The following is a 144,179-nucleotide window of genomic DNA, read 5'->3' on the forward strand; positions in this document are numbered from 1 at the left end:
TACTATGTAAGGTATATACACTATGTATGTCATTTGCCTGCTGAAATTAGAAGTACCTAGGATTGTCTTCCACCTGAGAAACCATATGGGAGTGTAAGCAAGTAAGAATGAGATGAACTCAAATCTAACCTATTTATAAAGTATTAAATCATTTTTAAATTCCATCTCATTATAATTAATAAAATATTTGCAATATTCTTTATACATAATTAATTTACACCATGTAATCTAATATAATTCAACAGCTTGAAATTTATGAATAAATAAACTGAAGCACTTAGAGTTTGTACATTTCCCTTTTTTTTTTCTTTTTAATAGTTTTTATTTATTTTGATTTAAGAAAAAAAATTTTCTTTTATTTATTTAGAGAGAGTGTAAGTGAGAGGGAGACAGAGATAGAAACATCAATGAAAGAGAGCATCAATTGGCTGCCTCCTGCATGCTCCCTACTGGTGATTGGGCCCACAACCTGGGCATGTGCCCTGACCAGGAATCAAACTGGAACCTCTCAATCCAAGGGATGGTGCTCAATTCACTGAGCCACACCTTAGCTGGGCTGCCTTCTCCTTTTTAATAGAGCCTCTTAAAGTAATGGGTAAATCTTGGGTTTCAGTGGATTCACTAATTAGTTTTGTACCCTTGGAACTAGTTACTCAGCTTTTCTGAGTCTCACTGCTTCTTCTCTAATTTGGGATCATAGTAAAATCTATTTTTATAGGTTTGTTGTGAGTAATAAAAAAATTGATATATATATATATATATGAGCATTTTGTAGACTGATACATAGACAATCTCTTCAAATATTAACTCAATTTTTTAGTCTTAAAAGTTAAAGATTGCTAAAACAGAACAACAGAATGCTCTCTTTTAGAAACCTAGTATGGGATTGCTAGTGAACATTCTATCAGAGACATTTTTTGGAGTGCACTGATGCCTCGAAGGTATCAGATTTTGTAGATATTAGCAGACTTATGGTAATTATCTTAGATATTCAATGTTAATAAGCCATTTCCTATAAGTTTATGTCCTTCCGTGTTTTTCTTCTTTCTCCATTTTATTTACTGACTGGTTTACATATTGGCAGGATGAGAGAAAGCCAACTCTCTCTATGGAGAGGACTTCTAGATCTATAATTGTGATTGCTCAACAAATGATCAACTGACTTCATGTGGCACAGGACTTCTGACTAGTGTATCTAGGAATGCTCATAAATAACATATCATAGCTAATAATTTACTTCTTTACATTGAACTTCATACAATCATATCATAACTGTATCCTGGCTTTTGAAATGCTTTTCAAATAATGCCTAAAATCAGTACTAAAAACATAAGTGCAAGTCTACTTTGTACTGTGATGCCAAACTTGTCTTAAAAAAAATTCTAAAAATAACCAATTTTTTTCTTCAGAAAGGAAAAAGAAAGAAAACAGGTGTACCACAATCACTCTATAATACATTTTTAAAACTGGATATTTTCATACCTTAGGAGAGCCACAATCACATTCTTCTCCTACTTCCAGAAGTTTGTTCCCACACACTGGTTTTGTTATTATATTTTTAGGACTCGGTGCTTCCAGCAGGCAGTTTGGTTTCCGAGATAAAATGTATCTTTCAAAATGGGAGCGGCAGGATGCACTGAAATCCTTTGGGAATTTTGAACTGTAACCAGAAAAAAATCAGCAATACCATGATATACTGTGATAAATTAATGAGAGAATCTGAAGTGTCTAAAAATATTACCTGGTTCAATGGAAATTCCAAATTTAGTATTTGTTTAGGTTTGCACTGTGTTTTGTTGTGGAAGGTGACAAAACTATGCATACATACTATATATACAACATAGCATACATACTATGCTAGTTGGAAAACTATTCCTAGACACCCAGTTGTAGGGCCAGAAGAATTTAAATTTCAGTCTAAATTCAGTGCTGTCCTAATTGGCAGGAGCTTTACCATTTGTTATCTTGGCTTAGTTAGACATTGAGTGCTAAGAAATAAGTGATAACAATAACCTAGTGAAAGGAAGTAATTGCAGACTTATAGGTTCTATGGACATATTTCTCTTCCTATTCGTGAGGACTTCAAGAGCTAATTTTATTCATTTTTTTTTAAATCTCAAGTCCTTGCAAAGTATCTGGCATCAGAAAGTAATCAATAATAACAGAAAAATGAATTCATTGATTGATGATGAAGATAGCTGTCATCATCATAATTAGATATAAAATTTTGAAAACACTATTTAAAGTTAAAATTATTTTAAATTAAAATAACACAGTCACCATACTTACACTCTATCTTGATATATTTGGAAATCCTAAATAATAAGCCCTACCAGCTGGTAAAACCTGTGCATCAAGGTGCTGGAGGGTGAATTAATGGAATACATGGCCATTGGTTAAAAAAAAATACAAAACACACACACACACACACACACACACACACACAAAATGCCCATTCAATTATAGAGACTACGTCAGAAATCTTTCAGGTTTAAGAAATATATATATGTTTTTCCTATGGGGTGACAAGGTCTCACCTCAGATATTGATTCATCACACAACTCCCAGAGGGACACTTGGTGTTGTATGGAACATCAGGCATACCAAGGATGTGACCCAACTCATGTGACATCACTCCTACGAGAGCCAAGTTATTCTTTTTCTTAGCCTTAAAGAAAATAAAAACATGTTATTTATTTTTTAATTCAGTTCATTCTTAATTGTTGCCACTATTCAGTAGTGAAATGATAGTTTGACAAATAAACAATAGTCATTAAGTTCCTTTTCCTGTCATTGGTTATTGTAAAATGTTGAATAAACATTTAAAATAATTGACTATTATGAATGAACCACTGAGTCTGTTCTTTAAAAAAAATTTTTCTTTATTGATTTTATAGAGAGAGGGAGAAAGAGAGAGAGATAGAAACATCGATGAGAGAGAACATTGATTGGCCGCCTCCTGCATGTCCCCCACTGGGGATCTAGCCCACAACCTGGCCTTGTGCCCTGACCAGGAATCGAACCAGCGACCTCTTGGTGCATGGATCAACACTCAACCACTGAGCCACACTGGGCAGGCCTGAGTCATTTCTTAATAAATGTTTGCTGATCTAATGATAATTTCTCAGTAAACCATGGCTATATTAAGGTAAATGCAATCTTCATAGAAAATACTAAAAGATACCATATTGTGATTCAATCCAAAAACTATTGACATTGGTGGTGCTTGGCCACATCACACCAACATGCACCTTATCTGACCTCTTTGGCCAAGGATACTAGGGATGATTAATTTGAAGTTGGCTCAGGCCACAGAGGACACTTGGATTTCCTTTCTTTCCTAATCTTTCTGCTCTTACTCCCTAACACCAGCAGAAGAGTGAAGCCTTCTAGGAGAGTCAATGTAAAGAAATATTCTGCTCTGTAATCCAAGGAACCTTCAGTGTATTGATCTACCAACAGTTTTATTTCTACTTTCATTTACTGACTCAGCAAATGTTCATTGTACTAACTTTATATAAGGTATTACGCTAGTTTTTATAGAGGATATAAAACCACATGGAGCTTTACTATAGGTTTACAAACCTCAATAACAGCAACTGAAGATGGGGAACACAAGGAATTCGAGGCTGCCATTCCTACACGTCGATTGCTGAAGCCAAGTCCACTGTGTGAAAATTACAGGTACATTGTCACAATCTGAGTCTTTGGAACCATTCGCTGTTGTCAACTATGTTTTAGATTTCCCTTGTTGCCCTACCCTTTATATATTCATGAAGCCCCAGTAAAGCTTATGTTATTCCATAGAATTTGGCTGTAGAGGATTGTCCCACATTCAGGAATCCATTTTAGTGACCTGACACAGGACCCAATAATCTCACAAATTAAATGTTAAGGGTAGAACTTCAAGTTCTCTGATAACTGATTGTGAACAGTAATCCCTGCCAAGAAACCTTTGGGATAACTGTCTACTCTGCCTACCTATGCCTGGCTCTGGCCAGTGTGTACTCACCTGAGTAGCTGAGCATGGTCATGGGTCTTCATTTTCCCCATGTTAGAACGATGCCAGTTCAGAAAGTTGTTAAAGGTGACACCTGTGTTGGATGTCACCTTTATCTTATCACCATTAGACCAGATTTCCATACCTACCAAGGCCACTTGAACATCTATGGTGTTATAAATCTGTGGAAAGAGCATTTTTCTTCATAAAAATATTTGAGATTTCTTTAGTGTTTTAGATCCTTTGCTGGCCACAAGCGATGAATAAATGTATTCCATTTTGAAAACAGAAATCCTAAATTTGCCTTTGCACATATGATTTTACCTTGATGTTTATCCTTGTCTGCTAAGTTTCTCAAAACTGCTGATCTTAAACCACAGTGACCCTCCCAACTCCTTATTTGGTGAGAATATAGAGAAGCCCCTGGCTCCAATGTGGAAACATGTTCACAGGACAAATATCTTACCACATTGAGTAGATTCATCACATCAAACACAAAGCTTCGAATTAAAGTTAGATTTCCCTTATACATGTTATACTGTAAAATACAAAATACAAAGTAGAATTAAAATCTCAAACTATAGTGAAAAAGTTGATACAGTACAAGAGTTCACATTTTAAGAAAAATTACACATTTTATTGTAAGCACACATCCACTTATTCCATGTCTACCTTACATAAGATTCTGTATTTCAACAAATTTGTATTTCAAATGTAAGATTTTCTTGGTAAGATAAAAATTAGGCATTTATATAAAATTTCATATTTTTTTGTTTTTACATTAATTAAATCAAATTAATGATTTAAATGTTTTAAACCAATATAATATTATTAAAATTTGATTATAAAGCAATATTTGCTAATTAAAAGCACTGATTCTAGTATTTCTGAATATATAAATATAACTTGTAAAGTATATATAGTTTTGTGTCTACTTTATACTTACATAATATAGTAAGAATTTAAAAATATTTTAACAGTTTATTCATTTTTCTTTTTCATTATTGTGGGTGATCTCCTATAGCTATCTAGTATTAAGACTATTTATAATATCAAAATATTTTGGCAGCAGATGGATATTAAAGTTAGTGGGTGAGCAAAAACTATTGTTGGCAAGAAAGGTAGAACAGATAACACAATCAGGACAGGCTCAGTTTTTTCAGCCAGAATAGTTTATTGCTTGTTTCCTGATAAGAAAACTTAAAAAGTTGACTTAACGTGACAAGAAGCACATATATTTCATACTCACAAAGGCATTATCCAGTACCAAAAAGAGATCAATGTATTTCTCAGCCTGAAGAAAACGCTCTTCCTTTACATAAAGTAAAAGAACATTGTTAATAATGGTCTTTATCTTGAAAGTTTGAAAGCTTACAAAGATATTTTTTTTCTTCAGAGGAAAACGAAGTTGATGCATAAGTAAATACATTCTAGACTTTCCCTATACCAGCCATGCTGAGCAGCAGTCTATTATATACCATTGCTGCGACAACTGAAGTAGCTGACAGAGGAACGCTGTACTTACCTCTGGGCTCTTGAGTGACCTAGAGGTTCGAATGAGGTCATGTTTCCTGCTAACATTTCTTACACCACAGGTGTGGTTAGCTAGCTCCTCATGGTTATATGTGAAGACAGCATGTTCTTCTTGGTCTGTGCTTTTCAGAGGCTTTATCATATATCTTTGGTCACGAATTGTGAAGTATCCCCTGTGAGACACGGAGGCTCATATTTGAAAATTTTCTGCCATAGAGCCACATGTACTGACCAGAATGGATTAACACCTCTCTCTGCATCCCAAGCTCACACATACAGTACTTATTCACTGGGTTTTCGCTATTTTTTGCTAATTTAAGAGATAATATTTGTCAATACTAAAATGAAGCCTGTATTATTTACCCAGAGAATTGTGAACAAGAATAGCTTTCCCAAAGAATCTGGAATTTAGATCATGAGCTCAGTAAAAATTTTTCCATAGTTTATTTATACATTTAGCAAATATTTCTTGACAGGTCTTATGAAAATAATGGAGAATAAAATAAAGGAGTACATAGACATCAAGAACCCCAGACAAGAGAAAGACTGATGGGCAGATTAGCCAGAGGAACAGTTTGGAACTAGTAGTTTAAAGAATTCTACTTTAATTTAATAAAATTCATTCAAAAATATAAAGTTGAATCGATATGACGAAACATTACAAAGCTTACATAACCATTCAAAATTTCATCTATGAAAGTATCTTATAATAAAGAAAAAGACTTTTGATGTCATGCAATATGAACTATGTCAGAAGAACAATTATGTATATTTTGTTTCATATCTCAACCACATAAAAGGTGTATTTGTCAATATGCATAAAAGGTTCCAAACATGACAAAATGCTAACACAGAAGTAAAAGTTCATTGTGGATATTTTCTTATTTGGTTTTTTTTTTTAACTTTCCCAAATTCTCCTAATTGATAAGCATTACCTTTGAAATAAGGAAAAATGTCACACACACACACAATGTTTTTAAAGTATGCTTCACAGTGACAATTGCAGCATGGAATCTTTAAGAAAATAAAATGAAATGTTTTCAGGGAGTGAATGGATGAATGTAAAAATGGATCCAGATATCATCAAGGTCTAGAGTGCAGCATCTGGTTTAAATATTGCTAGGACTAACTTTTATTAGATCAGCAGATTATAAAATGATTGCAAAGATAATACCTTGTTCTTCACCTTAACTGCATATATTTAGCATGTTATAGATGGAGAAAATTTAATCAAGACAGTATAAGACATAATGTCCAGGAAGACTTATTCTATGTAATAAAATGATGCCTGATGTTTAATATTTTGGGGGAATAGTTCTCACCTCAACCCATTACAAGTATTAATGCTGGCAACAGAGTTATTTTCATTCAGAATGTGTCCTTTATAGTAGCAGTGTTCCTAAGTTTGGAAAAAAAGAAAAAAAATAAGTACAAGAATAAATGTGTCACAGTTGTGGTGGAAGCTGTTATCTTGAATACGTGGCCAGGCCATTTCCCTGAAACTAAAACAGTGAGAACCTCTGAGGTTGTATGAACTGCTCCACCACTGACTCTGGAAACCTCACATTGAATGATTGCGCTATCTTCCTGATACTCATTGGCACTAAAGAGAAGTCCAGGGAGGTTGAACCTAAGTGGTCTTATGGTGAAAGTGGACAATGGGTCTGAGAAGTAGCCAACTCCCCTGGGATCTACTGTATCCCCAGAGAACTCTCAGTGTTGAGAGACAACTTGTGAGAATTTGGGTCCCTCTGCTGAGTCTCTATGACACCGTGCATACCATAGCAATAAAACAGGGTACACATTTTTCTAGATTCTAGAGTCCTCAAGGTATCACATTACCACTCTGAGCCCTTCAATAATTGGCCCCACTTACCATATTAATTGGTGTTTTAGTTAGTGGAATTTCTTTATCATCATCATCAAAATCCCAAAGAATTTATCTAAAACTAGAGATTCAGACATGGTTGGGGATCCATATAAAGAAAATAGGAGGTTGTGTGAAGAATAACCTAAGAAAGCTAATGAATAACCTCCTGTTCAAAATAAACTGATTTGTCTCAGGGTCTGACATCCCTTCTGTGTTTTTCTTTCCTTTGGAATAAACCTTGTTATCATAAACATTTTCTCACAGGAGACTTGGAAAGGTACCACATTAAAGTATCAGCCACCACACTTGAGCATGATTTACTTTATCATATACTTTCCTTGGGGGTCGATATTAGCAAAAATCCAGACTGATATCCATGAGATGAGAGTTTTCATGTGAGTAGGAAACAAAGAGTCATTTTGTGGCAGAAGTCTGTTTTTTTTTAGAGACATACATGTTTGGGGTACCACGGGGGTGACTCAGAGAAACACTTAGCTTGGTAATACTCCATGATTAAACCTTTTTATATTCACTTTCTGTTCTTCCTTTGGCCTTGATTCTCTACATCTGACATCTAGGCCTGGCAGTATCTGTAAGGTGGTAGTATAACTAGATATAAAATTATATTAATTAAATCATTGATATTCCATTGCTGACCTCAGGATAAATGCACGTATCATCAGAAAATAAATAATGTCATGACATTTCAAGATCTATAGGAGAGAATATTTCTAACCTCTTAATAAAGGGGTCTAGGAGAAAAGTAGAATTTTGATTGCTTCAAAAAATGCAACTCTTGGAAGACTCAGTACTCGTACCTTAAAAACATGCTGACTATGATTTTCTTCATCTGTTATTTCATTGGATATATAAGCACCTTGCATTCAAGTTCTTCATTTTTATTTTAAGTTGTTACTTATAATGGAAGTGGCGGATTCAAAAAAATGTCCCAGAAAGCATTCAGAACCTACCATGTTCTGAGGGCTTGTGGTGATTTCCTCTCCTCTGGGTGAGTAATAGGTTTCAGTGTAGTCTGGCCCCAGGACATGCCTGTAGAGAGCAGAAACTTGCATGATACCCTCACTGTGGTAATAAAGGCTAATATTCCTGATGTGATTACCAGTACTAAAGGAATAATAATGTCTGCAATGGGAAGGAGTCAACATTCTGACACACTGATCTTTTTACAACATTGGAACTCTACTGCTGATGCAAATCAAAGCATTAGCTGTACCTGTTAGATCTGGGGGAAAAATGCCCTCAGCTGCCCTTTAACTGCAGATGATTTATGTTCAAAATGGGTTATTGGAGGATTCTTTGCACAAAGGACACATCCTTCACAGGCTCTCTGAAGGATTCTGGGTCACAAATATGCATAAAAAACCTTTGAAGTCTGAAAGACTTTTGCTGACTGCTATAGAACTCAGGGGAGCCCCATCTCTGGGATCTATTTCAGGGCTATGTTCCCTAAATGGACCTTGGATATATGTTCTTATAAAAGTAATGGAGCCCTGGCTGGTTTGGCTCAGCAGTTGGAGTGTCGGCCTGTGGACCAGAGAGTCCTGGTTCAGTTCCCGCTAGGGGCACATACCAAAAAAAAAAAAAAAGTAATGGAAAGTCACATCAAAAGTTTAAGTTTATTGTGTAGGAAAGAATTTCAGTAAATTTCAAGAAACATCAAGGAAGAAAGTCATTTATATGAGCAGTTCTCATTGTTTTACACTTTGCATGTAGTTTCCTAAGGAAGCTTCAATATTTCTGAGATAACATTAGCACAAACTTATCTAAAACATCTAAAACTCAAATCACACTAAATAAAGTCTCGAAATTTATGTTTCCACATTCTCTTAATACAATTCAGTGATTAACTTTCAGAAAGTACAACTTACTTGGTTTTTTGTAGGTACAGAATGACTTCTCCATTTAATGTAATCTGATACTGAAGTTCAGGTTCATATCTTTCCTTAAAAATGTAATGATATAATGATATAAATTTGTATTTCTGAGTCTAGCTAAAATAAACATAATATGATAATATATAGTATATAGAAGGATAATTACAAGTGCATGTAAGATAAAAGAAACTATCTTATATTTTTATAATATATAAAATTAAACATAAATTGTATATTTAGATGGATTTTCAAAAAGTATAATGACATGGTAATAATATAGATTAAACTAATTCTAATATGTCTGGGATGAATAATTTGCCCTATGTACAGTATATAGTCCTGTGTATCCTAATGGGCCTCTAATAGGTTAATAAAAAGGCATATATTTTTTTATGATAAAATTAAACCACATACACTAAAGAAAATCAACTCCAAACCTACTAATAATTAATAAAATAAAAACTATAAAATGATGGAAATGTTTGCAATAAGGTAATAGTTAAAACGTTAATATCCTTAATAAATTTTTTAAATCTTAATTATTGAGATAATGTTGAGTTCTTCATTACAGACAGAATATCTAAGAAAAAGGCAATTCAGTTGGGCAAGGGGCTGAGGGAGGAGAAAGGCTTAGGGGAGGTTGGTAAGGAATATTTTTAAAAATGGCTGCCTTTCTTGGGCTCCTTTTCCCCCCCAAGAAACTTGGAGAAATATCTAAGCATCTTTATTCTTACTGATTAAGTAATGCATTTATCTCTCTTTCTACTACTTAACTATAAAAGCATTCTGAGAAATCCTATGTTCTCTCCTGGATGAAGATTAAACCATTAGGTGTTGACTGTTATATCATTTCTATTAGTAAAAAGGCTCCTTATTGTCTCTTCAGATGATGGTAAAACCCCACAGTCACTTACCTTACTTACCTCTTTACCATGTGTCTCTGTCTGGTTGCTCTGCAGCTCTCTTTTGTGTAAAATGTGCAGTTTTTTAGGACAAACTACTTCATAGACTTCTAAGTCAGGTGTTTGCCTTATGGATATTGCTAGAGAAAGAAAGATAATAGTGATATAAATTATTGAAAGGATTTTGTTTTGGTTTTGGTTTTGGTTGGTTGGTTGGTTTGTTAAAATGGCATGGAAGACTGAATTTTCATTGAGAAAATAAACATTAAAATCAAGTTATTTCTTCTACTTGAACTTTGATAACAAAGGTGTTTTTTTATTTCCCACTCCCCTACCCTTGATTCTGGAAAGACACAATGATGATGGAACAGTGCTTTGGATATCTCTCAATATATAAATTCTGAGCCACCATCCCAGAAAAGGCAGGTTTGGGATTAGAACAAAGTGTAAGGGAGCCAGGAATTCTGCCTGTAGTAATCCAGTTCCTTCTTCCTCTGTTATCCTCTACAGAATTGTGATTTTTTTCTTTTAATGTTGTCAGAGATTTGTTTTCCTTTTTATATATTTTGCTCTCTGTGGCATTACCCATGACTACCCCCCCACCCCATAAAAAATAAATATTTTGTAGACAGATAATTCTTCATTCTTAGGAAAGATTCTACTAAAAGTTATTTTATCTCTCAGTGAAACAATAAACCATTATGTTCTGTCTCTCATTAGCATTTTCCTTTAAGACTTTAGATTTCACAGGAAATAGTGTTTTAGTTATCCTCTGCTGGAAAAAATTTAAAGCATCAGAGAGTCAGAACAAAAATTTTATATAGACTAAATGTTCTGGATTCACTTGGAATTACATTACACAGACACTTTTTTTTTTTTAATTAATTTATTTTATTTTATTTTATTTTTTATGAATTTTTACTTATTTATTTTGTTACAGATATTTTACCTTTTTACCCCATTGGCACCCCCCACCCCACCCCACCTCCGCCCCGTCCCCGGCTTAGTTGTCCATGTCCATTGGTCATGCATACATGCATATAAGTTCTACACAAACACTTTTCTATTTTGCTTGCATACAGTAGGAAAATAACTGAAATTGGAGCCAAAATATGTGGTCTTAAATCTTAGCTAAATGACCTTGTAAAAGTCATTTCAATTGCTGTCAGTTTATTGACCCAAAGCAGAGATTGGTATAAAAATTTAACATAAAATAATTTAACAGCAATCTAGGAAGTTGGTAGGCACATCCTTATCTATTTTTTTTCTTGTTCAATCATTGATATAAGATTAGTTTTATTTTTAAATGTTCCCATTTTCACAATCAAGTGTCTATGCTCAGAGACAAATTCTCAATCAGTGTGACAGTCAGCGTGACCCTAGGGACACCAAACAACTCTACACCTGGCTGATGTGGGCAACCTGAAGGGAAGTAGTAAGTCATAAAATCTCTTCTAGTCAGACCCCCAAATTCTGCTATGATGCTGTCCTAAGAAGAACTTATTACATGGGAAGAAAAGTAAATGTATAAATATACTGTTTAAAGTTTTAATCAAAAGAAAATATGAATCCTATTAGTGAAAAGAGTTATGAGATTGGAATTAAAGTGAATTTTAAAAACATCTAGTCCCAACTCTAGTACAAAATGGTCAGTTAGTCTAATAGTTTCTAATTTTGTTTAATAATGCAATTATGTCTAATTGAACTCTAATTTTACTTGTGTCTCCCTTGTCATCCATCTTAGTGCAGCATTTGGATAAATGGTGTCTTAAAATAAATGATTGTCTTTTTATGGGGTAGAAATATTAATGTATCCAAGATAACGCTGAAGATGGTTAGAAAAATTTTGAATTCTGGTCTAGAAGTTAATTCTCCGCTGTTATTTGGGGTTGCGTGTTTTAGAAAACAAAATATAGGACTTGTAGGATTATTGAACAAGAGATAACATTTCAGAGACATTCTAATTAAATGATTATGACAAGCACAACATTTTGACAATGAGCACAATTTATATAGAGAAAATATACCAAAATGCAAATCGTAGTGAGGTTTGAGTCATGTGAGCACATAATTTTCTTAATGATATTTTAAAAAATGCATTAAGTAGTTTGACTTTTATAAAAAATGCCAATATATTAGTGCTTACCTTCAGTTTGTGCAATGAGCCAGAGGACAGAAAGCAGGATCAAAGCCATGCTGGCAACTGCAGGTGGCTGAGAAGTCCCACACAGCATGAAGATGTGGTCTCTCCAACTATTTATCTTCCCCTTTTTCTTATTACAAATTGCAAAGTAAAATATAAATCTCAAACCTTATTTATGAGATTTGAATATGTTTCCTAATGGTGTTGAGAAATTGCCAAGAAATTTCAGTGTCAAGAACATGAGAATGTTCCTCATTGATGACACTTGTTTATGTCTGTGGTTACCGCCTGCTAAGAATCACTTCTGGACAGCTGCTTGTCCTAATGTTCCCGAAAGGTGGAAAGTACCAGTTGAGACTTCAGCGCCCGTGTACACATTTGCATACTCATCAAACTGAACTATCACCCTTGCTCTTCAGTAACCTTAGAGAAATTGGTCCACAAATTTAGAAAATATACCAGTAGTCTTTACATACTTTATGCCACCGACACAGAAAACACAAAATCCATAAAACAAGAACCAGGCAAAGTCTTACAAGCTAGTGCATTGCAATCTCTCTGCCTCTCAGTCTCATTTTCTATGAAAATGGGATGATGATAACAATACCTACCTCAAGCTTTTTATAAAATTCATGTAAAGTGCCCTGGCTGGATGGCTCAGTTGGTTGGAGCATCGTTCCATACACCAAAAGGTTTCATATTCAATTCCCAGTCAGGGCATATACCGGGGTTGTGGTTTTGCTCCCTCGTTGGGGCCCACAGCATGGATGTTTCCCTCTCCCATCAATCTCTCTTTCTCTTTCTCTCTCTCTCTCTCTCTCCCTTCCTCTCTCTCTAAAAATCAATAAAAACATATCCTCAGGTGAGGATTGAAAAAAATTCATGTAAGGTAAGACTTACACATGCATCCACTTATACACATAAAACTTCAAAGAAATGTACTCTTGACAGTATTAGCCTCAAATTATACTGCATATGAAGTATGTTTGAAGTGCAGTGTGGGTTCTACTACAGAAAAATAACAATATTTTTGTGATAAAATAATGTATTTTCATGGTCATAAATATCAAGAGTATAAGGGAAAAAAGTTGATCACCTGACATCAAAACAAGACTTCTAACATTTTGATAATATATTTATATCTCTTTTCTATGCACTAATAAAAGGAGAAAAATAAAAGAAAATTAAAATTTTTAGACTTTAGTATTTATTGTATAAAGGGTTTTAGGAACCTGTATTTTTTTGTGTAGCATTATGACATAATGTTGGATATTAAGATGTTATTTTAATGACTTCAGAATATTGCCTTGTGTATTGTTATGTATGTCTTTGTATGTGTATATTTCTTTGAATGCATTTCAGATTATTTCTTTTGGATAAGTTTTTAGAAACCGCATTATTTAAAGAGGGTAAATCAATGTGAGGTTCTTGGTATAGATTGAGCTGGTACTTCTTAAAGAATTAGCACCAAATTTCATTTTAATTTATAGTTTTCCCAATCTAAAAATCTAACTTTAACTGCTGAGCTTATATTTACTGATACATTCGGAAGTTTGCTAACATCTGACTGTAACCTTTGTAGTTATCTCTCTATGTTTCTTTGAGTCAGTTAAGTTTTCTCTATTATTTTATATTACATTTGTTGATCCAGAAGATCAACATTCTACATGTATTTTATGGTAGTTACTACTAAATTTTAACAAAATATAATTTCAATTAACATCTCTACCATCAAATAATACAAGACCTTGGAATGGTCTAACTCATCAGCATCTCACCTCTTACCACCTTCCATATTGTTGTCAATTATTTTAGTTCTACCATGACATTCACTAGCAAGTAAGTTAATAGCATTCACTTTTAATTTTATACAGATAACCTATTTGAAGTTATTTATATGTATACCACCTTCTTTTAGTAGCAGGCTTTTTGTAATTTTTTTTTCTTTTTGAAACAAATTCTTTGATAAATCATTAACAGTTTCTTGGAGTAAGACTTCTGCGTTTTTTGTTTTTGTTTTTTTTGACTTCTGCGTTTTTAAGATATTTTTCCAGACAGTATATTTATCTCTCTTTATTCTTTAATGATAGTTTAGCTGGGAATACAGTTGCAGGATGACAACTAATGTTTCTCAGGATTTGGGAGCTATTTTACTATCTTGGGCAACTAATGCTGCTGTCAAAAATTAGGCTTTTAGCCCTGGCTGGTTTTGCTCAGTGGTTAGAGTGTCAGCCTGCGGTCCAGAGAGACCTGGGTTCAGTTCCTGCTAAGGGCGTGTACCTCGGTTGCAGTTTGTCCCTGGCTCTGGTTGGGTGTGTGGGTAGCAGCCACTTGATGTGTCCTGTTCACATCAATGTTTCTCTCTCTCTCTCTCTCTCTCTCTCTCTCTCTGTCTCTCTCTCTCTCTTTCTCCCACTCTATCTGAACAAAAAATGGAAAAATGTCCTCAGGTGAGGATAAAAAAAAAATTTACGCTTTTAGTCTATTAAATGAACATTAATTTAGCTTATTAAATATACAACCAGTATTTGAAGATATGTTAAATATTCATTGAGATTATCTTAAATTTGAGTTAATATTAAATTAATACTGGTTTATATTAAATTCATATGATTTCTGAGCATGCCAAGATGACCCTGATATTATCCCTACTATTGAGATATTCTTGCAATAAAGTCTAGTAATGTAGATAAATCTACAAATAGATATAATTTATACAAATGGCAACGTTATCATTGAGATTTATGCATTATATTCAGGTAGATTTTAGAAGCGTAACATTTGGTGAGTAGAAAGAGTCAGATAATATTAGCTGGAAAAGAAAAAAGAGAATGGGTATTTTGGTGAGAAAAAACTACATGAGCAAAGGTATGGGTATGCTTGTGGAACTACAATGTGTTTCCCATAACTTGAATATAATATAAAAAGTAATAGGTACCTGACATAAAGCTTGTGAGATGTCCAGGTATCAAGTTATAATGAGACAAATGCTAAAGGTCTTAAAGAACAAGGTACACATCTGAGAAATATTTAGCTCATAAAATTGATTGACTTGCTAGTTGATTGCATGGCAACTGGGGGAGATATAGGCATGTGGAATCAATTCTAAGGTACAGCGGGAGTAACTATATGACATCTTCCAACTTGGTTAGTTGATAGGAGTTGCACTTTAGCTATACCCCTTAAAGGCTGGAGATATATCTCCTGGTTTACCCTTCAGGCTTACCCTTCAGCACCTAGAAGATAGTAGATTTTCAAAAATGTTCATTGAACAATTTTACCATGAAAGGAGTTTGCAAACTAAACTTTCTTCCAAGAACACTGAGGCTGTTTACTAGATAGCTGAATATCAACTTGTAAATGAAAATTGTGGACATAACAGTAAAAAGATTATTTACTCGATGCATCTGGAGGGTTTGAGATATGACATATATATGGACCCTTATGAATACAATATCCAAGGATTGAATAAACATAGGATTTAATTTATGGTCATGAAACAGAAATATAACCAACATCCTGACCACAGACAATTTCGTTCCCATAAAACTTGCAACTTAACATTCTGGAGTGTTTCCTAATAAAGTATATTTGATGATTCATGAAAGATGTTTATTATCTAACTAGAAATGAAAATCAAATAAAACCTGGGCAAAAATTACAATAATTGCTAAGAAATACCCCTAAAATGGGTGCAAGGTAACAGGGTCATTGCATAGAGAGTGAGTCACTTATGCTAAATGGTATAGATGTTGAAGAGATTGGAGGTAAAAGGTAAATTCAGTTGCAGGTAAATAAAGGTCTCTAGATATTTCAGTAAAAGGAATGAGAGAGGATTCAGTAGGGTGTGTCAATTCATTCAATGAATATTTAGAATTGTTTATGTTCTTATTTTTTAGGCTTTGTATAAGAGTTTTGGAATGTGAGATTAAATACTAGAATTGTGAAGAAAATCATACTGAACAGCAAGGGAAACAATGCATATGAAAAAAGACAATACAGAGTTGGATAAGAGGGGGATGTTTTGAGTATCCACCAAGGAATACTTCCAGCTATAGTGGACTAGCTTATGTCGGAGCAGTCCTGCACCATGATGTCTTAATGAGCTAGAGAAAAAAAAAAGTGTGTGTGTGTGTGTGTGTGTGTGTGTGTGTATCCATAGATAAATATATTAGAAGGCATTTAGAATAGCTAAGGCAACAAGAACTGGAATGGCCAAGATTTCAAAAAGAAAGGAAGTACACAGAGGTGAGCTTGACATTCCCCTCCACATTTTCCTTCAGGCATTTAGCAATTCCTAGATTCCAGCTAAGAGGCTAAGAAGCAGAGCAGAGTTCTCAGTAGTAGCCTTACACTGCTACAAAGACAAAATTGGAATTAAGGGGCCCTCAAGAAGGAGGGAGACTCATAAACTCCCTAGAATGTGCTGGGATCTAGAAAAGACTGAATTCTACTAAGAAAGGCAAACAATAAATACTCAAGCCTTTACAGATTGAAAACCAATTTCTGATCAGCTCAGTCCCCAATTACATTAAGGCGATTTACCTTGAGGTTAACTGCCTGCCAGGAGAAAAGGAACAATTTAGTATAGCTACACAGTGAAATACTACACAGGAATGGAAGTGTACCATCTGCTACATGCAGAGTCATGGATAACTATCATACACATATTTTGAAAAAAGAAAAGCCTTATGATTCTACTGAAATACCTTCCCAAACTGGCAAAACTCAGCTATAATTTTAGATATCTGTAGTGTTTTGGGGGAGAAGGAGGGAATTTAATGACTGCAAGGAGATATGACTGATGCTTTCAGGGCACTGTTAATGTGACATTTTTCTTGATGGATGTGGTAATTACATGGGATATATGTCATGTGAAAATTCATTAAGCTGTACAATTATAAATGTTGTATATTTTTCTAAATATGTATATGTATATTATACCTCCATAAAAGATTTTAAAAAGTGTTTACATGTGTATATATACCTATGTATCTCTCCACACATATACACACATACATCTGTCTTGAATACAACATTAACAATTCAAAATATTTGGTTTGTAAGAAACTTAGTTTTTTAATTGTAAAACGGTTATTGCTACAGTCTTATTTGTGCAATAAATAAAGGCCACATTTTAAAAATAAACTCTTATGATAACTCCATTTGAAATTTCTAGGAGCCACTATTGTTTAGGCTATTATTATAAAGGCTTTCATTATAGCAACTTATTATAAGTGTATATCATTTTGAATTTGTGTATTTTATCTAGACTTATTTGTGGGAGGAACACAATGATTTAACTGTCTGTAACATTAACATCTCTGATAAAACAAATACTATTTTCATGAAAGAGATATATCAAATCCTGCCAACATGTTGCATCCGTTGACTATTCCTATAAACCATTCTGTAATTGCAATATAAGGAGGGTAAATGTGTATTCCATTTCCCTTGGGAAAGTATTTAGAACTAATAAAAAGATCTTGATGGAAGGCAATGAAAGACAAAAAAAGACCAAACTAGGACCTAATCATATTTGATATTCGAGCTTTTATAGAATCTACTATATAATTGCCATACATAGTGATAAACTTTTTCTTATTGAATATGAATTGAAGATAATTGAATAAATTACAGTACTTGATTGATAAAATATTCTTACCCACACATAATCCAATTAGTTGTTGCTTTTTAATAATGCATAAGTGCCTGAGATGACACCATCCACAACTAAAGCCACAACCTTTGACAATATCTTCATCTAACCAGTATCCATGTCAACACATCTGCTTTCCTTCCCAATCTAAATTAAGCATTATCTTGAATACTGCATTCATCATTCTCTTCTTTCTCTTTCTTCAATAATCCTACTGAATCTTTATATGTTTTTTATCTATTGCTGTATAACAAACTATCAAGACTCTCTACCTCATTTCTACAGAAACCAAGGAGAAGGGGGCTGTCATGCTTATTATTGCCTAGTGAGAATGACAGGCCCAGGCACTCAGCCTTGTCTGGCAGCTCCCCAGTATGGGGGAGAAGGGGCTGGGCCAGCCTAGTAAGTGTGGAAACCTGGAATATCCATTCAGTCTTTGCTGGGGTAGTAGGAGTTTAGCCACAAATATTTCTGTAGTGTTTGGCTGGAGTAGAGCGTTTATTGTTTAAAAGTTTTATGTTTTGCTAGCCTACTTTGTTCCTGGTCCTTTGGCTAAAGTGGATAGACTTCTGTTAGGGCTTTTCTTGTCGTATCCATTTACATTTCTAGGTCTGTGGCTTCTTCAGTTTCAATCTGTACAAAAAAGAAAACCTGGGAAACTCATCACTATATCTTTTCTTGCATCCTGAGGTTCTAGATTCTGTCTTCTCTATACCTTTTAGAGTCTTATTATGTTTAATATATATGGGTTTTTAGTTGTACGTCATATGTGAAATAGGAAAAATAATACATCTACTTCATCTTTCTGATTAAATTATTATTTTTAATTTTCTTTTTTATCTAAACTGCTGAATTATTTTAGCATAAAATTTTCATACTACTTTGTTATTATCCTTTCAATGTCTAAAGGATCTGTCATGTCATCTCATTCCCAAGAGTGGTTAATTTCTGCTTTTTCATTATACTTGATGTGATTGGCAAAGGTTTATCAATTTAATTTTTCTGTTCAAATAATAAAATAATAGATTTATTATTTATTATATTTCCTGTGTGCACTCCAATTTTTCTTATTTTTATAATTTTTCATTTTTATTTGAAATCACTGATTTTTAAATAACCTAAGCATTGGAAAGATACATTTTCACAAAACCATCCAAAACAAATTTATCTCTTTTATTTCATTATCCTTCAGTTAAAAATATTTCATATTTTTCATTATTTCATAAGATTTCAAAATGTGCTGGTTAATATACAAATATTTGAAACTTTCTAATATATTTTAATGGAATTCTAATATATTTCAGTTGTATTCTGGGAAAGTTTTTGTAACATTTCAGCCTTTTGAAGTATATGAGACACATTGATCAGCACATTATCTTAGTGAAGGATCCATGTTCTCTTTAAAATTACGTATTTTGTGTGGTTATGAACGTAGCACTCTTAGTTAATTAGGCTGCACTAGTTGCTTAGTTAATAATATTCAAGTCTTCAGTAGCTACACTGTTAACACTTTTTCTGGTTATTCTATCACTTCCTGAGAGAGGTATGTTAAATTATTTACCACAGTGGTGAATTTACCTATTTAATGCTTAATGTTTTTTAGTTTGTGTTTCATGTATTTTTTTTAAATTTTTTAAATTTTAGCCTTACCTGAGGACATGTTTCCATTTTTGGTTCAGATAGAGTGGGAGTGACAGAGAGAGAAACATCAATGTGAAAGGGACACATTGAGTGCCACCAACTGCACGACCAACCAGGGCCGGGGACAAACTGCAACCGAGGCGCATGCCCTTAGCAGGAGCGAAACCTGGGTGTCTCCAGACCGCAGGTCAATGCTCTAACCGCTGAGCCAAATGGGCCAGGGCAATGTTTCAAGTATTTTTAAACTTTATTATGAGGTGCATATCATTTAAGATTATTATGTTTTCTTTATTTCTAGTTGTATTTTTTTAAGTATTTCATTAATTTAATTTTTTCTTCAACTTTTATTAATTTGTTTTTGTTACAGATGTTTCTCCCCCCGCCCCAGGCCCCCTCATCCCCATCCTAACTCCCCACCCCCATAGCACTGTTGTCTATGTCCATTGGTTATGCATACATGTATATAAGTTCTTTGGTTCATCTCATCCATCCTCCCTGCCCCTCTGAGGTTTGTCAGTCTGAACCATACTTGTTTCTATGTCTCTGGGTCTGTTTTATTCAGCAGCCCACCTTGTTTATTGTATTCCACAAATAAATGAGATCATGTGGTATTTGTCTTTATCTGATTGGTTTATTTCACATAGCATAATACTCTCCAGGACCCTCCATGTTGTCTCAAAGGATAAGAGATCTTTCTTTCTTAAGGCTGCATAGTATTCCATTGTATATTTGTACCACAGCTTTTTTTATTCACTCATCTATTGATGGGCACTTGGGTTGTTTCTAGGTCTTAGTGATTGTAAATAGTGCTGCTATGAACACAGGGGTACATATAATCTTTCTGATTGGCGATTCAGGTTCCTTAGGGTATATTCCTAGAAGTGGGATCACTGGGTCAAATGGAAGTTCAATTTTTAATTTTTTGAGGTAACACCATATTGTTTTTCATAGTGGCTGCACCAGTCTGCATTCTCACCAGCAGTGTACTAGAGTCCCCTTTTCTCCACACCCTCACCAGCACTTGTTGTTTGATGATTTGTTGATGGCAGCAATTCTGCCAGGTGGAAGATGATACCTCATTGTTGTTTTAATATGCATCTCTCTGATGATTAGTGATGTTGAGCATTTCTTTGTATGTCTCTTGGCCATTTCTATGTTGTTATTGGAGAAGTGTCTATTTAGCTCCTCTGCCCATTTTGTAATTGGGTTCTTTGTCTTCCTTGTATTGATCTGTATGAGCACTCTATATATTTTGGAAATTAACCCCTTATCTGATGTATTATTGGCAATGATGTTCTCCCATACAGTGGGTTCCCTTTCCATTTTGATGGTTGTTTCTTTTGCTGTGCAGCTTTTTAGTTTGCTATATCCCATGTGTTCATTTTTTCTCCAGTTGTATTTTTATATTAAACCCACTTTTCTAATATTTTTATAGCCATACTAGCATTCTAATAAAGACTGTTTGCATAAGATTTTTTTCTTTTACATTCAGTTCTGTTTTTCCAGTAACATTAAATACAATATGTTTCTCAGGATGTACATAGGACTTTTTAAAGGCTTTCTGGAAAGCTTTCTCTATTTGATCTCTGCAGTTTACTGATTTGTTCCTCAATTCTATTATTCATTCTATTAGTCTGTATTTCAACTATTACATTTTTTGAAACATTATTTTTTATTTACTTGGGTGACATTGGTGAATAAAGTGTACAGTTCTATAAAACACAATCTGTATGTTGCATTGTGTGCTTACTACCCAAAGTTAAATCTCCTTCCATCATCATTTATCCCCCCTTTACCCTTTACTACCTCCTCCTGACCCCCCTGAATGAACAAGACAAACAAAAACTTGTACACACAGATAGCACTATGGTGGTTAACTATTACATTTTTATGTCTAAAATTTTCTCTTGGCTTAATTTTTTTTTTTTTTTAATCCTCATCCGAGGACATTTTTCCATTTTTTGTACAGACAGAGTGGGAGGGAGAGAGAGGAAGAGAGAGAGAGGGAAACATCGATGTGAAAGGGACACATCAAGTGGCTGCCACCCGCACGACCAACCAGGGCCGAGGACAAACTGCAACCGAGGTACATGCCCTTAGCGGGAACCGAACCCGGGCCTCTCCGGACCGCAGGCGGACTCTCTAACAGCTGAGCCAAACCGGCCAGGGCTTGACTTCATTTTTTAATGATTTCTTGTTTTTGTTTTATACTAGGAACATCTTCTCTTATGCCTTTTAATACAATTTATTATTATTTGGCTCGTCTTTTAATAGATTATAATCCATTATAGTCATTGAAAATATTTGTTTTCTAATGTGTTGTTTGTGGTCATTTTTATATGACACCATTATTTTTTCCATTAAGTAATACATATGAACAAGGGCAGCCTCTTATATTATCAGCTGCAGAAGTTTAGGGAATGAGAAGTAGAAGAATCTCCCTCGGGGTGGAAAACCTCAGATAGGTAGCAGAAAACCAGTCTATTGCTCCTGGGTCTGCAGATCTTCAGCATTTGCTCCCAGAGAAGCAGCATTGGGAGGATAAATGCTTTCGACGTTACTTCCCTTGTCGGCATAGAGGGGTTGCCTTGAGAAGACAACGGTCAGGGGTTAGTTAGTCTCATTTCCCCTAGCATCGCACTGCACAGGATTTCTCAATTACCCTGGTTTTATTCTTGAGTCTACCAGGACTAGTCCAATTGCTGCAGGTATACAGACAGCACTGTGTCTTCAAGACAAAGCAGGCAAGCATCCAGAGAAGCACAATATATTCTATTATTTTATTCTCACAGAACTACCAAGTGATCTCCTTTCCAAGCCAACCACACAACGAAGTCTGAAAACAAATGGAGCCCTACTCCCACATTCTCCAGGAAAATCTCCCAGTTTTCTTAAGTTTTTCTGGGACCAAAGAGAAAGACAACTGTGCCATATCATCAATTTGCTTGAAATCATGTTTCTTTTTCTCATTGAATTTACTTGAATTAGATCACTCAGCTGAGTGGGTCCTTCAAAACCTAAATTTTAGTATAAAACTTACTTGTAGCTGCCTTCCTTTCTTCCTCTTTGTTTCTCCATTTTGTGTTTTAAGAAGAAAGCAGAAGTCTAAACCAAACAGCTCCTGTGTCTTTAGTTGTGAGACACTGGTGCATGAAGCCCTAAGTTGCTGATGGAAGATTTTTTTTGAGAACATCTGAGTAAGTGAGAGGGAGATCCACTATCTGAAGAGAAACTAGAAGACTCAAATATAAGTTCTGTTGTGGCATTATCTCCAGTTGCAACAAAACAAAAGGTGCCTGGATCAGTTCAAATGGTTATGTCTGGCAATTAAGCATATAAAAAATGGTCAATGTCATTAATTATTAGGAATGCCAATTAAAACAATAATAGCCCTAGCCGGTTTGGCTCGGGGGTTAGAGTGTCCACCCGAGGACCAAATGGTCTCAGCTTTGATTCTGGGTCAAGGGCACGTACCTGGGTTGCAGATTCAATCCCTGGCCCTGATCAAGGTGGAGCAGGAGGCAACTGATTAATGTGTCTCCCTCACATGGATGTTTCTCTCTCTCCCCCTCCCTTTCTCCATTCCACTCTATCTAAAAATCAATGGAAAAATATCCTCGGATGAGGATTAACAACAAAACAATGATAATATACCACCACACAACTGTTAGAATGACCAAAATCTAAAACAATGACCCCAAATTCTAGCAAGAATGTTGAGCAATAGGAACTCTCATTCACTGGAAAGCAAAGTGATACAGTCATTTTGGAAGGCAGTTTGGCATAACATAGCCTTACCATATGATTCAGCAATCACATTCCTTGATATTTATCCAAATTAATGAAAACTTATGTTCACACAAGAACCTGAACATGGATATTTATAGCAATTTTTTCATAAATGCCAAAAATTGGAAGAAACCAAAATGTCTTTTAGTTGATGAATGGACAAATAAACTGTGGTACATTCAGAAAATATAATTTTATTCAACAAGTTAAAAAATGAACTATCAAACATAAAAAAAAAAACCACAGAGAAAACTTAAATGCATATTATTAAATGAAAAAAAGCCAACCTGAAAGGGTTACATATTGTGTGATTCCAACTATACGATATTCTGGAAGAGGGAAAATGTTGGAGATAATAAAAGGATCAAGGATTACCAGGGGTTGCAGAAAAGAAGAAATTAATTCATGTGGCAAAGAGGATTTTTTAGGGCAGTCAAAATACTCTGTATGGTACTATACATAATTATGGACAAATGCCATTATACATTTGTCCAACTCACAGAATATATAACACTAACAGTGGACCTTCATGTAGGCTATGGACTTTGGGTGGCAGGGATGTATCATTATAGGTTCATCATGATAACAAATGGACAAGTCTGGAGGGAGGGGGTGGATAGTGGGGAGTCTGTGCATGTGTAGGGGCAGAGCATATGTAGACCTCTGCACCCTCCCCATTTGCTTTTGCTGTGAACCTAAAACTGCTTTAGAAAATAAACACTATTAAAAAAGAATGACTATATCTTCTCTATTTGATCATGAAAATGAACCACCAAGAATTAAGTGAACCATGAGCCTCTGCCACAGCTGAACAGCTTATCCCCAAATGCTTTAGTTTCTGCTATAGTTGTACATATTTTCTTGTTTATGCTTGATTCCCTTACACAAAATTTTTTGTTCAGCAACCACCAAAAATGAAAATGATAGTCTCAAATCTAAATATTGTTTGTTCTTAATTATTTTCAAACTCATTTTTTAATATTGTCTGTAGCCTTCGTTTCTGATACTTAACTTTGGTTTCCTTTTACTTCAGATAAAGCTACTTTATCAGTAACAGCAATGAAATGCCCTCTGTTTAGAATTTAATTGCAGTGCTTTGAATAAGAAGTTGAGATTATTAAAAAAAATACAGATTTTGATGTAGTCCCATGTGTTCATTTTTTCCTTTGTTTCTATTGCCTTAGGTGATATATCAGTGAAAATTCTGCTGCGTATGATGTCCAAAATTTTGTTGCCTACATTTTTTTCTAGAATTTTTATGGATTTACAGGTCACATTTAAGTCTTTTATCCATTTTGAGTTTATTTTTGTGTCGATGGTCTACTTTCATTTTTTTGCATGCAGCTGTTCAATTTTCCCAACATCATTTATTAAAGATGCTGTCTTTACTCCATTGTCTGCTCTTGCCTACAATAAACTAAAAAGCTTCTGCACAACAAAAGAAACATCAGAATGGAAAGGCAACCCACTGTCTAGGAGAGCATCATTGCCAATGATACATCAGATAAGGGGTTAATTTCCAAAATATATAGAGTACTCATACAACTCAACAAAAGGAAGACAAAGAACCCAATTAAAAAATGGGCAGAGGAGCTGAATAGATACCTCTCTAAACAAGACATAGGACATAAAAGTGGCCAAGAGACATATGAAGAAATGTTCAACGTTACTAATCATCAGATAGATGCAAATTAAAACAACAATGAGGTATCACTTCACACCTGTCAGAATGGCCGCCATCAACAAATCATCAAATAACAAGTGTTGGCGAGGTTGTGGGAAAAAGGGGACTCTAGTGCACTGCTGGTGGGAATGCAGACTGGTGCAGCCGCTATGGAAAACAATATGGTGTTACCTCAAAAAATTAAAAATTGAACTGCCATTTGATCTAGTCATCCCACTTCTAGGAATATACCCTAAGAAGCCTGAAACACCAATCAGAAAGAAGATATGTACCCCCATGTTCATAGCAGCACTATTTACAATCGCTAAGATCTGGAAACAGCTCAAGTGTCCATCAGTAGACGAATAGATAAAAAAGCTATGGTACATATACGCAATGGAGTACTATGCAACTGTAAGAAAGAAAGATATTTTATCCTTTGAGAGAACATGGAGGGACCTGGAGAGTATTATCCTAAGCAAAACAAGCCAAGCAGAAAAAGACAAATACCACATGATCTCACTTCTTTGTGGAATATAATGATCATAACAATCTGAGGAATAGGGTAGACCCAGAGACTTGGAAATAAGGTATAGACTGACAACCCTCATAAGAGGGGGTGGTGGGGAGAGAGAAGAGATAAACCACAGAACTTATATACGTGTATGCATAACCAATGGACATGGACACCAAAGACGGGCATGGGTTGGGGGGAATGGGGAGGATGTTGTCAATGGGGTAAAAAAGGAGAAACATCTGTAACAAAAATAAAATTTAAAAAAATACACATTTTAAGATGTTTTTGTAATCAAATTATGTTTTCTATCCCTGATGTTAATTTGGATGAATAATCAAGATTGATACTAGGAATACAATATAGGTAGCAATGACTGAGATGTTCCCATTAAATATTTGTTTTTTTAACCAAGAATACATATTAAGATTACTTCCAGAACTTACTCAAAAGCTGATGTCTCCATTCTTGTATTCTGTGTTCAGATTCTGTTGGTATAAACTGGGGCTTCTATTTTTTTTAAAGTAATATAGATGATTTCAGTGCTCACATTTTATTACATGAGGAACAGTTTCAAAATTGGTTTTTAGCAAATGAAGAAAATTGTATATGACTTGTTATTTATCTTACTCCAAGCAGAATTAATTATCAATAAAATCATTACAAAGATAAGAAAGTAAATATTGTGCCAGACTAGTGTGGCTCAATGGTTGAGCATCAACCCATGCACCAAGAGGTCACCAGTTTGACTCCTGGTCAGAGTACATGCCCAGGTTGTGGGCCAAATCCCCGGTGGGGGCATGCAGGAGGCGGCCAATTGATGTTCTCTTGCATCAATGTTTCTATCTCTCTCTCCCTCTCTTTTCCTCTCTCTCTAAAAATCAATAAAGAAAAAAAAATTGAAATAAAAAAAGAAAGCAAATATTGAAATACTCTACATATACTTCAGTGGTGTATATGGTGACTCTAATTAGCCAAGAAATAATTATATAGAAAAAAATAGATTCAGGCTCTAAAACAATCGAGACAGGTTTTTATCTCAATTATTTCTATCTCAACTATTATAACTAATAGTGCAATGATTACAAAATGTAACCTTTGTCACTCAGTGTAAAGCCATTGTGTTGTCAGATATTAAATCCCTCCAATGGCAAATTTAAATATTCTACAATGTATATTTCAAAAAAATTTTAAGTACTCTTAAGTCAGATAAAAATATCTATTTTATTTGACCAGTGATGATATTAGATCCTAGCTCATACGATATGAGAAGGAGCCTATTAGTTGGTTTCTCAGTTCATTGTATACAGGTCAGTTAGACATAATTACTCCATTTCCCTGACAAGTGATAAAGTTACTGGTGAAAAGTTGCATGAATGTCCTAATTTGAGCCTATGCCTTGCTGTAGCCTGATAGGGTCCATTTCTCACTGTGTGTGACCAGAACATGGGGTAGGACAATCAGCCATGTGTCTGTATATGTGAAAGACCTATCTACAGGCTACCAGTGTGAGAGCCCAGGAAGAGGGCAGATTTAGGTTCTCCAATTTGATCCAACAGCAACACCATCAGCAACACTTCTTTCAGGTCTCCAAAGCAGGAAGAGCTGTGTGTCTTCTGAGACATTCCTTTTTACTTACTTGGTTGGTTGGTTTTGCTCTGTTTATGCGGTTTTGTTATCCTTGTTTATAGTATGTTGTTTTTAATTTATGGACACTCTAAATCTGTCAATGCTGTTTATTTCTCTTGTTTTTTTTTTTACCCCCCCCCCCCTTTTTTTAAGATATTTTGGAGTAAAACTTGGAGCTTGTATTTACCAAACTTGGAAGGCTGTATGGTTTATATTTCACTGGTCTCATCTGACCCGTGGCTTTGAAACTTCTATAGCGTTCTGTTCTTGCTGTCTTGTTTTGCCACTCTCTTAACTGTTTCTTTTTCTTTTGTTAGACTTTTCTAAACCTCCTCAATTTGCATATGCACGAATGTGTATGTATGTTTAAGAAATGGTGGTAATACAAATATATAAAGAAACTCATTAAAAATAAAGAAAATGCTTTAGTTCAGGCTTGCCTTGATAAACCTAATCAATCCCAACTTCATCTATGCTATTTTTGAACCTCATTATCTCCCCCAGAAAGTCTTTTTTCTCTTTCTTCTTATTAGGCCTGATAAACTGACATAATTTGAGATGTAAATAGCACCTCCATGAGAAACAACAGCTCATGCCCCTCCCTGATAAACATTCATTTCCCCTGTGCGGGTATTTTGTGATTATTTTATTTTTCTATTTATTCATGTCAGTTTTTAGAATAAAGCCTGTGTCCCTAGACAGCAGGAAAAGAGGTTAATCTTTCTTTGTCTGCAGTGTAAACATAGTAAATGGGGATTTTGTAAATGTTTCAATTAAAGAACAAAAGAAAACAACCAGGTAGGTGTAAGTTGCACAATGCATAACTTCAGAATCTTGATGGAAGACTTTTGCTAATAAAGACTTTTTGAGTACTTACCATTTTCCAGGCTCTATTCACAAGAATGGGTAGAAAAATCACAAGTGATTTTTGGAAGAAGTGAACAGTCAAAGGGCATACAATTTGATTGCACCATCAGAAAAAATTTCACTAGTAACATTATATAAAAGAAATTGTAGCTGGAGATAAAATGGAACTTAGTACTATAATATTAAATGTGCCTTTCTGTGCCAAATAGTTTTGTTGCAAGTACTGCCGTTGCGTACAAAAACTAAAAAATTGGGTTTAAAATAGTTGGGTTGAAGTCCCTATTCCAACACTTGCTAGCTGTGATCTAGAGAAAAGTCACCTATTGTCATTTTTATATTGGTTTTCTCAACTCTAAAATAAGGGCAATGATCCTTCACATAGGATTTTTATAAGGATTAAGTGAAATCACACACCCACACACAATCTTATATAAATCATAACATACTCTACAGATGTAAACCTGTATCATTAACCTATGATACTGGAATTTTTAAATCATCAAATTTACAGTTGGCTGTGATTTCATTTTTTCCAAGAGCTTTGTGGATTCAATACTTGTTGATTTCCCCAAAATATCAATTCAAGGTCATTGCACATGGCAGCCTCAAATCTAGACAGTGTTGCTTTTGCCCAGAAATGACAGCAGAAGTAGAGGGATTGGAACTGGGATACAAAGGTGAATTCTGAAACCACTTCAGAGGCAGATTAAAACACCGAGAATAGAGAAGCACCAGTAAAATCTGCTGTAATAAGTAACTTTGACCTATTTCCTTCTCAAAACCTGTGAGACAGTAACCTGTGCAGAGAGGGTTTTTACCTATGACAAACCCAAGGACAGAGTCATCCTACGGATAGATCATTGACAACAATATATTATCTACCTTTCTAGATCATAGACATCTGTCTTCTACTATCTTTTTCTTTTTATACTCCCATACTACCTTTACACATTTCTTAGAAAACCCTCTTTGGACATTGACAAATTATGAATTAATTAAATTTAATAAATGAGAAAAAATTTAAATATCCAAAGAATTGAAATCATATATTAAGTCTAAAAAGCAAGTTATCGGCAGAGCCAGAGGACTGCATTTATCCCTGTGTGCTGTCCACCTCCCCCATATTATAGTATTTATTTGTTTGTTTATATACTCTTTCTTATTCTCCCTTGTACATTTCCATTACATTTTCTTGACTTTCCCTGGTTTCCCATCTGACACTTCAGCTTTCTGCTGGATCTCCTTGGCCCTGCCATTGGCAGGCAGGACTAAAGGAGTCTCTGCCTAGAACTAACTCTTGTAGATTCCATTCTAATTATATTACAAGGTTTCCCAAAACACTCACAAATCTCAATGAGTAATTTCACATAAGTTAAAAAGCTTAGAAAGCCAAACTGGTGACACACATTGATTTACAAAAGAAAAATAGTGTGTTCTGGGTCATAACGCTTGACCTGTGAATCTGGAGCCTTTTCTGTAAGAAATGCAACAATTTTACAGTTCTGAGGCTGAGATCATCTTTCTCATAAATTACTGGGATATCAGGAAGAGACCATTATCTATAGTCATATTGTCACCACCTTGTTTTTCACTTACATAAATTTCTGAAGTTCCTTAATTATTATTTCCATCAGGAATGTACACCAAGGATTTCAGTACTGAAGTCATGCAGATGTTTGGTAAGGCTAAGAAAGTAACCTTAGACATAGTTCTTGCCAAGAAGATAGCATTAACTCTGATTTCAACACAGTTCTAAAATATTAGAAATAAAGTCAGTAAAATTATCAATTTAAAAATCTGTTCACCATCAAAGAAGTACAAATGAAAACAAAGTATAAAAACCACTATTTGACCAGAAAATGAACAAGGTTAAAAACAATGGTAATACAAATGGTGAGGATGCGGGATGTGGAGCCCTACAAATTATCTTCAGATGTTTCAAGAAGAAAATAAATAGATTAAAATGATATCAGACTATTTAGCCTTAAAAGGCAATAAAATTCTGATACATTCTACAACATGGATGAAACTTGAAAACATTATACTCAGTGAAATAAGCCAGTTAGATAAAAGAAAACAATATAACATAATATCACTTATATCCAGTACCTAAAATAGGCAAGTTCACATAGACAGAGGGTAGAATACAGGTTATTATGGGCTGGGGAAAGTAGTAACTGAAAGTTGTTTAGTGGGTACAGAGTTTCTGTTTAGGGTAATGAACAAATTTTGAACATGGGTAGTAGTGATGGTTGCATAGCATTGAGCATATACTTAATGCCACTGAACTGTAATTTGAAATTGGTTAAAATGGTTAATTTTTAATGTATGTTTTTAAAAAGAACAGATTTAAAAGTGGGCAAAGCACCTAAATAGACGTTTTTCCAAATAAGACATACAAATGGCTACCATCTGTACAAAAAAGGTGCTCAACTTCACTAATTAATAGGGAAATTCAAATCAAACCCAATGAAATACTACTTCATACCTTAGGATGTTAGGATGGCTACTAGTAAATAGACCAGTGATAACAAGAGTTTGTGAGGGAGTGAGTTAAAGGGAACCCCTCTTTACTGTTGGTGGAAATGTAAATTGGTACAGTCATTGTGGAAAACAGTATGGGGAGTCCTCAAATAATTAAAAGTAGAACTATAATAATAACTAACAATCCCAGTTCTGTATATTTATCTGAAATAATTCAAATCAGGATTTTGAAGAGTTAATTTCAATTCCATGTTTGTTGACTCATAAGAGCCAAAATGTAGAAACAATGCAAATGTCCATAAGTGGATTAATGGATTTAAATACTGTAGTCTATATATAATGGGATATTATTTGGCCTTAAATAGAAATGAAACATGTCATATACAACAATCTAGGTGAAACTGGAGGACATTATGCCAGGTGACGTAGGCCAATCACAGAAGAACAAATAATGCATGATTTCATTTATATGAAGCATCAAAATAGTTAAACTCATGGCAGCAAAGCTTAGAATGTAGTTACCAGGGGTTGGGAAAGGGAAATGGGGATTTGTTACTCAAAAGGTATACAATTTTATTTATTCAAGGTTAACAAGATTAGAGATTTTCTGTACACATTGTGCATATAAAAACCAATATTGCATTATTGCATTGTACACTTAAAAGTCTACTGAAGGGATTCAAAATGGCGGCGGAGTGAACGGAAGCTACACAGACCATCTCTCAGAACCAAACTGGAATTACAACTATAACACACACAAATAGATGGGAAAAAGCAACAAAAAAGCAGCTTGCAAGGACCATATAACCAGGGACACTGACTCGATCCTGGTAGAATTGCGAAGGCTTGTGAAGGTGCGAGACAGGGGCTGGGAGCCCACAGACAGCAGAGGCCTTAGCTGAGAGCAGCGCCCTTGGGTTACACTCCCAGGCGACTCCACAGCACAGAGCCCGGACAGAGGCTAAAAAAGCCACAGCCACTCAATTTGGGCTCCGGCAGAGGGGAGGGCAGACTGGACTGGAACTGTGTGGAGACACTTGGGATTTGGAGGGCGCTCAGAGCTTTTGCTGAGTTGCTGCCACGCAGGACAGTGGCCATCTGGCTCCTTCCCAGAGCTCTGTGGAGAGGTAGCAGCTCCTCCCTCAGAGATCCAACCCCACCATGAGGGCCATTGAAATGCTGAGTTTCATTAACAACTAACATCTGCCCCACCCTCAGATAATCCCCTTCTGCTGAGCACCTGAGAAAGTTTTTCTTTTTTTAAATTAAATTAAATTTAATTTAATATAATTAAATTAAATTTTTTATTTTTTCATTAATTATTTTGTAACAGATGTTTCTCTTTTTCCCCCCACTGATTCCCGCCTCCCCCTCCCTCCCTGCCCTTTCCCCAGTTTGTTGTCCATGTCCACTGTTCATGCATACATGCATATAAGTTGTGTGGTTTATCTCTCCCCCACCCCCCCCTCTTAAGGGGATTGTCAGTCTGTACCCCACTTCCACGTCTCTGGGACTACCCCATTCCTCAGACTGTTATGTTCATTATATTCCACAAATAAGTCAGATCATATGAAACTTGTCTTTCTCTGTTTGGCTTGTTTCACTTAGGATGATATTTTCCAGGTCCCTCCATGTTGTCTCAAAGGGTAAGAGATCTTTCTTTCTTACCGCTGCATAGTACTCCATTGTGTATATGTACCACTGTTTTATATCCATTCGTCTACTGATGGACACTTGGGCTGTTTCCAGATCTTAGCTATTGTAAATAGTGCTGCTACAAACATGTGGGTACATATATTCTTACTGATTGGTGTTTCAGGCTTCTTAGGGTATATTCCTAGAAGTGGGATCACTGGGTCAAATGGAAGTTCAATTTTTAATTTTTTGAAGTAACACCATATTCTTTTCCATAGTGGCTGCACCAGTCTGCATTCCCACCAGCAGTGCACTAGAGTCCCCTTTTCTCCACACCCTCACCAACACTGGTTGTTTGATGATTTGTTGATGGCGGTCATTCGGACAGGTGTGAGGTGATACCTCATTGTTGTTTTAATTTGCATCTCTCTAATGATTAGTGATGTTGAGCATTTCTTCATATGTTTCTTAGCCATTTGTATGCCCTGTTTGGAGAGGTGTCTATTTAGTTCCTCTGCCCATTTTTTAATTGGATTCTTTGTCTTCCTTTTGTGGAGCTGTATGAGCAATTTATATGTATTGGAAATTAACCCCTTATCTGATATATCATTGGCAATTATGCTCTCCCATACAGTGGGTAGCCTTTCCGTTTTGACGATTGTATCTTTCGCTGCGCAGAAGCTTTTGAGTTTGATGTAGTCCCATGTGTTCATTTTCTCCTTTGATTCTACTGCCTTAGGTGATGTGTCAGTAAAAATTCTGCTGCATATGATGTCTGAAATTTTGTTGCCTAGAGTCTCTTCTAGGATTTTTATGGATTCATGAGTTACATTTAAGTCTTTTACCCATTTTGAGTTTATTCTTGTGTAGAGTGTAAGTTGATGGTCTAGTTTCATTTTTCTGCAAGTAGCTGTCCAATTTTCCCAGCACCATTTATTAAAGAGGCTGTCCTTACTCCACTGTATGCTCTTGCCATCTTTGTCAAATATTAATTGAGCATATTGCCTTGGGTCCATTTCTGGGTTCTCTGTTCTGTTCCACTGGTCTATATGCCTGTTCGTGTGCCAGCACCAGGCTGTTTTGATTACAGTGGCTTTGTGGTATAACCTGAAATCTGGTATTGTGATCCCTTCAACTTTGTTCTTCCTTTTCAAGATTGCTGTGGCTATTTGAGGCCTTTTTTGGTTCCATATGAACTTTTGAAGTACTTGTTCTAATTCTGTGAAGTATGCCGTTGGTATTTTGATGGGGATTGCGTTGAATCTTTACATTGCTTTGGGTAATATGGGCATTTTAATGATGTTAATTCTTCCAATCCATGAAGAAGGTATGTGCTTCCACTTTTTTATATCTTCCTCTATTTCTTTTTCAATGACCTGTAGTTTTCTGTGAATAGACCCTTTTATTTTTCGGTTAAGTTTATTCCTAGGTATCTTAATTTTTTGCCTCAATGGTAAATGGGATTGTTTTCTTAGTTTCTCTTTCTGTGAGTTCATCATTGGTGTATAAGAATGCCATCGATTTCTTGACGTTAATTATGTATCCTGCTACCTTGCCAAATTCATTTATTAAGTCTAGTAAACATTTGATGGAGTCTTTAGGGTTTTCTATGTATAGTATAATGTCATCTGCAAATAATGACAGTTTCACTTCCTCCTTTCCAATTTGGTTCCCTTTTATTTTTTCTTCCCGTCTGATTGCTGTGGCTAAGACTTCCAGTACTATGTTAAATAGGAGTGACAAAAGTGGGCATCCTTGCCTTCTTTCTGTTCTTAAGGGAAATGCTTTCAGTTTTTGCCCATTGAGTATGACGTTGGCTGTAGGTTTTTCATATATGGCCTTTATTATGTCTAGATATGATCCCTCTATTCCCACATTACTGAGTGTTTTTATCAGAAATGGATGCTGGATTTTGTCGAAGGCTTTTTCAGCATCTATTGATATGATCATGTGGTTTTTATTCTTCATCTTATTTATGTGGTGTATCACATTTATTGATTTGCGAATATTGTAACAGCCTGGCATCCCTGCGATGAATCCCTCTTGATCATGGTGGATAATTTTTTGGGGGTATTGCTGGATATGATTTGCTAGTATTTTGTTCAGGATTTTGGCATCTATGTTCATCAGGGATATTGGCCTGTAGTTTTCTTTCTTTGTTGTGTCTTTTTCTGGTGTTGGAATTAGAATTATACTGGCTTCATAGAACGAGTTTGGAAATCTTCCTTCTTCTTGAATTTTTTTTGAAATAGTTTGGGGAGAATGGGTATTAGTTCTTCTTTGAATGTTCGGTAAAACTCCCCCATGAAGCCATCGGGGCCTGGGCTTTTGTTTGCTGGGAGAGTCTTGATTACATCTTCAATTTCTTCTGTTGTTATCGGTCTGTTCAAGTTTTCTATCTCTTCCTGATCCAGTTTTGGGAGACTATGTGTTTCTAGAAACTTGTCCATTTCGCTTAGATTGTCGAATTTGTTGCCATATAATTGTTCATAGTAGTTGTTAACGATCTTTTGTATTTCTGTGGTGTCAGTTGTTACCTCTCTTTTATTTCTAATTTTGTATATTTGAGCTCTCTCTCTTTGTTTCTTGGTGAGTCTAGCTAAGGGTCCATCAATCTTGTTTATCTTTTCAAAAAACCAGCTCTGCTTTATTGATCCTTTGAATTGTTTTTTTTTTTTTTTTTGGTTTCTATGTCATTTATTTCTCTTCTGATCTTTACTATTTCCTTTCATCTACTTGCTCTGGGGTTTTTTTTGTTTGTTTGTTTGCTCTCTAGTTCTTTAAGTTGTGAGGTTAGATAATCTATTAGAGATTTTTCTTCTTTTTTGAGATAGGCCTGTAGTGCTATGAACTTCCCTCTCAGAACTGCTTTCGCTGCATCCAATAGATCTTCTGTTGTTGTGTCTTCATTTTCATTGGTTTCCAGGAAGTTTTTGATTTCTTCCTTGATCTCCTCGGTGACCCATTTATTGTTTAATAACATGCTATTTACCTTCCATGTGTTCAAATGTCTTTGTATGTTCTGCTTGCAATTGATTTCTAGTTTCATGCCATTGTGATCTGAGAAGAGGCTTGATATGATTTCAATATTCTTGAACTTGTAGAGATTTAGTTTGTGCCCTAACATGTGGTCTATCTTTGAGAACGTCCCATGTGCCCTTGAGAAGAATGTGAATTCTGTAGTTTTGGGGTGTAATTCTCTGTAGATATCTATTAAATCCATTTGGTCTAGTGCTTCATTTAGAGTCTCTGTTTCCTTGCTAATTTTTTGTCTAGAGGATCTATCCAGTGATGTCAGTGGGGTGTTGAAGTCCCCTGCTATGATTATATTGCTATCGATTTGCCCTTTGAAGTCCTCCAGAAGTTTTAATATATTTTGGTGCTCCTATATTGGGTGCATATATGTTTATCAAGGTATATCTTCCTGTTGGATAGATCCTTTCAATATTATGTAGTGGCCTTCTTTGTCTCTAGTTATGGCTTTCATTCTGAAATCTATTTTATCAGATATGAATATTGCTACCCCAGCATTTTTTTCTTTTCCCTTTGCTTTGAAGACTTTTTTCCATCCCTTCACTTTCAATCTATGTGAGTCTTTTGTTGTGAAGTGGGTCTCTTGTAAACAACATATAGATGAGTCATGCTTTCTTATCCAATCAGCTACTCTGTGTCTTTTTATGGGAGAATTCAATCCATTTACATTTAAGGTGATTATTGATATGTACTTATTTATTGCCATTTTTGTTTAGTGTGGTTCTATTTTTCTTCCTATTTCTCCTGGTAATTACAGCAGTCCTTTTAACATTTCTCGCAGTGATGGTTTGGTGCTAATGTATTCCCTTAGCCTTTTTTTGTCTGGGAAGCTCTTTATTTGACCTTCAATTTTGAATGATAGCCTTGCTGGGTAGAGTACTCTTGGATTCAGATCCTTGTTTTTCATGACCTTGATTACTTCATGCCATTCCCTTCTGGCCTGTAGTGTTTCTTGTGAGAAGTCAGTTGAGAGCCTTATGGAGTTTCCTTTGTAGGTAACCTGTTGCTTATCTCTTGCTGCTTTTAGGATTCTCTCTTTGTCTTTCATTTTTGGCAGTTTGATTACTATGTGTCTTGGTGTGGGCCTGTTTGGGTTCTTCTTACTTGAGGCTCTCTGTGCTTCTTGAACTTGAATGCCTTATTCCTTCACCAAATTAGGGAAGTTTTCTGTCACTATTTCTGTGAGTATATTCTCTAACCCTTGCTCATATTCTTCTTCTTCGGGGAATCCAATGATGCGAATATCATTCCGTTTCCAGTTGTCCCACATTTCTCTTAAGCTGTCTTCCTGTTTTTTATTGTTTTTTCCTTTTGGTTTTCTGATTGGTTGATTTTTCCTACCCTGTCTTCTAATTCACTGATCTGGTCCTCAGCTTCCCCTACTCTGCTTTTTAGACCTTCCAATATGTTTTCATTTCTGATATGTCATTTTTCATTTCTGCTTGTTGGTTTTTAATTTCCAACTGGTTGATTTTCAACATTTCTATGTCTTTACTCATGGTGCTCATATCCTTACACATGCTGTTGAGTTTCCTCAACATCATGGCTCTAAATTTTAGTTCTGTTCACTTGCTTAACTGCACCTCATTTATCTCATCTTCCCTACAGGTCTCTTGTTCTTTCATTTGACTTTTGTTTCTGTTTTTCACATTTTGGCTATCACAGTGGGCTTTGGAGTCTGCCAAATTTTCCCTGTGGGTGTTGGTGTTCTGCTGTTTGTGGTACCCTCCTGGGTTTGGATGAGCCAGGGAGGACCCACTTTAAACACCACTGTCAAGTCTTAGCTTTTCTGGTTAGTGTTGCTAGCCCAGGGAATGGTAGTTATCCTCTAGCTTTTTTTGCCTCTAGGCTATTAGTAGAGGTCACCTGAAGACCCTGGGTTTCTGAGTTGCCTGAAAAACTCCCTCAGGTGCTCAGTGTAAGAGGATTTCCTGAGTGTGGGGCAGCTGCTGGTTGTTAATGGGCCTCAATTAGCATATCAATGGCCACCAGGTGGGGTTGAATCTCTGAGGGAGGGTCCTCCACCTCTCCCCAGGGCCCTGGGAATGAGTAAAATGACCACAGTCCTGCGTGGCTTCACTCAGAAAAGCTCATAGCACCCTCCAAAACCTGAGTTTCCCCACAAAGTTCAAGTCAAGTCTGCCTTCCCTCTGCTGGAGCCCAAGGTGTGTGGCTGCTGCCAATTTAGCCTCTGTCTAGACTCTGCATCGTGGAGCCACCTGGGACTTTTAATCTGAGGGCGTTGCTTCCAGCCAAGCACGTCCGCGGGTGCAGCACCAGCCGAGGGTGTTGCATTCAGCAGAAGCCACAGGACTAAGCCATTGTAGCGGGACACTGCCGAGGTGGCAGCAGCTTCCAGCAGAGACCCCTGGTCCCAGAGAGTCCATGCGGCAACAGCCGAGGGCTTAGCACGCAGAGTTCGCAGGACTCAGCCGGGATCGCAGCCGAGGCGGTAGCAGCAACTTTCTGGCGAGTCCCCTCGTCCTTACCCAGGCTGCTACGGACCGTGGGCTCCCGGCACCCTCTTGCGTCCTCGCAAGCCTACCAGGATTGAGTTTGTGTCCCTGGTTATGTGGTCCTCCAAGGTGTCTTTCGGTTGCCCCTTCCTGACGATTTGCCTTCATTTTTGTTGTAAATCCAGTTTGGTCCTGGGAGATGGTCTGTGTAGCTCCATTCACTCCACTGCCATTTTTCTGATCTCTGAGAAAGTTTTTCAATCAACTGACAACCCAAAAGTCTTCAACTGCTAGCCTCCAAGCAAAAAGCTAGAGGATAACAGTACCTTACTTGGGCTAGCAACTTTAACCAGGAAAGTAAGACATGACAGTGGTGTTTAACATGGGTCCTCCCTCGCTAATCTAAACCAAAGAGAGAGAGCCACAAACAGCAGAACACCAACACCCACAGGGAAAACTTTACAGGCTCCAAAGCCCACTGTGATAGCGAAAATGGTGAAACACAGAAACAGAAGACAAATGAAAGAACAAGAGACCTCCACCGAAGATGAGATCAATGTGGATCAGTTAAGCAAGTTAACAGAGCTAGAATTCAGAGCCAAGATCTTGAGGAAGCTCAAGAGCATGAGTAAGGACATAGAAACGCTGAAAATAAACCAATTGGAAATTAAAAACCACCAAGAAGAGATAAAAAAATGACATATCAGAAATGATAAAAACATTGGAAGGTATAAAAAGCATATTAGAGGAAGCTGAGGATCGGATCAGTGAATTAGAAGACAGGGTAGGAAAAATCAACCAATCGGAAAACCAGAAGGAAAAAAACAATTAAAAAACAGGAAGACAGCATAAGCGAACTGTGGAACAACTGGAAACGTAATAATATTCGCATCATAGGAGTCCCCGAAGAAGAAGAAAATGAGCAAAGGTTAGAGAATATATTCAAAGAAATAGTGACAGAAAACTTCCCTAATTTGGTGAAGGAAGAAGGCATTCAAGTTCAAGAAGCACAGAGAGCCCCATGTAAGAAGAACCCAAGCAAGCCACACCAAGACACATAGTAATCAAACTGCCAAAAATGAAAGACAAAGAGAGAATCCTAAAAGCAGCAAGAGATAAGCAACAAGTTACATACAGAGGAAACCCCATAAGGCTCTCAGCTGACTTCTCACAAGAAGCACTACAGGCCAGAAGGGAATGGCATGAAGTAATCAAGGTCATAAAAAACAAGGATCTGAATCCAAGAGTACTCTACCCAGCAAGGCTATCATTCAAAATTGAAGGTCAAATAAAGAGCTTCCCAGACAAAAAAAGGCTAAGAGAATACATTAGAACCAAATCATCACTGCAAGAAATGTTAAAAGGACTGCTGTAATTAGTAGAAGAAATAGAAAGAAAAATAGAACCACACTAAACAAAAACAGCAATAAACACGTACATCTCAATAATCACCTTAAATGTAAATGGACTGATTGCTCCCATAAAAAGACACAGAGTAGCTGATTGGATAAGTAAGCATGACTCATCTGTATGTTGTTTACAAGGACCACCTCACAACAAAAGACTCACATAGGTTGAAAGTGAAGAGATGGAAAAAAATTTTCCAAGCAAATGGATACCAAAAAAAAAGTGGGGGTAGCAATACTCATATATGATAAAATAGATTTCAAAATGAAGGCCATAACTAGACACAAAGAAAGCCACTACATAATATTGAAAGGATCTATCCAACAGGAAGATATAACCTTGATAAACATATATGCACCCAATATAGGATCATCAAAATATATTAAATTCTTCTGGAGGACTATCAAGGAGAAATTGACAGCAGTACAATCATAGCACTGGACTTCAACACCCCGTTGACACCATTGATAGATCCTCTAGACAGGAAATTAGCACGGAAATAGAGACTCTAAATGAAGCACTAGACCAAATGAATTTAATAGGTATCTACAGAGAATTACACCCCAAAACAACAGAATTCACATTCTTCTCAAGTGCACATGGGACATTCTCAAAGATAGACCACATGATAAGACACAAACTAAATCTCTATAAGTTCAAGAAGATTGAAATCATATCAAGCCTCTTCTCAGATCGCAATGGCATGAAACTAGAAATCAATTGCAACAAGAAGATGCAAGGACATTTGAACACATGGAGGTTAAATAGTATGTTATTAAACAATGAATGAGTTACCAAGGAAATCAAGGAAGAAATAAAAAACTTCCTGTAAACCAATGAATATGAACACACAAAAACACAAAATCTATGGGATGCAGAGAAAGCAGGTTTGAGAGGGAAATTCATAGCATTACAGGCCTACCTGAAGAAACAAAAAAAAATTTCTAATTGACAGTCTAACCTCAGAACTTAAAGAATTAGAAAGCAAACAAAAAGAAAACCCCAGAGCAAGTAGGCGGTAGGAAATAGTAAAGATCAGAGCAGAAATAAATGACATAGAGACCAAAAAAACAATTCAAAGGATCAATGAAACAAAGAGCTGGTTTTTCAAAAGGATAAACAACATTGATGGACCCTTAGCTAGACTCACCAAGAAAGAAAGAGAGAGAACCCAAATACATAAAATCATAAATGAAAGAGAAGTAACGACTGACACCACAGAAATACAAAAGATCGTTAACAGCTACTATGAACAACTATATGGCAACAAATTCGATAATCTAAGCAAAATGGACAAACGTCTAGAAACACAGTCTCTCAAAACTGCACCGAGAAGAGAGAGAAAACATGAACAGACCGATAACAACTAAGGAAATTGAGGAGGTAATCAAGACTCTTCCAGCAAACAAAAGCCCATGCCCAGATAGCTTCATGGGGGAGGTTTACTGAACATTCAAAAAAGAACTAACACCCATTCTCCTCAAACTATTTCAAAAAATTTAAGAAGACGGAAGACTTCCAATCTCGTTCTATGAGGCGAGCATAATTCTAATTCCCAAACCAGAAAAAGACACAACAAAGAAAGAAAACTACAGGCCAATATCCCTGATGAACACAGATGCCAAAATCCTGAACAAAATACTAGCAAATCAGATCTAGAAAACATCAAAAAAAATAATTCACCATTATAAGTGGGATTCATCCTAGGGATGCAACGCTGGTACAATATTCGCAAATCAATAAATGTGATACACTACATAAACAAAATGAAGAATAAATACCACATAATCATATCAATAGACGCCGAAAAAGCATTCGACAAAATCCATCATCCATTTCTGATAAAAACGCTCAGTAATGTGGGAATAAAGGGATCATATCTCGACATAATAAAGGCCATCTATGAAAGACCTACAGCCAACATCATACTCAATGGGCAGAAACCAAAAACATTTCCAGTAAGAACAGGAATAAGACAGGGATGTCCACTTTTATTTAACATAGTACTGGAAGTCTTAGCCACAGCAATCAGACATGAGGAAAAATAAAAGGGATCCAAACTGGAAAGGAGGAAGTGAAACTGTCATTATTTGCAGATGACATGATATTATACATAGAACACTCTAAAGACTCCATCAAAAATCTAATAAACTTAATAAATGAATTTGGCCAAGTAGCAGGATACAAAATTAACATCAAGAAATCAATGGCATTCGTATAAACTAATGATGAACTCACAGAAAGAGAAACTAAGAAACCAATCCCATTAACTATTGCAGCAAAAAATTTAATATACCTAGGAATAAACTTAACCAAAGAAATAAAGGACCTATTGGCAGAAAACTACAGGTCATTGAAAAAAGAAATAGAGGAAGATATAAAAAAGTTGAAGCACATAGCCAGTTCATGGATCGGAAGAATTAACATCATTAAAATGTCCACATTATCCAAAGCAATCTATAGATTCAATGCAATCCCCATCAAAATACCAATGACATATTTCACAGAACTAGAACAAATACTTCAAACGTTCATATGGAACCAAAATTGCCCCAATAGCCACAGCAATTTTGAATAAGAAAGACAAAGTAGGTGGGATCGCAATACCAGATATCAGGTTATACTACAAAGCGACTGTAATCAAAACAGCCTGATACTGGCACAAGAACAGGCATATAGACCAGTGGAACAGAACTGAGAAGCCAAAAATGGACCCAAGGCAATATGTTCAGTTAATATTCGTCAAAGGTGGCAAGAGCATACAGTGGAGTAAACACAGCCTCTATAATAAATGGTGTTGGAAAAATTGGACAGCTACATGCAAAAAAATGAAACTAGACCTTCAACTTACACCATACACACAAAAAAACCCCAAAATGAATAAAAGACTTAAATATGACCAGTGAATCCATAAAAATTCTAGAAGAAAATGTAGGCAACAAAATTTTGCACCTCGTACGGAGCAGAATTTTCACTGATACATCACCTAAGGCAACAGAATCAAAGGAGAAAATGAACACATGGGACTACATCAAACTCAAAAGCTTCTGCACAGCAAAAGATACAATCATCAAAATGGAAAGGCGACGCACTGTATGGGACAACATCATCGCCAATGACATGTCAGATAAGGGTTAATTTCCAATACATAGAGAGTGCTCATACAACTCAACAAAAGAAAGACAAAGAACCCAATTAAAAAATGGGCAGAAGAGCTGAATAGACACCTCTCCAAACAGGACATAGAAATGGCCAAGAGACATATGAAGAAATGTTCAGCATCACTAATCATCAGAGAGATGCAAATTAAAACAACAATGAGGTATCACCTCACACCTGTCAGAATGCCTGCCATCAACAAATAATCAAACAACAAGTGTTGGCGAGAGTGTGGAGAAAAGGGGACTCTAATACACTGCTGGTGGGAATGCAGACTGGTGCAGCCGCTATGGAAAACAATATGGTGCTACCTCAAAAAATTAAAAATTGAACTTCCATTTGACCCAGTGATCCCACTGCTGGGAATATACCCTAAGAAGCCTGAAACACCAATCAGGAAGAATATATGTACCCCCATGTTCATAGCAGCACTATTTACAATAGCTAAGATCTGGAAACAGCCCAAGTGTCCATCAGTAGACGAATGGATATAAAAGCAGTGGTACATATACACAATGGAGTACTCTGCAGCTGTAAGAAAGAAAGATCTCTTATCCTTTGATATGACATGGAGGGACCTGAAAAGTATTATCCTAAGCGAAACAAGCCAACAGAGAAATACAAATATCATATGATCTCACTTATTTGTGTATGATGTCTGAAATTTTGTTGCCTATAGTCTCTTCTAGGATTTTTATGAATTCATGAGTCACATTTAAGTCTTTTATCCATTTTGAGTTTATTCTTGTGTATGGTGTAAATTTATGGTCTAGTTTTATTTTTTTGCATGTAGTTGTCCAAGTTTTCAAACACCATTTATTAAAGAGGCTGTCTTTACTCCTCTGTATGCTCTTGCCACCTTTGTCAGATGTTAATTGAGCATATTGCCTTGGGTCCATTTCTGGGTTCTCTGTTCTGTTCCACTGGTCTATATGCCTGTTCTTGTGCCAGTACCAGGCTGTTTTGATTACAGTCGCTTTGTAGTATAACCTGAAATCTGGTAATGTGATCCCTCCTACTTTGTTCTTCTTTTTCAAGATTGCTGTGGCTATTCAACGTCTTTTTTGGTTCCATATAAACTTTTGAAGTATTTGTTCGAGTTCTGTGAAGTATGTCCTTGGTATTTTGATGGGTATTGCATTGAATCTACAGATTGCTTTGGGTAGTATGGACATTTTAATGTTGTTAATTCTTCCAATCCATGAAGAAGTTATGTGCTTCCACTTTTTTATATCTTCCTCTATTTCTTTTTTCAATGACCTGTAGTTTTCTGCAAATAGGTCCTTTATTTCTTTGGTTAAGTTTATTCCTAGGTATCTTAATTATTTAGCCACAATGATAAATGGGATTGTTTTCTTAGTTTCTCTTTCTGTTAGTTTATCATAGGTATATAGAATGCCATCAATTTCTTGACGTTAGTTTTGTATCCTGCCACTTTGCCAAATTCATTTATTAAGTCTAGTAAATGTTTAGTGTTGAACAGCATAGCAGACCACCCAGGCTAGTTGCTAAGCAATGTCTAAAGTGGCCATTGACAAGAAAAGGTCTTTTTTTTCTGCAAGCAGCAGAAAAGATTAGGGAAATTCAAGAGCAAATGTCCCAAGATGATTACAAATTGTATTGTTTGAGGATTTCCCCTTAATGAGTCAGGAGTTTTCCTAATGAGGTGTATCTCAGGATCTCCAACAAGGCTGTGTCACTCTTGGTCTGGCCATGGTAGACAGCTTTGGCTTAAGGAGAAAAAAGAATCTGAGCAGAGAAGAATATGTAAAATTTACTTATGACCCCACTTATTGCTATAATTACACTCAGCATGCTGGTGTACCAGAGTTCTTTCCTCAAGAGATAGAATCTATCATCAAATATATAAAATGTGAGATTAATTTTTAGGCTGAAATAGAACATAAAGGTGAGCCACCTGGAGATAGTTGTGTTGGTGAATGACAAAGAATATAGTACTCAAATGGCAGAGGAAGGATATACTTTTGAAAAATAGTTACTTTGAGACATACTAATAAAGTTTTCTTTGTTAATTTAATTTTAGAAGTAAAATTCTGGAAACAAAAGAATAAAACAGTTAATTGGTAGGCCTTTATAAACTAATGTGAGATAGAAAAGAAGAGAATGTTACCAAGCAAAGATAAGAAACAATTATAAAATGCTTTAAAATTAGTAAAAGTGAGGATTGACAATATTAAACATAAAATAAATAATTTGGAAAATAAAATTAAGAAATTTTTCAAAAGTACTAAGGAAGTAGGTAAACAAAAGTGAGAGAGAACATGATATTTGAGAAGACCGGATATTAGTGATCTCAAGCAGATAATCAGTATTCTGAAAAAAGAGGAAGGAATAAATGAAAGTGAAAAGAAAGAAAGGAGGGAGAGGGAGGGAGGAAGAAAAAGAGAGAGAGAGAGAAAGAAAGAAATGGAAGGAAGGAAGGAAGGAAGGAAGGAAGGAAGGAAGGAAGGAAGGAAGGAAGGATGGAAGGGAGGGAGGGAGGGAGGGAGGGAAGAAAGAGAGAGAAAGAAAGAGAGAAAGAAAGAAATTAATTTTGAGATGATGGAAGTCCTGTCAAATACAGCAGTTAATTCTGTGTAAACTGGTCTGGAATATTGTAAACATTTGATGTGTATCCACTTGGTAGCAATTATCACTTGTTGTATAACAAATTTTCCCAAACCAGAGTTGCTTAAAAGAACACCTAATTATCTCACAATTTATGTGCTTGTATAATGTGGTCAAAACTTAGCTGAGTCTTCTGCTTCAGTTTCTCTCATGAAGTGTCAGTCAAAATCCCACTGGGATAAGAACTGTTTCCAAGCTCATTCAGTGCTTGTTGGCAGAATTAGTTCCTTCAGGGTCATTGGATTGAAGTACTCAGTTTCTCACTGGCTGTTGGGCAGAGATTATCCTCAATTCTTTGCCACATAGGTATCATTCTTACCAACTTAAATAGTAGCATAGCTTCCCCCTTTTCATAACTTCTGGTTGCATGTAAAGCTTGCTTTCCTTTTCATGCAGACTTCATAATTTCATACAAAGTTAAAAGCATTCCTAAAGTCATTAAAAGCAGTAAATGGTTGAAGTACTAAGGAGTATTTAGTAATATCCTATGGTACACCAGTCCTAGAGTACCTGGAAAAAACACACAATTTAATCTGGTAAAATTTTAAAATATATATGTATATAAGGTTTGGTGGCATACATGAGGTGTTTAAATATCATATTAGAAGAAGTCTCCTAAAGTTAGTGTATTGCAGATCTAGTTTGGAAACAGGACTGTGAAATCAGAGTCTTTGTTTTAAACTGTATAAATTGGTCTGTAGTTCAGCGCACCAGGAAACTTAGTAAGGTTTCAGTTCAAAGTCTTAGGAAAAGAGAATGGTTTTTCCGTCATTGTCCTCCTGTCATCCATCTCCATAAGCCTCAAGGACCTAGTGACATCATTTCAGAATTACAGGAATGTTCATTTCTGGAGAGCATCTGTTTTGTTTCTAGCTCAGGTTATATAGGTGGCTATTTGAAGATTCATAGGTTCAATATTCCTATTTTGTCAGTATTAAAAGAATGAGACGGGGACAGGAATGAAAACAAATAAAACAACAACAACGTAACCCAGCAAAGATTCATAGATGATCATACATTAAGATTATGGCCTTGCTGCAAATAGAGATTTATTTCTGGCTTAAGGCAGGGTCTTCTGAAACCTCACACTGCAGATAAAGCTGTATCTTTTTAATGTGTTCTTGATTAAACTCCCACATGGAAAGAAAAGTTGCTGCAATTAAAATGATCTGACAGATGGACTCTGGGTTTGCCGGGGATTGAGCTTCACTTCTGAGGCCAGCATGAGTTTATCTAGAAATTCACACTGCAAGGCCAAATGAACTTCTTGTAGGCAAAGTCCCCCATTGAAAGAAAGGTCAATGAGGCCAGATCCATGCTGCAAATGAGTAAAGCAAGCCTAGTATAAATGTACAGTGATACCTCGGTTCTCGAACATAATTCGTTCCAGGAGGACGGTCGAGAACCGAATTGTTCGAGAACCGAAGCAATGAAACCCCAATAGGAAAGCGTGACTCCACAAAGCGTGACTCTCTCTCTGCACTCACACTGATGACGCAAGCAAGGCGCGCTGGGCCGAATGAACGCCATTCGGCTCAACTCGGCTCATCTCGGAAGTTCGAGTTCCAAATATTTGTTCGGATACCAAGACAAAAGTTTCTCGAATCTCCTGGTCGAATACCGATTTGGTTGAAATCCGAGGCGTTCGAGAACCGAGGTATCACTGTATAGTGGTATTGCTGAAGTGGAAAGCTTGTGTCCAAATAATGGAATGACTTCTGTTACAAGTAAGAGAAAATCCAACTTGAAATGGCTTAAACAGTAAGAAATTGTATTGATCATATAAATAGGAAGTCCTAACAAAGTGTGGGGTGACTCCAGCAGTTACTAATCTGCCAGTTCAATGACATTATTGAAAGACCAAACTGTATTGTTTTCATCTTTCTGCTCTACCTAATTGCAACATGGCTGTGACACTGCCAGAGAGGATATGCCAGAGGGAACACCCCGAAGAAGGGACGAGGGGATTTTTCCAAGAAAGTCCTCAGTATATCTCCTCCCTTGTCTCATTGGCAAAAAAAAAAAAAAAAAAAAAAAAAAGTGGGGGTGGGGTGGGGAGGGACTGCTCTCACCTCCAAATCAACCACTAGTAAGGAAAATGAGATTCTTAAGTTGACTTAGAGTAATAATCTATTGAGAGGGAGTTAGAATTACTCTTTTAAAATATGGACAACTGTGTCCGGCTGCCATGGCTCAGCAGATTGAATGTCATCCCATGGACTGAGAGGTCCCAGTTTGATTTCCTGTCAGGGGTCAGGGCACAAGACCTGGTTGTGGGCTTGATCCCCAGTAGGAGGTGTGTAGGAGGCAGCCAATTGATGTTTCTCTCTCACATTGATGTTTCTATCTCTCTCTCCCTTCCTCTCTCTCTAAAAATAAAATCAATACAATAAAATATGGACAACTGAATGGCCAGCCAGTTGGCTTAGTGATTGACCATGGACCCATGCACCAAGAGGTCATCAGTTCCATTCCCAGTCAGGGCACATGCTCAGGTTGTGGGCCTGCTCCCCAGTGGGGGGCACGCAGGAGGCAGCCAGTTGATGTTCTCTATCATCAATGTTTGTATCTCTTTTCCCTCTCCCTTTCTCTGTCTCTAAAAATATCAATAAAGAAAAAAATTTTTTTTAAATAAATAAATAAATATGGACAACTGAACAATTTGGAGCTCTGGAAGCAACAAAGACGACGGTTATTTGACAGGCAACCAACAATGTTTGTTCCATCACCCGTCAACTAAGCAAATGTTTGCTATGAGCCTGTGATTAGTGTTGACAGATTGTTTAATTATTAATAAGCTGGAAATCTGGATGTTTATGCAACATGTCCCAATTTTTAAATACTGGGACTTGTTGCATAAATAAATGCAAAACACTTAAAAATACTTTGTGGCCGAAATTATTCAGGTCCAGTAAGAATAAATTTGTAATTCGTACATGTCTGTAAGGCTACCAGTTTATAATCTCTGATTTTATTTATTTAACTAGAAGTTCTTTACTTAAAAAGTAAAGTTCACTTTCACCTTGCCAGTAACTAAGTTATAAAAAGTTTTATGAAAAATATTTTTAATTGGTAAAGTTTATTCAATTGTAATAAACCTTAAATTATATAGCTCATATGGATTGTAGAAGATAATATAGGAAAGAGATATTATATAAATCAGAAAATGTTTATATGATTTTTCTTAACAAAGGGTTCTAATTTGACAGGTTAATGGTTAAAACAATTAAGTTATTGTCAGTTTTCCAATGATGAGTACTATTTTTCTCCCATCCTTCCCTGTTTCCTGTGATTACTTGTATTTTATTTTTATTAGAGGGTAAGAAAATCAAGGTGTTCAAGATATTTGAACAAATATTAATCAACATCACAGTAAAAAAAAAAAAAATGTGGGGGAGTAGAAAAGTCACCTAATTTGAAATTTCAGCTTCAAAACTGTATTTGTAGAGTCATCTTCCTTCCCCTGAATATGAAGAACAGAAATTTTAAATTCAAAAAAGATTCTCAAAAGTACACCTCTCTTGAAAAATTGTGTTTACTCTTTTGAAAGTATGACTTGAATTAAGAAATTTTAACCTCCTTGGGTATCAAAAGCAAATAGTAGTAAAATAGTCCATATATTTCTCTTTCATCCAGATGGCCCAGTCTTCCAAGTTGATCATTTTTCCACCAATCCTTGCTTAGCTATTGCTTCAGACATTTGGATTGGAGTCCTGAAAAAGATAAAACTCTTAAATGATCAACTTTTCCTAAAAATGTGTATATTTCATAACTTTGAAATATTAAGAAATTAAAATTAATTCCCTGTAGTCACACTTTCTATTTTATGGATCATTTGATACATCACAGGGCAGGAGTGAGAACATGGGAGTATAAGAAAAGAAGGTAAGAAAAACACCACACTGAGATGTAAATATCCATCCAACTAATTAGTATAATGTGGAGACAGTGGGGGATCAGGAGAAGAATTATAAGATATTAGGTGATTATTATTTTATGGGGTACTTCCTCCATGTCACTATCCTTGGGGGATTTTTCTGAAAGAATGAAGAATATTGAAATCATCATCACTTTATATCTAAGACCCACCCATCTTCTTCCTGTTGATTGTTGGTCAAACTCAGAAGGCAGACATATGTTAGCACCCATCCTACAATCATACAGATATTCTTAGTGAATATCTGGGAAGACGTGGTTTTTATTTCTCTCCTTGACTCTAGGGGTGCTACAGGATTATAATAATTTGGCTATAGTTTTTAGGCATAGACACTGCCTTATCCTTGAAAACAGTAAAGGGAACAACCTGTATTTTCTTATGCTATATTAGAAACAAAAATAATGGTAAATCATTAGAAATGCTATGCATTTCCCATCTTAGCTATACTTATTTCCTTATTTAAATCTTTCCTGACTTTCTCATTATTCATGTAAATTCTACCTAACCCCCAGAGTCCAGTTCAAATTCCAGCTACTTAATCAATGGATTTTCTTCCTGTTTTAACCACCTGACCCCATTCATTTCCCCCTTTCCATATTCTCCTCAGGATCACCTGCTTTGGCATAAATATTATATGAGCAATTAAGTGATTGATATATATTTGACTTGTTTTCCAACTAAAATTGTAGAAGTTCTTGGAAAAAAAAACAACAACAAAGACCTTAAATTTTAGTTTATTCATTTACTCACAACAGAGCACCCCAACAGAGGAAATATGCTCAGTGACTACTTGACTGAATTAATTACTTTACTTCACGAGTGCCTGACTTTTATTCCACATTTGCCTATGTGTGGTCTGTTTTTCATGCCCTACCTCCTACAGAAAATTATGACTAACATAGGTCTTATTCTATCTATAATAAATAAAAAAGTAAAATATAATATATTAAATTTTACATCCTCCAAAATCAGCATCTAGAAACTATTCTTTGAGGTATATAGTTTGTCTTCTACAGCAGAACTATTTATAATTTCTTAACAATTACATAACAGGACTATTTTTAATAATAATAAATTAATACCTATAATCATTTATAGGTAGTAAATAGACCTTGCCATCGTATCTCAGATTAGCCTAGGAAGCACATGTCTTGATAAAGGACCCTATAGATTTAAAGACACATTCGCAGTGGGCACAAAATACATTTAAAAGATCACCAAGCACCATCTGATACTTACAACAAAAGAGGAAGATGATACAGATGTAGGAATTGGAGGTGGTGAAAAATCTGGCTTTGTAGTTAGCTGGTAAGAGATAAAAAAAAATAATTCAAAGATGAGATCTTAAAAACAGATGTGCTTAATGGAAAGGCTTAAATTATGTTCAGAAATAGAGAATTTATGACCTCACCCATGAGAATGGTCTAAACCTATGAGAATGGTCTAAATGGTTTTCATTTAAGTGTACACATACAACTGAGAAATAAATCCAATGCCAATAGATATATGATTGAGATGCCACTCTATGAAGCAGATTGGCACTATTCCTGTAATGAGTTAGCAGCTTTATAGATGTGACAATTCTGGTTTAAGGGTCAAATTTAGGAGTATAATGAATAGGCACACATTCTCAAATTAGGTATTTTCAAAAAGTTGTGTAGAATAATCTATATTTTATTTTAATCACACAGATTGCAACAATCTTCTAAAGAAATAATTGGACATTGTAGGTTATGTCTTTCACTATTATTTCCTTAAAGTTAGATTGGAAGTGACATTTAAGAGAAGTTGCTAACTCACAAAAGAAGCTGGAGGATCACTCCCATCTACTGGTACATCAGGGGCATGAAGCTTCATCTGATTCATCTTAAAATAAAAATGTATATATATTCATATTTCAAAATAAATGTATCAGTGTCCTATGTTTAGCCTCCAAATAAGCTGGACTTTCAAAGCATGGGAGACCAGAACTGAGATGACACCAGAAGACTGGATGGGAAATCACAGTGTCTAGCTTCTGCATTCTGCTATGTCCAGAGCTATTGGAGATTGTAAATTTCCATCAAAAACACTATTACCAAGGCCATTATCATTTTAAACTTGCAGGACACCACCAAGGCATTAGGAGTTATACATATTATGTATACACACACACACACACACACACACACACACACACACATATTCATACAAATACGTGTATTATTTTCTTTATTGGGACAATTTTAAAGAAATCAGAAATTGAGAGAGAGAGAGAGAGAGAGAGAGAGAGCGAGAGAGAGAGATCTGACATCTGCCCTACTTGTTGTCTCTATTCTGTTTGTATTTTGTGAATCCCAGCAAAGCAGCTTACACATTTCTGCATTTTAGGGAGACTCTTCTGCATTTAACCAAATTTCTGAATATGTAGTTACAGAGCCCACAATCCTTGCTGCATACTCACAAATCAGTGAATTTATAAAACACTGATGAATAGAAATAACAGATAGATGGTCAGGGCAAAAAAAAAAAAAAAGGAGAGAGAGAATCACAAACTGGGGTCCACAGCAAGCATAGTACAAACTATGATTAACCTGTTGGGGTTGAACAACCTTCTCCAACTGTGGTTTCCTCTTCTGTCTGCAGGACATAGTGCCAGTGGTAACCAGTGGCCTATACGTAAAAATATATCACACAAATTTACTTAGTAGTTTGTTCTCCCTTGGAAAGAAACTCAAGATAAATTTGCCGATTTCCTTTGCCTGTTGAGTTATCCTTGGTGACTGGGTTTTCACATGCTCCCTAAGATGTTCTTCAGGTAAGTCATCATCACCATCACTGATTTTCTTTTGGATTCTCTTGCAGAGCCCTGAATTGTAATAATGATGGTGTTGAATCCAACTTTTTCTAAATTATGTGATTTAATTAATGATTTACTTTATCCCTTCAATATTTATTAATAGCCCATTATGGGTAAATAGTCTTTTTTTAAATGCAAGAAAGAACCCTGGCCGGTTTGGCTCAGCAGTTGGAGAGTTGGCCTGCGGACCAGAGAGTCCCGGGTTTGGTTCTCGCTGGGGGCACATACCAAAAAAAATAAAATAGAAAATAAAAATAAAATGCAAGAAAGATGCTGTAGTGTCAAGAACATGTTCAAAAGACTGACTGACCTTAGTGCATGTCAAGACTCCATCACTAACTGTGAAACTTCGAACATGTTTATTAACCTCTCTGAGCTCCTGTTTCCACATCGGTAAAATGCGAAGTGCCTAACCTTGCAGTATTGCTGTAAAATTAATATATACCATCTTTTAACCTATCAAATACAAAAAAATAGTTACTGCCTCATGATATTCTTGTGAGATGCAATGAGATAATGTATGTAAAAGGACTTAATAAAAGTGATTATCATAAAGATAGTGATCAATAAAGGTTAGATATGTATTCTTATTATAAGTGAAAAATCTTTAATAATGAGTTATTTATCTTATTATTAATTATATATACAGTAATTACATAAAAAAAGACATGTCTTATATTAAAGATTTCTCAGTAAAAGGGATACTCAGCTTCTGGTCCAAGCAAAATGTAACTGTACTTATTTCTAAATACTTGAAGTAAACCAAAATTAAATTTGATAATTTGGATCATATCTTTGAATTTAAAATAAATTAGAGGCCAAAAAGTCCTCAGATAAAAGCCTACCTCTGGACTTTCTTCTGATTTCTTCGGGTGCTTTGGTGACGAGATAATATAGCAAACACCACAAATATGATAGCCACAGGGAACAGCACCCCAACCACAATGGAGAAGTCTGCAACAGAGATGCAGGCTGAGTGAGGTTATGAGAAATCCACACATACACATCACATTAGTACTTATGCTCATTTAGCCAAACTCCATCTACCCTTTCCCCAGAGAATATGCATTCTTTGGAAAATATCTCATAGGCAGTAAAATGAAGATGAATTTTGATCATGATTAGAAATATTATTTAGATGAAGTAAATAAAGGGGAAATCTATATAAAACATTTCATGTAAGATAGGTAAAGCAAATACTACTGAGAAGTATTAGAAGGAATGATGTCTGTAATAACTGGAGAATGAATGACTGAAAATTTAAAGGGAATATAAAATAAGGGAGATGGTAGAAAAGGAGTGAAATGTTTTTAACACTCAACCTTGAAATAAAACAGGGAAAAAGAAACTGAAGACTTGAAATTCTATTCCTGTCAGTAGCAAATAAGGAACTGAGATATAAGACAATTGACAGAGACACAACTAGGTATTCTATTGAATTTTGCTCTATATCAGAAAAATCATGGACAAAAAAGAAATTATGTGACCCTGTGAATTGGGGGATGGTTTAAACAAATTTCCTGCTTATCTGTGGTGTTTTTGTTTTACCTACTTATCTAAATAATAAATGTAACCTCAATACTATGGTATTTCAAATATTCATTTTTCTTATAATAATTGGAAACCACAGGTATCAAGAAGTACAAATTTGAAGAGCAATTCAAACAGCTATCATTCTCTTATTAAAGAGATTGCAAGTAAGATTATATTGTGTATAAATACAAGAAAAGTTCACAAGTGTGAACACACATACATGCAGACAGCAGTAGTAGGTTTCCTGGTAAGATAATTTCTCTTCAAGTATCTGATATTTCCCACCTTCCAGAAAATGAAAAGAATTATAAAAATATAGCAAGTATAAGAATTTATGTGGAGAGAAACAGAATAAATTAAAGCTCCAAACATCAAAAGTAGATGCTATTTCTTCTCGGGAAGTCTAACAAAAAATCAACAAATTAAAAAAAAAATATTAACAAGCCCAATCATCAGAAGTAGATGCTATTTTTTCTTGGGAAGTCAACAGAGAATCTGAACTTGGGACAGATGATTCATTCAGGCCTCTCCCCATCCCATGTGTATATATAACTGGAGTGGCTCATGCCCAAGAAACAGCACAGAGGCTAATGGCAGATACTATACTAAATCAAAGAGAGAAGGAAGAATCAAGGAGAAATTGAGTGCAAAGAAAAATCAACTCTCTCAGAAAGTAAATGAAATAAAGACCTCTCTCCTCATGGCAAAGTACTCTTCACCACAGCGACTAGAAGTGAGGACCTCCAGTCAAGTTGCTTACCACCCTGATGGCCTGTAGGGAGTGGTGTCTATCTACTGATACAGCTCACAGCCAACTCTCCCTCAGCAGAAGTTATTGGTAAGTACATGCAAAGAAAATCCATATGAACTAACTCAAGTCAACTTAATCCCATATTCAATAAAAGATCACATACACAATAATACAATGAAATACAAGAGACAGGGTAAAAAAACAGAATTGTCAAACTCAAAAGAAATAGAGGTAGTTCAGAAAACAGAATTAAACCTACAAAAATGATCTGTCATATTCTTAGAGAGTTTTATGAGGAAGTTATATCTATACTTTAAGTCAAGGCTGGTATGAAAATGGAACACTCAGAAAACAAGATAATTTGGGAAATTAAAATAAGATTATAAACATAAAATTTGAAGAAATCTTCTTGTATGTAGAGTAAATGCATAAGGATGTAGAAAATAGGATTAGAAGTCTGTTAAAGAGACTTTGAAGATTAATATTGTTGATTCAGTATTTAGAGTACAGACATTCCAAGAGGAGAGAAAAGAGGCAATGAAATCTTTTGTCATATGAAACAAATAGCTTGGGAAAGAAGAGCAGTTTCTCAGGTTAAATGTGTAATGTTACCTACAGAAGACCACAGAGGAGTCATCACAATCAGGAGGTGCCCAGCCCTCCTTACACCGGCACTGGAGCTCGTGGTCACACACCTGGGGGATCAACAATCCAGTCAGTTTCCACAGTAGACTAACCATCCACCCAAGGGCCTACCCATCCACCATTAAGTCCATTCTAAAAATGGAATAGCCCCTGTTCTGCATTTTTCGACCATCTCCAAATCAATAATAGAAATTTTATACATACCAAGTTCTTAGAAGAAATTTTTCATTGAAACACATCACTTAGGGGTTAGACAAACTTAAGCATTTTAATTATTTCACACTGAAATATTATTTTATATAATCAAAACTGACCTAAAAAGTACATAAGATTCAGCAAGCTTGGGGAAATATTTTCAAGACTTACAGCATGTCTTTTGCACTTAGATGAACAATTGGTTGATTTGTAGGCTCTCTCAATATCCACACATTCTGCATTAATGCAAACCTGAAAACAATGTGAAAAACATGAAGTTTACACCAATATCCAATGCTGTCAGCTCTGCAAACTGTTGTCTGTCTGAAATTTGGCCTTATATTATTAGCCACTATTACTGTTACTAAACTTACCTTTTTATTTGGAAAACACAGCATTCTTTTGAAAATAGGAAGATGGGATCTGGATAATTTTTATAATATAATATTTAGAAAGTCCTCTTTAAAGATTTTCTTACTTCACTTCTTTCCTCAGGGATCATTACTTTAACCCACCTCTTCAGGCCAACTCTTTTTTTTTTTTTTTTTTTTTTTTCTTCTTGATTTTCTTTTTTTTTTTTTTTTTTTTTTTTTTTATTGAATAATTTTTGTTACAAATGATTCACCTTTTTCCCCCCAGTGGTTCCCCCCTCCCCCTTCCCTCCCCGCCCCTTCCCCCGATTGTTGTCCATGTCCACTGTTCATGCCTATATGCATATAAATTCTGTTGTTCATCCCTCTCTCAGCTCCCCACTCCTTAGGGGATTGTCCTCAAACTGTTATGTTCATTATATTCCAGAAATCAGTGAGATCATATGAAATTTGTCTTTCTCTGCTTGGCTTGTTTCACTCAGGATGATACTTTCCAGGTCCCTCCATGTAGTCTCAAAGGATAAGAGATCTTTCTTTCTTACCGCTGCGTAGTACTCCATTGTGTATATGTACCACAGCTTTTTAATCCATTCGTCTACTGATGGGCACTTGGGCTGTTTCCAGATCTTAGCGATTGTAAATAGTGCTGCTACAAAGATGGGGGTACATATATTCTTTCTGATTGGTGTTTCAGGCTTCTTAGGGTATATTCCTAGAAGTGGGATCACTGGGTCAAATGGGAGTTCAATTTTTAATTTTTTGAGGTGACACCATATTGTTTTCCATAGTGGCTGCACCAGTCTGCATTCCCACCAGCAGTGTACTAGAGTCCCCTTTTCTCCACACCCTCGCCAACACTTGTTGTTTGATGATTTGTTGATGGCGGCCATTCTGACCGGTGTGAGGTGGTACCTCATTGTTGTTTTGATTTGCATCTCTCTGATGATTAGTGATGATGAACATTTCTTCATATGTCTCTTAGCCATTTGTATGTCCTGTTTGGAGAGGTGTCTATTTAGTTCCTCTGCCCATTTTTTAATTGGATTCTTTGTCTTCCTTTTGTGGAGTTGTGTGAGCACTTTATATGTATTGGAAATTAACCCCTTATCTGATATATCATTGGCAATTATGCTCTCCCATACAGTGGGTAGCCTTTCCGTTTTGATGATTGTATCTTTCGCTGTGCAGAAGCTTTTGAGTTTGATGTAGTCCCATGTGTTCATTTTCTCCTTTGTTTCTATTGCCTTAGGTGATGTGTCAGTAAAAATTCTGCTGCGTATGATGTCTGAGATTTTGTTGCCCACAGTCTCCTCTAGGATTTTTATGGATTCATGGGTTACATTTAAGTCTTTTATCCATTTTGAGTTTATTTTGGTGTAGGGTGTAAGTTGATGGTCTAGTTTCATTTTTCGGCAAGTAGCTGTCCAATTTTCCCAGCACCATTTATTAAAGAGGCTGTCCTTACTCCACTGTATGCTCTTGCCACCTTTGTCAAATATTAATTGAGCATATTGCCTAGGGTCCATTTCTGGGTTCTCTATTCTGTTCCACTGGTCTATATACCTGTTCTTGTGCCAGTACCAGGCTGTTTTGATTATGGTGGCTTTGTAGTATAACCTGAAATCTGGTATTGTGATCCCTCCAACTTTGTTCTTCCTTTTCAAGATTGCTGTGGCTATTCGAGGCCTTTTTTGGTTCCATATGAACTTTTGAAGTAATTGTTCTAATTCTTTGAAGTATGCCGTTGGTATTTTGATGGGGATTGCGTTGAATCTATAGATTGCTTTGGGTAATATGGACATTTTAATGATGTTAATTCTCCCAATCCATGAACAGGGTATGTTCTTCCACTTTTTTACATCTTGCTCTATTTCATTTTTCAAAGATCTGTAGTTTTCTGCGAATAGGTCCTTTATCTCTTTAGTTAAGTTTATTCCTAGGTATCTTAATTTTTTTGCCGCAATGGTAAATGGGATTGTTTGCCTAGTTTCTCTTTCTGTGAGTTCATCATTGGTGTATAAGAATGCCATCGATTTCTTGACGTTAATTTTGTATCCTGCTACTTTGTTCAGGCCAACTCTTAATATTGGATATTGACCACGGAGCTGAGCATTTCACATGATACAAGGTACCCAATCCAACCACAAATATTACATAAACTATGTTAATATTACATCTTCTGCAATATTAAAAATCATCATGAATATAAAAATAAATATTATTGTTAATTTCTTTATTATTATCAGAGTGACTATCATTCAGGGTGACTGCCAATTTGGGGGCAATAAAACTTACTTAAGTTTAACAACAACACAAAATCTATGGGATGCAGTGAAAGTAGTTCTGAGAGGGAAGTTCATAGCACTACAGGCCTACCTCAAGAAACAAGAAAAATCTCTAATAGATTATCTAACCTCACTACTTAAACAACTAGAAAGCAAACAAAAAGAAAACCCCAGAGCAAGTAGAAGGAAGGAAATAGTAAAGATAAGAGCAGAAATAAATGACATGGAGACCAAAAACATAATTCAAAGGATAAATGAAATAAAGAGCTGGTTTTTCGAAAAGATAAACAAGATTGATGGACCTTTAGCTAGACTCACCAAGAAACAAAGAGAGAGAACCCAAATACACAAAATCAGAAATGAAAGAGGAGAAGTAACAACTGACACCACAGAAATACAAAAGATTGTTAACTACTATGAACAATTATATGGCAACAAATTTGACAATCTAAGCGAAATGGACTAATTCTAGAAACACATAGTCTCCCAAAACTGGACCGAGAAGAGATAAAAAACTTGAACAGACCAATAACAACTAAGGAAATTGAAGAGTTAATCAAGACTCTCCCAGCAAACAGAAGCCCACGCCTGGATGGCTTCACCGGGGAGTTTTACTGAACATTCATAAAAGAACTAACACCCATTCTCCTCAAACTATTACAAAAAACTCAAGAAGAAGGAAGACTTCCAATCTCGTTCTATGAGGCCAACATAATTCTAATTCCAAAACCAGAAAAAGACACTACAAAGAAAGACAACTACAGTCCAATATCACTGATGAACATAGACGCCAAAATCCTGAACAAAATACTAGCAAATCGGATCCAGAAATACATCAAAAAAATTATTCACCATGACCAAGTGGGATTCATCCCAGGGATGCAAGGCTGATACAATATTTGCAATTCAATAAATGTGATACACCACATAAATAGAAAGAAGAATAAAAATCAAAAAAGGCTTTGACAAAATCCAGCACCCATTTCTGATAAAAACACTCAGCAATATGGGAATAGAGGGATCATATCTCAACATAATAAAGGCCATATATAAGAGACCTACAGCCAACATCATACTCAATGGGCAGAAACTTAAAGCATTTCCAGTAAGAACAGGAACAAGACAGGGATGCCCACTTTTGCCACTCTTATTTAACATAGTACTGAAGTCTTAGCCACAGCAATCAAACATAAAGTAAAAATAAAAGGGATCCAAATTGGAAAGGAGGAAGTAAAACTGTCATTATTTGCAGATGACATGATATTATACATGGAACACCCTAAAGACTCCATCAAAAATCTACTAAACTTAATAATGAATTTGGCAAAGTAGCAGGATACAAAAATTAACGTCAAGAAATTGATGGTATTCTTATACACCAATAATGAACTCACAGAAAGAGAAACTGAAAAAACAACCCCATTTACCACTGTGGCAAAAACATTAAGACACCTAGGAATAAACTTAACCAAAGAAGTAAAGGACCTATTTGGCAGAAAAATACAGGACATTCAAAAAAAATAGAGGAAGATATAAAAAAGTGGAAGCACATACTTTGTTCATGGATTGGAAGAATTAACATAATTAAAATGACCAAACTACCCAAAGCAATCTATAGATTCAGTGCAATCCCCATCAAATACCAACGATGTAGCCCTGGCTGATTTGGCTCAGCGGTTAGAGCGTTGGCCTGTGGTAAGGAGAAACCCAGGTTTGGTTCCTGCTAAGGGCACACATTTTGGTTGCAGTTTGTCCCTGGCCCTGGTTGGGTCGTGCAGGTGGCAGCCACTCGATGTGTCCCTTTCACATCGATGTTTCTCTTTCTCTCTTTCCCTTCTTCTTTTCTGTTCCTACTCTTTCTGAACAAAAAGTGGAAAAAAGGTCGTCAGGTAAGGATAAAAAAAAATACCAATGACATATTTCACAGAACTAAAATGAATACTTCAAAAGTTCATATGGAACCAAAAAAGACCCCGAATAGCCACAGCAATCTTGAAAAAGAAGGACAAAGTAGGTGGGATCACAATACCAGATATTAGGTTATACTACAAAGCTACTATAATTAAAACAGCCTGGTACTGGCACAAGAACAGGCATATAGACCAGTGGAACAGAACAGAGAACCCAGAAATGGACCCAAGACATTATGTTCAATTAATATTTGACAAAGGAGGCAAGAGCATACAATGAAGTAAAGACAGACTCTTTAAGAAATCGTGTTGGGAAAATTGGACAACTACATGCAAAAAAAATGAAACTGACCATCAACTTATACCATACACAAAAATAAACTCAAAATGGATAAAAGTCTTAAATGTGACCTGTGAATCCATAAAAATCCTAGAAGAAACTGTAGGCAAGAAAATTTCAGACATCATATGCAGCAGAATTTTCACTGATACATCACCTAAGGCAACAGAAACAAAGGAGAAAATGAACACATGGAACTACATCAAGCACAAAAGCTTCTGCACAGCAAAAAAAACAACCATCAAAATGGAAATGCAACCCACTGTCTGGGAGAGCATCATTGCCAATGATACATCAGATAAGGGGTTAATTTCTAAAATATATAGAGTACTCATACAACTCAACAAAAGGAAGACAAAGAACCCAATTAAAAAATGGGCAGAGGAGCTGAATAGACACCTCTCCAAACAGGACATACAAATGGCCAAGAGACATATGAAGAAATGCTCAACATCACTAATCATCAGAGAGATGCAAATTAAAACAACAATGGGGTATCACCTCACACCTGTCAGAATGGCCGCCATCAACAAATCCTCAAATAACAAGTGTTGGCGAGGGTGTGGAGAAAAGAAGACTCGAGTAACTGCTGATGGTAATGTAGAATGGTGCAGCCACTGTGGAAAACACTATGGTGTTACCTCAGAAAATTAAAAATTGAATTGCCATTTGACCGAGTGATTCCACTTCTAGGAATATACCCTAAGAAGCCCGAAACACCAATCAGAAAGAATATATGTACCCCCATGTTCATAGCAGCACTATTTACAATAGCTAAGATCTGGAAACAGCCCAAGTGCCCATCAGTAGACGAATAGATATAAAAGCTCTGGTACATATACACAATGGAGTACTATGCAGCTGTAAGAAAGAAAGATCTTTTATCCTTTGAGATAACATAGAGGGACCTGGAAAGTATTATCCTAAGCAAAACAAGACAAGCAGAAAAAGAAAAATACCCCATGATCTCACTCATTTGTGGAATATAATGAATATAACAGTCTGAGGAATAGAGTACTCCCAGAGATGTGGAAGTAGGGTACAGACTGACCACCCTCAGAAAAGAGGGTAGTGGGGGGAGGGAAGAGATAAACCACAGAACTTATATTCATGTACGCATAACCAATGGACACAGACAACAAAGCCGGGGACGGGGTGGAGTGGTGGGGAAGAAGGTGTCAATGGGGTAAGAAAGGAGAAACATCTGTAACAAAAATAAAATTAAAAAACAAACAAACAAACAAACTTATCTAGGTTTAGCAATCTAGTGCTAAACACATAATAGGTATTTATTAAATAACACTGAAAGAATCAATGCAGGCAGGTATAAATGAATGACATAAGCATTGCTCTGAAAACTGCTCCTATAAAACACCAGGAGGCCTTGAAAAACAAAACAAGAAAGGAAAACTACAAAAAATCAGTTGAACACTCCTGGCCAGTTTGGCTCAGCGGTTAGAATGTGGGCCTGCAGACCTGAGAGTCCCGGGTTTGGTTCCTGCTAAGGGCACACATGTACCTTGGTTGCAGTTTGTCTCCGGCCCCTGTTGGGGTCATGTGGGTGGCAACCACTCAATGTGTATCTCTCACATTGATGTTTCTCTCTCTTTCTTCCTTCCTCTTTCCCTCCTGCTATATCTGAAGATAAATGCAAAAATGTCCTGGGTGAGGATATAAATATATATATATATATATTTGAATAAAAACCACGACCTACCTTCTCATTTCCACACTTAGTTCCATCGGCTACCATACCTATTTCTTGAATGTCATCTTCTGGATCAAATGTTTTACATGTCAGGAAAGTTATTACACGTCCTTTCCAAGGCAAATTATTTGACCCACCTTGACAGAACAACTTCCCACACATGGCATCACTAAGGAAAAGTCAAATTTTTCTGCAGTTAGATTACCAGGATGCAAATTGCAGTTTTATACAGATGTTGATAGCTCCCTGACTATCAATATTGAGCCAATGGTATTTCTCCCTATAGCAGAGACTCCTGGTTCTCCTTTATATCAATTTCCCCCTTAGTCTTCAGTAATAAAATAATTGAATATGGAAATGCACATTGTTGCCGTAACAACAACAAAAACACATTTTCTAGATTTCCATGCAGCTAATTTTGGCCAATGGGAAGGAAGCAGAGTCTTAAGTACAAATTCTTGAAGGTGGCCTTAGGTTTTTATTTTGTTTTTTCCTTTCTGCTTGTTGGAAAGGAGCTGGAGAAGCCAACACAGACCAAGATAAACATTTGGAAATTGAGATCATATATATGATAGAGCTAGAAAATACAAGAATGGATTTATTATTATTTTTTTTTAATCCTCACCCGAGGACACTTTTCCATTGATTTTCAGATAGAGTGAGAATGAGGAAGAGAGAAAGAGAGACATAGAGAAACATTGATGCGAGAGAGACACACTGATTGGTTGCCTCCCACATGTCCCCAACCAGGGCTGGGGATGGAACCACAACTGAGGTATGTGACCTTGACCAGAATCGAACCTGCCACCCTTTGGTCCATGGGCTGACACTCTAACCACTGAGCCAAACTAGCCAGGGTTTTTTTGTTTTTTATTCAAGGAGAATAGATTGCTACCATAATGGAGAGCAGTAGGAAATCAGTTTCTATCTTGTTTCAGTTAATTTTTCTTATTTATTTTCATGGATTGCAGCTGAATAATTTCTACTATGGTTGTGTCAATATACAGCTGAATCTTAGTTGATCCTCCAAGGCATCATGTAGGAGTACTGAAAGAAATATGTCCTTGCAAACACAGATGAAACTGCTCAGCACTCAATAAAATCACTCATTTACAACCAAAGAGAGTAAAAATACGAATAAAGTTGCAGTTAATTGTTTATGTAGAATTTATAGGAAGTCTGTGAAAAAGTATTCTGAGAGTAGATAGAATCACATTCTTCTGATGTCTTTAGTGGTCGTTAGGAAATATGATTGAGAGGTAGAGAACTTGAGAGGATATTTTCCTTGAATCATTTAGGTGAAGTCTTATAAGGAAAATTCTTGGGAACAGGGAATTCCAGGCTTACTCTCCACTACTACCAGTTTCTATTAAGAAGTGACTTGAAAGGCAGCCTGTAGGGAGAATGAAATATCTGTGCCTCTAGCTGCAGAAATTATCCAGTGCTCATACAGATGGTAATATAAGAAAATAGAGTGCTGTAGAGGAAAAATAAAACTATCCTACTCTCTTTCCCCACTCACTACCTCTCAGACTACATATTGCCCCCCCCCAAAATATTTCCTTTTACATATTTTTCCTCTTTGAATCTACCCTGATATCCTATAAAGGAGAAAGCACAGAATATAATTGTCCATCATTAGGCCCAACCTCCCTAACAGATGACCTTATGCCCAAAATGTATTTTGCTTAGAAACATTGTATATGTGTGTACATATAGTTTGCTTGGTAATATCTATCACCTAGAAAAATTAGTGTTTAATAGAAAAACTTTGAGAAATGTTGATCTTGTTTAACCTCTTGTTGCACATTACTTATTGTAAAATTTGTATAAACGGAGTATAATTTATTATAATTTGGATTTTTAATGTCATCTTAAAATTGCACAATCAAAAAATCTTATAGAAAAATCTCATTTATTGTATATAATTCTATAATTTCTCTAGAAAATCAATATAAAAACATTCCTTATGTGAATTGTCAACTTTTCTCTTACTGCTTTTTTTCTTCATGTAATTCCATGGGAAGTTTACAGTCGGCCCTCATTTATGGCGGTTAATCAGTTCCAGACTCTACCGCGATAAATGAATTTCTGCGAAGTAGGATTCTTTATTTATACACCGTCATCCCTCGCCACTTCGCGCTTCGACTTTCGCGGCTTCACTCTGTCGACACTATACCAAAAAAACCGCGATGGAGTGGAAGCGCGAAGTGGCGAGGGACAACTGTACATAACATTGTACAAGCATTGTATTGGTTATTTCTCTGAATAGATAAATACTTGTGCTCCTAGGATCATAATAAAAGACATCAGAAAAGAAAGCACCTAAAATATTCTGGAAATTCAGTGAACATATTTCCAACCAAGACCATGTACCTTGCTTGTTCAATCTCAACATTTATTCTATTTAACAGTGATTGTATTTGATGTCATCTAAAACATCCACCAGGAAGGACTTGGAAAAAGGGATCAATTCTTATTTCTCTAGTTAACTCAGTGCCTAGTAGAAACATGGCACCTAATAGTCAGTCAATGACTACCTGTCAAGTGAATGATGTCCAAATTGACTTTCTCTTTAAATGGAATAAATTAGAATGTGTGGCTGGAAGTGAGACATTTCCCTAGTTGGTGGAGCAGGAAAATTCCAACTATTATTTGAAGGCCACTTACTTTGCTTTACAGGGAAAGCGTGTGTTGTTGACTTTGCGGCAGTACGCATACTTGGACACACCTTCATTTGTCCTGTAGCATGACTTATCTGCAACCTTAGTTCCTGAGACCAGACAGGATCAGTAGGAACATATACAAAAAGAAAACAGAACAGAAGTTCAATGTTACAAAAGGTTAATGAAATATAAAACCAACAGCATAGGGAATATAGTTAATAATATTGTAATAATTATATATAGTTATTACAGATGGGTACTTGAAATATCAGAGGTATCACTGTAAATTATATGATTGTCTAACTACTGGGCTGTATACCTGAAAATAGTACAAAATAGTGTTGAATGTAAACTGTAATTGAAAAATAAAAAATAAATAAAAACGTGAAAAATGCTATTTTAGCATACAGTTATGCATTCTTTAATGACAGGGATGAATTATGAAAAATGCATCACTAGGTAATTTTATTGTTGTGTGAATATCATTGAGTTTACTTACACAAACTAGATTGTATAGCCTAGATAGTATGGCCTGCACACCTAGGCCATATTGTATAGCCTACTGCTCCTAAGCTACATACCTGTACATGTTACTGTACTGAATACTGTAGACAACTCTAACACAATGGTAAGTATTCATATATCTAAAAACAAAAAAAGTGCAGTACAATTATGGTTTATGAAAGAAAAGAAATGGTACACTGTATAGGGCACTTACATGAAAGGAGTGCAGGACTGGAGGCTCTGGTGGAGTCAGTGAGTGAGGGTGAGGGATGTGAAGGTCAGGACACCGCTGTGCACTACTGTAGACTTTATAAACACTGTGCCCTTAGGCGATACTAAATTTATTAAAAAATAATTTTCCTTCTTTAGTGATAAACTAACCTTAGCTTACAGTAACTTTTTTACTTTATACAACTTTTAAAAAAAATTTTTTAAAAAGTTTTTTTAATTAAAAAAAACTGTTTTTTTAATTTTTAAACTTTCTTTGTTAAAAATTGAGACACAAGCACACACATTAGCTGAGGCCTACTCAGGGTCAAGATCATCAATGTCACTGTCTCGCACCAGTACATCTTGTCCCATGTAAAGGTCTTCAGGGGCAGCAGCACTCATGAACCTCTCCTCTCCTTTTATGACAATGGATTCATGGATTCTTCTGGAATACTTCCAGAAAGGCCTGCCTGACTGTCTCCTTGAGGAGATGTCACTCTTTTCAGAAATATGTCCATGGTGGTTTGTTTGAATTATTTTTTTCATCATAGATTTGCCTGTAAGCAGATCAAGCACCATGAACATTTCTCTTTATTAATGAAAACCTTTTGATGTTGGGATTCATGTTTTCAAATTGTTTAAGGAGTTTATTGAGATCTGCAAAAGCATCTCTTAAGCTCTTCACTGTGAATTTTCTTGGGATTTTTTTTTTTTTTCCTGCTCCTGTTATTTCTTTTTGTCATGCATCTTCTTCAGCTATGCATTCCTGTTCAGTTCCAACAACTTTACTTAGTTCCTCAGGGGCCCCAGCATGCACCAGGTTAAAGTTGTTTGCCATCCCAACTAGAGCTTTGTTGATTTTTGCAACCATTTCCTTCTTGACAAATCCTTTGAAGTCATGGATAAGCCTCCCGAGTGTCTTCTTTCCAGATACCATTTGTACACTGCCTGGTGACACCACTCAAGCCCAAGCAGTCAATATGTTGCAATCCTTCCAGAATTAAATCAGTCTTCTTCAGTTGCAGCAAAACCTGGGCAAAGGTCCTCCTCAGATAGTAAGCCTTAAAAGCTGCTGTAATTCCTTGATCCATTGGTTGACTCAAAGAGGTGTTCAGAGGGAGAAACACTACTTTGATATTGGGATGAAAGAAGATGTCCAGAAGCGTTAATCAACCATAAGCAAAATCTTGAAAGTTGAATTATTCTCCAAAGAGTACTTCTCCATATCACGGGCATAGAAATTCAGCAGAGCATCTTAGAAGAGGAACTGGGTCATCCATGACTTCCTGTTGCCCCTATAGTACACTGGCAGCAAGTGCTTATTGATAAGCTCACAGGCCCTGGGGTTCTCACTGTGCCAGATCAAAAAGGGTTTCCATTTATAGTCTGCAACATTGCCCCCAAGCAAGACTGTTATCCTGTCCTTAAAAGCCTTGAAAACGGGTATTGACTGTCCTCCTTGTGGATAAAGGTTCTTTCAGTCATCTGTTGCCAGAATAGGGAGATTTCATCCAAACTGAATATTTGCTCTGGCAAGTAGTTTTCTGCAAAATCAGCTTATCTATAGGTTCCAAAGATTCTTTAGCTGCCTTTGTCTCAGTAACTTGCATACTCACCACTCATTTTCACATTATGTAATGAATACGGTTTCTTGAAACGTTTAAAGCACCAGAGCTAGCAGTAAATTCAACATCATAGTTGAAAGCAGCCTTTTCTTTCAACATCACAAACGAACGTTTTGCTTTGGCTATGATTGTCATGATGCTGAGGGGATGTGCTTCTGTGTCTGGTCTTCAATCCAGGTCATTAGAACTTTATCCATATTTGAAATAAGCCTATTTTCAATTTTTTTCTTTTTTCTTTTATTAAATTTATTGGAGTGACATTGGTTAATAAAATTATATAGGTTTCAAGTGTGCAATTCTATAATACATCACCTGTGTGCACTGTGTGTTTACCCCTGGAAATGAAACTCCTTACATCACCTTATATTTGAACCCCTTTACCCTTTATTACCTCCCCCCTTTCCTTCTGGTAACCACCATGCTGTTGTCTGTGTCTATGAGTTCTTGTTTGTCTTGTGTGTTTGTTGTTTTCAGCTTTATAATCCACACAGCAGTGAAATCATATGGTTCTTAAATTTTTGATAGTCCATTGCCATGAATGAAGCTGATCCTTTAATAGCCCTGTCATTTTGTTCTTGTTGTTCAGGATCAAAGCTGTGGTGGAATGCGACATGTCTGACTGGTGAGCAATAACCACCACTGGTTTTCCACCTTGTAATCCTCAATCATTTAACATTTTATCTCCAGGTTTATCACTCATCATGGCCTCTAACTGACAACATTAGCAGCGAATTTTGTACACTTAGGGGCCATGATGATCAACACGAAATTAAATCAATAACAAGAGAAGATGATGCAATAAACAGAGGGTAAATACAAGATCTATGAGGCTGCTGCTGGTGTAACTCAACACACTGTTTTACAGCAGGCTTTCTTTATTTATTCATTTTTTGAGTAGAAAGAGAACACTAAAATAATGATAGAAGTATACTACGGTAAATATATAAACCAGTAACATAATTGTTTATTTTCATTATCAAGTATTGTCCTATGCATGATTGTATGTGCTATACTTTTATACAACAGGCAGCGCAGTAGGTTTGTTTACACCAGCGTCAACACAGACATGTGAAGAATGTGCTGTGCTGTGACATTGTGAAGGTTATGGCATTAATATGGAATAGAAAATGTTCAGCTCCATTACAATCCTATGGAGCCACCATAGTATATGTGGTTCATCATTGACCAAAACATCGTTATGCAGCACATGATGTAAAGCCATTGATCATTCTCAGAACTATAGCCTACAATAATTTGATATCAAGAATGCTGACTAGAGTTAAAAAGCAATCTTTTAAATGTTCTTTTTTTCTGAATAATGGCTATCTAAGTATTTGAAAACATCTGGATTATTGGCTGAAAATTGAAAATATCTATATAAATATGGAAAGTTAGTCAGGAGAGCTGCAGTCATTATGTTAACAGCCAACAAGCAGGTAGGACTGCTATCCTGCTGCTCTAGCAGTAAGCACCACGTATTTAACGTCTCATGTAATCTTCTTTGGGTCCCTGTCAGATAAGCAACAGAATATGGTGTTAACAGCTCAGGTGTTAAGAGAGAGCAGCTGTGGGACCTTGGGCAAATGTCTCAACCTCAGTTTGTTCAGCTATAAAATGAGGATATATACTAGTACCAACCTCATAGAGTTATTGTGAGGATTGAGTTAGTATATGTGAACCAGTGAGAAGTGTGGCTAGTCAGTAGTCCTTGGTTGAGAAATATTAACCATCATCACCATTCCATTTTATCAATAAGGAAATGAAGAATCATAATGATTAAATCACAGAGAGAGATGAAAAACCAGACTTCACACTTAGTTCTGAGTCTAAGATGTATGTTCCTATTCTGTATGAGGTGTCTTCTTAAATATCAAGAAATAACATGAAGAAAATTTGAATTAGTCTTTCAAAAAAAAACAACAAACTAGGTTAAAATAATTAAAATCTATAAAGATATTAACCTGGTTTCATGAAAAATTATTTACCTATTATAATGATTTGTAAACTGAAACCACATTAAATGAATTTATGGTTCAATGTTCAAGATGATAAAATGAGTATTATCAGAGTTTCTTGATTATTTGTATCTTAGTAGCATTTATTAGTTCCTCATTATAATAAAATATCTGTACTAAAAATTGAATAATTTTGCATTAATAATTTGGAAAAAGCATTCATATATTTTTTAAACCACAGTTTACATAAAGTAAAATTTCACACCAGTTTCAGATGTATAGCACAGTGGCCGGAAAACCAGGCCCTGTACAGAGTAGTCCCCCTACTGTCCCCAGCACCCACCTACCCCATACCCAGTTATCTAGACCTTATTGACTATATTCCCCATGCTGCAGTCTGCATCTCTGGCTATTCTGCCACAGCTGATCTGTACTACTTAATTGCTTCAATTTTTTCACTCAGTCCCCCAACCCCATTCCCCTCTAACAGCTGTCCCACCGTTCTCTGTATCTATGAGTCTGTTTCTATTTTGTTTGCTTATTTCATTCATTAAATCCCACATACAAGTGAAATCATATGGTATTTACCTTTCTCTGACTGGCTTATTTCACTTAGTATAATACCCTCTAGGTCCATTTTTGCTGAAAAAGCATATTCTTAATCCCAAAATTCAGTTAACTACTACTAATATTGTGGAAAGTACCATCCATAGACCTTGTATCACATTTCTTCATACATTACTTTTTCCCAATTAACAATCTACTTGTCCTTTCCCAGGCATTAAATATTCTATAATATTATAGTTGTAAAAAGAAATAAAATCACTGGATAGATTCACTGTGATTTATGTGACTAATTCTTATTCTTGGACTTTGAGATGTTTCCCAGATATTCACTGTTATTTTTTTAAAGTGCTGGGTGAAATACCTGTAAATAAACATTCTTGGGTACAATTTTTAGAAAACAGAGTACTTTTTCTAGGATGTATGTGCATTTTTCCAAATTCTTGCTGAAAAGATTATGCTAATTCGTATTCTTGCCACAATGTGTGAACCTGGATGTTTTGTCACATCCTCACCAACATTAAGCATGAGCTGTAACCCAGCTTTGCCAACTGAAGAAGGGAAGAAGTTTAACTTGTTATCAAGCTTTGCTCCTCAAATTATGTCTCATCCCACCCTTGACACCCAGGGTTTTATTGAAGAATTTTTCTATGTCCTTGTTCATTTATTTCCCAGGTTTCTTCTGTTTTGGGTGTATTGTGAATCAATAATTACTGCTGTTTTCTTTAATCTTGTCACAGGTATATTTTTAAGAATTATAAAATATTTCTGGCATATGATAACTCTTGTCAAATAATTTTAGGAATATGTATTCCACCTTTTCAAAACAAATTTCTACTTAAATGAGTAGGAATCTGGAAGTGTAGCAGAAAAGGCTGTGAAAATTACACACACACACACACACACACACACACACACACATAATATATCATATCCTGGAGTCCAAAGAATTGATATTTTAAAATTGCCTTTCTAATCAAGTTTGTTAGAATAATTAAAATTTTTGTTTAAATTTTTCACACATTTTTGAATTATGCTTTTCTTATTAAGTTTCTTTTTATGGTATAGAGAATATAGCCTCTAAAATTCTGGTATTATGTACAAACTAAACATTACAGAGCATTCACTTTTCCTCATTTCTCCTCTGCATTCCCAGCATCTTCCTTTTGTTTTCTCCCTCTTTCCACCTCTAAGCACCTCTACATACACACACACACACACACACACACACACACACACACACCATACTTCCAAGGATTTGCTTGTCTGAAAAAGATCTTGGTTACGGTAATAAGATAAAATACTGAACCCAGTTAAATTTGAATCTCAGATACACATAGAATTTTTTTTTAGTATGAGTTTGCCTCAACTATTATGTGAAACATAAGGATACTAAAAAGATTGTCAATCAAATTTAAATTTCATTGGTCCATTCTTATTTTTATTTGCTAAATGTAGCAAATGCTGAATTGACCTTAGGTCCTAAAATGCAGTGGCATAGTTGCTAAGAAAAAAGACTGGGACAGAATGCTACTTTGGCCACGACTAACCACTATCACCTGCAATAACATGTTTTGTTTCTTGCATGTGCCTAGAGAGAGGCAGGAATGTCAGTGACACCGGAGTTTGTCCCCCTACCTGCTCCCCAGAGCTCAGCGCACTGTTCCTGCAGTGTGGGACACATCCCCATCAAGCAGTAGCCCTTCCCATTTTGGCAAGGGATGCCATTGGCTTGGAATCGATCATCAGGGCAAATACCAGATTTACCATCACACATTTCCAGCAGGTCACACTCATCTTTGGCTGGTCTGCACACTGTACCGGCCTTTTTAAACTGCAGGGGTAAAGATGGAGAGAAGGTGTTTTTCCACCTGACTTACCAAATATTTCAAATTAACACAAATAATATTTTCCCTTTGGCCCTTTATTGCCAAGGTAGTTAGAGACATAATTGTATTCCAGTTTACATTTACATTGTATAAGCAAATGCCATTTCCTGTTAATGTCATTTCTATTGACTTTGGCCAAAGCCCAAATTCTTTAAGGCATCAATATTTCTGGATATGAAGTGGAAACATTATAGAAATATCAATGAGAAAAATACAGAAGAAAACTGAACAATATCCTAACTGCAAAGAAGGAAGTTATTTCTTGCTTTGTTGAATGTATCTTTGTGGAGACTTTCAAGGAGACGTCAGTCTGTAACTTCAGAGGTTTGCTGGCAAAGTGGGTCTTCCAGGTCAGCAGGCTCTGAGACTTCCCCAGGCTTCTGTTTCCTAATTCTTAATTCCTCTTATTGTATGGTTAGGTATTTCTTTTCAACTCACTCTTTTTCTTATGGAATAATTTATAAAGAGGAAGAAATACCCAAATATTCATCTGATATATTAATTCCTTTGCAAACTACTACTGCAAATCTTGCTCCTATTCCCTTAGGGAAACCTTAGTAAAACCTTTTGCCTTTTATTCAAAAATAAAGAGGCCTGTGCAGACTTTGGAAGCATGCATTTCCCTAGCTGACATGAGCAGGCAGGCTCTCATATGATCAAAACACCCTCAATATCTTTATGTTGGTGACAGAATAAAATCCAAATTTAAATTGGAGCATATGAGACCCTCCAAATTCAACCCCATTGTTCCAGCCAGTCTAGCTTTGCAAACTATGCTTATACCTTCTGTTCTGTCTTTGTTTTTCTCTCAGCCTCTTTATTTGGAAAATTTTTCTCTTTTGGTTTACTTCTCTAAAATCTACTCATTATTTCTCAGACTAGTTTGAAAGCCTCTCTTTCCATGAAGGCTCCTTTGACTTCTTCCATGCACATAGTTGCTCATTTTTTCTTATTTATTTATTGGAGTGACACCGGTTAACAAAAGTATACAAGTTTCAGGTGCACAGTTCCACACACATCATCTGTACAGTGTATTGTGTGTTCACCAACCCAGGTCAAGTTTGCTACGTGCGGTAAGGAAAGCGGTCTGAACCCAGACTTGGGAGATGCAAGTTTAATCTTGGCTCTGCTGGTGGTTAAGTCCATAACCTTAGAAAATGAATTGAATCTCTCTGAAAATCTATTTTTCCAACTACCTTTAATTTACAAGTTCATTGTGAAAACATAAGTGGAAAGTTTTATACAAAGGGGATATATCATTGTAATATTTACCTGGGCGTTCAATCTGCATTACATTTTCATCTGTTTTAGGTGTGTATATTATTGCCCTAAGGAAATAGCAAGTTCTTTGTGGGCAAAGACTTTTTTTTTAAAGATCTCCCATAATAGTTAACAAATAGAATGTACTAAACACTTGTTGAATATTACTTAACTTCTCAAATTTTCTTCCTTTTGGCCTCCTTTCTTTTCTCCCCTTTGACATAAAAAAAAAAAAAAAAATCTACCCATAACCTGGTATACAATCTGCACAGTCCTTCTACAAATAGTTATTGAGCATTTAAAATGTATGAAATCCTGTGCTATGTGAGGATGTGAGCCCCTTACCCTTAGGAGTCATCCTAACAAAGGAGACAGACACATAAATAATCACTAAATAGAATTCTATGCAACCATGAAATGTAAAATGCTAAATTTTCCCTTGAAGGAAAAGTAAAAAAGCCCCACAGAGAAAATGACACAGCATCATTTTTTGTCTTTTTTCTATGAATTTCACCCCGAAGTGACTTCAAGGGTTGAATATACAGGAGCCCTGACATTATTCAAAATAAAAGTTTCCCACAAAACTCATTATTAAAGAAAGTTATAATTAATTATGATTGGTCCAAGAAAGCCATATAGCATCTCAAGAAGCAGGAGATAGGAGTACTGGCATTGGAATCACCGGTAAACTTAGAGTTTGCCATTTAGTGACTCTACCTATTATTTTGCACATTTTCTGTTCTGAGCCTCTTCTTCCTCTAAAGCAAAATGAGATAATATTATCTACTTCAAAGAGGTGTTGGAGGATCAAATAGCCCATGTTTGTCAAGCACCCAGTGAGGACTTGATAAATGGTAAGTAGCATTATTTTAGAAACAGAAAAATGTTGCTTTGCCTATTTCATTTAACACAACCCCTGAGATTTTAACAGAAAAAATAAAGTGTAGCAATAATTATTGACAAAATAAATAATTTTACCTGGCACTTTTCACAGCATTTTCCTAATGCACATTGAAAACCTGCCTTGATTTTACATGTTTCAGCATCACAGCAAATATTGGTGCATTCCTAAGAAATACCAGAAAAATTGCAAATGCCAAATTACTTCTTGGTCTCATTTCAGCACAATTCATAATATAATCTGTTCATCACACAGACCTTACTTTGATATAGTCTGAAAAGAATTTTTAGAAAAATATTAAAAACAACAAAGCTTAACATTAGAAAAGCTGAGATTTTAGAGTAACCAATAGCTTGTTATTTATCTGAATTCTACTTGCATTTTTAAAAATTTGAATATCTTTTTTTATTCACCCATTTCCCATAATAATACTGAAAATATGAGAGCAAACAAGAAGAAAAAAGACAGCTTAAAAAAGTGAAATTTATCTAAATAAAGAACATAATTAGTTCAACTGATCAGTTTTGTTCCTATTCATCAGTAAATGTAATCTTTAGAACATGTAATTGAACATCTAAAAATATAGTTCTTTATTCAATTTCAACATTTAATTCAACTCTGTATAAAGCAATATACTTTTTTTTTGTTCTTCTTCCCTTGTTTTTGAGAAATTAGGCCCCTTTCTGGTTGTTAGTTATTTAGATTCCCCAAGAGAAATGATATATTCAGAATTACAACATTTAGGGTTAAAATTCTTGCCCGTATTTTAAATATAATCTGATAAAGTTTACTCTTTCTTACTGGATGAATAAATGTGTGATCCTATTTTGAAGTTACCGAGAAGCTGAACCCCTGAGGGCTTGACACGATACTTATATTAAGTGTTAATTAGATAAGGGCAAGGGTCCCACTCAGCATCCTGGTTGCCCTATCAACAAGGTGGGATCAGGCTAAGCACCTCTAATGGTAACAGGTCCTGAGTCATAAAGCTCTAAACTATGCAGGGTGATTGTTGGATTGCTGAAACAGCCCACCTGAATCCACATCTCAGCTCCTTCATTTACCAGCGTGGTGACCTTGGGAAAGCTCTTTCTACTCTCACAGCACTGTCACAGTGCTCTGTCTAAAGTAACTGCTCAAGAAGTCATAGGCATATAAAAAATGTGAATTACTTCTGACAGAAAGGGAGGAATGAGGACACAAAGGCCAGGGTGGTGAGTACTTAAAAAACTAGTTACGGGGAAGAAACCCCGAGAAGGTCTGCTTAGCAGCGCAGTGTTCGTTGTTAGAACAGCTGGCCTGACAACTATTTACAAATAAATATATACAAAAGTTACAAGAAAGGGGAACTCTTATAGTGAACCACACGATATGGTTTCTTAAAATATGGCTCAAATTGCTTTATTTTATTTTTTAATTAAATTAATTGGAGTGACATTGGTTGATAAAATTATATAAAGTTTAAGTGTATGAACACTGTAGTTTTATAGTTTTTCTTCTTGGCAACTGAAAAACTAAACTTTTTTATAAAGGACTTGGTCATACCTTGGAAGTCCCACAATCACAGTCCTCTCCCATTTCTATCACCTGGTTCCCACAGACTGGGGAGGATATGATATTTGTAGGCAATGGAGCATTAAAGAGGCAATTTGATAATTTATCTTCAAAGAACTTGTAGTAGCTTACACGGCTACAGGAACTGAAGTCTGTAGGTATATAGAAGCTGTGAAGACAAGGAAAGAGAAAAGAGAATGCAGTCATCCTGAGCATGTAGGGGACAACATCAGACATAGGGGATGATACACCTAAAACCTTCCCCAAAAGATCAAACCAAATCTACTGATAAAGTGCTAAATCATGAGCTGATTTATGTGCCTAAATTAGCTCACCTGGGTGGACATAAACACCTCCAGTTAAATGAGCAAACATGGTCATATCTTAAAGTATAGCATCCAGGCTGCTGTTTAAAAAAACACAGATACTTCTGACTTATCTAGATAATCTTATTTAGAATTAGGTCATTTTAGTAAAATTATGCTTATTTACATGTCTAGGAACTCTCTTTCCTTCAGAGAATTCCTACTGACAAAACTTTTTTATTCACAAATAAAGGGGAGGTTTAAAAATGCTCTAACATCTGGAAAAGATAACATCAGATACGTAACTGACATACAGCCATAAGCTATTTTGTGTAAGGGAGACTAACCCTAGATTGAGCAAGCTGAGAAGGAAATAATAAAGAGGAAATGGATGTATAAAGGGATTGTTGAATTTTTAATTATTTTATTTATTTTTTTATCCTCACCCGAGGACATTTTTCCATTTTTTGCACAGATAGAGTGGGAGGGAGAGAGAGGAAGAGAGAGAGAGAGAGAGAGAAACATCGACGTGAAAGAGGCACATCGAGTGGCTGCCACCCGCACGACCAACCAGGGCCGGGGACAAACTGCAACCGAGGTACATGCCCTCAGCAGGAACCGAACCCGGGTCTCTCCAGACCGCAGGCCGATGCTCTAACCACTGAGCCAAACCGGCCAGGGTGGAATTGTTGAATTTTTAAAGATAAAATTCCCTGATAAATTTGTCTAAACAAGGCAGAAATGTGTAATCTCTTTTTATAGACTCCCTCTTCATCCTCCCGTGAGAACTTTGTTCTTTAGATTTTTCTCCTAGAACTTTTTCCATGTTATCACCAAATTGAACTTACTGAAAATTTGATAAATGCTAATGATTTTATCTGGATAAGGATAAAATGACGAGTCTCTCCAACAGCAAAGAAACAATGTGCTTATACTATGTCTCAGTTAAGGAAAAATATTAACATTGGACGAGAATAAGGTGGTTTGGTACCGATATACATTCATGACTATGCTATTTAATCATTTAAAAGCTTGGCCATGTTATGGAAAGTGACATAAAAGAGTAACATAGCCTAAAGAGAATCAAAAACAGGGAAAAATAGGATCTTCCCAGAAAACTTTACCTTAGAGCTTTGTCCATCACACATACTGTAGATGGGCACTTGCAAACATAGGAGTCATGAAACATTCCAAAGTTATGGCCCATTTCATGGGCCATTGTCCCTGCAACTCTAAGCACATTGTCACTGTGATCCTAAGGGTGAGAACAGGAAAACAGATCTTTTGGTTTGCAAACTGAATTATATTATCATGCAGGGCATAATTAAATATTTTTACTGTAGCCAGTTGGAGTAGAAAGACTGATTTTAGCTTCGGCCTACTAACTCTGCCCACCATCTGTCCTATGTTCTTCTCCCTCCACCCCCGCCCCCTGCCCCCCACACAACTTAAGTACTTAATACCCATCACATGGCATATTACTGACTCTTTTTTTTCTTATCAATAGGGAATATGTTAATGAGAAAAATATTTGTGGTTTCCTGCCATGAGAGATAATGGCAAAATTTCTTCAACAACGATAAGGAATCAGCAACATTTAAAAACTCATCTACCTCTTTCCCCTCAGCTAGCTTTTTAATATCTTCTAATTCAGCAGTTCTCAGCCTGTGGGTTGCAACCCCTTTGGGGGTTGAACCATCCTTTCATAGGGGTTGCCTAAGACCTAACAGTAGCATAATTGCAATTATGAAGTAGCAACGAAAATAATTTTATGGTTGGGGGTCACTAAACATGAGGAACTGTATTAAAGGGTTGCAGCATTAAGAAAATTGAGAACCACTGCAATTAAATTGGAGGGCTTTGATATGTTTGGCTAATGGAGCTTTAAAAGTGTTTGTTAGCTTAGAACTTTAGTACATTGGTATGTTTTTCCACCCTATTACTGCTAAGATCAGACATTGGTTTATTCTGGTCATCGGCCATTTGCATGAAGTCCAGCCAATGGCCAACTTTGTTACCAGATTGTTTCTCATAAGAGGTGTTGGACTGAGGACTCCAAATTACCCAGGAGCAATAAAACAACACTAAAAAAATATTGCTGGTTGTAATTTCCCAGTGGGGAGACAAATCTGCTAATAACACCCATCCACAGAAACCAGATTCCCTTTCAAAAACCAAATACAGAGATTCATAAGGCACAGTACAAGATTGGCAAGCAGGGAAGTTAATAGCTACCATCTACAATATTGTATCATCCTGTTGAAATAAATATGGCAAGCCTTGCTATCTAGTAAGATAGAGCTCCCCAAATGGGGACAAAAACAAACCAAAAAAATTAAGAAAAGTAGAAATGTGTTTAGAGACTTTGCAGATTACTTTAAGATTCCTTCAAATTTAGGGTATCTTCCTTTAAACAGTTATTTTCATAACTTCATTGTCGTTGTTTTTTTCCTCTGGAATGGCATCCATAAACAAGATAATGCAAGATAGACTCAACATTTGAAATTCAATCAATGTTAATCCACAGTGTCAACACACTGAAGGAGAAGAATCTTCTCAATAGATTGAGAAGTTTAAACATAGAACCAATTGTTTATCTTCCAACAAACCTGGACAATGCCAACAGAATGGTAAGGAGAGCACATTGTAGACATGAAAGCAAGACCCACAGTCGTTCCAGAAAGTTCTGTTGCCCTTCAAGAAAATAAAAAATTGATATGACAACTTATTATTCTAAACTTTCCAAAGATGATCTTTTTCCTTTGGTGGACCCTTGAGTCTAGAGCTCACCTTTCTAAATGAAGGAACTGTGGCAACTGTACTTCAAATATAACCCCCAGTGAGCCAGTTTTGCAGTATTCACATCCTGTAGTGCCTGTGAATCTGGATAGGTCTATGACTTGCTCTTAACCAACAGGATAAACCAACAGTGGCAATGTCATTTCTCCAACCAAGCCATAACAAATGATGCTTAAAGCTTTTTCCTGGGCCTCTTAGCATGCTTCTTCTGAGAAAAGCTAGTCACCTTCTAAGATTTTCAAAACCCTGAGACTGCCATGTTGGAGGCAGTCCAAGTTAGCCACATGAAAAACTGTATACACAGAGAAATGATCAACCAGCCTCCCTGCTCCAGCCATACCAGGCAAGTCACCAGCCATATAAGTAAAGAAGACTTAGTTTAAGTCAGGAGGGTGTGAGCTGATGTGTTATGCCATAATAGATAACCAGCAGAGAATATTAATTCTGACACAATCTAGTCCAATCTTTCCCATGACACCCACCATTTCCTTAGGAAGTAAAACTCAAGTAATTTCAAATCGTTTTTTTTTTTTTTTGCTGCTTTCTTCTATCTGATACAGCTGCAGAATTTTCTTGATTTTTAAAAAAATCAAGCTCAGCACTTCTGTATAATTTGCAACTGTTAGATTTATTTCCTTTTTTTTTTTTTTTTAAATTAGTCAGTCATTTCAGCAGGAATATAGATACGTATTATTAGAGGTGTGTTATTAGAATACAATTTCACTTCTATCCTAGAAGTTTGTCCTGATTAGTGCTTCAAGCTAATCAATTATTTTAAAATACTAAATATAAACCCTTCTTGCTATTCTCTAAACCTGTATTTTCTGTCTGTACATCTAATCAAAACAGATACACTTCTTATGAATTATTACTAAATCATTAGCTTCTCTTTATAGAGAGAGAGAATATTCAACATAAGGTCCAAATGAATATTTTTTAAACTTTTAACTTTCTATATGCTGAGATATCACTTGCTTTGTTCAGGCTTTGAAAAGTTTCATGCTAAAAACCATACAGCATCCAAAAGGGGAAATCTATACATACGTGATTAACTGAGCAACATCATGACGTTTTCTTCTTAAGAGGACACTCCCCCTCCATTTAGAAAAGTTTTCCAAGGTGATGCTTGCATTTGGGGTTATCTTTATCTTATCCTCGTCATTCCAGATTTCTATCCCCACTAATGCCACATGAGTATTGAGCTTTTTATAAAGCTGTCCAAAGAATAAATGGCAAAGCATTTACTACTTATAATGGTGATATCATTGTTTAATATTCTAAATATACATTAGATTTTCAAACTATTTACAACACCGTTATAAAATCTTTCTTTCTAAACATGCCTATAAATGGAAGTTACCATTTCTTTCTTGCAGATGCTAGCATTCCCATTCGTAAGCAAAACAAACACGCTTAGATATTTCAGTATTTCAGGTCTGTAAATTCTTTTTTTTTTTTTTTTGAGCAAAGGTCCTATTGAGCCAAACTCTTCCTGTTTGTAACCTCAAGAAATATAATTTTCTATTGGTAGTTTATTATTATTACTTCATTTTAAGCATATTTACCCAAATGCTGTATAGCGTTGTCAAAATCACAATATTTCAGAATTTAGCAAGGTTGACTTGGTGCTGGTTTGGATATTAGAAAAAAACATGCAGTGTGAAAAAGTCCAACATCTGGAAGTCCCAATGGAAGTAAGAGGCCCTCTAATTCTTATACCTAGACTAAACCAAATACTCTATAATGCACATAGAATAAACTTTAGATAAATAAATTAAACTTATGAGACAATATGCTTACTCTAAAGATAAAAACTTATAGTCTTATAAACCATAGTGTTTTACAATGAGTATGTTCTGGGTATCGAATGTACAGCATGATGATTATAGTTAATAGTTATATATTATATAATATACTTGAAAATTGGTAAGAGATTAGATGTTACATGTTCTCCCCACAAAACTGAAATGGTAATTATGTGAAGTGATGGGGGTGTTAGCTAACCTATGGTGGTAATCATTTTGTAATATATAAGTATTTCAAAGCAATGCTTTGAACACCTTAAACTTACACATTATATGCCAATTATGTCAATAAAGATGAAAAAAATGTCACAGTGAGAGGCTTTCTCATGGAGCAAAATTCTGTTGAGAAATCCAAACAATTTATTTTTTTTAAGTAGTTTGGAATATAATAAAAGCATTTAGAAATTATCACCAAAAGAGAAGTAAAAATCTAACAAAATTAAAATCCTCCCTTTTATTATTCCCCTAATTTCCTTATTCCTTTCTTGCTTTATTTTTCTTACCTGACAAAACTCTAGTCCTGAGTAAAGCTAATTCCCACTATGCCTGTCCTCCACCATCCCCGACACACCAAGGAAGCTCTGTCTGCTGGCTGCGTTCACTTTGAAGCCATGACTGCTAACTTCGAGGGGTCTTTTTCCACTCTCCAGAAAACCAGCTGCATTTACAAAAGTCATTCACTCTCTGCACATTTTTTCATACTTATCCTCTTTCTTAGAAATTCTGACACTTTCTTCAAAATCTTCACTGTAAATGGATGCCCTTCTTCCAAATTCAAGGAGTACAAGAAGCACTCAGAAGAGAACTTCCACAAACTCCTACCGTCTGTTTATCTACTAGCCTACACCTGTTCAAACAAACCAATGCCTCCCCTTTTTACCATAAGCATGAATGAGCCTAAAGACAACTTTTTTATTCATACACTAGATCTAAGATTATTCCAGAAACTCTTCCAGCTTCCTTATATTAGCAATGCTTAGCCTTCTATGGAATTATTTCCACTGGCAGCATAAAAAGGATAACCCTTGTAGTGAGGGTTGGGGGATGAAAAGATCATTTCTCTTTATGACCCTTCCACCTCTAACTTATGCTCCATTTCTCTGCTCTCCTTTATAGCAAAAACTTCTGGAAATATTTTTCCATATTTGCTATTGCTAATTTCACTTCTCTCATTCTCTCCAGGCTCACTCTAACCATGATTTACTTTTATACTTCACAAAAACTTGTATCAACCAGGTGACCAATAACTCTACTTTGTTAAATCCAATGGTCCTCAGTGCTCAGAAGCATCTAATATCTTTGATCATATTTACATTTGATAGATTTTTGTTTCTAGTAGCTTCTAGAACAACTCTCTCCTGGTTGTCCTCCTACCTCACTGTCTACTCCTTCTTGGTCTCTATCAGTTTTCCTCCACTCTCACCTCTCCTCAGAGAACTACTTCAACCATCTGTCTTTGCATCATTTTTCTACTTATCTACACTCACTCATTTGGTGAGCCTGCACCAGGGTTGGCAAACTTTTTCTGTAGAGGTCCAGATAGAAAATGTCTTAGGCTTTGAGGCTGTGTAGTCTGGGTTACAACTGCTCACCACCTCCTCTGCATTGTATCAAGAAAGCAGCCATAGACTGTGTATGAACAATGGAGGTGGCTGTACTTCACTAACACTTTATTTTGTAAGAAAGCAGCATGCTGGATTTAGTACCAAATCCAGGCTACAGCTTTCTAACCTGTGCCTTATGTCATCTATATGTGCTAAAGACTTTTTTATTTATATCTTATAGATTTATATAAGAACTCCAATCTTACATTTTCAGCATTTCTACCTGGAAATCTTTATACAAAAAGATATCTCAATGCTAATGTGTCTGAAATGGGAATCTTAATCTTTCTTCTGAGTTATCACCTGCACTATTTCCCCCATTCCCCATCCTTTAAGTCAAAGCCCTCATGTCATGCGACTCCTCTCTTTTTTTGTAATTCTTATTTCCTACACACCTCATAAGCCTGCTGGCTCTGCCTCAAGATCAGCTATTCTCAATAGACTCATTATCACTGCTTTTTCTGAAACCATCATCATCTCTTGCCTGAATATGGCACAATTCCCATCTCATCTTGTTTCTGTCCTTGCTTTCCTTCCATGTAATTTTCAGTTTTTGTTTTGTTTTGTTTTGTTTTTTTTATCCTCACCCGAGGACATTTTTGCATTTATCTTCAGATAGAGCAGGAGGGAGAGAGGGGGAAAGAGAGAGAGAGAGAGAGAGAAACATAGATGTGAGAGAGACACATTGATTAGTCGCCAACCACATGACCCCAACCAGGGCAGGAACAAACTGCAACCAAAGTACGTGCCCTTAGCCGGAACCGAACCTGGGACTCTCTGGTCCACAGGCCGATGTTCTAACTGCTGAGCCAAACCGGCCAGGGCCCTTCCATTTATTTTTAACACAATGGCCAAGGTAATTGTTTAAGAATACCCATCTGAATATGCCATACCTCAGGCTCTCCAATATTCTCCTCCCTCATGAAGAATAACAAAGTCTTACCCAGGCCCACCAGGTCCTTCAGGTTTTGGGCCACTGCCACGTGCCAGATGTCATCTCTCAACCTTGCCCTGGTTTACTACATTCCAGCCACAATTGCTTTCCCACCGTTCCTCAAACATGGCAATCTAGGTTCCACCCTCAGGTCTCTTGCTCTGCCTTGCATACCTCCTTTAAAGGTCAAGGACCATTCTTTCCTTCAAGTCTCTATTCAAAGGTCACCTTATTAGAGAGGCCTTCCTATTTAACATAGCACCCAAGATAAATCAATATCATCAATATCTCTCCCTCTTTCCTGCTTTATTTTTCTTTATAGCAATTAGTAACATCCTACATACTCTTTATTTAATCTATTTGTATTTGTCTCCTTGAACAAAAATGTAAACTTTTTGAAGAAAAGGATTTTTGTCAGTTTTGTTCCCCACTTTATTTCTGTAATCTGGACAAGTACCTTGCACAAAGTAGATGCTCAATGAATGTGGCCTGTCCTTGGGTTTCCTTAAGAGGAATCACCATGATCTTTGTGGTGAGAAGACAAGATATGACCTTGGTCATTGAACATACCTTCATTTTCTTTCTATCCTTAGATGATTTTCAGGACACCACAAAGTGACCTACCTATTTCAACTAAGCAGGCTAACTGCATGTTCAACTAACAAGAAACTAAATATTTAGATTTAAATAAAAGAAATATAGGAATCATTTTTAATTTTTTTTGAAAATTAGATGATAAAATCATGTTTAAAAAACATAATCAGCAATTTTGTAATTAAAATGGCTTGAGTTCTGACCAAAGTTTAAATTTTATCTTTATCATTTTCCAACTTTGTGATTTTAGACAAGTTACTTTGCTTCTCAGAATCTAACTTCTTAGCTATAAATTAGGCTTGGCAATATTTTAGCATTGTTTGATGATTCAATGATATAATATGTTAAAAGATGCTACTGTGCCACAGCTTGTCTTATTTTGCTTGTTGTTCTGTTTCTGCTTGAGATTAGCTTTCTGCTGAGATTTTCTTGTCAGAATTTTCTTACTGGGCTTGGGGAAAACAAAAACCATGCAAACACCTTTTATACCTTCATGGAACTGTGAATAATGTCACAAGTAGGTGAGAAATGTCTCTGTCATGAAATATTAACATTTAATGAAGTAGCAAAAGTTGTGGTCACTCTTCAAGAGGCAGTCATCATTATTAGTCTTAAGACTTCCTTTCCCTGCTTTATGAGTATCCATAGAAACATCCAATGATACTGCTTAGCAGGTTGTTAAAATTATATTGAATAAAATATATCATACCATGTTGACATAATTGGTCATCTCAAACACCCTCTTTCTTACTTCCTCTGGATCTTGATTATACTTTTTAAACTAAAAGACAACCAAAACAAAAAATGGGCATTGATAGAAATGAACATGATGGGAAAGTAGAAAAGACATCAGTTTACTTTACTTATCAGTGGTTATAATTCATGATCAGTTATAAAAGTTAGAAGTTAGAAACATGTGCTTCCTTATTTCTCTTACTAAATTAAAACACTTTAGGAGTAGAGATGATGTTTTGTCCCCTAAAGTATTAGCTTGGTATAAAGTTTTAAAAACTTATTCTAAAGGTACTTCAGTTAAATATCATGATTTCCTAAACTGTGAGAAATCAGTACCAGAAATAGCTTATCCATTAAAAAAATATGAACAGTAAATGAATTTAGTATAATAAGAGAGGTCAAAGTGTTAGGGCCTAAACTAATTAACTTACTCATGTTATCATAGTACAAAATTTTTTCTTTGAGATCACACATGTGGATCTCAGGTTTAGGACACTCAATATATGAAAGTACATTCTTATAGAAGAAGGTAAACAATGAATATTACAAAAGAGTGCTTTCTTCAGAAGATTTCATTCATTAATGCTTTATATTTACCACTCCTTTATGAGCATGTATTATAATTTCCCAATGATTTAACTAGTTAACAAAAGACAAAATGACAAATAAATTTAATTGGAAACTGAGTTTGGAGCTCTTAACACAATAAGAAAGGAGCATTACAGTGCAAAAAATTATTTTATGCATATTATATCAAGTGCCCATTCCTCAAAAGAAGAAATTATATTCATCTAATTATATATCAAATTTTGCATGTTCAGAACAACTTGTAAGAAAGAGTAACTCATAGTCATGATTTTAAAAAATCAATCCATATGGTTAATATCTTAACTAATAAGTTTAGGCAGAAGGAGATTATAAAACACACATTTATCTGATATAGTTACCTCACCATTATCCAGAACTAAATAATATTCTATGTACTTCTTTTGTTCCCGAATCTTCTGGTCATTTAATTTCTGTAATAAATATTTTTAAAAATTACTGACAAGACCTGTCTCTGCAAGAGTCATTCTTTTATTAGTAATGTGTAATTTTATAAGAGATTGGTTGTTATCTGGGAATAAAGGAAGACAAGATTACCATATTAATTCTAACTAATAAGTCAGAATTATCTATAGTCAAGGCTCACAATGTCAGAGCTAGAAGAGATGTCAGTGATATTCTAGCCTGACTCCTTTATTTTACCACACAGTTTTAGTGATTACACAACTAATAAATGGGAGTGCTGGAATTAAAGCCAAAGTGTTCAGATTTTTTTGAACAGTGAACTTTCTCTACTATCCTGCTATAAAATAAACAGACTTCGACTTTAGCATTCTCCTAGTATTTTTGTTGTTTGTTGTTGTTTAGTATTCTTTTACTCCTGTTCCAGTTATAGCCTCTCCTTTACCAATGGTGCAGGGCCCAAAGCCACCATGGCACCTAGTCTTGTCTTTCCTTTCCTTTCCTTTTCCTTTCCTTTCCTTTCCTTTCCTTTCCTTTCCTTTCTTTTCTTTTCTTTTCTTTTCTTTTCTTTTCTTTTCTTTTCTTTTCTTTTCTTTTCCTTTCTTTTCCTTTCTTTTCTTTTCTTTTCTTTTCAGAAAGAGCTGAATCTCTTTTCCACATTCTAAGCTTCCCTAGTTTCTGTTCCTTTCTCTCCACAAAACAAAATAAAGTACAATAAGACAACAAAAACATGTTGCATGGTGGATTTTCCCACTGAAAAGTAGTAGACATTATTTGTACTAAATAATAAGCTATTAAAATTTATTATGTTGCGTTTCTAGAAGTGCTTGCCTTTTGGCAGGTAAATAAGCTTCCATTAACAAGAACAGACTACTTAAGGTAGACTTTAAGCTCTACCGTCATGAGATGTGTACCTACCTCCCACCCTCCATGGGAGCAATATATTTATTAGCACTCACTGTGCACCAACAATGCTCTGAGCACTAGGGATACAGCAGTGAAATAGATATGGTCCATGTACTGAAGGAGCTCACAGCAGACAAATAAACATAGATGTATCAGATGGGCATTAGTGCCGTGCGAAGGATTACACAGTGATGTGATATTGCATAACAAAGTGGTCATTTCAGAATAGATGGTTAGAAAAAGCTCTAAAGAGCTGGCACTGAAGCTGACATTAATGAAAATGAAAAGTCAGGTAAGAGAAGATAAATTGGAAGATAATTCCAGCGAAGAATAAAAATGAGCAACAAAAATGCCAAAGTGAATTGATATTGGCATGTTTAAATCATAGAAAGAGTTTGTGTTTGTCAGAACATAATAGGGGACTCATCATGGATGGGGAGTACAAGATAGTGGAGATTAGAGAGGTAGTTGGGGCCCTGGTCATACATGAGTTTGTAACTTGGTCACTTTTCTTTTAGATTTTGTACTGAATGCAATAAGAAGCTTTTAGAGAATTTTAAACAGAAAAATGTCATGATGTGATTCAGAATAAAATAATCATTCTAGCTGTTGTAAGAAGAGTGGATTCTACTGAGGCAGAAATGAGAGCGGGAAAATCTGTCGCAGTGGTTATTGTGAGCGGGGTGGTGCCATGTGGTAGTTGGAAAGAGGAAACAAAGTGAAAGATCTGGAATATGTAGCGGCACCTGCTGATGGATGGCATATGAAGAGGGATAAATGAAATAGGAATCAAGGATGATTTCCAGATTTGGGCCCGAGTAAATGATAAATGGTGGTACTGATACAGGGGAGAATGAGGAAGAAGCAGGTTTTGTTTGGGGTTTGGAAATCGGTAGTTATATTTTGACCATATTAAGTTTGTGATATTAGACATTCAAATGGATGCATGAAGTAAGCAGTTAATTATAACAGTCTGGCCTTTAAAGGTGGGTCCAAGGCTGAAGGTATATATTTGATAGTAATTACTGAAGAACTCTTATTTAAGTAAGGCACAGCATAGGATAAGATTACCTAGAAAGAATGTGTAGGTAAAGCAAGGAAAGGGATAGAGTTTTATGAGGGCCTCTAATATTAAGTAGTCAGCCAGAGGAGGGATAACAGTGAGAGGAGCTGAGAAGACATAGCACTAGTGATGTCATGGAAACATGGTTATTTACACATGGTTAGCAAGGAATTAAGACAGAGAGACAAGAGGTCTGTACCAACTAAACCAGGAGATCAACATTCATATAAGAGTGGTTCTTCTGGTTGGTAGTAATCAAACACCCAGCAAGTTGAACCCCAGAGAGATTTTATTTTATTCAGACCAATTCATCCCAGTGCTCATGGATTCTGCAAACATTTATAAAAGATGATTCTTCTGTGACTGGAAACTTAATTCCATATATAAAAGCACATTATAAGTCACTGTGGGCAAATCCTATATTTATTTTCCTCACTGCTATATCCCCAGCACCTATGGAAGTACTTAAATAAAGATGTGTTGAATGAGTTCATTCATGAAGACAGCAGGATATTTTACCTCAAAGTAATAATAATACCTTACACAGTTGTTTTATGTTGCAGTACTGTGAAAGTTGCCTTCTCCTAGAGAGTAAGCCTTGTATTTATACTTCTTTCTAGCCCTTGCACATTGTTATTAATGACAGTACTTATTAAATAAATCAATATACAATAAGGTTTTAATGTCTTTATAACCTACTAGTTTCAACAATGACTGTAAAGTCTCAGTAAATTGCAGTTGCTAAGACTGAAACCCAGGGCAGACAGGACAGAAGACATGAGAGCACTACAAATAAAAATAAAGGTATGCATACGACCAGACTGGTGGCAGGTGGGGTCACATTCTTCTGAGAATCATGTGCCCATAACATGTAATCCATCCCACAAGTGCTGTTAATCCTCTTTTCATTGGGATCATGTTTGAAGAGTGCATGCTCCTGCTCATCCTGATTTTCAGGGCTTAAAGGTTCAATGAAATACCTTTCATCTCCCCGACTGAAGTAGCCCCTGAAAAACATGAGAATCCAGACTTCTTAAAAAATATTCCTGCATTTAAGTGCTATAGACTTAGAGATTCCAAGGTTACCATTGCCAAAACATTCCAAACTCATGGCAGTAGAGTACAGTGTAACATTATAGCTGAAGATCCCTTATTTTCTCTGTGAGGAAATAAAACCTGTTGGGGAGAAGTGAGCACTGCAACATCATATAGCTAACCCAAGTCAGAGCTGGCACTAGAATCAAATTTCCAGATTCTTGGTCCAGTGTTCTTCCAATTTCCCTGCCTTACCTACTCTCAAGGTGTACTAAAAATGAAAGAGATTTGGAGTCTTATAGATAAGGGTTAAGACTCTGGCTCTATCACTTATTAGTGGTAATACCATGGCGAATTGCTTAAACTCCAAAGCTTCAATTCTTCCATCTATAAAATGAGAATAATAATACCTACAATAGGATGGTTATACAAATTGAAGGAGATAATATGCAAAGCACATGACTGATGAATAATAGCAATTTCATCTTAATTCTCTCTGCTGAAGCCCTAAGCTAAGATTCATTCAACCAATATTTAGGAAGCACCCATTATTCATTAGTCATTGGACTAAAGCTAGATGATAAAAAAGAATCATAGTCTCTCCTCTCATAGGGCGCATATTCAAATTAGGAATATAGATATAAACTTAGTATTTACAGTCCTGTTTTGTCCATATTGAACACCTGTTCTGGATGATACTCGCCCTCCTCAAGGATCTTCTGGAATGTGTTGTTCACGTAGTCCTCTGCTGCAGGCTGGTCAGCAGAGGCAGCGTCTCTGTGAAGAACAACACTCTTGAGTTGATACCTCTTCTGGAACTCCTCAAACCAACCCTTGCTTGCCATGAAATCCATGAATGTTGCAGAAGAGAGTCCTATTTGAGGTTTGTCCACTGTAAAGCACTGACAGAGCTGCCTCACCTTCTCCCAGATGATCAGCAAATCCAACAGAATGGTTTGTTGTGGCTGTCACTGATCCAAACAGTTAGGGCAGACTCCGTTTTTACTATGAACTTATTACGACTTGTTACAATGCACTTTGCTTCCATGTTAAAAGAGACAGTAGTCATTGCACGGATGTTCTTTTCATCCTTATGGATGGAGCAAATGGTAGACTCATTCAAGTCTTAATGGCAGGCAACCTCCACAATTTTCTTGCCATCTTTGATCATATCCAAGAGTTTCACCTTCTCCTGGATGGTAAGCATCTTCCTTTGGAACTTAGTTTCATCGTCAGAAGGCTTAGAAGCACATTTAGAAGCCATCGTGGGGCTTAGATAAAAGTTCTCAGAAATCCCAAACACTTAACAAGAGCAAAGATGCTTCCGATGCATAGCGATGTAGAAGCGTGTATGAGAGAAACAAACATTCATGAGGCTGAATTAATCAGTGGCCAGGATAAGATATTTAATCAGTGAGCAGCACGTTCTGATTGGCTTGGTTGTACCACACCCGATTTTTTGGAAAAAAGTTATTGCCCACACACAAGGAGTGGTTGAGTGGTTGCAGGACCATTGAAGGATTTGCAGGGGTGCTCGAATACATAGGCCTATAATCCATATGTACAGTAATTTTAATTTTAATTGTAATACAGAGGTGTATAATTAACTCAGACAACCGAGTGCATGCTGTATCATTTTCACTGTCTTGATCAACTTTTTAATGAATATATGTGAAAAAACCGCGATAGAGTAAAGCTGTGAATGTTGAAGCATGAAATAATGAGGGACGACTGTATGTGTGTGTGTGTATACATATATATATGTATACACAGACACACACTTATATGACATATATAATATACATCATTACAACAGATAATTGCCAAGAAGAAAAGCACAAGAATATATAATAGGGCAAATGGATTAAGTATACATCGAATTAGAAGACAAGAGGTGATGTGGAGAGATAAATTCAGTGGTTCATTGTAATGTTCTGCATAAAGATCTTGGTAGTTAGGACTAAGAGGTGGTAGCAAAGAGAGAATGTAGTGAATAATTGCAGAAAATATTTAGAACATATAATCAATAGGGATTGATAATGGATTGAAAATGGGTACCTGAGAGGCAATAAGTCAGTTAAGTGGTTTCTGAATTGGGCAAGTAGTAGATTAATTATACCACTCATTGAGATAAGGAACACTGGAAAAATACCAGATTTTGGAGAACATCACTAACTTGATTGAGATTTCATTAAGATATCCAGATATGGAACAGATGTGGAGTTATGAAAGAAAAAGTTAGATATTCAAGTCTGGGCATCAGAAGTGTGGACATCCTGTTATTGACAGATACATGGGGAGTCTTAGCACAGAGTAAGAAATGGATATGACAGACATGAATAGGACAAGCCAGAGATTTTAGAGAGAATGTGAAGAGAAGAACCCATTTCCTAAAAGTTCTAACTTTAAAATTGGGACTCAAAGTTTATAGTTTTATTTATTTATTTATTTATTTTAATTTATTCATTTTTGTTACAGATGTTTCCCTTTTTTCACTCACTGATTCCCCCATCCCCCCCTCCCCACCTTGTCTCCACCTTTGTTGTCCTTGTCCATTGTTCATACAGATATGCATATAAGTTCTGTGGTTTATCTCCTCCCCACCCCCTCTTCAGGAGATTGTCAGTCTGTACCGCAATTCCACATTTCTGGGACTACCTCATTCCTCAGACTGTTATGTTCATTATATTCCACAAATAAGTGAGATCATGTGATATTTGTTTTTCTCTGCTTTGCTTGTTTTGCTTAGGATAATACTTTCCAGGACAAATACTTCAAAAGTTCTTATGGAACCAAAAAAAGACCTCCAATAGCCACAGCAATCTTGAAAAAGAAGAACAAAGTTGGAGGGATAACATTACCAGATTTCAGGTTATACTACAAAGCCACTGTAATCAAAACAGCCTGGTACTGGCACAAGAACAGGCATATAGACCAGTGGAACAGAACAGAGAACCCAGAAATGGACCCAAGGTAATATGCTCAATTAATATTTGACAAAGGTGGCAAGAGCATACAATGGAGTAAAGACAGACTCTTTAAGAAATCATGTTGGGAAAATTGGACAGCTACATGCAAAAAAATGAAACTGACCATCAACTTATACCATACACAAAAATAAACTCAAAATGGATAAAAGTCTTAAATGTGACCCGTGAATCCATAAAAATCCTAGAAGAAACTGTAGGCAAGAAAATTTCAGATATTATACACAGCAGAATTTTCACTGATACATCACCTAAGGCAATAGAAACAAAGGAGAAAATGAACATACGGGGTTATATCAAACTCAAATCTTCTGCACAGCAAAAGATACAATCATGAAAATAGAAAAGCAACCCACTGTATGGGAGAGCATAATTGCCAATGATATATCAGATAAGGGGTTAATTTCCAATATATATAGAGTGCTCATACAACTTAACAAAAGGAAGACAAAAAAACCCAATTAAAAAATGGGCAGAGGAACTAAATAGACACCTCTCCAAATAGGACATACAAATGGCTAAGAGACATATGAAGAAATGCTCAACATCACTACTCATCAGAGAGATACAAATTAAAACAACAATGAGGTATCACCTCACACCTGTCAGAATGGCTGCCATCAACAAATCATCAAACAAGTGCTGGCGAGAGTGTGGAGAAAAGGGGACTCTAGTACACTGCTGGTGGGAATGCAGACTGGTGCAGCCACTATGGAAAACACTATGGTGCTACCTCAAAAAATTAAAAATTGAACTCCCATTTGACCCAGTGATCCCACTTCTAGGACTATACCCTAAGAAGCATGAAACACCAATCAGAAAGAATATATGTACCCCCATGTTCATTGCAGCACTATTTACAATAGCTAAGATCTGGAAACAGCCCAAGTGTCCATCAGTAGACAAATGGATAAAAAAGCTGTGGTACATGGAGAAACCTGGAAAGTTTATATTTTTAAAACAAGCAAACAGCCCTGGCTGGTTTGGCTCAGCGGTTAGAGTGTCGGCCTGCGGTCCAGAGAGACCTGGGTTCGTTCCCGCTAAGGGCACATACCTCGGTTGCAGTTTATCTCTGGCCCTGGTTGGTCGTGCGGGTGGCAGCCACTCGATGTGTCCCTTTCACGTCGATGTTTCTCTCTTTCTCTCTCTTCCTCTCTCCCTCCCACTCTACCTGAACAAAAAATGGAAAAAATGTCCTTGGGTGAGGATAAAAAAACAAACAAACAAACAAAAAAAGCAAACAATCAAAGAAAAGCAGCTCGGAAAGAAATTCAGCTTTGTAATATCTAAACTGCTATCAACAGCAGGCGTGTTTCCTTCAAATTTCAAAGTTTTAGCATTTAAATTTATATTCCTCTATAACACATTTAAGTTCATACATATTTGACACTATTACAGATGCCCCCCTTTTTTAGGTTTATTAAACACACACACACACACACACACACACACACACGCATACACACACACACACCATCATCAAAGATACATACAAACCATTCATGAAGTCTTACCTTAGACCCCTACATGTGCTGATGCTAGCTTCAGAAATATTTTCATTAATGATGTGTCCTTGGTAATAACAGTCATCCTAATAATAGAAGAGGAGTTTTATAAAGAAAAGTGTGCTTGCTTTTAGACCCACTGTTAAATTTAAATTTGAGATCTTGTAATAGTATCTACAATGTTTTCAAATTATTTTATGCTAACAGTCAACCTAGAGATAATAAAAACATTTTTAAAGTTTTTTATGTTTAAAATCTTTAATAATTACTTAATAACCCCAAATGCTTACATATTGCTAACTCAATGTTGGTGTAAATGTCGGTGCTGCAGAAAGAGGATACTGGTGAATACAGTCTGGAAGAAACAAACTGATAGATGTATGTTTAAACCTGAGCTCCCAAAACATCAGACATTCATTCCTTTCTTTGACTGCTTATCTATTTTCTTTCTAACAACTACGAACTCTTTCAAATGAATGTTATTCAGATTGTGTTGTCATTTCTTGATTTATCCAAGGAGTTTCACCAGACTAATCGGACTAGTACATTTGGAGCAAAATGTCCAATCCTAACTCTTTTTCATGTGTATGTACTTCTATCAAGTACACCTTTCTACTTTTGGAAAGATGGGGTATTGGCCCATGTAAGTCCCTGTGCTACTCCATAATTTTATAGAAGAGAATGTGTGTAGGTCTTCCAATAGAAAACAAACCCCTGAAAAGATGGCAATGATAAAATATACTTTATGTTACTTTACACTGTCATCTTCTTTGAGTAGAGTCAAGAGTAAACTTTATTTAAAGAAAACCTAGAATTTTATAATTCTACCATTGATGAAATAGACGAGTTTGAGAGACCAGGTGCTCTAGAGAGCTGATTGGCATTAACTCCAAACACCAGAGGTATATAATTTTTCACTCTTTTAATGAAATTAAGAAGCTCCTTCTGCCCACTCTTCTATAGGGAGCCCTTGAAGGCTGGAAAGGATTACCGTGGTTGTCAAGAAATGACTTTGTTGTTTGTCAAACTCTCCAAGTGATGGAGGATCAATGAAGAAATAACTACTAAATAAAGCACTAATGCTATAAATGCTACTTCCCTTTCAGTATTTGTTTGGTAATGATGCTGCACTTGGACGTGTGGGTCATACCCAATTAACAATAAATCTAGGATACTCTATTTTACCATGATCTGTGGGCTGGTGGTGACCTCCTTTCCAGTGGAATTATAATGTGTTTCTGTATAGCCTGGTGCAAGGAGATTCCTGGAGGGGAAAAAAAAAAGTCATGGTTACTCATGCTAATTGCAAAGTTCAGTGATCAAAGTGAGAGCCTTCACTGGGTGTGCAGTAAAGTTTTAACTCCTGAGCTCCTCCTCCTAACCCCTTAAGACAAGTCCAAACATGAAAGGAATGCTTACAACGGAGAGACTGAGAGGACCAGTGATATTCTTGAGTAGTCTGGAACAATGTCTGCTTTGTAATCAGACTTTGCATACTTGTCTGAGGAGAGATTTGAGGAAGAAATTAAACTGAGAAGGGGAAAGGTGGTAAAAGTGATTGAAAAGAGCAATGTTCCTCACCAGTTTACGATAACTGCATTTCACGTAGCCCTTTCAGTTACCAATGGTTGTTAAAGTGTATTGAAAATTGACTTGCATTTGGTAGTTAGGGCCCTTTCAGCATTTCTGCTGAGCTTCTTAAAATTCTTTCAATTACTCTCTAGAAAATAGGAGCCTGAATACATTTTATTTATTTATTTATGTATTTATTTATTTATTTATTATTTTTATTGTTGGAAGTATTAGAGATGTTCCCTTTTCATCCCCATTGAACCCCTCCTTCCTTTTCCTACACCCCTACTTTCTTCCCCAGCCTAGTGTCCATGCAGATTGGTTATGCATATATGCATATAAGTTCTTTTGGTTTATCTCTTCCCACCCCTACCACACTCCATTCCTCTGAGTTTTGTCAGTCTGTTCCCAATTTCCATCATTCTGGATCTCTTTTGGTCAACAGCTTATTTTGTTCATTATGTTCCATAAATAAGTGAGATCATGTGGTACTTGTCTTTCTCATACTGGCTTATTTTGCTTAGCATAATACTCTCCAGGTCCCTCCATGTTGTCTCAAAAGGTAAAGATCTATCTTTCTTATAGTGGCATAGTACTCCATTGTGCAAATGTACAACAGGTTTTTTATCCACTCATCTACTGATGGACACTTAGGCTGTTTCCAGATCTTAGCTATTAAAAACAGTGCTGCTATGAACACAGGGGTGTATATATTCTTCCTGATTGGTTTTTCAGGCTTTTTAGGATATATTCAAAGAACTGGGTCAAATGGCAGTTCCATTTTTAATTTTTTGAGGAAACACCATATTGTTATCCATAGTGACTGCACCAGTCTGCATTCCCACCAGCAGTGTGGTAGGGTACCCTTTTCTCCACATTTTCACCAGCATTTGTTATTTGAGGATTTGCTGATGGTTGCCATTCTGGAAGGTGTCAGGTGATATCTCATAGTCATTTTAATTTGGATCTCTGACGATTAGAGATGATGAGCATTTTTTTATTTGTCTCCTGGCCTTTTGTATGTCCTTTTTGGAGAAATGTCTATTCAGGTCCCCTGCCCATTTTTTGATTGGATTGTCTTCCTTTTGTTGCGTTGTAGAAGTATTCTATATATTTTGGATATTAACCCCTTAATCTGATGTATTGTTGACAAATATGTTCTCCCACAGAGTGGTTACCCTTTTCATTTTGATGCTGGTTTCTTTAGCCATGAAGAAGCTTTTACATTTGATGTAGTCCCATTTATTAATTCTTTTCCTTTGTTTTTCTAGCCCTAGGTAATGCAGCAGTGAAAATTCACTACAGATGATGTCTGAGATTTTTTTGCCTACATTTTCTTCCAGGGTTTTTATGGTTCCATGGGTTACATTTAAGTGTTTTGTCCATTTTAAGTTTATTCTTGTGTATGGTGTAAGTCGGTGATCTAGTTTCTTTTTTTTTTTTTGCATATATCTATCCAATTTTCCCAACACTGTTTATTTTTTATTTATTTATTTTTAAATTTTTTCCACTTTATTCAGATAGAGCAGGAGGGAGAGAGAGGAAGAGAGAGAGAAACATCAATGTGAAAGGGACACATCGAGTAGCTGCCACCCGCCTGACCCAACCAGGGCTGGGGACAAATTGCAATCGAAGTACATACCCCTAGCAGGAACCGAACCTGGGTCTCTCTGGACCGCAGGCCAGTGCTCTAACTGCTGAGCCAAACTGGCCAGGGCATCAACACCATTTATTGAAGAGACTATCTTTTCTCCATTGTATGCTCTTGCCTCCTTTGTCAAATATTATTGTGCATACTGTCTTGGGTCAATATATGTATTCTCTGTTCTGTTCCATTGATCTATCTGCCTGTTCTTGTGCCAGTACTAGGCTGTTTTGATTACAGTGGCTTTGTAATATAACTTGATATCTGGCATTGTGATCCCTCCAATTTTGTTCTTCTTTTTCAAAATTGCTGTGGCTATTTGGGGTCTTTTGTGGTTTGTTCTACATCTGTGAGATATTCCGTTGGTACCTTAATAGGGATTGCAGTGAATCTGTAGATTGCTTTGGGTAGCATGGACATTTTAATGATGTTGATTTTTCTGATCCATGAACACGGTATATGTTTCTATATTTTTATAACTTCTTTTATTTCATTTTTCAATGTCAATGTAGTTTTCTGAGAACAGGTCTTTTATTTCCTTGGTTAAGTTTATTCCTAGGTATTTTATTGTATTTTTTGTTTCAATGGTAAATATGACTTTATTTCCCTTTCTTAGTGTTCATTGTTGGTGTATAAGAATGCCATCGATTTCTGGATGTTAATTTTGTAGCCTACTTTGCCAAATTAATTAAATCTAGTAGATTTTTTATGGAGTCTTTAGGGTTTCCTATATGCAATATCATGTTGCCAGCTTTCTATATACACTATCGTGTTGCAAGCGAATAGTGACAGTTTTACTTCCTCCTTTACAACTGGGATCCCTTTTATTTTTTCTTCTTATCTAATTACTGTGGCTAAGACTTCCAGTACTATGTTAAATAAGAGTGGTAAAAGTGGGCATCCCTCTCTTGTTCTTGTTCTTAAGGGAAATACTTTTGGTTTTTGCCCATTGAGTATGATGTTGGCTGTAGGTTTTTCATATATGGCCTTTGTTATGTTAAGATATGATCCCTTGATTCCCACATTGCTAAGCATTTTCATCAGAAATGGGTGCTGAATTTTGTCAAATTCTTTTTCAGTGTCTACTGATATGATTATATGGTTTTTATCTTTCATTTTGTTTAAGTGGCGTGTCATATTTATTGATTTGTGAATATGGTACCAGTCTTGCATCCTTGGCATGAATCCCACTTGGTCAAGGTGAATAATTTTTTTAATGTATGCTACATCCTGATATGTTAATATTTCTTAAGCATTTCTCCATCTATGTTTATCAGGGATATTGGCCTATAGTTTTTTTTTTCTTTGTAGTGTCTTTATTTGGTTTTGGAATTAGAAGTATGCTGGCCTCATAAAAAGAATTTGGAAGTACTGATATGTTTAAAAAGAGTTAGGGCAAAGAGAAAAAAAGTAACTAATATGTATTAAATGTTGTCTCTATACTCAGACACATTACATGAGTCATTTAATATAATCTTTTTAACAATCATACAAGGTAAATATTATTATCTAATTTTCAGATGAGATTAAATAGTTCATAGAATCATGTTTAGGTCTGCCTTCATCATGAGCCTATATTATTTCTATTTCCAAACTCCAGTCAGTTATGATATTTTGCAAAAGGTGATTGTCTATTTGTCTATTTTCCTGTCCTATATAGAACAGAGCTTGAAAGCACACATTGGAAAAATTAGCACAAAATTGAAATAGTGTAGGCAGGATAATCAAGATCTGCATGAGAGCTCAGGCAGTGAAACTTAAAAAGCAATGTTGAATTTTGATGAACTGGATAAAAAAAATAGGAATAAGAGTCCAATGTAACCTATGAGAGAAATGGACAGGTTAGTTGACACCTAGGTAGAAAAGGCATTGGTGTTGAAATCAGGAGAGCCCAACTCTGGTTTTACCACTGACTGATTCTTGGCCCTAGACTTTATTTAACTTATATATGTCTTATTTTTTTCTTAATAAAAATGGTTTCAAATTGTTTTAAAAATCTAATCTTTTGGTTTTAGAATACTAAAAAGAAATAATGTAGGGGAAAAGTTAAAAATCTATAGCTATTTCATCAAATTTGAAAAAAATGTATCTCTGCTTGCACCTCATTTATTTTTTTATTACTACAAGTATCAAAATACTAGTCAACTGTTGTTTTACCCAATGCTTTTCTACTTCAGTAGGAATAAATATTCATTAACCTCTTAGGCAAGTTGAGAGCAAAAGCTGATTAGTCAAGGTTTATGTGAGGCATAAGTGATAACAAACTCAGCACACTTCCCACATGCTAACTTGCTGTTGCTAAGGATTATATCAAAAGTAAAGACACTTACTTGGATTTTTTCAAATAAAGCACTGCGATTTTTCCATTAACTGTCATTTTATACTTCAATTCAGTTTCAAATTTTTCCTACAAAAATGCACAAACATTTGCTGGTAAGTAAAACACACACACAAATACTCATTTTGCTAAGTCCATCTGTTTAATTATTTGCTAGCAATGCCTGCATTTCTTTAACAGTAGTCTGTATAATGTTAAATGTCTTCTTCTGCCTCTCTTAACAAATCAAACAACTTCGCCAACTAAATGGATAAATTACATGAGACCTTTATATACATCCATCTGCCCACCCATTCATCTATCCATGCATTTTACAAATATTTTTTGAGTGCTGGGTATTTGTAAGATATGGCTCAGTTCTAAAAATTCAACTTGAAGCAACAAAAATTGGTACCTGCTATCATACAGCTTATAATCTTGTGGAAAAATAGATGTGAGTTATGTTGTATGACATATTTGATATAAATAGGGAAGTCATATAGTATGTCTAGGGAAGGAAAGGCTTTCCTGGGGAAGAGTTGTATAAGCTGAGATATGAATTAGCCCAGTGAAGCAGGGTGAGGAAGTCATTTGAGGAGAAGGAATAGTATGCACACTGATCCAAAGACCTCTAAGGCTCTCACTACTGGTAATTTTTAGTGGAGGTGGGAATATGGACAAAAATAGCAGGAATTTGTACCTTAAGGCAGGAAGAAGCCATTGGGAAAAAAACACAGTCTCATATTCAGAAAGAGAAAAAAATCACTTCAGGTAAACCATGTAGAATAGGAGTACTATTTTAAGTTGAGATTTATATATATGGGAGGAGCTATAGAGGACAATATAGAGTACAGTCATCCTTCGCCACTTTGTGCTTTGACTTTCACAGCTTCACTCTATCATGTTTTTTTTTCAAATATATTCATTAAAAGTTAATTGAGACAGTGAAAATGATACAGCACATGCTCGGTTGTCTGAGTTAATTATACACCCTGTATTACAATTAAAATTAAAATTACTGTACATATGGACTGTAGGCCTATGTATTCGAGCCCCCCAAGAATCCTTCAACGCCAGGTGCAACCGACAGAGTCTGGAACAGATAAACAAGGGATGACTGTATTTTTAAAGATCTTATTGAGTCTGAGTTTTGACTTTGTTCTATAAAACTAGGTCTAAAAATTCACCGGGAAGTGCCAGGACATTGTTATTAAAGAGATCCACTGCTTATGATGGACTAAGTGCTCTTCCCTCTGCTGTTGTACCTAAGGCCCAGCTTTTCTCCTCTCTTCCCTCTCCTGGCCAGAACAGTACCAGAGGTCCCAAAGAAATAATAGCAAATTAGACCCATCAGGTTAGGGGTATAAGTCAGTTATTTTGGCCCATATTTGCTTTTAATTATCAATTATTGGTGCCTTCGCTGGGGTCAAAAGTCCATGACTATAAATATCCTATAATATAGGCCTAGGTGGAGAGAGGCTGCTGTAATTTAGTTCATTTTCATGAATAACAGAAGGTGAAAAAACCCTGAGGGTGAAAAATAAAATTCATGGGGAATTGCTCTAACCATTTATTATTCAGGTTTAAGAAAGGGCCATATAGAATAAAATTACTAGGAGGATACAAGATATGAACTTCTAACCAGAAGATCCTTCCAGATATCTGCTTATATTAGCAATAGAGTTTTGAAGAATCTTCACCTAAAACATTACTTGGAGACTTTTAAAAAATAATCATTGCTTTTGGAGTGGGAATTTTAGCCAGCACTAGCATAGAGATTATGGATCAAAGGAAACAGCAGGGGAGAAAACCAGAGTCTCTACGGAAGAGGGTGCAATGGGTGAGTTTAAACTATACTTCTCAAATATAAGTCTGTGGTGACAAGCAATGCCTGCTGATAAGAAGTGTGTCCAATCTGGGTTCTAAACTAAGGGCTAGGAGAGGAAAACTGCAGCTTGATTTGGAGACCATCTACTAGAAGGAAATGATGTGGAGTTCACTGAGTAAATTTAGCTGATCAAATACTATATATACAAAAATTTTCTCCAGAAAAAAATGGCATGGTTAAGATTTAGGGAATGGATTAGGAAGACCATAGTCCTGGGTGGTCCTAAATGTGAGAAGATCTGGGAGGTCAAGATGATTCTCATGGGCACACAGGAAATAACAAAGGAAACCCTACAAGTCCCAGGAAGATCTTAAGTTTTGCCATAACATACAGAAAATTCAAGACTTCTACAAACCCTGATGGACCTAGCTAAGGCCCAAAATTGTTCCTAAAAAGGGGAAGCATTATGCTGCCAGATATTTTTATGGCATGAGCCAAAAGTAAAATGGTTTTGGCCTTTGAAGAAGCATGTGAGCTGGAGGCTGAATTCGAAGAAGAATAGTGACCACCTTTTGAATGTAATTCCCAATATCAGGGACATTGCTTAAGTATTTGTTGAATACATATTTATGCAGCTGCGTGGGCAATATACTCCATTTATATTCCTTTATTCATTTGCCCATTTGTCTATTTATTTACTTTTTCATTTATTCAAATATTTATTTTTTCCCTATGCTGTGTATATTAAATACAATCATGAATGCAATCTATAACCTTAAATAAAACAATCAAGGTTCTACCCCCTCCAGAAAGTTTTTCAAAGGATTATTTCATTCCAACTCAAATTGTAAGTCATGTGGCCAGTCATAATAAACTTAGAAAAATGAAGCCATATTTCTGACACAGATGATAGGTATCACTGGTGCCTGAGTTTCTGGTCTAGTAAAGGGCTCAGCTGTATAACAAATAATAAGTATGAGCCCTCCTCTTCAGGAGGCCTTGATATGTGATTAATCGAGACTGAAACCTAGGGGACAACTACTGGATACAGAGATCCCCTTGGTCACATACATTATGAATTCTGGATGTTTTGAGTAATTGCTAATCAGTTCTTTGAACAAGAAAGACCAATAGTCTCAATATAGAAATCACAAGAATAACCCCTAAAACTTTAGTTTTTATCAGTGACAGTATTTTTATTAGTCATAATATGTACCTGAGCAAAAGGAGAATATTTTATGTCAGGGAAAAGAATGTTTCTTGTGCATGGCAGACATGGATGTCACTAGCTTCTCTAGATTTATGCTTGGGAGGCAAGTGTGATATGGCAGAAACCAATAACCATGACAGGGCAGGATTGAAATATTAGACATGCAGCAGCATGGGGTCTTATATTTGTGGATGGGCCAAGGGCTGGAATAACAGAGAGACTTCTCTGATATAGTTCTAGATGTTCACAGGGAGATTTTTTAAAAAAGCACATGGTATGATAGCCAGGTAAAATACAGGACACCAGTTAAATTAGAATGTCAGATAAACAGTGAATAATTTTTTAATATCAGCATGTCCCATATAATATTTGTGAATACTTATAGTAAAAAAGCATTAATTGTTTATCTGACATTCACATTTAAGTGGGTGAGCTGTATTTTTACTTGTTAAATCTATAGGGAGTAGGAGATGAGGGTAGGAGAGACTGAGACATGTCAAAGATACAGAAAACACTGTTATTGACCTGGGTAGTTTCAAATCAGAAGACAAAATCACACACACTCTCATAGGAACACACAGGCACACACACACTACCACACACACTACCACTAAACTAAAATCTACCTTAAAAAAATAAAATCAAGAGCCAAATGGCATAATACTGACCATGACTAAAGCATGACTTCAGAAAAGGCATCTATTACAAAGAATCTAAGATGGCCAGCTGGAGTGGCTCAGTTGGTTGAGCATAGTCCCATGCACTATGGTTGCTGGTTTGATTCCAGGTCAGCATTCCTAGGGTGGGGGTTCAATACTGAGTCCGGGAGCATATGGAGGGCAACTGTTGGATGTTTCTCTTTCTCTCACTGATGTTTCTCTCTCTTCTCCCCCCCCCCACCTCTAAGCATGTACTTGGGTGAGAATTAAAATTTTTTAATTTAAAAAATTAATTAAAAGAATATAAGGTGGACTGGACTTTACATATAGAAAGAACATTTTAAGGAGCAAGAGCTCCATAAGAAAGGGCATACAGGTCTGCAAGCATATCATTAAGAAAAGCCTTTAAAATACCCAGGGTGACTGAAGATAACAAAATGACTTAATAAGCCACAGCATTAATTACAAAATGCCTTAAAAGCTAGTCATAAGAAGTAGAATATGATAGGTTACTTAGGATAGCATCATAGCATAAACTGGAACGGGAAGTTAATTATTGCATGTTGCTTTGCTTGTTGTGTAATTACCTCAAAATAGTCACATAAGATAGGAATGACTATTATTATCTTAATTTTCACACAAAGAATTTGAAGTTCCTGTATGCCTAAATTTTCACAGAGAGAATTAGCAAAGGCAAGACATGAACACAAACAAGCCCTCTGAATTCAGATCTTTTACACTTTCACTATGGATCAGGAAAACATAAGGTTCATACAGCCGGTTAACTGTACAGGTGACTAGATAAATATGTATTTTCAATAAATATCAAGCACATTGCATCAACTGTATCTATCTACTCAATCATTTAATAAATTGATGGAACATCTAGTATGTGCCAATAACTATTTTATGTTTTTTTATTAAAATAAATTGTTCAAAAACTTAAGTGTATTTTTATAGTTATGAGAAACTTACTATATAACAGTGATAAAAAGCACTGGACACGTATTAAATTGTTCTCCAAATATTCAGTAAAGAAAGGTATCTGGCATTATTCAGTTGGGAAATATGAACTCCCAGTGAGTTGCATCTTACAATAGAGAGTGTAAGTTATTATTTATGTCTCATTTATCTGGATTTTCCTGGCTCCCCACAAAAGAGTTTCAGGTGAAGGTAATTAGAAAATTGTTATTGAATGAATTACTGTGTTTTAACTTACCTCTTTTGACTAAGAATGTGTCATTTTTTTAATTACTAATAATTATATAAACTTTAATACCTGCCTTATAAAATTTTTTTTCTTTATTGATATGAGAGAGAGAGAGAGAGAGGAAGGGAAAGGGAGAGAGAGATAGAAACATTGATGAGAGAAAACATTGATTGGCCGCCTCCTGCATGCCCCCCACTGAGGATTAGGCCCACAGTGTGGGCATGTGTCCTGACTGGGAATCGAACCAGCAACCTCTTGGTGCATGGGTCAATGCTCAACCACTGAGCAATACTGGCCTACTTTTTAAAAATTTTTTTTTCTTTATTGATATGATAGACAGAGGGAGGGAGAGAAAGAAACATCGATGAGAGAGAATTAGCTGCCTTTTTAGAAAAGACAGAGGTAAATGTCATCTTCAGTTACAATAATTAATCTTAATTTAATATACATATATGCATGCATTCATCCACGATATTTTATTTTCTACATCAATTTTGTTTGTATATATATGTAAAGACAGATAGATAATAAATTGCATCAAATTTCTTTGGGAGTACACAGAATAAATTATATATTACCGTAAGAATGTTGACATAGGTCAGAAAACAAATGCAAATGTGTGTATATATATATTAAATATAATTATACATTTATATAAATATATAATGTGTGTTTATATGTTGCATGTATGTGTATTTTGTGTATATATATATATTTGGTTTTTTTCAAGATTTTTTGTCTTTGTTAAATCAAAATCTGTACCTGTTGATCTGGCTCCTTTACCCCTCTTTTATATAGTGGATGAAGTCTTCTGGGATAAATCACTTCATACTTTACTCCAGGGGGATCTTTTATACCATTTACTAAAAAGAAGGTGAGAGAAGAGTTAGCTAAGCAGAACTAATATAGGCTGGTCATCAATGGTCATCCGTATGCATTTCTGATGAATGATGTCACCACAGAGACTTTGACTTGTGTCAGAGGATTATTAAAGTGCGGACACCAGAAGAGATCCACAAAATCAGAGACCCACTCTTCCTTTCAAATCTTTACTTTAACCTATACTTTCAAATATTTCTCCACTGACAATATTTCCTTTGAATTTTCCCACTTCTCTTTGCTGTCTTGGAACCCCTACAGAAGAATGGAGCAAGCAATATAAACAAAAGCCAGCCAAGGAAGGCAGAAGCCAAATGAATCCTTTATGAAGCTAAATCAGTGTCAGAGTGGTAGAGTTGATGCACTCTTAAAACTATCCAGTGGCCTTGGCCTAGGTCTCAGGTTCCATTCCCAGTCAAGGGCATATATCTGGGTTGCAGATTCTATCCCCACCCTGAAATTTCTATATTCTTTTCTTTTCCTTTTTCTTTGCCCACATGGTCCAGTCCCTGTTCTGTGCAGAATGGAGCCAGAGGAAATGTCAACAGACATGCTCTTTGACTGCTAAAAAGGCTGCAGTCCATGCAGAGTGTAGATGCAGTAGGAACCAGGGCCCAGCCCAGGGACTGACTGACACTGTGCTAGCCTTAGTTTTCTGTGTAGACTAGAAGACTCTCTAAAGGTAACTCTAGATCATTATAGTACTCAAACCTGTGTCTTCTATGGTAATATAAATTTATGTTACTCTGGTTGATCTTTTAAGAAATGTTAGTCACCTTGGATGACTGTATACTTATCTCAATTTGCTCCAAAGAATAAAGATTAATTTTTAAAACATTTCTTTAGAAACTAAAGCAGACATTTTTTAAATTCCTGGTGATTTCAATTTTCTTTTGCTATTTTTAGGATGGCTTTATTTTATTTGATCACTCAGGAGCCATTTACATCTAACTTTGAAAGATAGAAAAAGTGATTAAATTGTCTAAAAACTCATGGGGTAAAAAATGGGGTATTAAAATGAAACAGTTTCTATTCAATGTTGTGGGATTTATTCTTAAAAAGATTTCAAAAACACATAAAGACATCAGTATTAGAATGCCTTAACTTTGGGTTTAGTTTGGGCTTTTTAAATTATTTGAAAAGAGAAGGCAGGTTACATGATCTCTGGCCAGTTCGAGAAGTTTACAATTTTATGCAAATAAATACAGACTCTCCTGTAATCTCTTCAAAGAGGCAATGATCATTTGGATAAAGTTCTAGTTAGTTGAAAAAATAAGTCTTACCACATAGTCACACTTCCAACACTATATCACAATTTTCCTGATTTGCTGTTACAGAGATAATCACTGGCCATCTCTTATTTCTATTTACTTAATTTTGGGTAAAAGACAATAGTAACATTAGTTATTAACAGCTTTCGTGATAGTGGTTCAAAAACCTAAAGAAACATTTAATCAATCTTTGTCTTTCCATTAAGTAAAAATTTTTGTAATTATCACAATTATTTCAAAATAATATGATGTCAAGAGGTAAGAAAATTACTCCTGCCAGAAATTAACTAATGGTATCAACACAATTCTCTACAGCCTCCTGTAACTCTGTGATACCAAACAAGCAAACCATAAGGCATGCATGCTGGCTGGTGGATGGTGTCCAATCAGTGCAATTAGTCCCATTAATGTGGAGCTCATGAAACCATATATTCACCAATGTTGCAAATGGAGTAACTCTTAAAAATGCTCTATGAAAAGTTGTTTTCATCTATAATACACATCATTCTGACAGGAAATATTATCCAAGCTACCCTCAGGTCATAAATACTCAAATGATTCTTTCAATAAAAGCATGAAGTAGTAAGACATGCACATTCCCTATTCAGAAGAGGTGAATAAGGAACAGGCCAGTCTGACCAACACAAGTTTTCTTTGATATATATCTCCGTCTTTCTAGTTAGTATCTAAATTCTAATGTTTCATGAAATCCAAGATTACCAACTGACTCAAATATGGAGTTGAAATATGTAAATTAGTGGGGAAATTTATTTTCAACTCTCTGATGACAGGGCACTTCCAAATGGCAAGCAAAATAAATCAATTAATAAAAGAAATCAGATTTTTTTTTAAGTCTCTGGCAACCTCTCACTTTCTTTAGTTTAAAATGAATGAGTTCCAGCTCTTTCCAAACTCTTACAGCATAGTACATTCTCTAAGGAAACAGATCAAATTTCCCTTAATGACCCGTATTTTTCTGAAACTAAGAAGGACCTTGAACAAGTGTGATTTGAGATATATAATAAGTTACACAGCAGCTAGAGAGATGTAGCAAACTTTTATATTTTTGGCTCATTCATCCTTAAGGTGATAGAGATGGTTCAGCCTCCTCCAAGCTGAATTACACAGGCTAATTATTTTGAAGAGTATGGAACAAACACAACTAACTGCCTTCCAGGGATTGCACAAATTTGAGCTGTAACTTTATATGTTCCTACTAATTCATTGTAATTCTTGCTTTCTCTCTCCCACAGAATTCACATACTGGATTAGTTTTGACCAGCAAAACTAGATTAAAAAAATAAATCAGTTTGGTTTGGATTAAGTAATTATTTTTAGGTTCAAAAGTTAAATTTTGTTGACGTGATTAATATAATAGACATGGTCTGGATTGATATTTTATTTTTTGTGTGGATTTTGGTATATTTGTACATAATATTGACATTTTCATGTATGTCCAAAACTGTTTAAAGCAATGTCTTCCCAAACTGAACACATGACATGAAGTCTGATCAGGGTTTATGCAATGATGTTGACATAATTTCAGGGATTCTCTGAACCCCCTCAAACCATCTGGTGATTTTAAACTTCTTGTAGGAAAAGTGAGTACAAATACTGAGGAAAAACACATCCTTTTAAGTCTCTCATTTAGCTATTAAGATGAAATTATATATACTCTTTAGCATCTTCTATTAATCTTATAAAGGTAAGAAAGAATTACTAATTTGAAATGAAATAATTTCAAAAGTACTGTACCCCTGGATATTCTGCTAAACATAGTAAACTCCTTTTTCCTTTGTCACTGCACTCATTTTTCACTCCCAAACACCTGTCACATCCTTTAAATTTTTTTTTCTTTCCTATGATGAAATTCTGTAAGTTATTTTTCTCAGGGTATTGTTAAGCTCGTTACAAACAGTGGGCCTGATTTTACTCCATTCTTTTATTTTATGTGTACGAGAAACACATATTTTTTCTTTGTATGATGGGAACAAAAGAAGGAGAAGGAGAAGAAGGAGAAGAAGAAGAAGAAGAAGAAGAGATGGGGAAATTAAAATTGCTTTACTCTTCCAGCTGGGAAATAAATCTATTGGAAACAATGTCACGGTGTTTCACTGACCAAGGAGACAGTCTTGAAAATACCAGATAGTAGGTAAAAAGAAGGGGCAGATTTCTGTGCAAGGTGAAAAATAAGGTAGGCAGCTTTCTGTCTTCCCTCGTTCTCACGAGAACCACTTCAGAATCTGTTTCCACCACCAGGTGGTCACCGATGTCACACTTTTAAGTATAACTTCGAAGGAAACTGCATCTCTGGGTGCCATGTAGTGAATGCAGACACAGGGGGAACAGAATCCATTTGTATGCCCAAGTTCACTGAAAAGGCTATAATGTAGATAAAATCCAGTGTTAATTAAGTGATTCTGTTCATGGGTCCAGCTTGATCTTTATGCTGTCAGATAAAGCTAATCCCCAAGCAATTCTTGTGTTTCAATCAAGCAAAGGCTTCCAAAGAATTTTAGTGAGAGTATTTTTGGAGACTGTAGGGAAAGGAGATTTTTATTAAGTTTGACTCAAAAAGTAGAAAATTTAAGTCAGTAACTTAAATGCCTAGCACTGTTCTATATTTAAAGATATTAAATAAAACTTTCACAAGTCTGAAAAATGAATCAGAAACCAGGGGAAAAGAAAAAATCACTTTTAGTGACAAAGTACTGAGTGCAGGGGGAAGGAGAATTTTTTCTTCTCAATCCCATACTTCTTATTGATCATTTGTTTTCGTTCCTAAGTCCCAGTACGCATTCCAATAAAACCCAAGAAGAGGCTGACCAAGGAAGGATTCCCAGGTACTAAAAGCTAATGTGCCTCCTTAAGCTCTAGAAATAGAAATACGCGCTAAGGAAATGTGTTAACCAATTTAATTTAACCACAATCAAATTGAAAAATTTATCAGAAATGGAGAGAGATGCTAAACATTATTTACTATTAGAAAGTAGGATTCTTCTACTTTTAAGTGCTTAAACATATGATATAACCAGCAAAATGGAAGTAAATGATCAAGTTAGGCTTAGCAAGAACATTGTTTTGAACAAGTAATATCACAGTGCTTTATAAAATAAAACTGGTCATGTATTTATTTCTAATTAGTCATATTTATCATCACCGTAAATGAAAGAACTAAATATAAAAATGTGAACTCAAAAGGAACAGGACGAACCCACTGGTTCCAATAATAACAGCAACTGCTTTTCAAATCAACTGCATCTTTCCTGCTCTGAAAATGACAAGGTGGGTTTTGATGAATTTCACTTTTTGACTTGAAAATCATATTATTTAAATTATGCTGAATGGAAATCTTCCATTTGATTTCCATATTCTCAGATCAGATATATATATTGATTAAAGACATCTCGTCTCTCATTTACGTTGAGTGTTTATATCAGTCAAACCCCTTGCCTCCTGCCAACAACTGATTAAACCTGCCCAACTAGTTAGTAAAATTTGTTAAACAAATATATTTGGAGAAAATGAAAAGCAAGTAGCTCACTGATGTATTGAGCAGAACCTAAAACAAGGTAAACACCTACCAGGAACTGAAGAAAGGAAGAAAGTGGCCACCAGAAAAAGCCTTTGCAACATCCTGGGTGATCCTAGAAGTGTGGGGTCTGCCCTTCTCACTCAAACAAAAGCACACTGCTTAGTCTTTCGTTGCCACCTCTCAAGTGAGACAGAATGAAACTCCCAGGCTCATTCTCATTTCTGCTTCAGGAAGTGTTTACTGAAGGTGTTGCACAACCTTGAAGCTGTGGTCCTACAACAATGGCACAAGCAGGCGGAAGTTCTGTTTGCCTCCTGGCTCTAAGATTACTTTTTCATAAACCATGGTTTATCTTTTCTTCTCCCCCAGTTCCCCCACTCAAAAGTAGTGCATTTCCAATATATTACCAAAGCCCAGTAAGCCACCATGAGATAACAGTTTCAATGCACCTTGATAAATGTGTGTATTTATTATTATCTGGATGCAGGTAAGGACATTCCTGCTTTGAACCTGAGTTCCAAATTGTATGACGCTTGTGTATTGTAATTTCTGAGATATTGGGAAAGCACCTTCCCTTTAATACATGCCTGATACCATTTCAAGTGCATGGTATATAGTGCCATTAATTCTTACAAATACTTTTTTGATGTAGGTCTCAGCTCTCCAGTTACATATGAGGAAACTGAAGCCCAGGGAGATAAAGAAAGCTGTCCCAGGGACTGCAGTGATGTGTAGCTTTTGAAAGATTGTGGTATCATTCACCAGCAGGTGTTGCCCAGATCCTAGCTCCATCCCTAAGGGAGAACAATTCACTGGGAAATGATTGTCAGAAACAGAAAATCCATCAGGGATGCTGGCTGGGGAGAGATTGATAGTGAAAGGATCCTACAGCATCAAGGAGGAGGTAGATAATAAAGATTACTGGCCCTGGGCAGTTTGACTCAGTGGTTAGAGTGTCAGCCCATGGAACAAAGGGTCCCAGTTTGATTCCAGCCAAGAGCACGTACCTCGGTTGTGGTATTCCCGGCCCCAGTGGAGTTGTGCAGGTGGCAACCAACTGATGTGTCTCTCTCACATCGATGTTCCTCTCTCTCTCTCCCTCCCACTCTGTCTGAAGATAAATGTAAAAATATCCTCTGGTGAATATTAAGAAAAAAAAAGAAAGAAAGATATTATTGTATCAGGGAGGATCGAGTCTTTTGATTGGTACTGCCTTTCATTGTTGATTTGGGAGGCATTTCTTGGAGCTGAGATTCTGTAGCACATATGATACCCTCTCCTGTTTTTCTTTTTGGTGCATACCTCAAAAAAGAATCTACTGGAAAAACAGACACAGGTAAATAGCAAGGGGAGATATTCAAAATTTAAAACACCTTCATTATGGTAGATGGCCTCACCTTCCTAGGAGTAGATGGACCTAAAAATTATGGGTAGTTTCCTAAGACTCATAGATTGGATATAATTAACTTAATTGCCCTGCTCTGTTTTCTGAATATTTATTTCATTTAAGAGCTTCAAAATGTCTTAAAAATGATTACTTAGAACCATTGAATTATATAAATGAGAGATGATACCTCAAATTCTGCTTAGGTTGGGTTATTATTGAAGCACCTAAGACTTCATTGTGACTCTATTTCACACCCTAGGACCATAATAGCTCTACTTCCAAGTATTCTAATCACTAAGGGCAGAAGAGGGGTTGCACACATGGAAGATTCTATCTTCTTTCTATTTTTATTATTTCGAAGAATGTTATGCAGAAAGAAGAGGAAGTGGTGTTAGTGTTGAAGACTGGAAATGTGAGAAAAGGATGATTCAATCACCATCTACTAGGTCCCATTCAGGGTAAGAGGATGCAAGATCTTAAGTGGAAAACAAACAAACAAACAAACAAAAAACAGTAGTTACGGAGTGATTAGAATGTGCCAGTTACTTTATATTACTACATGTCAATCTTCACTGCAACTCTAAGAAAGAAGTATTATTGAAATCAAAGACAATAGATTTTTTTCTGATTATGTATGACTAATCTTGGGACCACTGGGTACAAGATCTTCAATATATGTTTTTATTTAATTAAAGATTTCTAAGTTGTCATGCTCTTACAATTGCATCTGGAATGGATGGTGAGGTACCACCCCTTCAATCCAAAGACAGCTATAGAGTCATTGAGAACTGAGACACTGCCTTCTTTGTTGTACCCAGCAATGTACTGCACAGAGTCAGCATAGACTAAATGTTTCCAGTGATGTTAAAAAGTATGTTAAGAAACTCAGGTTTTAACATTGTTGAAACACATCCCATCTCTCTACACTATTTTATACATATTGAAAACTTACTGATCATATCTCTATCACTACTTAAGGTAACTAAACAAACAAAAGTACAAACAGAATTTGAAGGTACTTGCCACTGTTAAATTCAAAAATTTTTAACTTTTTTTATATTTAAATAAATAATTCAATCATTGAAAATCATTCTAAGAAAATTATCTGAATATGAGTTTTATGTATCAATTTGTCAATTACATTATGTTTAAAAGATAAAACTAAAATTAAATATTCAAAAATAAGAAGATAGGTATGTAATCTACTACATACAAGTACTCAATGAAATGTTAAGCTAACATTTATAATTACCCGTGCAACAAATATTAATATTATTAAAAAGTTTTGCATCATATTATCAGAAAAAAATAAAGAGTAAAGTTATATACAAAACGATCAAAATTAAATAAAAACTTCAAAAAGCTATTCAAAATAAAGTGCAAAAACAGAAAAATAATTCTAAATATTTAGAGAGGCTTTTTCTGTTTGTGCTGGGAAGATGTGTTATTTTTTTTAAAAATTAAGTAGTAGTTAGCATTACTTGGAAAAATTTGAATTATATAAAATAAACACAGATATATATAAATATTTTCCAAAATTATTGACTGGCTTTTTTTACCTTAAACTGAGCTCTTCTTTAAGATATGTATTAATCATCATTGCAACCCCACACCTCCAACACAGTGCTTAGAAAATAGTAGCTACTGAATGTATGTCTGTACACTAAATTAATGATGAAAGAGGATCACTTGTGAAAAAAACAAACAAAGCCTTTGAACCACAAGGCATGAGCGACTGAGTCTTAGAAGAAAAGAAGAAAAAGAGCTGTCAGTCTTTTAAAGCAAAAACCAATGTAAAGACTTAGGATTTCCTTGTCTAACTGATCATATTCCCATCTATGGTTAAGTAGATAGTGTGACACAAAGAAAGAAAAGCTATTTTCTCCTAAGCGTGGTAAATACATTTTTACATCATAAAACTGATTTTGTTATCTTTCAGGTGCTATATTTATATAAGATTTTACTTGCTTAGATGTTAATTTTATAATCAGCCAATAACCCCTTTTGCCCCTGAATTACTAGTTATGTGATTAAGATATGCTGCATTCCATTAGGTTCTTTGTAACATGAAGTGGCCTTTGTAACTCATTTTACATCTAAATTAAAAGCAGTAGGTAATCAGCAGAGATTTACTGGGTCCAATAAAAATGATGCACCATTTGTATAGTCCGATGTACTTAATGCTCAGACAGGGACTGGCAGAGTACTCTGTCTTACAGATAGAATGAAGATAGACATTGTGTAAAGCACAAACACATGACCATACCCTCTGGATTTTAAGGGAATGGCAAGAACTAGCTGCTATTAGATAACCACTGCATTGTATAGATAACCATTGCTTTGTGTACACAGAAACTGATTGTTCCCTCAGACATAACAGCTAACTGCAAATATATGCTTCTGTATGTGCTTGCTTGCTCACATACCCTTAATCCAAATTCCTTAACAGGGGTAAGACAACTATATAAGCAACCCACCCCCTGAGCTCGGGTCTGCTCTCTGCTTTGTGTAGGATGGGACAGTTGCTGCGCAGCTAATAAAGCTCTCTTAATTTGAACCCAGATCGGAGTCTGAGTCTGGTCTGTCTCGTTGGTCTACAACATTTGGAGGCCCCAGCGAGATAGACAAACAAAGTCCCCCACTTCAGCGGGTTGACCTCCTAAGACTCCGGGAGACAGATCCAGCCCAGGAGCAAATGGGCCATCTGGGAAAGGCCTCGGAGAGATGTTCTTCCACCCCAGATGCCATTCTGCCCTGGAAATTGTGTCTACTCCAAAATTCCATCTGGAGAGCATCTGGAAATCCTGGGCCCAGGTTCAGTTCAACAGACGGGACATCCCTCAGTAAGTCTGTTTCTGAAAACTCTGCAGAGTAAGGGGAAGTGGATCTGCTGGACGCAGCACATAGATCCAGCCCCCAGGCCATAGTGAGACATCACTTTTGGCCCCGGTTTGGTTTGTCCAGTTTTTGATGTCTGTCTTATTTGTTTGTCCTTTTGTGTTTTGTGTTTCTGTGCTGTGCCAGCCTGTGTCCTTCAAAATGGGTCAGGGACCTTCAGGACCTAGGACCCCTCTTCAATGTCTTCTATAACTTCTAATGTCTTCAATAACTTCTCAGACTTTTCCAAGCGCCTCAGGTTACAGCATCTCAGCAGACCCTGGATTCTTGCGCACTTTGTGCGAATGGGAATGGCCCACTCTCCAGGTCAATTGGCCCTCCCAGAGCACTTTTGACTTAAGCTCTTTGTTTGCAGTTTGAGGCATCATCTATGGGACTCCCGGACACCCTGACCAAACTCCTTACACTGATGTTTGGATTGACATAGCTACTGACAAGCCTAATTATATTAAGAAATGTTTGTGCCCTAATAGGTTTCTGCCCAGCTTCCGCAGAAGCCTCAGAAGCTCTTGGCTCCTGCTCCCTCCCAAAGGCTTTACCCTGTTCTTTCAGGTCCCCCAGAAAACCCCCTCACTGACCTTGTGGGGCCATCCCCTTATCGGCCACTACCACCTGCCACCATTGCTGGAGAGGCTGAAGCCCTTCAGCTGCTCAGTCCATCCCAAACACATGGCGGCACCCCTTATAACCCTCCTCCACAGGTGCCAGACTCCTGGGCCGCCATCCTGCTCCTCCATCAGGTTGCTCCACCACCGGGTGGAGACCAGACTCAGCCCTTCATGGTTTATGTCCCTTTCTCAACTAGCAATCTGTGTAATTGGAAACAACAGAACCCTTCCTTCTCTGATAAACCCCAAGGTTTAATCTCTCTCCTAGAGACAGTCTTCCACACCCATCAGCCCACTTGGGATGACTGTCAGCAATTGTTGCAGGTCCTGTTCACCTCCGAGGAGAGGGACAGGATCCACAGACAGCCAAGGAGGCTGCCCTAAAACCAGTGGGGCCACTAGAGATCCTTCCAGTCCTTCCAGGGAAAAGCCTCCCCAAAGAGCCCTCCTATACCCAAGAGGAGGAAGAACTTGGACAGAGGCTCAGCTGCAAACAGGGGCCACATGGCTGGAGGCTTCTCCCTGAGGGGAGGATCCTCTTGCCTGTGGCCCTGGGCCGAGAGCTGATCTCTCAGCTCCATCAGGGCACCCACCTTGGCAAGACTAAACTTTCCAGTCTCATAGCCCGGGATTTTTATGTCCCAAACCTCAACAGATGGATAGAATCCAAAATAAGGAGATACCCTGCCTGCGCCCAAGTCAACTCTCACCCTCGGGAAACAACAGACCTCGGGACCCGAGAACGAGGCACAGCTCATGGTGACTACTGGGAAATTGACTTTACTGAGGTTGCCCCTGGCCAATACGGCTATAAATATCTGCTTGTTTTCATAGATCCCTACTCCGGCTGGACTGAGGCTTTTCCTACTAAGACTGAAACTGCAACCACGGCAGCCTGGTTACTGCTCTCTGAGATAGCCCCCTGATTTGCCATCCCTTTAGCTCTGGGGTCTGACAATGGCCCGGCATTCATTGCTCAAACCACAAAATTGTTAGCTAAAGCTTTAGGGATTACCTGGAAATTGCATTGTGTCTACAGGCCTCAGAGTTCAGGACAGGTATAGAGAATGAATAGGACATTAAAGGAAACTTTAACTAAACTCCACCTTGAGATGGGTGATAACTGGGAAAGGCTCCTTCCTTTTGCCCTCCTTCATGTGCACTGCACCCCTTATCTTAAGGGTTTTGCCCCATTTGAAATCATGTTTGGCCAACCTCCCCCTATTCTACCCAAAATCGGGGATGAGGTCTTAGCCAACCTGGGTAACCATAACCTCCTCAGCTCTTTGCAGGCAATCCAGAGACTGAGAGAACAGACCTGACAGCTAATCAAGGACACCAGACCCCAATCGGGGACACCCCAGATACCACCACACGACTTCACCCCCGGTGACTGGGTCTGGGTCAAGAAACATCAGCCTACTTCCCTCGAGCCTCACTGGACTGGCCCTTTTCCTGTTATCCTGACTACACCCACTGCTTTGAACATAGCAGGATAAACATTTTGGATTCACCACACTCAGGTAAAGAAAGCACACCCTGAACAAATACCTGAACAATGGGCCTTACAGTGGACTGAGGATCCCTTGAAGGTAAAGCTCTCCAGGGTTTCCTCCTAGTCTCTTTCCTGACTCTGATTGCCAGTAAAGCACCTACCCAATTTAGTTGCACTCAAGGGCAGCCTCTGCTATGAAGGTATGGTCCCCGCCTGACCCTCGGAGACCTACAAGGACAGGGGATATGCTTCATCATCAGCAACTATGACCTAAGCTCTTCCCCTTATGCGGACTCATGCAGGGACACTACCACCCTAACCCCATTAAGCCCCTCATCACAAGAGACGGGTCCTAACTGTACCCCCCGGGACTTGGTTTGCTTGTGTCTCAGGACTGACTCCCTGCGTCTTTCCTGTTGGAACCAAAGACTTATGTATTCTTGCTAACATTATTCCACAGGTTTATTTCTTCTCTGTTTAGCATTAGGAGAAGCCTGTTGCTTTTATGCTAACCACTCTGGTGTTATTAGGGAAAGCTTAAACCTGGTCAGAAAGTGGCTGAACAAACGAGAAAAAGTTCAGTCAGCCTCCAAGAATTGGTGGGATGATTTATTTGGTTGGTCCCCATAGCTCACTACCCTTATCACTAGCCTTGCAGGCCCCTTAATCCTCCTCCTATTAATATTAACTTATGGCCCAATCCTGATTAATCGCTTAATGCAATTTTTTAGAGAAAAAGTACAGGTTGTTAAGCTCATGGTTCTTAGCACTCCCTATCAGAGGCTAGCCACAATGGAAGAAACTGAAGACACTTTAGAAACAAAGATTTGATTTAACCCTAAGACCAGTGGGGAATGTAAAGGACAAACACATGCCCTTACCCTCTGGATTTTAAGGGAATGGCAAGAACTAGCTGCTATTAGATAACCACTGCATTGTATAGATAACCATTGCTTTATGTACACAGGAACTGCTTACTCCCTCAGGCATAATAGCTAACTTCAAATATCTGCTTCTGTACATGCTTGCTTGCTTGCTTGCATACCCTCAAATTCCTTAACAGGGGTTAAGACAACTATATAAGCAACCCATCCCCTGAGCTTGGGGCTGCTCTCTCCTCTGCATAGGATGGGACAGTCACCGTGTGGCTAATAAAGCTCTCTTAAATTGAACCCAGTTTGGAGTCTGTGTCTGGTCTGTCTTGTTGGTCTACAACGATTGTCTAGTTTTATAATTATAATTCCTATATTTTCTGTGCTCCGTTGTTGATCTACACGCTCCCCTACTCTCTTTCTGGTAAGAGAACTAAAATTAGCCCAATATTATGTGTGCCTTTATATCTGTAGGAAATCAAGAGGGCCTGCATTGGCCTAATCATGGATAAGGTACCCTAGTCAAACACCTCCTCTTATCACAGGGACCAGGAACAGGACTTGCTTATCTCTGAGTAGTGAGCTTCAGTTTCCTGCCCATTTGCAGTTACTCAAACAAGCCAATCACACACTCCCAAGGAGACGAGTAATCTCATCCCCTTGGTATTACTTAGATTGTTTTCCACAGTCTCTGGGAAGTCTCTGTTTCAAGTGTAACCTTGAGTTTGGGCACAGCATGAGCATTCTCCAATCCTGAGTTGTGAGTATACATGACAAACGATTATCGATCTCCTCAGCCACACTCATAACCTTAAAGTTAGAATCTGTCCCTTAACAATGGAATAATAGAAGGCAAACAGACATCCCAGTACATACACCTCCAGTAGCAGTTACATGTCCTCTGGAGGTATTCTGTTAATATATACTTTGATTTATTATGTTTTGATTTGATTATTAAACCCCCACATGAAGATCTCATTCCTCTTATTGTAATTATGGGTAGAAAGAGTTTTTCATGGTCTGCTTACACATAAAAATCCAGGCTGACTGAAAATATTCATCTCAATTAAATTCAACTCCAGTACAGGACCTGCACTTGGATATTCTGCACTCACTAGTCACTCTCTTCTGATCTCTGAGCTTGTTTGGTTGCTCACTATAATCTAACAAAACTTTATTACTCCATTGTCCTTGACTATGTGAGACATATACTTGCCTCAGCATTTGCTTTGACTGTTCCTTCCACCTGAAATGTTCTTCCCTCAGATATCTACCTGAATGGTTAACTATTTCAAGTTTTTGGTCTAACACGGCCTTCTTAATGAGATGTAACCTGGTCAGAAATTTCCGATTTTTTCTTTTCTAGCACAACTTATCCCTTTCTGTTTTATTTTTCTTCATTGCACATTATCTCTTACTAGTATTCTATATTATACAAGGGTGGGTAAAAGTACATTTACAATTGTAAGTAGGCAAACAGTTTATTCTTGTGATTTTATTTATTTATTACTTATTGTAATATTTATTTGTATGAGTTGTCTTATTATTACTGTTATTATTTTATATCCTTACTTATAATTTATCTTTTAAGAAACAATGGTTGGTAATTCAACCTATTTTTGCGTACCCCTGTATATTTATTTGTTCATTTATTTTTATAGTCTGTCTCTTATTCAATTGAATGTAAGTTCCATGAGGGCAAGTAATTGTTTAATAAAGTATCTTCAACATCTGGAACTATGCATGTTTCAGTCAGTACCCAATAAATATTTGGTAATACTTTTCAAATGAATGAATTTGAAAAATATATCAAAAGTTATTCTGTTTATTAACATAAAATTCATATATATATATATATATATATATATATATATATATACCTTAAAGAAGCTTTTAGTAATCCACTTGAGCCCACATAGTACACTCTTAGCATTAACCCATTCTATTCTTCTGTACACCCTTCCACTCCAAAATCATTCAACAGCTTCTACAGGTTTGCATAGTTGAAAAATGTCATGCCTTTTCAAGATGTTAAGCAGAGAGTAAGAAGTGGATTCTGATTGGTCTGTTATAACAATTGTTTTGTCACTGGATGGAAATTGGTTCATAATGCAGAATTAGTTTCACAGCCTCTGAACCTTTCCTAGACAGTAATGGTGCCCCACATAGTTCTTAGTTCACATCAACTTGGTTTACCACTTTTCATATTGGCTTGTTCATGTCAAGGTACCTAGATCTAAAGAAGTGACAGCTATATATTGCTTCAAGCCTAGTCTTTTCAAACTCAAGCACTTGTCTAGAGCCCAGTTCTCCAGCTAATATTCCTATTTCCCACATGTTTTTTAATTTCTTTTTTTAATTTAATTATTTATTTTTGTTACAGATGTTTCTCTTTCCATCCCCGATAATTCCCCCTACCTCCCCACCCTCTCCCCAGCTATTTTTTCCATGTCCGTTGTTCATGCATACATGCATATAAGTTATGTGGTTTATCTCTCCCCCCACCCCCTCTTCTGGGGATTGTCAGTCTGTACCCCACTTCCATGTCTCTGGGACTACCCCATTCCTCAGACTTTATGTTCATTATATTCCACAAACAAGTGATATCATATGATACTTCTCTTTCTCCGTTTGGCTTGTGTTGCTTAGGTTGACACTTTTCAGGTCCCACCATGTCATCTCAAAAGATAAGAGATCTTTCTTTCTTGCAGCTGCGTAGTACTCCATTGTGTATATGTACCACAGCTTTTCTATCCATTCATCTACTGATTGACATTTAGACTGTTTCCAGATCTTAGCTATTGTAAATAGTGCAGCTACAAACATGGAGGTACATATATTCTTTCTGATTGGTGTTTCAGGCTTCTTAGGGTATAATCCTAGAAGTGGGATCTCTGAGTCAAATGGAAGTTCAAATTTTAATTTTTTGAGATAACACCATATTGTTTTCCATGGTGGCTGCACCAATCTGCATTCCCATCAGCAATCCACTTTTTAATATCTTCCTCTGTTTCTTTTTTCAATGACCTGTAGTTTTCTGCGAGTAGGTCCTATATTTCTTTGGTTAAGTTTATTTCTAGGTATCTTAATTTTTTTTGCCACAATGGTAAATGGGATTGTTTTCTTAGTTTCTCTTTTTGTGAGTTCATCATTGGTGTATAAGAATGTCATCAATTTCTTGATGTTAATTTTGTATCCTGCTACTTTGCCAAATTCATTTATTAAGTCTTGTAAATTTTTGATGGAGTCTTTGGGGTTTTCTACATATAGTATCATGTTATCAGCAAATAATGACAGTTTCACTTCCTCCTTTCCAATTTGAATCCCTTTTATTTATTTTTTCCTGTCTGATTGCTGTGGCTAAGACTTCCAGTACTATGTTAAATAAAAGTGGTGAAAGTGGGCTTCCCTATCTTGTTTCTGTTCTTAAGGGAAGTGCTTTTAGTTTTTGCCCATTGAGTATGATGTTGGCTATAGGTCTTTCATATATGGCCTTTATTATGTCTAAATATGATCCCTTTATTCCCAAACTGCTGAGTGTTTTTATCAGAAATGGATGCGGGGTTTTGTTGAAGGCTTTTTTTGGCATCTATTGATCATGTGGTTTTTATTCTTCATTTTATTTATGTAGTGTATCACATTTATTGTTTTGCGAATATTGTACCAGTCTTGCATTCCTGGGATGAATCCCACTTGGTCATGGTAAATAATTTTTTTGATGTGTTGCTGGATCCGATTTGCTAGTATTTTGTTCAGGATTTTGGCGTCTATGTTCATCAGGGATATTGGCCTGTAGTTTTCTTTTTTTGTAGTGTTTTTATCTGATTTTGGAATTAAAATAATGCTGGTCTCATAAAATAAATTTGGAAGTATTTCTTCTTCTTGAGTTTTTTGAAATAGTTTGAGGAGAATGGGTGTTAGTTCTTTATGAATGTTCAGTAAAACTCACCTGTGAAGCCATCTGGACCTGGGCTTTTGTTTGCTGAAAGAGTCTTGATTACATCTTTAATTTCTTTTCTTTTTATTGGTCTGTTCAAGTTTTATATCTCTTTCTGGTTCAGTTTTGTGAGACTATTTGTTTCTAGAATTTTGTCCATTTTGCTTAGATTGTCGAATTTGTTGCCATATTTGTTCATAGTATTTCTTAATGTTCCTTTGTATTTCTGTGGTGTCACTTGTTACTTCTCCTCTCTCATTTCTGATTTTGTGTATTTGGGTTCTCTCTCTTTGTTTCCTGGTGAGTCTAGCTAAGGGTCCATCAATCTTGTTTATTTTTTCAAAAAACAAGCACTTTGTTTCATTGATTCTTTGGTCTCTATGTCATTTATTTCTGCTCTGATCTTTACTATTTCCTTTCTTCTACTTGCTCTAGGGTTTTCTTTTTGTTTGCTCTCTAGTTCTTTAAGTTGTGAGGTTAGATAGACTAATAGAAATTTTTCTTGCTTTTTGAGGTAGGCCTGTAGTGCTATGAACTTCTCTCTCACAACTGCTTTCACTGTATCCCACAGGTATTGTGTTGTTGTGTGTTCATTTTCATTGGATTCCAGAAAGTGTTTAATTTCTTCCTTGATCTCCTCATTGACCCATTCATTGTTTAATAACAAGCTATTTAGCTTACATGTGTTCAAATGTTTTTGCATGTTCTTGTTGCAACTGATTTCTAGTTGCATGCCATTGTGATCTGAGAAGATGCTTGATATAATTTCCTTCTTTTTGAACTGGTAGAGACTTAGTTGTGTCCTAACATGTGGTCTATCTTTGAGAATGTCTCATGTGCACTTGAGAAGAATGTGAATTCTGCAGTTTCGGGGTGTAATTCTCTGTAGATATCTATTAAATTCATTTGTTCTAGTGCTTCATTTAGAGTCTCTGTTTCCTTGCTAATTTTTTGTCTAGAGGATCTTTCCAGTGATGTCAGTGGGGTGTTGAAATCTCCTGCTATGATTGTTTTGCTATCAATTTCTCCTTTGAAGTCTTCCAGAAGATTTTTAATATATTTTGGTGCTCCTATACTGGGTGCATATATGTTTATCAAGGTTATATCTTCCTGTTGGATAGATCCTTTCAATATTATGTAGTGGCCTTCTTTGTCTCTAGTTATGGTCTTTATTTTGAAATCTATTTTATCAGACAGGACTATTGCTACCCCAGCTTTAGTTCTATTTGCTTGGAAGATTTTTTTCCATCCCTTCACTTTCAACCTATGTGAATCTTTTGTTGTGATGTGGGTCTCTTGGAAACGACATAAAAATGAGTCATGCTTTCTTATTTAACAGCTGCTCTGTGTCTTTTTATCAGAGCATTGTATCCATTTACATTTAAGGTGATTATTGATATGTATTTATTTATTGCCATTTTTGTTTAGTGTGGTTCTATTTTTCTTTCTATTTCTCCTGCTAATTACAGCAGTCCTTTTAACATTTCTTGCAGTGTTGGTTCGGTGCTAATGTATTCCCTTAGCCTTTTTTAGTCTGGGAAGCTCTTTATTTGACCTTCTATTTTAAATGATAGCCATGATGGGTAGAGTAGTCTTGGATTCAGATTCTTGTTTTTCATGACCTGATTACCTCATGCCATTCCCTTCTGGCCCGTAGTGTTTCTGTTGAGAAGTCAGCTGAGAGCCTTATGGGGTTTCCTTTGTAGGTAACCTGTTGCTTATTTCTTGCTGCTTTTAGAATTCTTTGTCTTGAATTATTGGCATTTTAATTACCATGTGTCTTGGCGTGAGCCTGTTTGGGTTCTTCTTACTTGGGGCTCTCTATGCTTCTTTAATTGAATGCCTTCTTTCTTCACCAAATTAGGGAAGTTTTCTGTCACTATTTCTTCAAATATGTTCTCTAACCCTTGCTCATTTTCTTCTTCGGGGACTCCTATGATGCGAATGTTATTCCGTTTCCAGTTGTCCCACAGTTCTCTTATGCTGTCTTCCTGTTTTTTAATTGTTTTTTTCCTTGGGGTTTTCTGTTTGGTTGATTTTTTCTACCCTATCTTCTAATTCACTGTTCCAGTCTTCAGCTTCCTCTACTCTGCTATGTGTTCCAATGTGTTCTTTATTTATAATATGTCATTCTTCATTTCTTCTTGGTGGTTTTTCATTTCCAACTGTTTGATTTTCGACATTTTTATGTTTTTATTCATGGTGCTCACTCATGTCCTTATACATGCTGTTGAGCTTCCTCAAGATCATGACTCTGAATTCTAGTTCTGTTAACTTGCTTAACTGCACCTCATTTATCTCCTCTTTGGTAGAAGTCTCTTGTTCTTTCATTTGGCTTTTGTTTCTGTGTTTCACCATTTTGGCTATCATAGTGGGTTTTGGAGCCTGCCAAATTTTTCCTGTTGGTATTGGTTTTCTGCTGTTTGTGGCTCCCTCTCCTGGGTTTGGATGAGCCAGGGATGACCCACGTTACACACCACTGTCAAGTCTTACTTTCTTGGTTAGAGTTGCTAGCCCAGGGAATGGTACAATTATTCTCCCATTTTTTGCCTGGAGATTATCAGTAGCCTTTACCTGAAGAACCTTGGCTTCTCAGTTGAATGAAAATCTCCCTCAGGTGCTCAGCATAAGAGGATTTCCCCAGGGTGGGGCAGATGCTGGTTGTTAATGCGCCTCAATTAGCATTTCAATGGCCACCAGGTGGGGTTGAATCCCCGAGGGAGGGGCCGCCACCTCTCTCCATAACTCTGAGAAGCAGTAAGATGACCACAGTTCTGTGTGGCTGCAACTCAGCAAAAGCTCTGAGCACCCTCCAAATCCAGAGTTTCCCCACACAGTTCCAGTCCATTCTGCCCTGCCTGAGCCCAAGGTAAGTGGCTGTTGCTATTTTAGCCTTTTTCCCGGCTCTGTGCTGTGGAGCTGCTTGGGAGTTTAACCCAAGGGCGCCGCTCCCAGCCAAGGTTGCTGCTCCCAGCCAAGGCCGCTGCTCCCAGCCGAGATCGCTGCTCACAGCCTAGATCACTGTTCACAGCTAAGGCCTCTGCCCACTGTGGGCTCCCAGCCCCCCTCTCATGTCTCCACAAGCCTACTAGGATTGAGTCCCTGGTTATGTGGTTCTCCAAGCTGCTTTGCTGTTGCCCCTTCCTGATGATTTGTCTTTATTTTTGTTGTAAACCAGTTTGGTCCTGGGAGATGGTCTGTGTGGCTTCCATTCACTTCTCTGCCATTTTTGAATCCCTCTAATTTCTGTCTTTAGTCATCACACTCTGAAGTATTCCCTGAATTGCCTCACACAGTTGTGGAAGCAAGCATGTGCGAAATCTCTAGGGTCGGCCAGCCAGCTGGAAATGTAAAAGAGTTGATGTTGCAGCTCAAGTCTGAGGCCATCTATATAGGCAGAATACCCTCTTTCTCAGGGAAGATTGATTTTTTTTTTTTCTGTTAAAGCCCTCAACTAATTCATTGTAATCCAAACTTTTATTAACCCCAACAAAGATACTGCTGAATGTATCAGGCATCTGAGCTACAGAATAACTAGTCTGGTGGAAAGAATCCTTAGTGGGCCTTCTAGCCAATCCACTAAAATTTCATAATAAGAAAGCTGAGGTCAGCAAGGCCAAGTTACTTTAAAAAAAAAAAAAAATCTCACTATCAGTTAATGCCAAAGTAGGAAACAAACTCAGTACTTTTGTCTCTCAATCCCGTGCTTTTGTTGTTGTTGTTATTGTCACAAACTTCTGACTCAGTTATAGCATTTCTCATTTGTTAATTTAGGCAAAAATGAACCAGGGCCAGGGCAAGACATTTGTCAGTGTAGACTGAGAGAAATGGACACCCACCAATAGTGCAATAAATAAAGGATTGGATTGCCTTGTATTTGGAGTTAAGGCTAACATAAAAATAAAATAATAAAACAACCCTATACAATTCAGAAACTCATTTTACAAAACAAATTTTTTCAAAGCCATCTTTTTTTTACCATTTCTGGAAAAGATAGCTGGAGCATGCCTTGTATGCACACAGAGGATATGGTCTGGACCAGACTATGCAGTGAGCCATAATTAATTTATACTTCTCTTTAAAGCTGGATCTCAGAGTGAATTGTGTATTGCTCACTATCTTCTCCATCCTATTAACCTTTGCTTCAAATAAGTGTCAGATGGCATTTTGGTCAAATATGATCTTCTAGATCAGAATTAGTCGTTCAGGAGACATCAGATAGATAATTTGAGCTCAGGTTTCCCAGAAACCTTAGTTTTATTTCATTCTAGATTAATAATCTGCGCTGTCACCCTGGGTGTTGTCTAGTCCACAGATTCTGCCTAGTTCATTCTGGAGGGATGTGGAGGGCGGCTGAGCCAAGGTCTCCTGTTGACCCTGTGTTTTGGCAAGGCCTAAACAGGAGCCTTCTGAGCCACGGACAAGAATGTATTAACAGTCTTGACCTGAGCTCAGAGGCCAATAAGAAACATCTGGGATTTGAAGACAATAAAACTTTTAAACCTTCCCGCACTTCAGTTGAATATATAATAAACTCGCTGAGCTAGCTCAGGGTCACTGTTTCTCCATCAGAGAGCAGTGTCCCACCTGGCCCCAGCTTTTCTCTCTAGAATGTCTCTGTGTCTTTCTTAGTCTCCTGTCGCCCCTCCTCAGGTCTGGCTCAACTAGCCGTTCAGGTCGCGGCAGTCCATTCTTGAAATGGAGAACTTTTCTGTCCCAGAAAGGACATCTGATGACTTGGAGCAAAAGATTTTTTGTTTTTGTTTTGTTTTGTTTTGTTTTGTTTTGTTTTGTTTTTACTTGCATGGTATCTATTTTGGCAAAATTAGAAACATAGCAATGCACATAAAAACATAAATTTAGCCCACAATAAGATATTTCGGCAAACTACAATACCAAGTAGAAATAGAGAGATTTTCTAAGGTGTTCTTCAATATGCTCTGTGAAACATAATTATTTTTTAAGTATTATTTAAGCTGTGGTAAATAGGCATTTTTTATTCTAAGGCTTATTCAAAAATGTAATACATTATGATTCCTGGTGACATAGAAGATAGAATATAGAAATGCCAGAAGATATTTGAAATAGAAATATTTTTGGTGCAAGAATGCTTACCATTTCTTCTGATTATCTATTGTTATATCACATAACACTCCACACTCTTTAATACTGTAAAACCATCATACATGACTGCTGTTATCCCACAAATTTCTGCAATTTGCCTGGGTTAGCCAGTTCTTACTTTGGGTATCACATGCAACTGCAGCCAGAAAATGGCTGGGTCTAAAAATACTTAAAGGCTCATTCTCTCACATGTCTGGAGGTTAGCTCTAGCTGTTACTTGGGACCCAAGCCAGGCATCAGCTGGACCACTCTCATAAGGTCACACCACATATTCCATCAGAGCATTGCATATGAGTTTCAAGAGCAAATGTCCAAAGAGAGACCCAGGTAGAAGTTGTTTTATTCATACATATCAATCAATATTCATGATACAGGACATTAACAGAATAAAATAATATAACACTCTCATTTGATGCAGAAAAAGCTTTTGACAATATTTAACACATTTTCATGATAAAAGCTCTCAATAGATTGGATATAGAAGGAACACTCCTCAAGATAATAAGGCTCATATGACAGACCTAACATTATAACCTAACATTATAATCAATGATGAAAAACTGAAACCTTTATCTCTAAAACCAGGAGGAAGACAAGCATACCTACTTTTACAGCTAGTATTCCATATAGTACTTGAAATCCTAGCAAGAGCAATTAGTAAAGAAAAAAAAAATCCAAATAGGCAAGAAGAAAGTAAAAATAGTTTCTATTTACAGATGATATGATTCTACATAAAGAAAATCCCACCTGGCCGGTTTGGCTCAGTGGTTAGAGCATCGGCCTGTGGTCCCAAGAGACCTGGGTTCGGTTCCCGCTAAGGGCGCCTACCTCGGTTGCAGTTTGTCCCCGGCCCTGGTTGGTCGTGCGGGTAGCAGCCACTCACTGTGTCCCTTTCACATCGGTGTTTCTCTCTCTCTCTCTCTCTCTGTTCCTCTCTCTCCCTCCCACTCTACCTGAACAAAAAATGGAAAAATGTCCTTGGGTGAGGATAAAAAAAAAAGAAAATCCTCAACACTTCACACAAAAACGGTTAGAATAAGTGAATCCAGCAAAATTGCAGAATTCAACATCAACATACAAAATTAGTTACGTTTCTATAGACATACAATGTTATATCTGAAAAATAAATAAAGAAAAAAAACCCATGCAGGGGTCAGGAACTCCCAAGGGCCATTTGAATATTTATAACGTCATTTAAAGGCCATACAAAATTATCAACTTAAAAATTAGCCTGCTATATTTGGTCAGGTTAATTTGGTGAGATGTGTGATGTTAGCTGGTAGTGACTTCAAAGGCTTATATGGCCCGAGAGTCCAAAATTCCCTATCCCAGTGGGCATATACAATAGCAAAAAAAAAAAAAAAAAAAAAAACCCACAAAAAACAAACAAACAAAAAACAAAACACACACACAATAAAATACTTGAGAATTACATTTAACCAAGGAGTTGAAAGATCTATAAACTGGAAACCATAAGACACTGATGAAAAAAATCAAAGAATACACAAATAAATGGAAAGACATTTTGTGTCCACAGACTGGAAGAGTTAATATTATTAAAATGTTGATACTAGTCTGGCCAGCATGGTTCAGTGGTTGAGTGTCGACCCATGCAAAAAAAGGTCCCCGGTTTGATTCCTGGTCAGGGCACATGCCTGGTTTGTGGCCTGGATCCCTTGGGGTGGGGGGTTGTGCAGGAGGCAGCCAATTGATGTCCTCTCTCATTGATGTTTCTATCTCTTTCTCCCTCTCCCTTCCTCTCTCTCTCTAAAATCAATAACAAAAAAATTAAAAAATAAAATGTCAACACTAAACAAAGCTGTCTATAGAGTCAATGCAATCCTTATAAAAATTCCAATGACATTTTCATAGAAACAGGAAAAAAAATAACATTTGAATGAAGCCATAGACAAGCCAAAATTGTCAAAGCAATCTTGAAAATGAAGACAAACATTAGAAACATCAGACTTCCTAATTTTAAACTATATTGTAAAGCTATAATAATAAAATAGTATGATATTGGAATAAAAAAATAAAAAAAAAGACACATAGACCAATGAAACAGAACAGAAAGCCCAGAAATAAACCCATGCATACACAGTCAACTAGTTATTGACAAGAGTGCCAAGAATACTCAATGGGGAAAAAGTAGTATTTTTAATAGATGACATTAGGAACAATGGATATTCATAAGGAAAGGAATAAAATTGAAATCCTATCTTTTACCACTCACAAAATTAACTTCAAATAGATTAAAGACTTAAATGTAAGATCTGAAACCCTAAACTTCTTAGAAAAAAAATAGGAAAAAGCTATTCGATATTGTTGTTGGCAATGTGTTTTTGATGTGACACCAAAAGCACAAGCAACAAAAGCAAAAATAAACAGGTGGGACTACATCAAACTAAAAGTTCTTGAAGAGCAAAAGAAACAATAGTGAAATGAAGAGACAATGTACAGAATGAGAAAAAATATTTTCAAACTATATCACAGATCAGGAAGTAATATCAAAACTATATAAGGAACTCACACAACTCAGTAGCAAAAACAGGCCATCAATTAAACAATAGAGGACCTGAATAAAGAAGATTACAAATAGCCAAGAAGTATGTGAAAATATCACTAATCATCTTGGCAGTGTATATCAAGACCACAATGAAATATCATTCACAACTAATAGGATGGATATTGTGAAAAACAAAAGATAACAAGTATTGTTGAGGATGTGGATGAAAAGAAACCTTGTGTATTGTTGGCAGAAATGTAAATTGGTATGAACATTATAAATAACAATATGGAAGTTCTTTAAAAAATTAAAAATAGAATTATCACATGATCCAGAAATCTCATTTCTGGATATGTATCCTAAAGATATAAAATCACTATCTTAAAGGGATATTTTCACCCCATGTTCATTGAAGCATTATTCAAAATAGCCAAGACATGGAAACAATCTGTCTACTGATGGATGAATGAATCAAAAAAATGTTATATATATTCAACCATAAAAAAGAAGAAAAGCCTGCCATTTGTGACAACATGGAGAGACCTTGAGGGCATTAAGGTAAATGAAATTAATCATACAGAGGAAGACACATACTATGTGATCCCACAATATGTGATATCTATATAAAGAAACAGAACTCATAAAAACAGAAAATAAATGGTTGCTGTCAGGGGATGGGGTAGGGAAAATGGGAAGGTGTTGGTCAAACAGTGCAAACTTCCAATTATAAGATGAATAAACTTTGGGGATCTAATATACAGTATAGTAACTACAGTTAACAATACTTACATTATATACTTGAGAATTGCTGAAAGTAGATTTTTTTCCTTTATTGATTTTAGAGGGAGAGGAAATGAGAGGAAGACATAGAAACATCGATGAGAGAGAACATCAATTGGCCGTCTCCTGCATGCCTCCCATTGGGGATCAGGCCCACAACCTGGGCATGGGTCCTGACCGGGAATTGAACCAGCGACCTCTTGGTGCATGGGTTGACACTATACCACTGAGCCACACAGGCTGGACAAGAATAGATCTTAAATGTTCTATCAACAGAAGACAAAAATTGAAATTATGTGAGGTGATGGATGGGTTAGCTCACCTAATTGTATTCATTATTTCACAGTATGTATTTATATCAAATTATCAAATTGTATACTTTAAACTTATACAATGTTATATGTCAATTATATCTCAGTACAGCTGGAAAAACATAAAGTTAAGACAAAACAAAATAAAATTTAAAAGAATAGTAATGGAAGCTAAATATTTGCAAAATAATAACTTCAAGTTGCTAAAAAAATAACTATAAATCTATACTTGCATAGCAAAAACATGATGCTTCAAGAAGAAAAATAAAATAAAAGTAAATTCAGGAAAAATAAGAAAAATAAATACTTTTCTAACAACATAGAAAATGAAAGGATGCATTTCAATAAGAAAGAAAATTACCAAAGAAAGTTCTTAGATACAAGCAGAAAGTTAAATATAAAAAATTGCAAACATTACAGTCCAAATAATCATCAACCATTAATTTTGACAATAATATCTTATATATGGAGTTAGAAAACAATTTAAAACTAAAAACTGAGAAACAATGACATCTGGGCTAGGATCGGTTATATTCAGTTCAACTATTTTAAGGTCCTTATATTACTGGAAAGATGAATAAATATATTGATTAATTTTATAAATTTATGCAATATACTTATGAAAGTAGATATTCCCTATAAGAATATAATTAGAATGACTATATATCAAATTAATAGAGGAAATAGTTAAATTAAGAAACAAAGATAACTAATCAAAAGTAAATCAAAAAGGGAAAAAATAAACAAACAAACAAAAAAGAAAAAGTACAGTTAAGGTAGAAATATATGCAAATATACTAATCATCACAAAAATGTAAATAATAGATTATTCAGCTATATAATAAATAATCATATATTTTCACTCCAACTACATAATATTTACAAAAGGCAAACCTGTAACATGAGTTATTAAAGCATAAGAATAGGAAAAAAAAAATAAAAGAAAGTAGATGGAGAAACTATAATAAATACTCAAAACCAAATGATGACACAATTTAATAGCAAATAGTGTTTGAGGCAAAACATGAGCCCAGAGATAAATAAATTCCCTGCATATTGGTAAAGGTTTCAATTTACCAGGTTATATAACATTTTAAATTTTATGTGCCTAATAGCATAAAGAGCCCAAATTGACAAAACAAGGAGAAATCGAGAAATTCATAGTCATATTAGAAGATTTAACACACCTTAGTAATTGATAGAAGCAGACAAAATTGTGTGTACAAAAGTTATTCAAACAAAATAATAATAAAAATATCTAAAGTACATATATAGGATACTCATATGCAAAACAAATGGTTTCCAATTCTTTTCAAACACTTACTAAACATTAACAAAATTGACTGTGTATTAGGCAATAAAGTAAGAATTTAAAATTTTCAAAAATGTTGTTTTGTACAGATTATGTTTGCAGACCACAGCACAATTAATTTAGAAATTAAAAGGAAATAAAAAATTAAACAACTTTTATGAATGGGAAATTAAGAGCAGACTTATGAATCCTGAAGATCAGACAAATGCAAATCTCGAGGGAAATTAGAGAATTCCTAGAACTTAATGAAATGTTACCTAGTACCCATGGACAAAAGTCCATGTTCTCTAGAAGGTTACGTTAACAAACACAGGAAAAGAACCATATTCCACCTGCAACATTAAAGTTGACCTAAAAGAGAGAACAGCAGAGAGCCAAGGTTTATTGAGTGTATCCTCTCATTACCAAAGCAGGATGTGGTTGGACCCCCTCAAACGTCCGGTTCAACTAAATAGAAGAGAGGAGACGAATAATTGCTTTATCAGTCACATCTCAGTTGAGAATAAAGTGTTTCGATTTTTTTTCTTGAAGATAAACTTTAAAGAGGGAGAAAACAAACAAACATGAGAACACTGAGTACCTGAAATGGGAGGGGTTGACTGAAACAGAGTACAGTATTGTTGATGAAGGCAAAATATTACAGAAAGGAGAGGCTGGACTTACCAAAGATAAAAGTATCAACTTTACAGTTTTTTGTTTTTTTTTAATCCTCACCTGAGGACATTTTTCCATTTTTTGTACAGACAGAGTGGGAGGGAGAGAGAGGAAGAGAGAGAGAGAGAAACATCGATGTGAAAGGGACATACCGACTGGCTGCCACCCGCACGACCAACCAGGGCCGGGGACAAACCGCAACCGAAGTACACGCCCTTAGCGGGAACCGAACCCCGGTCTCTCCGGACCGCAGGCCGACGCTCTAACCGCTGAGCCAAACCAGCCAGGGCTCAACTTTACAGTTTTATAGCAGGATTCACTTCTTTCAAAAGTCTAGGTCAGTGATTTTTAACTCTTTTTCAGTTCAGAAAATCCTGAGAAAACTGAGCAATCCTGTGGACTTCACCCCAGATAAATAAATAAACAGAACAATAAAAAGCAGATAAGAACACCCCCCCCCAAAAAATTCTGCACAGATTTTCATGTGGGTGATACTGACCCCCTGAAGTCCATTTATAGGTCTGATTTCAAAATCAGTGTTCTAGAACATACACTGATTCCTGATATCAAAGGTAAGCTATAATAATCTTGACAAGGAGGTGGTTCTGTCCCTGCTGTAATTGCTATCCTTACCTCCTCAAACTAACCAGCCAGGACAAGGTAGGCTGGCCTCTAACAAGCCTCCTACATCAATTTCCTTTACCAGGAAGAACCAGTGAGCCAGTCCTGGGATGTTTTGCACATTTCCTAGAACACTATATTCCTAAATTGCCTGAAAAGCTCACCGGGGAGAGTGAGGAAGCCAGGAAAGTGGAGTAGACTTTGTGTGGCTTCAGGCAATTCACTTAACCTTTCTTCATCCCAATTTTCTTACCTGTAAAATAGTACAGCCAGATACGATGATTGTTAATTGTACCTTCTGCACTATCGATGCTTCCAGGAGACCAGATCTGGGTTTTGTAGGATCTGGTAGGATTAATAACAGGAAGAAAGTCAATTTTGCATTTTTGGGAAACCTTTATTAAGTATTCAAAGTGTGTTAGAAGCCACCTTGAAAATTTTTGGTAAAGAAACAGACAGGAAGTTAAGTGCTATTTTGGAGCAGGAATGTCTTCCATTTATAATAAATTGTAGAAAATCTATTGAAAATAGATGAGTCACCAAGATATTTTCTATGTCCTATCATCTTTGTAGGGCCATAATCTCAGGTAAGACAAATCAATTCATAAATATTTCTGATATGTAAGAATATTCCCAGTGTGTCACACTGGAAAATTCCAGGCTCCTACTTTCTCTTACTTTTCTTAACTTAGCTCTTTAAAAATAGAACTTAGTTCTAAAACAATAGAAAGAAGCAATTGTGAATATGAAGGTGATTAAAAATAAACTTGTTATGGTAGTAATACTTCTTTGTAAATTTTATATATATGTGCATAAAATTTATATATAAATATATGCAGATGAGTATATATTTATATATAAATTATTTATTAATACTGTATATTCACACATATTTTATATAAACATACATTATATACTAATATATTCACAACTGTATCTTCACTTAAAATATGCCACCTTGCTGAATAGATACAACAACTAAGGAAAACATCTTTATGGCTTACAATATATCATAGAACTCAATCATTTCCTAAACAGTTCTTTATTGTCTAATACTACTTTAAATGCTATACAATATGATAAGTCCTTTCATTAATATAGCTATTTATAATTTTACAAAGTGTTGCTGTTAACATGTCTTTATTTAATTTGATTTAAGCTCATGAGATAAATATTTGATAGTGAATTCTGAACTTTTCTGTGCCTATAAAAGCTAAGAGACAATATAAGCCAAAACAGTTTTGTGGGTGTTTTTTTCTTTTTTAAAATTTATTTCCTAGTAATGTTCTATATGTCATAAGTGAGTCCAGAAAATCAAATATCAGCCTATCAATTTTAAAACTCTTTAAGATTTAAATTGTGTCTTCATATTCTAGGGTTTCTTATAACTTGTTTCTGATTTTACACACTGCTGGTATAAGCAGTAGTCCACACCAGCACACTCATTTTCAGCAAATGACGGTATTGAAAAATAATTCCTATCACCACAGTGAATGGGTAGTATTCATTTACTCACTAAGTATTCTATGAGGGCATACATAACATGTTGGCAATAAAAAAGTTTTTCTTGACATGTCCACTTTTTAGGCATGGCACTGAGTCAGTGTCGGTCAGTACAAAACCAACTGCAAAAGTCAGATAAGAACAGTGGCCTCAATCTATGACAATTCAGTTCCAAAATAAATGGAACATGACAGAATTTTATAAAAATTTTCAAAAACGCGACTGAAACTTTGAAAAAACTTACGAAGTTGGAAGCCAGTTTCCCTAAGGCTTATGTTTCCATAATTCTTGGCTCAAACTCCACTCCACAGTGCTTCTAGCACCACCTCCAGTTACATTTTAAACAAAAGCATTGCATGGAACTCTGTTGGTCCTGAATCAGTGTTTCTACTATTAACTGATTTTGGTTATTACTAGTAAAACTGGTCAAGTTTCATGAGTGAGCTAATCTCATGATATTTCTGAAAGAACTCCCAGAGTAAACAGTTAAGCTAAATATTTAGGACTTGCCAATCACAAAGAAAAAAGATGGAATATAAAAAACACTTGGTGGTAATACAAGGTAGAACTGTATGCACTTCTTGTATTAACTTCCTTGTTTCTTGCTGAAGATGCTGCAGTATGCATGGGTCTAGGAAAAAAGTATAAGCAAGTAAAGATTGTTTTTTGCAATATCTCTGTGTGTTATCAGCAATTGCCCTACTAGCCATTCCATTTTTGAGGTAGCTTTTTGTTATACCACAAAGACTGAATGTTTTTGTGAATTTACAAACACTTAATTGATTAACTATATATGGGCAATGTTCTAGAGATTATAGTTAAAATGGAAATTAATGAAATATAATCCCTGCTATCATTTAACATTACAACCTAGGTTGTAAAGTAAGACAAATTTTTAAAAATGCAACAGTTATTGTAAAAGGGATTCATGCCACATTAGATATTTGATTTGGTTCATGTCAGATTCTGCAAATCCATTTCTTCCAATAAATACAATGCCATCAAATAGGACTATTCATAGTAACACAATTTATTCTATTTATAAAATAGTAATATTTAAAAAATAATGCAAATAAAGAAAACATGTATGCAAATTTAGATTTTTCTACTGTGTGGGCTAGATTGATTAAATGCTTTTAAAATATGAATCTAATTACATTTATAGTTGAGTAGGTTGTTGAGTGAGATTGAAGTAATAAATTACATAGGTGATAACACTATTATATAAATAAAAAATACTAGAAAAATGTGCTTGAGAAAAACATAATGAGTTCTGTTATTTTTTCTTTTAATCCTCTCCCAAGGACATGATTAGAAAGAAGAAGGGAGAGAGAGAGAGAGAGACATTGATGTGAGAGAAAAACATGGATTTTTTTTAACCCACAACCCAGGCATATGCCCTGACCAGGAATTGAACTGGCAACCTTTCTGTGCACAGGACAATGCTCAACCAACTGCACCACTCCTGCTGGGCATGAGTTCAGTTTTAAATATGAGTTTGGTTGGATTGTGATGAAACAATTGAACATATAAGAGTAGTTTTTTGTTTTTTGGTTTTTTGCTTTCCCTCTCTCCTCTGACAACTGTTCCTCTGTTCTCTGACACAGACAACAGTATGGTGATTGCCAGAGAGCTAGGCGGAGGGGAGGAGTTAGAAGAGGTTATAAGGGAGATAAAACAGTGGAGGAAGGAGACTTGACTCGGGGTGATGAATACACAATACAATATCGATAATGTGTTATAGAATTGTACACATGAAACCTATATAATTTTATTAACCCATGTCACCCCAATAAATTTAATTAAAAAAGAAATAAAAGCAAAGAATTAAGTCTTGAAAAAAAGGAAATATAAGAATAGGACTCGAGACTAGCATTTAATACATTTGAGAGTTCTGTTCATATTAGAATTTGTGAGAATGGATAATAATCTTAAGGGAGAAATTATAAAAAGAGAAGATGGCTGTGAAATAAATTTAGAGTAAAACTACTTGGAAGACAAGACAGTAAAGTAGCCAGTTAAGTGGTGTGAGATGTAAGACAAGAATTAGAACTGTCATTGTCACAGAGGCCAAAGAAGGTGTTGGTGACATAAAAATTGGAATGGTGAATTTAAAAAAATCACAAAATGAGATTTGACAATGGAAGGTAAAGGAAAATAATGAGAGATTAATATTGAAAGGGGGATGAGGAAATACTACTCACTTAAGATAGTTGGGATCTAGCACCGGCCAGTGTGGCACAGTGGACTGAGTGTCATCCCCTGGACTGAGAGGTCCAGGTTTGATTCCATCCCCAGTATGGGGCATGCAGGAGGCAGCCAATTGCCGTTTCTCTCTCACATCGATGTTTCTATCTCTCTACCTTTTTTTATCTCTAAAAAATCAATAAAAACATTTTTTTAAAAGGAGAGAGATTTGGGATCTAGGAAAGAGGGAAATGTCATGGTAATATAAGGTAGAACCCAGATGAAGGAGAGTTTATATTAGGATGGTGAGACCTGAATATGTCTGAAGGCAACAAAACTGTCAATGAATGAGAAGAGAGGAAAGAGGATGGGCAGAGAAGGTACAGAGACTTAGCAGGTTTCATAGGAATGGGAGAAGACTGGACAGTCAAGATCATCTTTAAGGGAGATTTTTGGGGGAACAAAGAGAAATAGGGGAGATGAAAATCCAGGGAAACATACAGATAAAATGTAAAAAAGTGAAAGGGACTTCCAATGAATGAACCCAATCATTCTTATTAACAGAGAAAAGCCCACCTATCACAGGAACAAATATGGGAGAGTAAATATTCGAGGAAAGTGGAAAAGGAATGAAACAGCCATTTTAGATAATGCAACAGGGAGACCACAAAAGTTGAATAAAATAATTATGGGACAGAAATGAGGTACAGACTGACAATAAATATTTCAATAAAATCGGCATATTTGCAGTACTTTCCACAGTGATGTTTGGCAGTAAAAACAAAGTAAGCAATGTGGATTTGCCTACATTGAACTTTGATAAAGTTAAGTAGCAAAAGTGTACGTTATACTTTCCTATAAGTTAGACTAAATTTTGCTCTACTAAAACTGTAGGACAAGTAATATCATTTCTGTTTTACACACTGATGTTGACAAATATCACATAAGTATTAACTGAATGAGGCAGAATTTAAATAGGATTTTTGATAGACACCCTGCCAGTGGCTGAGAGAGATTCAGATATTATGCAAGGAGAGGAGGGAAGATTGAAAGCTAAAGTCACAATAACAAATCTTAGGAGTAGAAGATTGGAAAGTCCACTCATATTAATCATTGGACAAGAGAAAGCTATGTGGGAAGGACTAGATGCAGGTCACCACCAAGGTTTCCAATATACTGATGGAAGCAGTATATTTGCTTGGAATCTGCTACCTAGGCAGTGTTTCATTCTTGCTCAGTGCTGACTTTCAAATAATCCCTGAATGTATGTTAAATTAATAGTATAATTTATTAAAAGTAAATAATAAAGTATTGATAAAAGAAATATTTGTATGTTTTCAGTAGGGAGACCCTGCCTGTTTTCTGAACCCTGCAGTTTTATTCCCACATATCAATTTGCTTTTTAACTGTAAAACTTACAGACATGATTTTTCCAGGTTTTTTTTTCCAGCCCAACCACTTTCTTTTTTTGTTTATTTTCTTTTTCTTTATCGATTTTAGAGAGACAGGAAGCGAGAGGGAGAGAGAGATAGAAACACTGATGAGAGAGAACATTGATCGGACGCCTGCTGCACGACCCCGACCAGGGCCAGGGTCGAACCACAAGCGAAGTATGTGCCCTTGACCAGAGTTGAACCTGTGACTCTTTGGTCCTCAGGCTGATGCTATAACCACTGAGCAAATCCAGCCAGGGCTTTTTTTTTAATCCTCACCTAAGGATATTTTTCCATTTATCTTCAGATAGAGTGGGAGGGGAAGAGAGAGAGAGAGAGAGAGAGAGAGAGAAACATCAATGTGAGAGAGACATATTAACTGGTTGCCTCCCACATGATCCTGACCAGGGCTGGGGATGAACCACAACCAAGGTTCGTGCCCTTGACCGGAATCGAACCCAAGGCTCTTTGGTCCACGGGCCAACGCTCAAACCGAAGCCAAACCAGCCAGGGCAGCCCAACTACTTTCAACTACAGCATTCTAAGTGTAGAAGAACATTTCAGTGGGAGCTGCCCCCACCCCACATTCCTGCTTTCACTCTTCATGTGTTACCACTTTCACTTTCAAGAGGGAGTGAATGAAAGAACACTGGACAGCCCCTTCCAGGAATCTGCCAAATTCATTTCTATGTTATTATAGATAAGAGTTTTGGTTAATGTTTAAAAACATCTTAGAACCACCAACTGTGTAATTCCATTTGTATTAAAGACCAGTGATTATTACTGTGACAGTTCCTGCTACTTGGAGATTGTGAGCAACTGCATTTAAAGACCATGTTAAATACTGTATCTTTCTGTTGCCCCAAAGATATGACTTAGTCTGGTGTTTTATTGTACCTGTGAGTGTTGAACATCTAGCTACAACATTTCCTGTAACTGAAAGAAGTTAAAGATAAATTAAGTAAAAATACCAATAAAATGCGCTTTTGTTTATATTTTCTGTATATTCTACATGAGTTAGTTGAGAAAGTTTCAAGACCAGTGGTTCTCAGTCCTGGCTGCACATTAGAATTGCCTGGAGAGCTATTAAAAAACACCAATGCTGAGACATTTCCCAAAGCCAATTAAATTGGATAATCCAGTGATGAGGCTCAGACTTTGGTGTTTGTTATAAACTCCCTGGCTGATTCTAATCCTTATCCAGACTGATGAACTATTGACTTCAGCCTTTTAGCCCAGAAATCTGCTTAGTTAAAATATCCAGTTAAGAAGGTTTCCTTTGAGATGGTTGTCTTACTTCTCTGTTTCTCTACTTCCCTTTGGAAGAATTTCCTTCTTCTTGAATAAATTGTTCTTATTTCCCTCTTTTACATTCGTGACTCCTTTCCTAAGTATTATCTAAGGGTTTTATAATAGGAAGAAACTAATTTCTGGTACATATTGAAATAAATCAAAAGCCTATTCTTTAAACTTGTCCAAGAAACCACATATTAAAAATTGAAAAGCAAAATGTAACTGCATCAGTTTTAAAATAACTAAAGAATAATGTTAAAGACTTAAAGACAAGACTTGAAACCACAAAACTTGAAGAAAACATGGGCAGTAAGTTCCTTGACATCAATCTTGGTGGTTGATGATTTTTAAAATAAATAAACCTTTTTATTTCTAAGTAAAGCTTTATTTTCTCAATTTTTATTAAATCATCTCAATTAAAATACTTTAAAACAAATATTTATTTAAAAGTAAAGGCAACAAAACAAAAATAAGCAAGTAAACCTACATCAAACTGAAAAGCTTCCACACAGCAAAGAAAACCATCAACAAAATGAAGACAAACTAACAAATGGGAAAAAATATTTGCAGTTCATATTTCTAATAAGGGGTTAATATCCAAAATATAAAAAGATCTTATACAACTTAATAAATAAATCAATAATCTGATAAAAATGGGCAGAGTATCCAAATAGAAATTTTAGTACAGAAGACAGACAAGTGGTCAACTGGTACATGAAAAGGTTCTCAGCATCACTAACATCAAGGAAATGCAAACCCAAGTCACAATGCCATATTACCTTCTATATGTTAGAATGACTATTGTCAAAATAAATAAACCAATAACAAGTGTTGGTGAAAATGTCAAGAAAAGGAAGACTCATGTATTGTTGGCTAGAATGTAAATTGGCACAGCCACAACAGAAAACAGTATGGGAATTTTTCAGAAAATAAAAAATAAAATTACCACATAATCCAACAGTTCTACTCTGAGTATTTGTCTGAAGGAAACAAAAATCCTAATTCATAAAAATACCTGTAACTCTACGTTTATTTTACCATTATTCATAATAGCCAAGACATGGAGTCAACCTAAGTGTAATTGGGAAGGTAAATAAAGAAAATATGACATAGTATGTGTGTGTGTGTGTGTGTGTGTGTACAATGGAATATTATTCACATGTATAAAAGAAGGAAATATTACCATTTGTGAAAACATGGATGGACCTTGAGGCATTATGGTAAGTAAAATAAGTCAGACAGAGAAAGGTAAATACCATATGAGTTCACTTATATGTGTAATTTAAACACACACACACACACACACACACACACTCATAGATATAGAAAACGAATTGGTGGTTGCCAGAAACAAAGAATGAAGGTGAATAAAATGGGTAAAGATGATAAAAAGGCATAAAGTTTCAGTTATAAAATAAGTCCTGGAGATTTAATGTATAGCATGGTACTATACTTAATAATACTACTTGTATATTGGAAACTTGCTAAGAAAGTGTATTTTATTTATTATTATTTTTTTAATCTATTTTTTTATCCTCACCTGAGGTCCTATTTTCTTTTTTTTTGTTCAGATACAGTGGAAGGGAGAGAGAGAAACATCGACCTGAAAGGGACACATCGAGTGGCTGCCTCCCGCACAAACCAACGAGGGCCGGGGACAAACTGCAACCAAGGTACGTGCCCTTAGCGGGAACCGAGCCCGGGTCTCTCTGGACTGCAGGTCGACGCTCCAACCACTGAGCCAAACCAGCCAGGGCCTAATTATTTTTATTTATTTATTTTTGTTACAGATGTTTCTCCTTTTTCCCCCATTGACAACCTCCTCCTCCTCCCTCCTGCCCAGCCCCCAGGTTTGTTGTCCATGTCCATTGGTTATGCGCACATGCATATAAGTTCTGTGGTTTATCTCCCCCCATCCCTCTTCTGGGGATTGTCAGAAAGAATATATGTACCCCTATGTTCATAGCAGCACTATTTACAATAGCTAAGATCTGGAAACAGCCCAAGTGTCCATCAGTAGATGAATGGATAAAACAGCAGTGGTACGTATATACAATGGAGTACTATGCAGCTGTAAGAAAGAAAGAGCTCTTATCCTTTGAGATGACATGGAGGGACCTGGAAAGCATTATCCTAAGCGAAACAAGACAAGCAGAGAAAGACAAGTATCATATGATTTCACTTATTTGTGGAATATAATGAACATAACAGTCTGAAGAACAGGGTAGTCCCAGAAACGTGGAAGTATGGTACAGAAAGTATATTTTAAGAGTTCTCATTACAAGAAAAAATGTTACTGTGTGGTAGTAAAAGTTAAATAAATTTATTGTGACTATTTTGCAATATACACATATATAAGATTATTATGTTTTATACATGAAACTAATATAATGCTATGTAGCAATTATACCTCAATTAAAAAGAACAAGAACAAGCTGTTTTATTGGAAAAGTTGCCCAACTCTTTGAGGAGAAGAATTTGGAAAGGTTCAAGTATTTCATTTTCTAACATTATCCAATCAACAACCTATGTCTACAACATCAAGATCTAATATTACAGCCCAGGTGGTGTGGCACAGTGAATTGAGAGGTATCCCATGGACTGAAATGTCCTGGTCCTTCCCCATCAGGGCACATGCTCGGGTTGCAGGTTCAATCCTCAGTGGGGGTCATGCAGGAATTGGCCAATCGATGTATCTCTCTCATATCAATATTTCTCTCTTTCCCCCTTCCTCTCTTGCTAAAAATTTTTTAAATAAACAATAAAAAAGATCTAATATTACAGTTCAGTCTACTAAACAGTAAACATTTATTGGCATTATTGATATACATTCCAAAGTGGACTTACTCCCTTTGAGAAGAAACTTCAGGTAACCATAAAAGACAGTTGAAGCTATTTCAGATTTGTTTAGAGGCTTAACAGAGAATAAAATAAGTAAATGTGAGCCTTATAAACCATTTTCCCATATTCAAACCTGAGGTGTTCCATCTTGATTTTTGTTTAAAATGCTTGTGTTTTCTTAATATTGTTGCAGCTATCACAATACCAAATATCAAATTATACTACAAAGCCATTGTGATAAAAACAGCCTGGTACTGGCACAAGAACAGGCATATAGATCAATGAAATGCAACAGAGAACCCAAAAATCAACCCAAGCCATTACACTCAATTAATATTTCACAAAGGAGGTAAGAGCATACACTGGAGCAAACACAGTCTTTTCAATAAATGTTGTTGGGAAAATTGGACGGGTACCTGCAAAAAATTGAAACTTATACTATATACAAGAATAGACTCAAAATGGATAAAAGACTTAAATGTAAGTCCTGAAATCATAAAAATCCTAGAAGAAACCATAGGAAGCAAAATCTCAGAAAACTCACGTAGCAGAATTTTCCCTGATACATCGCCCAGGCCAAGAGAAACAAATGGAACTATATCAGACTAGAAAGCTCTGCATAGCAAAAAAAAAAATCAGCACCAAAATGAAAAAGGAACCCACTGTATGAGAGAGCATATCTGCCAATGATACATTAGATAAAGGGTTAATTTTAAAAATACATAAAGTACTCGTACAATTCAACGAAAGGAAGACAAACAATCCAATTAAAAAATAGGCAGAGGGCCCTGGCCAGTTTGGCTCAGCGGTTAGAGCGTCGGCCTGTGGTCCAGAGAGACCCGGGTTCAGTTCCCGCTAAGGGCACGTGCCTCGGTTGCAGTTTGTCCCTGGCCCTGGTTGGTCATGTGGGTGGCAGCCACTCAATGTGTCCCTTTCACGTCGATGTTTCTCTCTCTCTCTCTCTTTTCCTCTCTCTCCCTCCCACTCTATCTGAACAAAAAATGGGAAAATGTCCTCGGGTGAGGATAAAAAAAAATAATAATTGTAGGCAGAGAGCCTGAATAGACATTCTCCAAACAGAACATACAAATGTCATAGACATATGGAAAAATGCTCAAAGTCACTAACCATCATAGAGATACAAATTAAAACGATAATGAGGTATCACCTTGCATTTGCCAGAATGGTTGCCATCAACAAATCATCAAACAACAAGTGCTGGCAAGGATGTGGAGAAAGCTAGTATACTGATGGTGGGAATGCAGACTGGTGCAGACACTATTGAAAACTGTATGGTGTTTCCTCAAAAAATTAAAAATGGCCCTGGCCGGTTTGGCTCAGCAGTTAGAGCGTCGGCCTGCGGTCCTGAGAGACCCGGGTTCGGTTCCCGCTAAGGGCACGTGCTTCGGTTGCAGTTTGTCCCCGGCCCTGGTTGGTCGTGCGAGTGGCAGCCACTCGATGTGTCCCTTCATGTCGATGTTTCTCTCTCTCTCCCTTCCTCTCTCTCCCTCCCACTCTATCTGTACAAAGAAATGGGAAAATATCCTCGGGTGAGGATAAAAAAAAAAAAAATTAAAAATGAAATGCTATTTGATCCAGTGTTCTCACTGCTAGGAATATATCTTAAGAATCCTGAAACACCAATCAGAAAGAACAGATGTACCCCTATGTTCATAGCAGCATTATTTACAATAGCTAAGATATGGAAACAGCCCAATTGCCCATCCGTAGATAAGTGGATAAAAAAGCACTGTACATTTACACAATGGAATACTATGCAGCTGTAAAGTGGAAAGGTATCTTACTTACCCTTTGAGACAGCATGAAAGGACCTGGAGAGTATTATGCTGGGCAAAATAAGCCAGTCAGAGAAAGACAAGTATCACATGATCTTACTTATTTGTGGAATATAATGAACAAAATAAGGTGATGAACAAAATAGACCCAGAGACATGGAAGTAAGGAACAGACTGATGGACCTCAGCAGAAAGGGGGTTTGGGAGGGCAAAGAGATAAACCGAAACACTTATATGCATATATGCATTAGCAATGGACGCAGACAATAATGCGGTGAAGATGAGGTGTGTGTGTCGGGGGGTAGGGGCTGGAAGGAGAAGGTCAATTGGGGGGAAAAGGAGGGACATCTGTAATACTTTCAACAATAAAAATAAATTTTAAAAATGATTTGTGTTTTCTTTTAAATCATCAAAACCACAGAACAGAAGATTGTTTCTGAAGAAGCATAATAGATAGGAAGTACAGTCAGTGGCCAAGTGGTCTTGATGCACACCCCTGCCCTTGAACTCATACTGACAATATGTTGTTTGATAAAATAATGGAACTTAACATTGTATTAATCAACCATGCTTTACCAAGTTCACAGTATACTTAAAAGAGGTTTATTTATCTGTCAAGATCCTGTACTTACCAAGACACATTCTCCCATCATACACAGCCCAAACTGAATTCTTCCCCTAATGAATACCTATAGTATTTCCTGCCACCAGCATTCATGTGGCATTTAGTGAAATTTGTTTTTTAACATGAATGATCTTTCCAAGTATGTCTTATTTCAGCTCCACCACCTACTAGTTAGTTATATAACTTCTCATTCTCTGAACTTACACTTGGGTGTAGTAATGGTACCTGTCTCACTAGTTTATTGTGAAAATTCAATGAGTTAATATATGTTAAACCCTTAGTACAGTGCTTGGCATAAACCATAGCAGTAGTAGTAGTAGTACAGTAGACAGAACACTCTTTAAGACTTTAAGTTACACCACAGTGCTTAGAGTGTGGATAACTGGTGCATATGTATCGACTTATACTTTTCATGAGTCACTACATCTATCTTCTTAGCTTCTAGGGACCTAAGAACAATGAATGCATCTAGGTCATTAAACTTATCAGAATGATCACTTGGTAAGTTATATAAATGCCTAATCACCATTTTATATACCTAAAACTTATATAATATTAAATGTCCACTGTAATTGAAAACTAAAAAAAAAAAGGTTAATCTGATTTTTATTGCAAAATAAACACTCCTTTGAGAGGTTTATCATTGAAGTCTGGTTAAAATGAATGTATCTGACAACATTAAAAGTTTATATAACTTGACTTCTCGCTAGAATACCTAAACTTAAAAGGGTAATAAACAGGTTCTATAACAAATTAATGGTTAATACAGATAAATAGGAATAGAATTATCTTATTGATCTATGGTGCAATAGCTTTTGCTCTGTCAGTTGTCACCAACTTAGAATAAAAAATAAAAGGAAACTTTTATTAATAACTAAATATGTATTTAGAAAATCACATCACTGAAAAGAAAACCTTCTTCTTATTACAACTTACACTTAACATATAAATTCAAGTCTTCTCTGCCTGTACTGCCCTTTGTCTCTCTTTAGATTTTCAGAGAATAAGTAATGATATAAAAGAAGAAAAACAGCCCTGGCCAGTTTGTCTCAGTGGTTAGAGCGTCAGCCTGCGGTCCGGAGAGACCCGGGTTCGGTTCCCGCTAAGGGCACGTACCTTGGTTGCAGTTTGTCCCCGGCCCTGGTTGGTCGTGCGGGTGGCAGCCACTCGATGTGTCCCTTCACATCGATGTTTCTCTCTCTCTCCCTTCCTCTCTCTCCCTCCCACTCTATCTGTACAAAAAATGGAAAAATATCCTCGGGTGAGGATAAAAAAAAAAAAAAAGAAGAAGAAAAACAAAGGAAAAATTTAAAAAATTATAGTAGTAAAATGTATATTTTATGAGATATAATAATACATTAGGATAAAATCATAAGGGTATACAATATATAGTATTTATGTGTTAAACAGAATCAATTAAAGGATTCAAATTTTTACATTGAACTGTGAGAAGTAGCAATTGGCTTAAAGCCTACAAAGTCATTAGAAGCAGTAATAGAATTGAGCAAGAAAGAACTTGTGCTGTAATTCTGTGTGTGTGTGTGTGTGTGTGTGTGTGTGTGTGTGTGTGTTGAAGAGGTAGGTGGAGGGGGAGCAAGCATGAGCTAAGAAGTCAAGCTATCAATATTTTAATCCAGGATTTACAACAAACTTGCTGAGCTATTTGGATAAGGCACTCCCAATCTCAGGTGTCATTTTTCCTTTGTAAAATGGGGATAGTAACACAGGGTGGGGAGAACATAAGTTCGCTGTTGTTCCTATGAAAAATAATACAATAACTAATAAATAGTAAATATTAATGCAAGAATAAACTGTGTTTTACATCTCATACCTTTACCCCAGCCTGTATATTATTTACCTGTTCCACACATAGTAGAGGAACGACAGATTTTATAGCACTGTGGAAAGTTAAAGACAGTGTACAAATTAAGCAAATGTGAAGATATTATCAAAATAAGAACAAAAGATCTCATGTAAATTTTCTGTTGATTGTCATCTTGCTATCTTTAAGATCAAGGTAATAATTACCACAGTGCGTTTT

General features: G+C 36.2%; 2 protein-coding genes across 2 annotated transcripts in view; both read right to left on the reverse strand.

The window, feature by feature from the left end:
• ADAMDEC1 (ADAM like decysin 1) overlaps positions 1-12,446 on the reverse strand; it is a 14,002-nt gene extending 1,556 nt beyond the window's left edge. Inside the window, exons 1-12 of the mRNA XM_036282179.1 lie at positions 12,347-12,446; positions 10,222-10,340; positions 9,293-9,366; positions 8,375-8,453; positions 6,856-6,932; positions 5,526-5,706; positions 5,250-5,312; positions 4,467-4,538; positions 4,013-4,182; positions 3,586-3,667; positions 2,538-2,668; positions 1,483-1,660 (exon numbers count right to left, since the gene is read on the reverse strand). Coding sequence (XP_036138072.1) covers positions 1,483-1,660; positions 2,538-2,668; positions 3,586-3,667; positions 4,013-4,182; positions 4,467-4,538; positions 5,250-5,312; positions 5,526-5,706; positions 6,856-6,932; positions 8,375-8,453; positions 9,293-9,366; positions 10,222-10,340; positions 12,347-12,434 — 1,314 coding nt within the window. The 5' untranslated portion in view covers positions 12,435-12,446. The remainder of the gene's footprint in view (positions 1-1,482; positions 1,661-2,537; positions 2,669-3,585; positions 3,668-4,012; positions 4,183-4,466; positions 4,539-5,249; positions 5,313-5,525; positions 5,707-6,855; positions 6,933-8,374; positions 8,454-9,292; positions 9,367-10,221; positions 10,341-12,346) is intronic.
• Positions 12,447-48,579: 36,133 nt separating this feature from the next.
• Positions 48,580-103,127, reverse strand: ADAM28 (ADAM metallopeptidase domain 28). Its single transcript, XM_036240689.1, has 22 exons — positions 103,033-103,127; positions 97,377-97,453; positions 93,015-93,093; positions 91,839-91,915; positions 87,117-87,309; positions 84,273-84,344; positions 83,300-83,371; positions 78,698-78,867; positions 77,464-77,548; positions 75,979-76,109; positions 74,541-74,718; positions 73,073-73,162; positions 70,584-70,779; positions 64,092-64,194; positions 61,431-61,590; positions 54,979-55,059; positions 54,584-54,662; positions 52,529-52,637; positions 51,418-51,496; positions 50,645-50,710; positions 50,084-50,149; positions 48,580-48,620 (listed from the first exon to the last, which is right to left on the reverse strand). The coding sequence occupies exons 2-22, from the start codon at positions 97,421-97,423 to the stop codon at positions 48,600-48,602; spliced, it is 2,154 nt and encodes a 717-aa protein (XP_036096582.1). The 5' UTR covers positions 97,424-97,453; positions 103,033-103,127; the 3' UTR covers positions 48,580-48,599.
• Positions 103,128-144,179: the final 41,052 nt, after the last annotated feature.

The sequence above is a fragment of the Molossus molossus genome, unplaced genomic scaffold (assembly GCF_014108415.1).
Source record: "Molossus molossus isolate mMolMol1 unplaced genomic scaffold, mMolMol1.p scaffold_m16_p_4, whole genome shotgun sequence".
In the NCBI taxonomy this organism is placed as follows: Eukaryota; Metazoa; Chordata; class Mammalia; order Chiroptera; family Molossidae; genus Molossus; species Molossus molossus.

Excerpts from the sequence above, each read along its gene's own strand:
- ADAM28 (XM_036240689.1), bottom strand. The coding sequence starts at position 97,423 with ATGACAGTTAATGGAAAAATCGCAGTGCTTTATTTGAAAAAATCCAA. Across the intron at positions 51,497-52,528 it reads AATCAGAAGAAAGTCCAGAG|GCCACTGGTTACCACTGGCA; the intron begins GTAGGCTTTTAT and ends TTTTACGTATAG. Across the intron at positions 50,150-50,644 it reads GTGATCCTCCAGCTTCTTTT|CTAACTACAAAGCCAGATTT; the intron begins GTGAGTTAGCAA and ends ATCTCTTACCAG.